Consider the following 131934-nt stretch of genomic DNA (forward strand, 5'->3'; position numbering starts at 1 on the left):
GGATGAGGGATTTCTGATGCACGTTATTGCAAATGATGTCGCTGATATCAGAAATATACTGACCAAAGAAGAGGCAACACATCACTGCACAAACGGGCTTCTAGACTGCTGCGGTGAACCGTGATGTATATTTGAGCGAAGAGCTCAATGTAACACACAAACACGTGAATACACACACGACAGGCCTTTAAGCAGATGGTCAGTGTGCATGTGCACTCTTGGTTCAGCCATTACACAATAGTTATCACTATACAGCAAAAGTGTTACTTCAAGTGAGAGAAGTCAGATATTTGAAAGTGTTAAATTCTTCTGAAGCAGAGAGGACTTGAGTTTGAGGGTAGAACCTTCTGTACCGACTCCTTTCCAAAGAGAGCACCATTTTAGAAATCCACCACTTAGACATCCTATTGTCCGTGGAAAGTTTGGGGAGATAAAATATACAAGAGCTCAACATTTCTTTGCCAAATAAACAAGATCAGGATGTTTCACCTGGATCCAATATTTGCCAAGAGCAACACTGTCTTGGTTATCGTGCCATTCCTCCATTCGTCTCATATTTCAAATGTTGTTAAGCATCATTGATTGACAAGCGGCAGCCGACAAGAGTCTGTGATTGACGCTCCAGACACCGCATGAGGAATCCTTGTGCTTGGAGGGTTATGAAGCTGTTCGCATTATAAGTTCAGAAGATGTCTCCACATTCTGGGGCTAAAAAGCTCTTTCAAAGGCTGGAGGAACGAGGCGGTCACATCTGGCCTTCACCTGTACATGAGCCCAGCTCGAGCTGATTTGCAACCATGTGGCCTCATCAGTCTCTGCTCTCATGTGGTTAAACAGTTTCCGTCGTCTGCGGGTGTGTTTTGTAAAGTTAACATTTAAATTTAGACGACTCTTTTAGCCGACAAATCCAGAATAATAGTAAAAGTGAATGATTTCTGCTGATTCTGATTCAGGATTCAAGAGATACTCGTCAACCCGGGACTTGTACCCGTAACAGATGGCATTGGTGACTTCTGGGGCGGTGCCCGGCCGGCCCGGGCTCCAACATGAACTACACATAATTGTCCCCTTCCTCTTTCTCTTTCCATCTGCTCTCCATCCTCCCGGATGTAATCTGTTCTCTAATCTTGATGCCCGAACACACCAAGAGCCACAAAAAACAAAAACAAAAGCTTGGAAACCTCAACACAAGTACCCACACACACGAACAAGATGCTTTGCCAACTAACTCATCTGTGATGCCAGTGACTTCAGTAGCTCAAACATAGGTTGTGCTAACTAGCATGCAACCCCTTCATATACAGTAGGATTCACAGTCCTCTGCCAGCTGCTGCTGTACAGCTGGAATATATACCGACAGGAACATCTGCCTGCCAGGAGCAGTCCCATACAGAGGAAAAAAGCCCCGACTGTAACACCACTGTACATCGCTGTCACCTCAGTAACATATCAATCTCCAGACATGCAGGTAGAGGAGACAGAGGGAGTCCAGACAGTCATTAGCACATATTGTCCTTATAGAGACTCCTGACTGGTTCGGAGGACACTGTGCTGTGAAAAACAACTGATCGGAGCATCAAAGCATCAGACCATCAGAACTAAAGGAAGATTGATGAAAACATGCCGGGTAGCCTGTAGTTAAGCTTATCTCTCCTCTCATCACAATGCAGATGACACGCTGCACTTACCATTCTGCAGATGACCAAGAGAACCACACACACACACACACACACACACACACACACACAGGACCCAGTAGAGGACAGCGACCGCCCGTGAGCTGCTCCTGGTCTGTACGGACCAACCAGCTGCAGCAGAGCTACACAGTGTTACAGGCGGACATTAATAACGTAATGCTGCACACTGGCTGCTGCTCTGCTGCAGCAGGAGTGGAAGAAAAGAGGGAGAGGATTGCTCGAGTGTGAGGGTCAGACAGAAGGAGGAAGGAAACGCCGTGTGTGGTTCCGGCTAACTGACGGACCTCAGGTGGGAGCTGCAGTGTCAACAAACTCTAACAATCCTAATGTTAAAGTATCAAAACAGCATCATCAGCATTTAATCCTGATGTTTGGGGTCCTAGAGACCCCCCAGGCCTCTGTAACAGCTCAAAAAACATACTCAACATCGTTTCATTGGATGAAATGATGCATTAGCTCCATTTGACTCCAAATATAAAACATTGTACGGTTATACGTTATAATAAGTCCGTTCACATGCTCTATACCTGTGATTGACTTGTTTTTTATTCATCTCAGAAACACAGAAAACTTTTTTATGGTTAATTAAAAGCCAAATCAAATAATAAACTCTAAGTTACTGCGATGGGATCACTACAACCAACTTTTGCAACAAGCTCCACGACACGCATTAAAAGCTGCAGAGAGGGCTGTCCACTCTAGTTTGTTTAGGTAACTGCTGTCCTGGCTAGAGTGTTTGGGTACATCCAGTGGGGCATGATAATATTTATTTAGGCTGTGCATAGCCGGCTCCCTCACACATGAACTGAACAGTATACTGTAGCGCAGAGTGTTTCAGCGTCAAAGTTAGCACTTCTCTCCCTTTAAGCTCAAACTTGTCACCAGACTTGTAAGTGAAACAGTGACGAAATTATGAATAGCACATGGTGTGCATCAGCAGAACTCACACCTCAAGTCAACGAGGTGTCAAAAGGAAGCGGCACAGAGTCAGCGACACATCTGGCGTGACTTACCCCACAGGTACAGTTATGTACCGAGGGTTTCATATTGGGATTTTTGCAGATGTGAAAACGCTTGAGCAATAAATGTCAGACAGTAGCTCTGCTGATATTATGAGCTACTTGAAGGCCAACGCTAAGTCAATAACTGTCATGGAATCTCAAAGCTGCCCTCATTCTTAAAAGTGGGTCATTGCACCATCAGAGAGGACCTGTGTAGAGGATTTAATGTAGTACAATGTAGGAAATAGCTCAAAAAGGATGGATAAGTGGAGTGTACACATAAAGTTCAGACTATTAAATGTGATGTATTTCTTCTTATAACCAGAGAGAAGAAAGTGTATTGAGATTGTCTGTTAATGCAGCGTTAAATCCAGTATTATTCACTTCCGTGTGCAGTTTTCTCTGATTCTGGCAAGGCTGCAGAGTACGAAGATGAAGTGAGTTTTGAACTGGGCGATAACCAAGTTTTCACCTGGCAGAGACACAACGTTAAGTAGCACAGAAGTCCTCCAGGAGAGATATTTCCGACTCATCTGGGACCGTAAGAGGCCTCTTTGAGGAAGCTGCAGTCAGAAACACTGTGCGAGTCGAGCTGAACGGAGGGACGAGCTCCACTGTCTAACAGCCGTGGGGTCTTCAATGGCCGCTGGGTAACAGCAGGGACTGAGCCACCATGTCACAACGCAACAGTGATGTGGAGAGAAGGATGTGGGTGAAGGGCAAGTTCGGAAGAATTCACAACCGTGACAGGATGATAGCGAGGGGGGGGGGGGGGGGGGGGGAGAAAAAGCTTTGAGCAACGCAGAGACTGATGCACAGAGAAGCCAGAGATCAAATGACATCTCACAACTATCCACAAGGGTTGTTGCTTCTTTTTCCTTTGGCTCTGTTCACTCTATCCTTTGCAGGCATGACCCCAAAAAGGACAGAAATGATCAGCCTGCCTATGAAATTCACATTCCTGCATTTCATTCAAGTTAAATATGGCTATAAAAATAGATTACATGTACTTTACAACATGTTGCAGAAGCTCTCCATGTGGCACTAAAAGTCATTCCACCAGATGTTCAGAGTATAATCCCCAAACACAAAATGTAGATTTTTTTTTTTTTTTTTACACAAAGTGACCAAAGCACACATTTAGGAATGATCAGACCGGATTACATTGTAAATACAAACACAAAGTCATTGTAAATATAAAGTCACAACCTAAACTATCCTATGGAAAACAAACACACAGATAATGATGTCAAAGATGGAGTCAAACTGACACTCGTGCACTATTTAACCCCTCGCATGTGTAGATTTTAGAGGATGGTAATCTGTGTGGGTCATGATGTGCAGACATTAATCTGTCAGGGACTATATTGGGACCATGCAGGCCATCTGTGACTGAGGAATAAGCGTCCTGTGTTGACATTGGTTTAAATTAGTGTGTGACAGTGGGGCTCTTGAGTTAAGCTGTAAACTCCAGATGTGTTTGACTGTGTGTGTTTAAGTTCACCGACGCTTCTGTGTGTGTGTGTGTGTGTGTGTGTGTGTGTGTGTGTGTGTGTGTGTGTGTTATCTATTCTGTGTGAGGGGACAGATTGCTGACAAAGCGGACATCGTCTAGCCAGCAGCTGTGCTAATAACAATAATCCAGTCAGCCACATCTGTAATGTAAAGAAAACCACTGTTTCAGAGGAGAAATACATTAAATGCCATCTAACCTCTAATGTCACATGTGGCCAGTTAAGTTATGAGGCGATGATGGTGAAATGGAAGAAATGGACATTTGCCAGATATATTTGGTAAAAGTTTATAAGATAAATGTTCACGGCAATGTGGAAAATTAAATAACTGCACATAATGGAATAAAAATGAAATAAAACCTAAAACTATTTTGATCATAACCGAACAACTTGTTGCATATAATAATAAAAAAAAAATACAAATAAATAATAAGTTATTATATTTACTGGTTTCTACATGTCAATTGCGAACTCTGCATCAGTTTACAAAAGAAATAAGGAGATTGAAGAAGAACTCCAGTGCCAATATCTTCCACCTCATGAATTAAAAATACATAATGTAGTTGGGATGCTGAGGACACAATCCGGTGGGTAGAGTACTCTCCTCTGAGTGATTCATATAAAAGCTTAAAGCAGGGAGCTAATGTAGGCAGCAGGACACAGCGGTTGGCACTCCTACCTCACAGAGCATCAGCATGAGTGGAAGTGTACGTGAATAGAAATGTGAAAAATGCATAATTTCAGGGAGGGACTTTTCCTTCTTGTTCCCTTCCACAAGTTGGGAGCGAGGAATCTGATTGCTGACCTTAGTCTGAATTCTCAGGCTAGCTCTATTAATAGCCCAGACACCAGCAGCCGGAGCTCGCTCACCAGGCCCTGCTGGAGTCTGGCTCTAGATGGACCAGACAGTTGATCAGAAAGAAAAACATGGCGCCCGAATCGCCTTCTAAACTCATCCAAGTTAAGTTAATTAAGTAAAAAAAAAAAAATGATAATGCAAAGACCTTGAATTTCAGTCAACATCTGTCTTGCCACTTTCTAAAAATATCAACATCTGTTACTGCACTGACCGGAGCAGAATGGCGAAACATAAAAAAGCCTTCAACATCTCCCTCCAATGCTAATCCTGCAGAGAAGGGGGCAACCCTTCTGGCACGACTCCCAGGGAAAGTGTGCTCCTTCCGAGCGGGGGGAACTTTTGTCTCAGAAAGGTATTTAGAGAATATTTGGTGTGCTGCAGCTCCAACACTAACAAGAGCTGGTGGTAAATCAGCTGAAAAGTTGCCTAAATCCAGCAAAAAAGATGAATAAAGTCTGAGATGTGACACGCCAGACTTCTGTCATGCTATAAACCGGCTCCCTCTGTTTTATAGTGACAGAGATTTACAGCTCAAGCTTCGTCATGCTACACAGGAATTCCTACTTGAGGTTTGCTTTCTCTAAAGCCCCGGGGAGGGGGGGGGGGGGGGGGGATTGGTATACATCGTCTGGTGATGTTATGCAATGCCAAGATATCTTTGTTTTTCATGCTGTAGTTTTTCCAGTGAAAACAATGTCGTAACCAAAGTGGCTGAGTGGATAAGTGTCCTTTTAGAGAAACATGGTCTCAGAGCTGCATCTTACTGTTGAACAAAGTTTCTCCCCGTTGTCTTGGGACCACAAACGACACCACTTCCAGTGCTGCCTAACTTCAAAAGATGCCCGAAACACAGTCTCTTGTCTACATTAGTCACCATGACATGCGACACCACTGAGAGAAATTTTAACTGCCTTAAATGACAAGTTGCTCTGTGACAAGGTCTCATTTGAACACCAACTTTTAGATGTTCTCAGTGTGTTTTTGTAATTTGATACAATACATCATCAAAGGTCGTCTGCACAAACACATCCTCCTCCTTCAGCGGGGCTCCTAAATATGTCACATTCCTCACAATCATAAATATCACAAACAGGCGGCGCGAGAGGGCAGCTGGCCGTCTACTGTGGTGGGTTAACAGGTGGACTCTTCTGGTCCCTCCAGGTCTCTTCTGTGGTGGGAGACCACTGGTACAGGAGCCTGAGGGGAACTTTCAAACTCTATCAATTTGAATCTGGCCACTCGTTGGTATAAATTAAGAAATAAAAGAAGCTGACCCTGCATCAGGAAAGCAGGGATGGGACCTCCAGCAGTTCAAATATTGTTCACACTCTATTCAAGAGCCAATCAGAAGCTTTCTTTCATCCCAGTTTCTCTCAGCTTCTCTGCCTTCTCCGTTTCTTACATACGTACATACGAGTTTGGGAGCTCGTCTGTGGCTGGAGATACAGTTTAAACATTAAGTTGGACCTTAGAGGGCTCTGGATTTTATGGGAAATTGATTTGATTAATTTCGATGGAAGTAAAGCGGTCACCCTCACCTACACACGTAATCGCTAATTAAATGTTTTGGGCTCTCCGGCATTCAGTGTCTCCTCAGTTTCTGTTACAGCACTGACTTAAAAATATCCTCAGAGTTTATAAAGTGGTCCATTATAAAGTGGTCCATCTGCTGTAAAAACCTTGTTTCCTGTGTCTTTGTTTTATTAAAAACAGTAAAGACAAATACGAAGGCTACTCAGAGAAAGGTCTGAATTAACACCGCCGGTGTGTATCGCCCTATAAAGAGCTGCCCATGGCAACCTGTTAATCTGCTAAAACTACCGGATGTTTTTCCTTCTTTCCTTTCAATGACCTGGAGTCTAAAAAAAGAGACTGGAAGAGGTTTTACAACCGTGAAAATAAGGAAGTCATTAGATCCTTATGGCGCTTAAATACCAAGGCCAGCTACATAAAGCAGTCAGTAATGGGCATCCATACTCTGTGTCCTCTTAACCTTTGAAGATCTCACACACACACACACACGATAAGATAGACGTATGTAATTAAAACTACCTCACACAGAGCAGCAGTGAATGTGGTTTCCTGCCAGTCAGAGGTTTTTGAACACTCAAGCAATTTTGGTTAAATCTCCAGTAATAATGTTTACTGTGAGTTCCACTAAAATAGGAAATATAAACAGAGGAAGAGGTATAAGCGATGTACGAAGTATTTGTGATTGGAATCAGCTGATACCTTGATCAATCTTTTTAAGATGCTGTAGTAAAGAAAGTTGAGTATTTGTCTTGTAGTGGATTGAAGTGTTTTTAGCCTTAATGACATTTCCAGTGGACCCGCTTCAGACGAGCAGTAATTAAGGATGTCAATAGTTCCCTAAAGGGTCTTAATAACAGATACAAAGACGCAGCAGTGATCATGAGCGGCTCGTGAATATTACTCTTTGAATTGACCGACTGTCATAGAGATAAAGTGCCAACAAACATCTTTGAGCATTGTGACTTTCACTATCGGTGACTGTGGAATACCTCACATTCATACTGCATGAGTTATGAAGATCTAAAGCGGGATCTGTTCCTAGAAATCATCCTTCTCACTGTGTGCTTTTGGTTCAGAAACGTGGAAAGAGAGACGGGCATGAAGTTGGACGGCGGTGGGGTTTGAGCTCCTGGACGGTAGGAAGGTCAACATGCCACAGGTATGCGAGTGTGTTTATGTGGAAGTTAAAGAGAGAAAAGCCTGAAAGCCAGAGGGAGTTATGCCTGTAAGTGAGACGGACTATTTCGGACCGGGAGCTCCTTTGTACACCGGAAGACAAAAATAATATGTTTGGAAAGAAGGGAGCACATGAAAGGGGAAAGAGGTGAAGGAGGGAAAAAGGGGGGAGCAGACTCTCGGGATGGAGGGAGGCAGGAGCCACGAGTCTTCTCTTTGATCCTTCAATAAGATGCACATGTTGTGGTGTTCGCCCAGCTCGTATGAGCCCCAATTCTCACAGAACATTCAGACACTTCCGTCCCAAATCCCAACACGAGCAACAGGGAAGAATTTGATCGTTGACATTTCACATTTCAAAGAATTTACCGCGAGAGTCAGACTTACACGCCTTAAGATCAAGGTTGTAATGTCATGAAACCAATCAAAACCCAGACAAGTACCCAAACATGTCACGAGATGATGAAAACATATGATGATCCTCATCAATACCGGCCACATTTACCGTAGTAGTAGAAGTAGTTTGTTCCAAAATACTCCGTTTAAAATGGGACTATCAAAAATTGCTTGCATTTCTCTCCAACGTCAGTTTCAAAAGAAGAAAAAGTCTCAACAGAAAAGCCTAAAGCGGTCAGATTTCAAACACAATTGTGCGGATCTTTTAAAAGAAAACCGACTGACGTGCCAAGAAAGACGAAAGAGATTTTAGGCGCATGTAGTAACATCAGTATGCGGAAGAGGGAGCAGATCAGATCTCAACTGATATTATATGCTCCTTATACTTCTACAAAAAGGCAGAATTCACAGATAAATCACCTACAATGCTGCCGAGTCATCTGCAGCTCAACTGGATATGAAGTCCTAAATCTGTTTCAAACGAGTCGTCACATTTGACTTAGGAAACTCCAGAAAATATTTAAACGTCACCGCTCAAAGGGTAGTAAATATTTACAGAGCGGTGGCGTGCCGGCGCTGTGGTTATTTCAGCGTTTGGTTTAAGTCACACACACACACACACAAAAAGGTCAGAGGAAGAAAAATTCACACACCGAGCTGATGGTCAATAAAAGCGCACCTGGTCTCTGGTCTCTGTTACATTTCTGACACTGTTCGCCCACACTGGGCGAGCAGCTACTCTGCCTGTTTGTTTGTGAAGCGCCTATCTATCCGTCGCAGGTTGGGGGTCTCCTGCTTATGTTGGCCGTACGGTCCGGAGGTCTGTGATGTTGAGGCAACACCACTGGTTGAGTTGCACACATTGATTTCTTCTTTCTACCTCTTCTCACTGAATCCTAAATCACAGTAACATTCTCTAAATATTGTAGTTTTTGTGTTAAGTGTGTTGAACTCCCAGCCTCCTCTCTCCTCCATCCATCATTGTGTCACAGCATGCTATCACAAACCGTGCTTTACTTACACCCAAGTGCTTAAACCCGATACCGCCATCTGTATCTGTTTTGTGTGCGTGTGTGTGTGTTCCTGCTGGTTGTGTTGATGCCGTGGATAGAGGAATATAGTAAGTGTCTTCACTGCCGTTTGGTCTTCCCTTTTCCTTTTCCTCCACATTATCTCCGACTGTACCAAATCCACGCATTTTAAAATCTAAAGCCCAGATGCTGAAGATAAGGGGCTCATTTCCACTGACAAACCGAATCAAGATAGAGGATTCATGTCCTTGACTACATCCCCCTTGTCCTCAAAGAGATCTGCACCATCTCTGCTGCTCTTCCTTTTGGCTTGCCGGGCATTTCCCCTCCCTGTCCTGCAGCATGGTGGGAGCGTCTGGAAGGGTTTTCTTAAGGGGAGTGGAGGGCGCTGCAGCTGAGGAGCACGCTGGCTCTGGACACGCACCACTGCCATCTTTATGCATTAGCACGCGCACACACACACACACACGCAAGAATGTTAATTATCACACACATACTTCAGCACTCATGGCTGCCATCAGAAGATGTCTAACTCATCTAATATTTAAATCTTTAAATCTTTAAAGCACTAAAAATAACCAAAAGGCTGAATGCCATGTGTGCTGCTGATGGGTTAGCCGTTAGCATGATGTGGAATAATTAAATTAGTTGGCATTTAAAAAAAACATAAATGATGGTCTAAATGTGACCTGCAAAACATTATCCACCATAAGATATATTCCTACACCTCATTAAAAATCATTCACAATCATTTTTCGGGGTACTTTTACTTCATCACTCCCGTGGTATAAGATAACATCACGTCAGATGCTTTCCCATATGACCATTGGTAAGTAGCTGTTCTGATACTGATATTTTAACGACTGTCCTAATTTGCTATCTGCCTGATGTGCAGCTCTGTCTTCACAGTGCCTGCAGTTAGAGTAAACTCTCTGACTTTGCTCCCAGAGGCACAAAGATAAGATCACGGCCTCTTGGCTCTCGGCCCAGACTACTGTCCATCCTAACGGACATCAGGCTGGTTGATACACACCGCCTGAGCTGTGTGGCACGTCACCGCAGCACACGACTTATGGAAAGTCCATAAGATATCCTGAAGTTCAGAGTTTAGACATTACCTACAGTTCCTAAAATGTCTTTCAACAACACTTAGAGCAAGTCAATATCTGCTTCATCACACTGTGGGGTTTTACCTTCAGCATTCACTACTGACATTTTGTGAGGTCTTTCCTCACAGTCGCAGCAGTGGAAAGAACGAGTCCCTTCTTTAACATCTGTTAATAAGACCACTTAACCATTGAACGATGAAACTTATACAAAAATGCAAATATTTATGGTAGTGTTTTAACTGAGCTGCAGAGTGCATTATGGGGAATTTTCCTTATATGGCTTGTAGTCACCAAATATGGAATTATGGCTTAATTACCGCATAAGCTATACACACATAAAACAAACTATTAGCACAGATTAAACATCTGGAGAAATGCGAGAGTTGTCCCACGAGGGTTCGATGGTAGGAATGGATGCTACAAATAATATAATTGTGCAATGTGAACATGAAACACAAGTATGCAAAAAAAAAAGAAGAAAAACAGCCACAGTAGAGATGTGAACTACATCACTGGTTGTCACCATTGCAGAGGACATGCAGTCCTTAGAAGGACAATTGAAGTCTCTCAAATAAAGAACAGCTGGAGCACGACACAGATTATACAGGAAGACTCCTTCACTCTCGTTAATCATGAAGGTTGGACCACTCTGATAACCTCAACACCTGCCCCACTTCCTACCAGAGAGCTTCTCACCCCTGGGTCGCTCGACCACGGCCGGTGTTGCCACAGCGTTTCATGCGTTGCTAGCTTAGTGCAGGGACCGTGGTGGGGGCCATGGGAACTGGGCTGAGATTATTTATAGCAGGTGGGCGGGGCGGGGGCACTTTTCTATGAGGCTTTAGAGGAATGTCTAAGGTCGCCCTCTGACCAAAACCTCTACAGAGCCCAGGCTGACGTGGGACATCTGCAGAGACGAAGACAAGCGGCCAATTAGCTTGAAGGGTCTGGTGAGCGGGCCCAGCAAGGACAGGAAGGAAGCGGTGAGCAAAGGAAGCTAGGATGCCAGAGGAGAACCAAATAGGGCAATGGTGTTGTAGGAAAAGCACCGGTGCCACTACTAACATTAACAACAGCTCGGATCTATTCACGTGAACCATGAAGTCGTGACAGTGTGACAGTGAGCATGCACAATACCAGAAGCTGCCATCACTAATTTATTCATTTATACCGCTAATTTTCTCTGTACGACACCTCAAAATGTCTTCCATGAATTGCATATGTATTGGTAATACTGATAAATTACATATATTTCATATTTCCCTTGTGATGGTGTTAGTTGATAAAACCCAATATTAACCTAAACAATGACTGGAAGGTAAGGTCGCCATACAATACAGCTTTTCTTCTTCAGGAAGAACGTGCTCTTACAACCAGAAGAATACCGAACACATGATGGTGTCTAATGTTCACAACAAATCCCTCTTTACGCGCTCATCTTTCACCAGCTCTGTATTGTTGTTTTACGGCGGCCTCGTATTCAGTGAAGTGTTGCGTGCCTGCTCCCTAACCCGATTGTTTGCCCTCGCATCAGACTGGAAAATACCCAGAAGGCCGCCTGTCAAAGCCGAGCCCACGGGCCAAAACCCCCCCCCCGCCGGTTAAAGCCGTCACCACTGTGCCATCACACAGCGGATCTCACTACACGCTTGGAGACTGAAGCCCCCACAACTTTACCCGGTGGAGTGTTACACAGAATGATGGGTTAGGGTTTCGCTGATGAGCGACACGCCGCCCTCCCTCACTGAAGGCCTCACAGAGCAGAGTGGCGCTATTGTTGGTGTGTGGATTCACCGGGATAATGCCATGGATGATAGGGTTACTGCACAGGAGCATAATGTTAACATCTGATACTGTACGGTGGTTAGCATTCACATGATAACAAATAGGACTACATGTGTGAAGGAAGAGAGAGAGGTTGTATTGAGATTGTGTCCTCAACGCGTTGAAGCATGAAGTGAACGTACAATAAGTAGAAATCACAAGATCATGTCTCACACCCATCATTTGACATTCCCGATGGCTTATTTACGTAATGCTTTGTTCTCAATAAAATGTACTGTATGTGTCTCGTCAACAATTACATGTCAATCAGTGCACAGACGGGTGTGGTGCAGCATATTCCCAGTTTGCAAATGAATGCATCGAGAGTGCACACACACACACACACTAGCAGTGACAGCTAATGAGAAAAACAGACGGAGCTACAAGGGTAACAGAGGAAAGGGGGGAAAACTGGCATCCACTGCAGTAGCTAGCAAGCTAATGGGCTAATAAAGTCCAAGTATAGACCGACTACACTTTGGCTGCAGTGGCAAGCAGCAATTGAAGGCACAAGAAGCTAATGGCTAGTTGAGTAAAAGCCACAGAGGAATGCACCATGGTGAGAGTGTGAGTGTGTGAGTGAGTGAGTGAGTGAGTGAGAGAGAGAGAGAGAGACAACCGTCCTCTCCTCTGCTTCTCTATCCACAGCTGGCACTGCCCACGAGCAGTGACGTCATTCTGTGTGTGTTCATGTATGTGAGGTTTGGTGGCATTTTTTAGGGTAACAAAAGGAAGCCACAGCCACCCTCATGCTCCACCCCAGGGTGCTGCGTGGTTTTACAGAGCCGGGGTGTGGGAACAAGGGAAGGGCACTTCAGTTATGTCAACCTGGACATGAATGACGGCTTTCAGAGGAGACACACACATGCGCTTAATGAGAAGACACAATGGGTGTGGTTTTGAAGAGCAGCAACTAAATTGAGGCAGACTTGGACATGCTGCTAGTTTAATCACATAGAGAGAGAAAGAGAGAGAGAGAGAGAGAGAGAGAGAGAGAGAGAGAGAGGGGTGCCAAACTATCCGAGATTAACCAGTGAATGCCGTCAGCCAGCAGCAGCAGCAGCCTCTGGGGCTTGGGACAGATGTTGAAAGTTGCCCCACAAGGTGTTCCCTCTGTTGGCACATACTGCAGCTTTGTCACATAGGCTAGGAATGTTGCTGAGGAAGGAACCAGTGTTTGTCACACCCATACGGATCCACTCTCTCCACCGGTCTGTGAACCGTTTGGGCTTCAAAACAAACACCACCCCCCCACCCCCACCCCCACCCCCCTCTTTCGTCCCCACTCAGTCGGGCCAAACACAGCTGCAGGGTTTTCCGGATGTAGACAAGCGACATATAGAACGGCAGTAGAGAAGAGGGGGGGGGCACACTTTTGACACTGAGGTGGCTGAGGCCACTGGCTACTGGAAAGGTGATAACAGGACACTCAGACACTAGGATAGGCGGACTCTGCTGAAGAATAGGCGAGTTGTTTGGCAACTATCAACACAAAAAAATGTACAGAGAACACGAACAAAGCAGATTGTCAGTTGTCACTTGGCGAGACAAGGAACAAGAAAATCTGGGCTTTCAAGAACACACCTAATTCTCATGCAGCTATTCCTCTTTGGTGTCAAGTGAAACCCCGAAGCATAGAAGCAGAGAGAAGTCACACTGAGCTCAGAGTATTCACAGCAGAATCACATGCTCAGCTGAACACTTTGTGAATAGGAAATCACAACAGCAGGTCTGTGACTTCAGCAACGCTTGACATCCTAAAACCTCAAGTTTAAAATCACTTTTTTGAAACTTTAAAACATAAACTCCTTTCAAATGAACACAAACCGCACAGAAGCCCGCCTGAACAGCAGAGGCTATCAGGGGTAAAATAGGCTGACATCAACAAACCACAATGCCCTCATTTTGGTGAGATAATCGAGGCCAAATCTCCTTTCACCAGCGACCTACTTCGTCTTCGGCGGCACATTTGAGGGAAAAGTCTGGTTTCTTACCTCATCGTCTGGAAAGAGGATTATTGATCCACGGGAGGTCACACATAGGAAAGGAGCAGAGACACAATAGTGTAAACATGTTGTTAACCATGACTTATTGCTACACTAACTAGCGACGCAGACCTACTTAGATATACGTCTTTCTCCAGAGCAACTCGTTGATTAATCAGACAGCCAGCAACATCTACTTCGGCACATCTCTAGATCTAGCAAACATCTGTGATAAAGCTCGAGGGATGATGTTGTGAAAGTATCCAAGTACTTAAAAGACGGCATGAACTTTAGGTTTCAAAAGGCTGAGCGTGCAGGGGCTCTTGGTAGGTTTTCATTTGTACAGATTAGTCCCTTCTCGGGGAATGGGTTGCGATGATACAGGACAGTAATTATTACAGGAAAATATATATTTTGGAAAACTACCATTTCTGCACTCGGCTGGTGAATGTCTCGTGCTTTGCTTCAGGAAACAAACTGGCAGTTAGCTCAAAGTCGGGCTCTTTGCGATCAGTTGAGCATAATTATTCATTATGTTTGCACATTTACTGATTCTTTCAGTTCTTAAGAGGCAAAACAAACTTACTCCAGAGCTGCCTGTCCAGGGAAACTCACTGGCAGTATTACAAATAATGATCCGCTACTTTAAAACTCGGGCCCATCGCTGCCTGTCAGCTCACAGAGCAGACTATGCTCAGACACAGGTCAGGGGACTGAAGAACCATCATAACCTCGGCCACCATTTACATCCACTTTCGGAACCGCAGAAACAAAACAGCTGACAGCTGGACAATGTGTAATGCATGAGCTGTACATTGCTGTCATCAGTACGCTTCACTCCACGGACACTTTGAGTGAAATCTCTGTGGCAGGTAACAACAAAAATGGCTGCAACTTTAGAGCTGAACGCATCTTATTACAGAGCTGCAGATCAACGTTAAATTCCAGTGCTGTGGTATAACGGCTACTCGCTTGACTTGTTCATTTTTCTCGTGGTTCATCTCTCGACCCACATGCCGAGGTCCTCCACCAACGACGCTGCGAGCGCAGCCACAGACAGCGGCGAGGACGGGAGCATCTCTCCACAAGGTTCTCCCTGAGGAATGTCGCTGACTGTGCCTCCCATCCACACCACTCCCTTTTCTCCTGGGTGCCTTTCACTGACTTTGTTTTTGAGTAAGTCTGATGTCAGGGGTTGTTGTTGTTGTCGTGTTGATTTACTTGTTAAATGGGTTATGGGCTCTCAATAAGACAGGCCTGTATTCTAGTTCCACCTACAGCTCTAAAAATTGAGTTTAATTGGGAACATTTATGTTATCATGTCTTGCTTGCAAGGTTTCAATTGTGTGAACAGTTCTGCAAATAAATATGACTTAAGACATGTTGATCAAGTTTCCCAGTGAGCGGGAACAGACATTAGTAAAACATGAAAGTCAGACATGGAAAAACTAACATTTGAACTCATCACCAAGATGTCAAATCTGAAGAGGCTCCACGAAAACATGAACTGGCAAGAGACGCTAAAGGTGAATCTCAGGGCAAAAGAAGACCAACCGCACAGGAAATAAGCTCTGAAACGTGCAACATGGATTTAAAATAGTCATTTCATGGTTTCTGGTTGAACCAATGCAGTAATACTATTACATTTAGATATATCCATGTACTTGAATGAACACAGGACTAGTGTGTGAGTAAAATGGACCCATAAAAAGGACAAATTAAAAGCTTCTAACACAATTGTTGAGCATTCAAGCTCTTTGAACTTGGGTTACGTTTTGTAATACAACATAAATCATCACATACACACTACATAGTGAGAGCTGTCATCACCTCCCACCGTCTCCAACACAGAAGTATCATAAACACACAGGGCAACTGTTTCAATGAGCCAGATGTAAATCTATAATATATCTAATGTATATATATATATATATTTATCTCAAGTGTTGATATGGGCTTCTTCACAATGCAGTGTTAGTTATGTTAGTGTGGGAGAGAGGCAGCGATCACATCTCATTTAGGTTTCAGTGTAAAGCTTCCTGACACAGAGCTGCTTGTTTTAAATAAAGCGAACAGTGTGGTGATGGGGCGAGTGGTTCATTGGTATCCAGCTAACACTAACTCACATCTTCATGGTACAGAAATAGTGCATTGTGGCGAGTCTTGGTACCACTCTTGCATAACAGTAGGATTGCAGTGTGGAGCTCACACTGCCAGGCTTTTCAGGGATGTGGACCCTGTGGTCCGGTGAGAGTGTCATTTCTCTGCACGCTTTAACAAGCTGTACTCTTATCATCGGCTCACAAACCGGGACAACATTTGACTTGTAGGCTCGTCGGGACTGTGACGAGTTTTAACGGTGCATGCTCACGTTACAGCTCCGTGTGTCCTTAATGAATAAAATAAATAAAAACACGATTTAAAGGGAAGGTGTTCACTTCATTTTGGGTCAGTCCGATGTACGACACTAGAAGAGCATCACCCGAGTTAAACGTCTCAGATGCGAGGACAACGTTACTCACCGTGGTTGAAGATTGTGGACCGAAACCGGTTGTTGCTGGACGAATGTTCCATCTTTTAAAGTTTGTTAACGCTGCGACCTTCTTCTTCTTCTTCGTTTTCTTTCTTCTTCTTCTTCTTCTTCTTCTTCTTCTTCTTCTTCTTTGGTATTTCCTTAAATTTCCCCTCTCAATCCGAACACAACTGCGGTGAAATGACAGCCCGTGTGGTTGTGTATGTCCGTCCCCCCCTTGTGTCGCGCACGCGCTCACTCACACCCATACACACACACACACGCACGCACGCTCAGACATACGCACGCGCGCAGCCGTTCGAGACTGACGAGCCAACCCAGGCCGGTGACGTCAGGAGCCGCTGCAGCAGCGGCGTCGGAATGAAAACAATCGCACGTGGATGTGATGTGAGAAAGGTCCACTTGCACCTGCAGGTAAAAAAAGATGCGCCATTTCTCATGAAAATGAACAACGGTCAAATGTTTGTTAGCATTAGAGGCACAGTGTAAATGTTAATATGACAGCTAAAAAAACTTATATTAATTAACGTATTTATGTGGTAGGTTAGCTGATATTATCGCCATACGTTAATAGTATTATTATTAGTAGCACTAGTAGTATAAAGTCAGTCAGTGGTGGAATGTGATTATACTTTAGTCTTGAGGTACATGTGCTTTACTTGAATACCTTCTCATTCAAATGTTTCATTCCACTACATTTATTTGGCAGCTTGTAGTTACTACTATTATGAAATCAAGATTTTAAATACATTTTCAAATTAATACATTTAAATAAATAAATTGATAATACACCTGTGTTGCAGTAGAATGAGTAACACTAAGAAATATACGTACTGTCCGCCATGTAGGGTGATGAGCAGCTGCATATTATGGTTTTATTTTATACTTTATAATTTCACCATAGAAATGAACAGCTGAGATAAATAGTGACATCTGGCGGTCAATTTGTTAACACATTTCTAATGAATCCACCTTTTCTTTTCCAAGCAAACGCAAGCACTATTTTTTACCACTTTAATGTAGCCCACACATTAAATAACTGCCAATAATGCAGTTTTTTTTCTAGTGTGACCTCAGGAGATTGTACACATAGTATTGGAGCTCTCACACATTGTTCTCTGTGTGTGCTTCAGTATTACAGATGCAGAGGAAGTTGATAAGAGTGATTGTGTATAGACTAACAGTGACTGAGAGAGACATCATCATTATTGTACAAACACTTTGAGTCTCTGGTTTGTTTTAGAAGCAACAGTTTTATTTGTAGCTGTGACAAAAGGGGGAAAAAAACAGTCGCCTCCTCAGAGTCTAAATGTTCACGTTCAGGATTAAAGTGCAGAATTGTTTTCACAGCTTGTGTAAAAAAATTTAAATAAGACCAAAAACAAAATGTTAAAATATCCAAACTAACAATGGAGATCTGTAAAACATGAATATAATACAGAACAAGATGAGATCTCATACAACATTGTATCAGCAATGATATTCAATCCACTTAAATCAGGCTTGCACTTATGATACATTAAAAAAAAAGGAAATCAGTTCACGTTTTCGCGTCGTTGGCAAGGCTAGCTTACATCAAAGGCACAGCATTGTTCAGAGGTAACGATCCTTTGCAAAGAAGTGCTGCGGCAACATTCTCATTGATCCTCAACACGTCCTCACAGACACACCTAACATGCTGGACAGAACAGAAACACGGCAAAGCCACGCATGTACAGTGCATGCCCACGGACGAACACACCAACCAGCGGGGGTTTGTTCTACAGAAGCATATTTTGTGTTATCAGCACTTTACATTGACAGAAGGTTACATGCTCTGTGAGTCTCACTGTTAAGTGTTTGGATCCTGCTCTCCTATTAAGCCTGCTGAGTTAACTGAATTAATAAGAGAGATCCAGAAAAGTACGGCCCTGAGCCAACGGAGTGTGACGAGGAGGTGAGAAGGTGAGTCAGGCCAGTTTAAGTGCTCTAATATCGGAAATACCAGCAGTGGGTTGCAGCCTCTGTGGGCGTCACACACGAAAAACCAAGCAGTCAGAAAAAACACAGAACATCATTCGCAAAGGACCAGTCTGTAGGCAGCAGGCAGACCTGGGACAACACATCCTCTCGGTAGCAAAGACATTTTGGTGCCAAAGCTTGAAAGGTAAAATATAGTCATGCTTTCCATAGATATATGACTTTAATGTTGAACCATGCACACAAATGCATGTAAATATTCAGAAACGGTTCGCTATCAAGAGGATGCATTTCCCAGGTCCCATGTTTACAGTTGAAAGGCTCCATCAGTGTCTTGCATTCATATATATCTACCTGAACCGACATCATTTATCACAAGTAGCCCAAGAGAGGAAATTAACAAACATGGCTTCAACCAGCCATTTGGTAATATAGTGCAAATTAAAGTACTCAAATCTATACAAAAAGATTTCAGTGGTTGTATATATATATAAAAAAACAGATGTGTTTTTACTCTTTCCTGTTTAGCTGGACTTTCTTTGTCTTTCACTCTTAGTTTTCTTATTTAAAATCACATCATTTAGAGACAAAACATAGCGTGGTTTAGAAGTTGAGCAGATCGAGTACATCATGCAGTTTGAGAAAACAGCAGGAAATTTAAAAGATTTTTAGATTAGAGACAGATCATTAATGTTAGAAGGTGCAAGAGAGATATCTGACAGTGGAAGAAATGATTTCTGAGGAGTGAGCATATTTATACAATGCACGCAGACAGATGCACGGACAGACGCATATATATACATGATATTTACAGCTGGAATGTACATGTAAACACACAGGAGGAGACAAATATGTGGACAGACAGCTGACATGATGAGGCAGGACCTCATCACACCTGAACTACTTTACAGTACATGAGATGAGAGTGAGGAAGTGAGGAACATTTGATTGCCCTCAAAATTCTAAAATCACATAATATTAGAGTTGATGATAATATGCAGATTTACATCAGCAAGTTTAATTAGATTTAATAGTCCAGTATTACAATTAAATTTACTCCAGCGCATGAAAAGATGGCAGGTCAAGTGTTGAGAAACACTTTTTTGGATGACAGACTGTAACATTTACTGAGCTTAAACTGAGGGTAGGGGGTATTTTGTGGTGATAAGATTCCTCTTATCTCAAACGCTAAAAGCCTCTAACCTGCCACAGTAGCGACAATGTAGAAAAAACAACAACAACAAAGCTTTCAGCTGTGCCCTATTGACTGCAGTCAAACTTTTACTCTCCGTAATGTCAACTGGTCGGCCAATAAAAATATGGCAATGTAGCATAGGTATATAAAATATGTCTGTACATTTACAATATTTAAAACATTTACAATGTACACTGGTATGTGTTTGAATGTATAAGATGCCACGTCAATGTGAATGAGATGCGCTAACAGCTCTTTAAATTGGGAGACAACGTACCGAATCTATGCAAAAGATCTCAATGTAAAGTCAGTGCTACACAATAAATGAGGGAGAGGGGCCACAGACGCATGTAGGTCTCGCAGTTTGTGACCAAATGAGGTCAGAAGGACACGATGAACCAGGATGTGACCTGACAGCATTATTTACACTCATGCATTCTTCAGTGAATTAGTTAAAGCTTGAAGGGTTTAGTTGGACTTGTACAAGTGGTCAGCAAGTTGATCTCGTCCTTTGTGTCTTAAGCGACAGGCGGGCCCCTCTCCTCTGCATTGTTCCTAAGTTGAGTTTTGATATCTAAAACCAAAAAGCAAAATCAAACCAAACTCACACAGAAACACCTGCAAACACGTACAGTACTGCACAATGTAGAGGCCCAAAGTGAGGAGGCTGAAGCTTTGCTTTATGCCTGGTCTTTTGGACTACTTTGTCCTTATGAATATACACAATACACTAAGTATTTTTGAATGGTATGACCGCTAAAGTTAAATCTACATGATTCAAGAGTCTAGTCATGATTTGAAAGTTGGGTCTGATTGCATATGACACGTTCCACTTTAGCTTTGGGTGCAGCAGAATCGAGCTCTCGTAGTTAATGTCTCTTGATTTGACTTTGAATGTGTGTGTGTGTGCGTGTCTTGCACAGGTGGCTTTTCAGATCCACGTTTTCCCCCTGAGTCTGCTCGTTAAGCCTGAGCAAGCCTACGCCCGCAGCTTCAAACGTGGAGGAGCATAAACACGACTCCTCCGGCTTTTGCTCCGCCATGAGGCAGATGATCGCTGCCCATGTGGGGGGTTACTCCAACTTCCCACTCCTCCAGTCGTGTTAAGCCTTACTCCGGCTGTTCGGGGTGGGTGTGCAGGCCGTTTTCAAGGCGCACAATGCTGTGGTTCACCCAGAAGGCCTTGTGCAGCTGGTCCACTTCAGACACCAGCGGTAGACCAATGTCCAAGTGCATCTTCAGGTTCTCCAGCCACCCCTCAAGTTTGGAGAAAGCCGGCCTAAAGATTAAGAAAGCACATAGGCATCTCAGTTAAAAAATATTATTTTATGTATTTACATTCACCCCAAAACACAATAAAACATAGTCCTCTTGTGCAGAATTCTAGCTAGAACTAGATCTCGTTTCTTATTAAAAATATCAGTAACTTTATGTTGGGTGAACTGAGCATAAAATTCAATGTGGATTTCTTGTAGATATCTGACCGTTTGTCTGCATCAAGGTCACAGCACACAGCAGCCATGGGGAAGAAGGCAGGGGGACAGTTAGCGGGACAGAAGTGCTCCAGGAAACCAGACACGTTCAGTCCGAAGTCCATCGCCCTGGGGAGGTAGTCTGGGTCTGCGTTCACCCTGCCAATTATCTGGAGAGGGCAAAAAAAAACAAAGAGAAAGAGAAAGAAGAGTTAAACATGGATTCTCCTTCTCCGATCTGCTGAAACCAGTAAACCCTCCAAACTGAAGCTGATCGTTCCCAGCAAACCACAACCACTGTTTGTCTGCCCCCGTCAGAAGCCACATGAAGACAACTTTGCTTTTCTGCTCCCTCTAATCCCTAAAATATTCTCTGGCTAATGGTGTTCATCTGGGGAAGTCATATTCTGGGGCTTCAGTCATGTGGATGGAAAGCAAAAATCTGGAATTTTGGAGAAGCACGACTTTTCTCTCGTAAATTTAAATCGATGTTTCATAAATATTGTGAGGACGTGACAGTTTTTGACAGATGTCTACATTTTCCATATTTTGCATGAAACCTGTCAAAATATAAGCGAGATTAACTTTAAAAGTAACAAAGAAAGCAACTTTAACAAATGACTTTTAAGCTTTTGGGGGAAAAGCTATAAAGCTATAATCAAACAGTAACCCCTCTGAAAAACCTAGTTGCTTTTTTATTAGTACTGAAAGTCACTCACCTCGCAGAGCATGATGCCAAAGGAAAAGATGTCTACTCTCTCATCGTAGCTCTTCCCTGAAAAGGGAAAATGACAAAATTAGGCTGTTTTTTAAGTTTTAGGAGGAAAGCCACATAGTCATCAACTGTAGTTTTCGTTATCTTAGGAAGGCGTGAATGGGTTTACATGAATACATTATTATTTCCATATTACTTAAAAAGACACGTGTGTGTCATACCGTGGATCATCTCAGGAGCCATCCAGTAGGGGTTTCCCACCACGGTGTACCTCTTTCTACGGTCGTGCTTCTTGAGGCCGGGCAGTTTACCGTGCGACAACTTCTCCTCGTGCTTGTCGTCCACCATGAGCCGCGCCAGCCCGAAGTCTGCCACCACCACTGTGTTGTTCTACACAGAGAAAATGAAACACATCATAAAATGGTTATTGTTATGCTGCAAGCATACATACTGCACGAGAGAGTGATACAAGAGCTTCAAGGTAACAGCTTTACAAAGCCTGAAATTCAACTTCAAGCTTCTGATTTCTCTTAAGGTGGATTTTCCAAACACTTTCAGATGTACTGACTCTGTTTGAGTAGGGCAAGCTGGAAGTTTCCACTGCAAGGTACTGCTAACAAAGCTCAGTTTTTGAGGTGCCCCAGCAAATGACAGGGGCACAGGTGTTAAAACCGCAAAGAAAACATACATACATGAGGTATGTCCTCACACATACACACACACACACACACACACACGCTCGTACAGGAATGCATAAGTTCTTACCTCTCGGACTAGACAGTTGTATGAGTTCAGGTCCCGGTGGATTATGTTCATGGAATGCAGATATGTCTGAGTGACGGACAGACAGCAGAGGACAGAAAGGAAGGAAGAATAAAAAGAATAAACAGAAAACATAGAAGCTTTTAGTGGTGCTGTAATCTAAAACCCATGCCAAGAGGAACAATCCTGCCTTGTTTCATCTCAAGTAGCTGGTGTTGTAAATACAATGATCCAGTCATGCACAACGTTCTTCATTGTAGTCATATGGAGGGAAAACATTAAGAAGTGGTGGTCTAATCCTGCAGGAATCTATGCTGTAATTTCAATAGTGGGGGATGGAAAGGATTGTGCACATTATTAGCAGAAGTGTTGTGTGTGCAACTCGCTAACACGACCAATAGAGGGAGACAGCAGTGAAGATAACAGGAAGCAATGCACCTTCCTTTACTGCTGCATTTCAAGGAATTTCACTGTCTGAGGAGGCTTCACAGTTTACCTCAACTATTCAAATGACATGCAATTTTCAGTCATTGAACTCACCATCCCAGCAGCTATGTCCGTGGCAAAACTGACCCGCTGGTTCCAGGGATAGTTGCTGTCCTGTGAGCAAAAATCAGAATCAAATGGCATTGTCTTCAGTGGCAGTTGACGCTGATAAATCATGACATCTAAACAAAACGTTACACCTACAAAATACAAAGACTCCACCTGAGGCAGTGCAAGACTAGACCGCTTCCTCAATTACTAATAGCGCTACTCGAATACTGAGCAGGAAGCAGACAACCTCAAATGTCTGCAGGCACACGCTGCCCTCTCACCATTTTCTTGATGATTTCTCTCAAGGTGCCTCCCTTGATGTACTCTGCGATGAAGTTGAGCCTCTTGTCCTTGTAGAGGACTCCGATGAACTTGAGCACGTTGGGGTGATCCAGGCAACGCATGACCTTCACCTGATGAGACAACGCAGACATATTTACACACGACACACAAGGATCTTGATAGACATTAAACACAAATACTCACTATCTTGCCATTGGATAAGAAGATCGATACCACTCTCATACACATAAATATGTAGCTGCAGCCTGTTAGCGTGTAGCATAAAGACTGAAAACCAGAGGAAACAGACCACCTGGCTCCGTCCGAAGGTGACAAAGATCTGCATACCAGTACCTCTAAAGCTCACAAATTATCATTTTATATCTTGTTTGTTTAATCTGCACAAAAACCAAAGTGTAAAAACAACAAGCTGTGTTTTACAGGAGGTTATGTGCTGGACTATTTCTCTCGAGGGAGCAGTCTTTGTGCTCAGCTGAGCTTCATATTTACCGTGCAGACGTGAGAGTGTTGTTGTCTTTTCATCTTGCTAAGAAAGTAAATTTGTTTATCTATTCCTTTTATCTTATTGTTTAAGGATACTGAGTTGAGTATAAGCATTTGGGAGTCCAAATAAAGTTTGAGGATTGTTCCCAGTTGGAATGAATTGTACCAATTCATTTCAGGGAATCTAGTTGCTCAAGATTGTTTGTCAAAAGGTTGCTAGTCCTATAATCAGTCTGTTAAATGTGCAGACTGAATGTAATCAGGTGGACAGCGTCTACTTCACAAACTGACATCTAAATCTCAGCTTAAGTCAATTTGTTTTGTCCCATTGTCACTGAACCCCACAACATATGCTTACAGGTGTATGCTCTATTTATTTTGATAAGCAAGGCAACAAAGAAACTTCCTGCATAGTTGAGAACTGCTAAATAAACAAAGAGCGCCAAGCAAAGAAAAAGCTGCCCAACAAGTATAGTGTAAGAGGTTACAAGTAGTGTTCACAGCACTACTACAGTATGACACCTCGTAAAACATTTCAGGGTAGGGTTGTGAACGAGGAGGAGGAGAAGGCTAGTCTCTATGACATGCAGATAAACCTGAAATATCATCCTTCAAGTGTCATGATGTCTTTGTCTGAAATGTTTGGTGCATTCCTTTTCTCAAAGCAGATCACAAGACACTGAGTAACGTGAGACTTCGGCCACCTACAAACAAACAGCCAGCGGGAGTAATAATCATGCTTCATTGTTTTATGGCCTCTCTGTCGTTGTCTGCACCAATTACAAAGCAGAGACTCTGTGTTATTGTAACCTAAAAATAAATCTATTACCCCACGCATATGGGAACAATTATCCTGAACTTCAAACATCCCAATTAGAAGGCAGTGAAGTGGATGAGTGAGTGAGTCTAGGATACAGAAGTAATTCAGATCACTTCAAGGGTAAAAGTAACTCAACAAGTCTTACGGAAGCCTAAACTTCAGCGTATGAGTCGTTTTCTGTCATGTTTGCAGATTATTGGAAGGACGGGAGATAAATGAAGCTTTGTGTGGCAGTGAAATGAGTTCTGCTCTTCCACCATTTTTTGGGAGAAAGGACTGTTAACGCTCCCTTTCGTCCTATTTCAGAGGTAATTTCATTTTACTTCCATTTATTCAGGTGAGAGAACCCTTCCTTTTTTATTCAGTCATGTCCTACATTCACACAGAGGAGATGCTAATTTTAACTACAATTTTCAGCTTCTGGCCATGGTAAAAAAAAAGCACAGATTTTTCCAGCTGGTCCAGAAATTCAAACGGGCAACAAACGCACTCCTCTAACTTTAGGGTACAGACTGCCCTCATTTTACTGACTAGAATTATGTTTGTATTCAAGGAAATACTGCTTATTTTATGATCTGAGGTCAACGCTTAATGATTTCATATTTCTGTTTAGGAAGACTAAATAGAAAACCGAGCTAATCTTTTAATCCTAAATGACGTAACATCTGGGATCGTCCGTCTCCACTCACCTCTTTCAGGAATGTTCTCTGTGTCTCGTCATCAAAGCGGATCAACTCCTTCATCACCATCACCTCCCCAGTTTCCTTGTGGGTCACCTACAAGATGCAATGATGCAAACAATCAAGCTGAGCAACAAGCTGGGAGACTGAGGCAATGTTAACCATTAAGTGTGTGAGAGTTTCATTCCCCCTTTTGACTGTCAGCAAGGGAAATTAAAAAAGAAAAGTCCAGGATATGTTATAACTAAGAATTTTAACCTCCTGCCTCTCCACACTTCTCTTTCTCGTCTCAATGCTGCCACCTTCTGGACATTGTGAGTATGACAACATTTCTTCTCTAAAACGTCGATGAATGCTGCAGGTGTACTTCACATACAGCTAGATGTGTCTCTGCGCCCAAATCTACCTTGATGGCCTGTCCAAAGCAGCCCTTCCCCAGCACCTCTCCATGGATGAGGTCAGATGGGCGGAAGATGCGATGCGTCTGATTGGACACGACGCGGAGCGACTCGGATCGATTAATGTCCTTCCTCTGGGAGATGGGGGACGCTGCGTTGCTGGAGCCTGGTGACTTATCAATGCTGTAGCTCCTCCTGGAGGGTGAGAGGGGAGACAGGAAGAGTCACAGGAAGCGAGAGACGAGAAGGAGAGGAACAATAGGGGTAGAGAAGAGTATTTGATTAACGTTTGCTATGATCTCATTGGGAATAACAGAAGTTTTCATCTAAGCTTATCCTTATCAAGGACAGGTGCAATGGACAGGAACATACACTACAACTTTTCTATCGTGTGCTAACTCAAGTTACAGCTGAACCTAAAGGAATTCATTTTTGGCAGTTAAACATATAATCTACACATGTAGGGATAAGAGCGGCTTTGGTTCAGGAAGTAGAGCAAATAGCAAAAATATCTCAGTCTGCAATAAGCCGCACTAAATCTGTTTCTTACGTGATGATACGGGATCTCAGGCTGTTGATGTCGGGGTTGGGGGGCTGTGTGATGGGCAGGATGGGGCTGGGGCCCCCTGACAGCGGGGTGGACAGAGGCCCGTCCACTTGCTCTTCAGCCTCTGAGGAGCCTCCCTCCAGACTGTGAGGGTCGTGTTCGATGGTGAGCTGCAGCAGCCGGCTCGTCTCCTGGATGAGCAGGTCGATCTGGAGAGGAAGAGTTCAGATGAGGGTGCTCAGTCCACATTTACAACAGCAGAGGTTATTATGATAGCTGGAGAAATTCTCCAATGGATGGAATCTGCTGAAATGCTTAACAGTGCTGCAATGAAGAAATAATGAGATGAAGATTTCCATTTGCATATACAATAGAGTCAAATCTTTCAGTGTGGTCAATACCTCGTCCAGAGGGACATTGTGAATGGGCGTCCCGTTGATTTCAAGGATCTTATCTCCAACATGAATGGAGTTTTTCACATCTGGACTGATGCAGTCTGGTTCCACCCTGAATAAAGAAGAAAGGCAGAATATCTCTTCAAACACCTTTCTGCACACATTGAAACATCATTGTTTGGACACAGACCTGTTCTCTGATGAAGTCTCAGCTCATTTGAATAACAGTGGCTTAGATTTCGGCTCATTTCCTTTTTCCTTCCACTCTATTATACATTTTAAATGAATCTCATCTATCACACTGTCTACCCTTCCTCATCCTTTGTCCTCCACCACACTGACCTCTTCTCCTACAGTTACTGTCTCCTCTCTTCACACAATGACAATCCATAAAACACCCACACAAACACGGACAGATGGACTCACTGGGAGACTCTGACAGTGGGTCCATGTTCAGGGCTGTAGCCGTTGGTCGGGCTGAGCGGCTGGTCGATGGCCACAGAGAAACCTCGTCCTCTGCGTCCATTGTTCCCCTCGGCGGATGCCGGGATGGACACAAGTGTGACCGTGTGAGGGATCCGTGAGCCCGGCGTGTCCGACAGAGACACCGGCGTGACGATGGTCTGGTAGTAACAGTGACCGCTGGAGCCAGAGAGGAAGTGAAGGGAAGGATAGATTGGAAAGGAGGAAGAAAGTTATAAAAAAAACAAAAAAGGGGGAATCCTAGTGAGGTTTCTGGCTCTAAAGCCGTCCATGCAATCATAAGGAGAACATCAAGTTCTCATTACTGCAGTTTTATAGCATCACATATTGTTGCTTTACTGAGTTTGGGAAAACACTGAGCTGACTATTATTCCCTGAAACATGACGAATGATCAGAATGTAAAGACTCATGAAATAGCTATGAAATGATTCAAAACTAAGAGAGAAAATGTAATCTGAATGACCTTTTTACAAAACACACAGTGCACTTTGACCCAATCTGGTAAACCTCTTAATAAATGTAATGATCTGAGACAATCCCGCTGTCGTCATCCACTTCCACTCAGAGAAGAGGACAAAGGCTGTTCTGTCTGTTTGTATATCTGTGTCGTGCAGCGTGTTACACATTGAACGCTGGCAGTCACACTGACACAACCCCGGAGCGAAACAAGTCAAGAACCAGAGACAGAAACAAAAAGAGGGGGAGATTTCATAATGAACTGATTTTTGTATTTTCGGGGTTTACGATTAGAGCCATCACAACACATAGAAATGATCTTCTCTGAATCTACGGTGTTTTGAGCGATTCACCACAGTGCATCTCTGTCACCAGCTTAGAACAACTGGACTTTGTGCAGCTTTCTGTGTTGTATATTTGGTAGAATATACCCAAAAAAAGAAGCACCACATCTCAAACAGTGCGAAAGTGAATCTCCACCCTGCCTTAGAGTCAGTTGTCACCACAGTTGGTTGTTGTGTCGACAAAAAGTCTTTGAAGCCCAAAATAAGCTGCATACATTTAAGATTTTGTCAATCAACTGCAGCTTTGGCTTCTTGTGCGTTTCTTTGTGGATTCATTACACTTCAAAGGGATTAGTTTGTTGCAGTAGAGAGAATTAGGAAAACTAACTAAAAAAAGAAAATAGTAGTTTGGTAAATTAGTCGGGTAACGGAGCTACCACACCATAAACTGCACAGGCTTTGATTTGCCAGTGTTAAAACATCAGGCCGGTTAAAAAGGAATGTAACACGGTTTACATTTCACAGTGTGATTTGATTTTGACAGACTTTGATAGTCAGGTGTGTGCGTGTCTTATAATATTGCTCACCAGTAGAGTTTGGATCTCTCCACCAGAGCGTATGTGTCGCCATCCCCGATAAACGTCCTGCAGTTCAGACAGGTGAAGCATTCTGGGTGATATTTCTGTTCCCCTGCAACCTGTTAAGAGAAAAGCCAAAGACACAGTTAAAAGGACATTCTGTCTTCTCTGGGCTGTGAACATTCGATGTACAAAGATGTCAAAGGGATTGTTTTCTGATCACTAGTGAAAAACACTAGAATTCACAACAGAGTTTCTGATGTGACCGGAGCAACAGGCAACATGAGGCTTTGATAACTGGTCGGGGAAGTAGGGCGAGGTCTGGTCACTGAGGGTAATACTGAGAGCTGGGAGATTGAATTTGCTGCTGCCAGATCCCCCTCCGAGAGCTTAGGGCAGTTTTGCAAACAAGAGAGGGAATTGAGTTATGGCCAAAAAGCAGAGGAGGCAATGAGCAGATTAATCACACGGGCAGATCTGAGGACGAGGTTTCAGCTCTCCATGTTCTTCAGACCAACGAGAGAAAACCAAACACTCTAAAAGTATTCACATAAATCGCGACAAAATGAGAAGATCAACTCCATCGAGTAACAACCTTCCCACTCTCACTGCTGCTCATTAGATCTGTTTGTCCTTGCTTGTGACTCTGATCGACTGAGACATCGATAAAGTGGCCCACACCTCCACATATATCAATATCGACCCCCTTTTAAAACTCCTTTAAAGTAATTTTTGCGCCCATCAATGTAAATGAGCCACCCACTGGCATACCTGATGACTTCTATGATTAAACATGAGCTACGATGGGCCGGGTCCACCAGAGCTGTGTGCTCCCCCGAGGCTGTGCTCGTGGCTTCATTTTGTGCTTTAAGTGGCAGAAAATGTTGGAGGGAGTGAGCCCTCTGACAGCACTTCTCAACTGCAAAGATCTGCATTGCAAATTCAGTGTACCAAGAGTGAGGCGGGGCATTTCACGGAGGGGTGCTGAACAAAGGACAATCAAATAAATGCAAAAGAAAAACTGAAATTTGGCATTGTGTAGTATCCTTATCTAAAGAGAAAACTGATATTTGCATATTATTTCTTTAAAAGGGCACATTTAGATTATATTAAAATACATAATTCTGAGAAAACGTCTAGATCATAAAAGGTTTACTAATATTTGTAAATATGAAGAGCAAAACATGAGCTCATGGACGCAGACAGAAGTCTGAGATGCTTTATAAGTTACTGGAAAATTACAGCAGGACTACCTATCACCCGAAAAGAGAAGCCCTACTTCTAAATGGTCCATAAAGCTGAAAGTAAACAGCGTAACTGAGACAAAAAGGAAGAAAATGTGAAGATCAAAGAATCAATAAACTCCCTACAGCCATATGTCTGCTGCCCCGCCCTCCTTGGTGAGCAGCAGTGAAACCAAGAACACACACCAACAGATAAACACATGCTGACGGCCCTCGGGCTGCAGGGACGAAGACACCGTACAAGCATATTAATTAACTGCTTTTTAAGTAATTAATCTGAGCAGAACCTTCCAGCAAAATACCAGGAAAACATGCCACCACTAGGTTTTTATAAAAAGAGTAAGATAACATCCCCACTTTGCTGTATTTGGTCCTGCAACAAATAGGGGACACAGAATAGGGTACTTGCAGATGAAGAATTGTCCTCCTTTTCAACCTTATGTTTAAAGTTCATGTTGACAATACAACATCATTTCAGAGACAGAGAGAGAGAGACAGGGAGAGAGAGAGAGAGAGAGACAGAGAGAGAAGGAGAGAGAGAGAGAGAGAGAGACGGAGAGACGGAGAAAACAGATGTAATGGCTTCGTAATGGACATGGGAAGAAAGCAGCTGCAGGGTTTATTGACCGACTTAATTTCTTTATGTGTCCTGCAAGCAGCCTCATAAAAAGGAGCCGTAAACAATAACTGTCTGATATTGCCAGCAGGAGTAAACACAACGCATCAGAGAATCGAAAGTATGAATGAGAGATGAGTGAAGAAAATCTAAAGACGTAATCAAAATATGAATACTGTGGGATGGAAAGAGCCTTTCGAAGTTAAATACAACTGTTTTATCAGGATTTTTAGCATCAGAGTTGTTAGTGGATGGCTTTAAATTTAAATCTGTGTGTGTGTGTGTGTGTGTGTGTGTGCGGGTGTGGGTGTGTGTGTTACTTAGGTGCAGCACTACAAACAGGAAGAGAGGACAGCTGGACGGAGATGAAAAGGGTGTGTGGCTCTACGCTGTGGCTGCCATTTGCTTGCCAGGCAGGCATGACACACACACACACACACACACACACACACACACACACACACACACACACACACACACACACACACACACACACACACACAACAAACACACACTCTCTTAAACAACATTTGACAGGCGACAGCTGCTGTGCTCACATTTAGGACATGCTTCCTCTCCAAAGAGTAGAAATAAAGACAGTTAAGGAGAAGAGGAAATGTCAGATAAATCATCAGTCTATGTGATATCAAACCTTCCAGACTCAAACAGTATTTCATTATTTCTGAATTAGCTCATCGTGCTCGCGTGTGTGTGACTAAGTCGTTTAAGTCGGTTTAAGTCGGTCATGTAGCCTCGGGGCCTTTTCTAGTGACAACGAACCAAACTGTGTACACGTGTCTCCCCGGGGGAAGGGTGAGAGGGTCGACGGGGTCCAGAAGTAACTGCGTCAAGTTGCACCACAATGTTCAGTTGCCATGTGTGATGCTGAGGATCTCAGAGGATCTCAGAAACAATTTACATTTCTGCAGCTTACATGCTGAAGTTATTACACTCAACGTTTTTCTTCTGACCCCTTCATACAAAGTCTACTATTCCACTAGGCTTGTATTGTCTATGAGCGGCTAACAGTTTAACCAAAGAGGGATTTTCCCTCCTCAGATGTTTAATTTGATTTTTTAGAGGCCTGGATTGGGTTTTATGTTGTAACATATCTGCCAAACATACATGTGTGTTTCAGAGTCCGTATTCCGTATAGATATTAAGTTAAAAACAGTTTTTCATGGTGCAACTTGTTTTCATTTAGTGTTGCTTGAGTAAATACAATAACTAGATGCGTTTGAACATATGAAGAGCTGTTACCACCTCAAGATCTCGCTCTAAACAATTTCCTCCGACACATTTATGCTAAATAATGTCTTTGTCAATGCAAACATGGTTAAGCGGATGAGGACCGGCCTGAGCCATCGGTGCCGGACTCACAAAAGAGACTACTTGCGATGGTCATCCACAGAGACTGTCGGCTTGGCGTGTCAGGGCCCGTAAGCTTCATTTGTTTTAATGATTCATCTGTGTGACCTTAAGTTAGCTGTGGAATGTGAACGGACCCCTTTAAGCCATCTGGAGGACTTTATGGTGGTCTAATCCTCTCAGCGACACTAAACAGTGAAGAAACATGTTGGTAATAAGTCATGGATGCTTTAACTCCTCCAGACCATCAGTCACCCATGTTGACTTTTCCTGAGCTCCGGTCTAGGTTAACACTTCTCTGGATTATAATTAGTTTGGACCTAATGTTACATTTTTAGATTTGAGTTGAAAACTATACAGTGACTCATAGGCCACTAGATCTGAAGATTGTAATAATAATACAGAGATAAATAATTTGAATAATTAGATTTTAGTTGCTGTTATTATTGGTTATGTTTGAAACTGAATCATTTAGTTTCTTTTTTGCCCTCGAAACGTTTCAGATTTTCCCCGTGAAAGTTTCCATTTTCCTCACATCACTTCACATTTCCCTCGTCGATTATATCTGGTGATGAAAGGGGCCTCGAGTGTGTGTCTGCCAAGCGTCATTAATGAAAAACACAGATGAAGAGCACCATTAGACGCCAACTGTTCAGATATAAAAGAAGTTACTTGAAAATAAAAAGGCAAGGTGATCGTCAGATGTCTGTTGAGTGGATCAAGGGGCTGATGATACGCCTGAGAGACCTTTCATAAAATCACAGCATGTAGTAGCTGAACATTTTCCTCTGATTGAAGTAGATGAGTATTTGTCAGACACAATGATTGGCCACTTATCCAATCCATCACTGCATTTTAGACTCTTTATCAGAAAAGCAACATGGAAAATGTTAACTAGCTCTGCTGGGCCACGCTCTTGTTGAGGTTGGAAGTGCTGAGGAGCATTCTCTATAAAAGACTTGACTTATGTGTGTAAGTGCTTGTATTCATACACAGCAGGACCTCATGCCTGCTGGTCTCTTTACCTCAACAAGTCCCACATAAACACCCTCTGACTTCACTCCGCTCCGGCTATAAATGTGGAACGATGAGCTCATAACAACACCGCTGGAGGTGCATCCGAAAGGCATCGCTAAATTACGGGAGATCTGGCTCTGCTTAACCCTCCTGTTTGATGTAATGAACTTCATGAGCTAAACTCAAACACACAGTCCATATGTGACTGTGAATCAACACGTAGCTTTAGACATGTGTTTAAAAAATGACCCTCGTGCGGATGTTTTGAAGAAAAAGAACAAAAAACAACACGTGCATTCCTGATACTCCCCACAGATAGAGCTTACAACTGGGTCAGAGCCCCAACATGTGTCTGAGGGAATTCCTCAAGACTGATAGAAATACAATGTATGATCAAGATGTTTCACACTGCTGCAATCAAGGCTGTCAGAGTAGAAATAAAGTCAAAGGAAGACATGATCCTGGTGCCCTTTTAGACTTCCTACAGTAGACCTCATTACAGCAAATACAATTAGACTGAAAGCCTGAGAGAGAAAACAGTAGACCACATTGATGCTGTCTGAGTGGAAACCCCCTTCAGCTACAAACTATCACAGCATCCACTGGCCTTGGCTTCACACGTCGTAATGTATTCAGCTTCTTCCCTCCTCTCTGTTGGTCGTCCACTGTGATTTACAGTGTGGCCTGCATGTAGGTGTTAAATAAAAATAAAATGTTGCAGTGACACAGTTATCAGACACTGTTGCTTATCTCTGAATGTGCGCACTCACACACTTTGAATGCTACTTTTATCAGAGGAAGAATGCTCCCTATAAATAGCACGCGTGGCATGGCTCATCAGTTTTCCATCACATGAAAAAAAGAAAAAAGCTAGAGCGCAGTAACAGAGGAGCAGATCGGTAATGATGAGGCACATGCAATACACTGACCCACTTTAAAATGGCACATAACACGCAGCAGCGTAGAACGTCAGACTTTAGCTTTTTAAATCAAAGAGATAAAGATGGAAAAGCGTCTCTGCAGGAGCAACTGGCAAACCCATCTCAACCAGCCACTTCAGGCAGTCAGCCTCCCTCCCTGCCTCCTGACTGTACATCACCCATCAGACACCCGGTAACTCATGGCAGCAGCAGTGAACAGCCTCACCTTCTTATCCCTTTTCCACAGCCGGAGACAGCAGAAGCTCCAGAAAAACAAGTCTCCCACCATGTCAGCGAGAGCCGGTGACTCTCCTCGCTGCTCTAGTTCATTCTAGTGAGGCAGGCGATTCCCCCGCTGTCACAACAAAACCCTGGCAGCAGCCAAACCGGCCGGAGAGACGGAGCTACGGGGGGGAGGGAGGAGAGAGAGAGAGAGAGAGAGAGCAGCCCACGCCTTTGCAGCTGAGCTCATCTCTGAATCAATGTCACTCCTCCTTGCTCCCCCCCCTCCCCTCCTTCCCTTCCTCGTTTCTCTCACTTTTGCTATGACCTCATCGTTTCCTGTTTGGCCCCGCCCACTCTTGCACACGCGCCACCACACACACACACACACACACCCACTTCCAGCCCCCCTTCATCTCCTATGTCTTCAGTTAATTCCTCACTCCTTCTCTTCTGCCCCCGCTGCTGCAAATCTCATTTCCAAACCAGTGAAAAGTAGCAGAGTGACAGTTACAGCCTTGACTCATGGGGTATTACGTGGGGGAATAATGTTCTACAGTAGTTAATTTGTTTGTGTTTATATGTGGGATTTAATTTCTTTTGTAAAAGTGGAACAAAGGCACAATAGCATTGTTTAAAGCATATGGTAAACACATTTAGTGCTGCACACTGTACAAAATAACGTAACTTTATTTGGCAATTAACTGATAAACCGTTAAGTCACTAAAAAGGTCAAAAAATACCGAAAAATGTGTGACTTAAATGATTCAATTGATCATCAAAATGAACCATCGACCATTAATTGTCTGTAAATCGCCTACTCAGATGAGTAGTTTCAGCACTAGTCCTAGTTATAGTTTAAGTGAAATGAATTATATGAACTAGAACAACCGTTATGATCACAAACTGAAGCTCTTTCTCATTGAACACAGTGTGTGTGTGTGTGTGTGTGTGTGTGTGTGTGTGTGTGTGTGTGTGTGTGTGGGTGTCACTAGTTTTTTCTTAAAACTCTCTGGCTTACCAACGAAATCCTTGTTTGAAATTTTGCAAACTGCTTAATTAAATATTCAGAGAAACAGTCAATAGATTAGTTCATTCTCTCGCTGCACACTAATCAGATGACGACCACGTGAAAATGAAACTGATGACGACCACGTGAAAATGAAACTAAGAAAGTGACGAGAATTTCCACTTTCAACAGAGACACAGTCTTAAGTCACATGTAGAATAAGTGTGACGTTATTGTCTTTCTTTAAATGTAGACGACAGATCACAGTCACATCGCATTGAGTATAAATTAAGACATGTGATATACTTGTGTGATCCTAATTAACATGTCTTATTAGCTCTGAGCTTCCGCTCTACTTCTCTCCCCTCTCTTGCCTCTTATATCTCTCTCCCCAGGTTTATCTTTGCTGCTGCGTCACTCTGTTTCCGCCCTCCTCTCTCTGGCTCCGTGTCTCACTTGTCCTTGCGGTCTCACTTTGTTCATGTCCCTAACATGTCCTGCATGCCATGTGGCGACCCCTCAGAGGACCATACGAGAGGGAAGATATTAATACTCTCTGCACTGCCTGTTGGTTCTTGTGTTAAAGCAGCAGAGACAGAATGCAAAGAGAGATGGCTGCATCAGTGTTATAGTCAAAACACTGTTAAAGCAAATACATTTTTTTTGCCTTTTGTTATTAATTTCAGTTCCACCATCATATATAACTCTTAAACATAATCTTTCAGTTCTGTAATTTCCTGCATACATACATATCTGTACCTTGGTAGTACCTCGTGTCTGTCACTAGGCTACTTGGAGGAAGCGGAAACGAGCTGTGTGAACTCTGACATTCTCCCGTTTGGTACCATCACGGAACACTTGAATCAGTAACTTCATGTCCAATGAGGTGCAGTGGAGTTTAGTCAAACCTGCAGGCGGTTAGCTCAGAAGTAAAACCCAGCAGCCCACAGGGGGGATTTCAGCCCCTCTGTGGGCTGCTGCTCTCGTCACAGTTCCTCTCTGGAAAGAGGAAATGCTACACAAGTTTCAATAACACTTTAGTGAAGGACTCTGATCACGTTATGATCTCTCTTAATCTCAGTGTTGATATTGACTGCAGTGTTTAAAACAGAAGATCAACACAAATACTTGAGTCCGATCCTCCATCACAGCATTGAGCCATCCAGCTTAAGTGCCCTTGAGCAAGACACTTAGGCCCCAGCAGCTGTATTAGACTCCCCTCTGTATATGAGACTGACCTCTGACCTCCCTCAGGAGTTTTAATGAAGTGACAACACTGTGGCAGAGCGCCGTATCCAGACTGGGTTCAACATCCCTGATGAGATCATCAACAACTGGCCCTGTTGCTAGGAAAACAGTGTCCCAACCTGAGCAGCAACAACATCTTATCAAATGCCATTTCCCAACACTTCCCACACACAACAATCATCAGGCATTTATAAAAACAACTGGCTGATTCCCACTCAACTACAGAGCTACCTCACACGGAGTTGAGAAAGCACAATAAATATTTGGGACTTTCCATTGGTTTGGTGGCCAACACCCCAAAGACATCTACATTTCTCAATATTAACCACATAGACACATATATAGATCTGCTGTCTCTCGCTGATCTGTTAGGCGGTTTAAACCATTACATGAAATATAACACGTTAAGTGTGTATCTACTACTGAAAACACTAGTCATGAGTAAAATCCTGGCACATTTCAAATGAAACAAACTTCCCTAAAAACACTCACTATCAGTCTCACTTCTCAGATCAGGTCTGTTATTTTTGACAAGGATGTCCATGTTTTATTTATTCTTTTACATTGTTGCTTTTCATTGTTTTCCTTTTATTATTTGTAAACACGTATAAGGGAAGTACCCAAATGTATTCATTACATCGAAACAGAAAACAATGTGATGAGGGGAGCTTTCAGATCTGGATATGAGTACACATGATGCCAAAAAGCACTTGTGATTTTAGGGGAACGTCTTAGATTTCACCTTCTGCTATTTTGTAACTTCTTGTAGGGGAACGTCTTGGATTTCACCTTCTGCTATTTTGTAACTTCTTGTAATCTCAGAAACAAAGAAAGAGAACAGAAGTTCCCAAGATTCAACAAAATCACCAACAGCTTCTCTGAAGTCACATGATGAAAATACATAAAACACTGATTCATGATGGGTCATGACAATAATGGGACCCGATGGACTAACAGCCAGAGGTTTAATTATGGAAGCTTTTCAAGAGACACTATCTGAAAATGAGCACTGCTATCTCCTTATTGAACCGATATTGCATCTTTCCCTCCTCTGTGATGAGGATTTTTTGAGTGTGGAATGAAACACTTTTTCATCCCAACGTTTGACGAACAAAAAGTTATACAAACCAGTTATTTTCTAGCATAACTGGGCCTTTACACAAGTCAAACACGCAGCCTTTTATCCAATCATTCAAGATAATCCCAACAAGCTTAATCTATTATTTACCTTATCTTTTTTCCCCTTTTCCACAAGTCCACTTCACTCACAAACCAAGTTCATTATCTCACTAAGATGCATCTACACCATCACTATTAAATCAAAGACTGTTTGACCGAAGGCTTAATGTCTTGCTGGTCAAATGGACACATAAGTGTTGAGAGCATACTGATACGGAGCGTTGTGGCAAAGATAATGCAGCGAGGGGGAGAAACCGTGAAACCAAAGTTATTATCTCACAGGCCCAGGTCGATGTCTGGTCGATGTCTGTCCCGCTCCCATCCGCTGGCTCTCAGCCCTGAGTCGTTTGCAGAAAGGCTGATCGACTCCAAACTGAGTGTGGAGATGGCTGGAGCTGCTGCACATTCATCTGTCAGTAACAGGTGTGGTGGACGTTTAGAGGCAACGAGGGTTGGTAGGAGACGAAATTCAATTACATCAGTTAACTAGTATTCAGCACATAAATCAGTCTCAGTGAGGGCAGTGAATAACTGAGTCACTTCCTCCGGCTGAATTACTATCAGTTTACTCAAGCCTGAAGGTGCTGACTGGAGCAGAAGCAGCAGACAATGAAGCTGCACACACACACACACCTGTTTGCATCTAAACATACATACAGTTATAAACTGCAGATAATCCGAAATGCCCTTTTGAGGCATACTGAGGCCCTGAGGCTACACGGCACGCATCCTGATCCCCTGGAGCAGCATGACGCCCACAATTCGCTGTATTTAAATACACACCGTGAGGAAATGGGCCAGATCAAGGGAGCACAGTAGTCGATGAGCAAATTGTAAAAAGCCAAACCAAAAACGAATCATTTGTTTCTTGATTCACGGCCTCCTCAAAAACCTCTCATCATCAATAAACATCAATGTCCTCTAAACTATCAAACAAACAATCTGTGGCAAAAATCTGACCTCCTTGGTGGAATTAAAAAGAATGTTTAAAGATATTGTATTAAAGATTAGTGTTTGGCACGTTTTCACCTTTAGAGAGAAAGTAGAAATGGAGGGACTATGACATGCAACACAGGTCCCCAGGCTGGAATCAAACCCAGGCCGTTGTGGTGATATGGCATGTACTGTTAACAAATAAGAGAAGGTGGCAGCGAGAACGGCTCCAAATCTTGAACAATATCGGGTGCACAGAAGTGGCAAGGACAGAAGGAACAAAGTACCGGCACTCACAGGAAAAGGGTCTTTTATTTGTTTATTATGGGCAAAAGACGAACATGTTTCAGCTAGATGTGTTGACACTGTTCATAGCTTCTAGCGTTCGTTTTTTGCCCACAATAAACAAAAAAAGCCCCTCTATCTGTGTTTCTTATGTACTGTAACCACTCGGATACCAAGGCTTTCTACCAAAGTGTAGTTGTGAGTAACCAATTGGAAAGCTATTCCAAAACATTGTTTTCTTTTTTTAAAGAGCAAGGCTCAGCTGTCGGTGGACATCACCTTCATGGGTTCTATGTCTACAGACTGATTGTGACAGAAACCTTTTCGGGTGCAGTGGTATCAGTGAATTTTAAAAATAGGACTGTGTTTCCCTTCTAATCTGCACAGACGTCAGAGTGACTGTGCAGGACTGGAGAGGACTCGACATGGTGATACAATTGGTCTGGCCATCTTGGGACCTAGAGGCTGATTGGCTGACCGATCTCAAATTGACTCAAGTGTAACTGCAGAGACAGTCAATCAGTGTTTTTGCACTGTAAGAGGAGCAATAAACCAGAGAAGGAAAGAGAAGAGTGTTGCAATCTCTCAACCTCATTCACTTTAGAGTCTCCTACATGTTTCATTGCTGAGGTTGCACTGCAAAGGGCAAGCTGTCTGGAGGCAAAGGAAATGACAACACACACACACACACACACACACACACACACACACACACTCTCACACACACACACACACACACACACACACACACACACACACACACACACTCAGAGATACAGAGAAAGGCAGAGCCATGAATGATTTCTGTTCATCGTGACCATGACACATGACCTGCTGGCTGCTGTATCTGACCGGGAGGCGAATGTGTCAAAGAAGATGCTTCATGCGCAACGAATGAACTCAGATTAATATTTTAACCAGCTTCTCCTTTCATAGGACCATCAACAGTCTTAAAATGATCTAAAAGGAAATGTAAATAACAAATACTTACCAGTACTGATATTTTGTCAAAGAATAAATCTAAAAAACGTAAGTTAATACCAATAATTGTGTCCAATTTACCAGCACAAATTGAAAAAAAAAAAGTAAGTTAATTCAAATGAATGCAAATGATGAGTTAGTGTTTTCTGTGGATAATTTCCTGTCAAGCTTGATGTAAAGTAGACAGGCGGTAGTTTTCCAGAGTATGAGCCTCACACAGCTGACACAGTTTCCCCCAACGTCTGCTGCCATCGCTGATAATTACAATTTTACTTCATTGGGTGGTTTGAACACGTGGATTACAAAAAACAACTCTACGAAGTTTAGCAGTGATGAATACCCATGCTAAAAAACAATATTTATGATTAATTGATTATCAAAATAGCTTGCTGATTAACTAATCAACAATAAGACACGCAACTGCGTTTAGGCTGTACTGTAATTTACATTTTAGTCTTTAGTACGGTAGATTACAACATATTTAGCAAATTGAAAGAAGGCAAAACTCAACATTATAGGTGTTTGTGTGTCAGTTTGGAGAGGTATGTGTGTGTGTGTGTGTGCATCTGCAAACCAAAGCCCTGAAAATGGCCTTGCATTTGTACTCAGAGGTGGTCTGTGGTGGGGGCTGAAAAAAGCATAAAAATTGCAGCTGCACCCTCTGCAACCAGCTCAGCAGGGGTGAGTTCATTCAGAGCAGGAGATGACCAAACAGGCACAAATAAATTACATTACACCTGCATTTGTGCTGCAGCTGGCTTTTCGCTGAAAGGGAAACAGAGCCCTTTGCCAACATATTCTATTTCAACAACATACAGTATTAATCAGTTTCTTCAAGCTTTGTATGTGTGTGATTCCATCACTAATCAACAAATAGACACGACTCTCCTTTGATGCTTGTATCTTGTCTTTTCTATAATGCAGCAGCACTTATCAGCGGAGGCTCACTGCATTGTTTATCTGCTTTCCGGTGCTTTGACCGCATCTATTCGACCTCATTCAACCTCTCCGCTCTCCTGTGTCACAACAACTAATCCGACTTTCACTGGTGGCCTGTAAGACAATCTGATAAAGCAGCCAAAGGCCTCGGGGTCAGTTACGGGTCTGGCACAGATCCTCGGTGTACGTATGTTTGTTGTCACACACCAACCAGTGAGGCTGTGAATGGATGGACCCAGGTGTGTGTGTGTGTGTTTGTCCTCTTGCATGTATGTGCGTGGTGCGAGTGTCGCAGCTGCAAGCTGTAACTCGAGGTTCATCAGCAAACAAAGACCCAGGCAGGTGATGAGAGTCGGCGGATGGATCCTCTTACCATGATGAGGCCGGTGGTGATCGGGTCGTTGCAGCCGTGGCACAGCTCCCCGAATTTGGCCCAGTAATCTTTCTTGCAGAAGAGCCGTCCATCTTTTTCATAATACCAGTGGGACAGCGAAGCGCTGCACTCACAGCACCTGACAGAAGAAGAGACGGAAAGAGATACACGAGCAGTTGAGCAATTAATTAACATCTTTTTATGCCAAAAAAAAGAGTGAACATCATAAGGTCCCAGAACTCAGAGGGATGTATTGAAAAGCTGGAGCCAAAATATATTTAGCAAATTTGCTCGATAAATGACGAAACATTGAATTGATAATGAAAATCAACTGTCTGTGAAATAAGTAATTGATTAATCAATTATTATTGTATTTGTATATACAGTGTATTTCTACATTTGCAGAAAAAGCTGGAAACACATTGTCAGTATGTCCCTGAATCAGCAGTTCAGACCTCCAGGTACTTTAAAATGTTATTGTGTTGACAGAACATGATGTTGTACTGCACTTGACTCTTCTAATGACACCATGCAGGGCCTCAAATTATAGTTTTCACGGTGATAATAATCCCTTTGTGGATCTACCACACACCACCATGAGGTGGAACAGACAAATGAGAGATCACACCCAAACACTATGACCAACTATGACTGGACCAAAGAAAACATAGTAATGGCAACAAGCTTTTTAGTGCCATGTATAAGCATTTCATCAACCAACATCCTTCAGTATAAAAAGTCACACTTATATGAATCTATATATCCCTGATGTTTGTTTTGACCATGAACTGAATATAACTGAATATTTGTATTCATATAGCACCACTGGTGTAGAGATATCATCATGTCGTTGTCTCATAAGGCTACCTGTACTCGGTGTGCAATGACAATGAAGTTGAATCTTATTTCCTTTTGCAAAAAGTGCCTCTCATGTATTGAAATCACAGTACAACTTAATAAAAAAGAAAAGGAGAAATTACATTTTTAAAAACCTGTACAGAGCAGACAGCAGCATGACATGTTTTGCTACTCTAAAATTGAACCTGTTTTCAATATACTTTGTGAACGGACAGTCTGAGCATCAGACATATTCACCCGTAGAGCTCTGTCTGGTCTGTCCAGAGTGATGTCAGCCTGATAGGCATGAGATGCTGACAGAGTGAAGGTCGGATGACAAAGAGTCGGAGACAGACAGAGGGTGATAACATGGTGACAAGGCTGAGGGGAGGCAATAACAAACACGCATTTGGTCCAGTGACAATGCAAATAAGCAAACAAAGTCTTCTGCAAAGGCGGGTTTGCTATTCAAAACAGTGATAAAAAAACCGGTGAGTACACTTTATTTCATGGTGATGTATGATAATTATAATCAAGAGAAAGAGGCAGTCAACAATCTCATGTAACTCAGGCCCATCTGACACACCAGGATCATCCAGGTAGCATATTATTAATCTTCCCTTGACTAGTAAATGTGACTGTGTGTGTTCATTTTCATTACGCCTTGTTTGTAAACACAGCTTCATGTATTCGTTGATGTGGATAAGTGGGGACATTCGCTCTGCATGGGGCCATGAATCAAAATGTGTGCTAATCCCTTCGCTTATGGTAAAAGCATTTCTGTATGTGCGAGTTGGTGCACTTGCATCTGCGTGCTTGCAATCTGTATGAATCCGTCTGGTGTATAACGGCCATGACAAAGTGAGTGTCTCCACTCCTTCCCAGTGGAGCTCCCCTCCCATCAGCCAGCTGTCTGGCCTCCCAGCTCATGGCAGCTTAAAACCAGCACTGTTTGCTCTGAAAATATTAAGGAGTGTGCATGGCTTCAGAGGCTGGAGCAGAATAATTCACTTTGTCCCTCATCTCATCCCAATGTGCTGTTTACATTTACATATGATTCACATTTCTTCATTTTATTGACATTGCTGAGTTCTTGGTGTCTGGCTCTGATTTGGCTTTCGTTTGCCGATGTCATACTTCTTTTAATGCCTGAGCATTAAAAGTAATAATAATATATTGATTACAATGCATATTTTGTCCTTGTATCATTTCATTTTACACACACACGTCGGGCTGCAAAAACAAAATGAATCAGTAGCTTTGTGGTAAACAACTGATCGGTCATTTTTCAAGCAAAATGTTTCTCATTTGTGATTTACTTATTTTCTTCGTCATATTTGACTATAGATGTCACTTTGGGCTTATGGAAAATAGTTTTTGGCCGTTTTCTGACATTTAATGGACCAAACAATTGTTCCATTATTAGAGAACATAATCTGCTGATTAATCAATAATGTAACAGTCGTTAGTTGCAGCCCTACACGCACCACACTGTTGTGGAAATAAATGGCTGAAATGTGACCCCGAAGCTGTGCAGTTATATGACTCCTCTTCATTTTATCTTTCTCAGACACAAAAAGACACTTTGCTGTTGAACATGTTCGTGGCTGATCGGTAAAGTAACAACTAAAAACTCACTAATATATTCAGCGGATGCAGCACCTCACTTTGACTTTGCCAGAGGTGTTGCACCGTCTGTGAAACACGTATGTAACCTTGCAGCACATGCAGACCACATGCAGACCCACGCATACAATTTATTTATCAGACAGACAGGCACACCCACTCTTCCCAGCGTCTGCATGCGGAGCTTCACTGCAGCTCGGCAGATTGTGGCAGAGCTGCTTCCGTATGCAGCGTGTTTGGGAGAGCATGGGGGGAGGAGGAGACTTGGAAGTGGGTCAAGGCTTTCAGAAGACGTCCGCAGCACCGAGCTACTCAGCTGTCTTGGCACTCTGCCACTCAATAACTGCCTTTCACTGCACACACCCATCCTGCAAACCCCTGCTGGGGCAAAGTCATACCTGGGGAGGACACACAGGTGCACATAGACGTGTCTCGCACACACACACACACACACACACACACACACACACACACACACACACACACACACACACACAGACACACACACACACACACACATATAGGGAGGAGTGATCTTTGAGCTCTGAGGTTCAGTTCCTTCGTAGTAAAACCTCTCGGAGCAGAGCTGGGAGTGGCAGCAGAGTGTTAACGATATGACTGAATACATTAGTGACTCCAAGATGTAGACGCCAAATTTCTGCCTTCAGGACAAGAATCGTATCTCAGAGGTGGAGGAGACAGGCAGCAAGGCTCAAAACTTCTATGAATATATAAAATCCCACCACCATTTTTTTTCCAGTTAGTGTGTCAATGTGTGTTCGCGCTCACATTTGGGCGTTTTTATGTGACTGTGTTTGTGTGTGCATCGGCACGGACGTGTAAGAGGATTATCAGTGTGAAAGACTCAGAGGGTCTTTGCCCACTCTGTCATGATGCTCCGAAAATCTAGCTGAACAGAAAGCTTAGGAGTCTCTCTGTCTCACACACGCTATGACACCTTACTGCGAAATCTAATAAATATTACAGGCCCTTTAGCAAAGAAATGAATGATGATGTTCAAGGACAGAAAAATAAATGAGTTGGAAAAAAATCTGTAAGAGAGTATGAGAAAAGACTGATGTAAGGACAATAAAGACTAAATACCCAGAGTGTTTGATTGATTTAAGACGCAGTGACCAAGGACATAAAAGTCAAAAGACAAACAAACGGCAGGATGCTCAGACATAAATAACTCCCATGAACAAGTGAGAGGCAGCAGAGCAGATTTCAGAAGCTATGAAAACCAGCTGGATCCCCCTGAGGGTCAGCGAACAACCAATAACAGAGAGGATGAGAACGAGGGAGACGAGTTAGCAAATCTGGAACTGTCCCCCCTACTGCTCAAATCCCTGATGGAATTAGCTAAAAGTGTCTGAGAGAGAAATAAATTCCTTTTTCCAGGTCAAGCGGAGAAAGCCTCTGACCGACTGTGCTTGTGTTTGCTAACATTTGACTCCAGCTGAGTTCTGTCACAATTAATTCACAAGATACTGTGAATCTGAAGGGTTCTGAGATACTTAACAAGAAATAAGACAAAGAACTGCGGCGCTTTGAGCTGCTAACATGCGACATCACAAAGGCCAATTTTAATATGCTGATGGTTATCAGAAATAATGTTTAGAATCTTAGTTTATTATGCTAACATATTCTTTTTCATTTTAGGGGTCATAAGGCAAAAACGTTTGTTTGCGATTCTCAATATGTGGACTTGACACCTAAAAAAAAAGTAGTAGTTTAGTGAGTGTGTGTTTGTAGGATCGAAATATCATCAATCATGGCATACCAGATGAATTAACCATACGCTGCATTGTATTAGTCTACTATAATTCATGTTTATTATTCCCAGTGAGATGGTCTCATTGGACAGTTCCATGATCTAATATGTTTTTGAATGACTGTGCATCCTATTTATCATGCTGCCGGCCTGACCCAGGTCAATACCTAACATGATTCATTTGTCCCAGTTGATGTGAATGAGCTTCATAGTTGAATGAAAACAACATCAGGTCTGAGTGAATGAATGAAATCAAATTCCCCGAGGGACTGAACTGCTGAAGGGGAGGAGTAAATACACTTAACAAATTAGAAAAATGTCTCAATGCATTAACATACTGTATGTCACTACTGAGCATATACATACAAATATATAATATATAGTTATTTCATGTGTTTATGTGCGTTTATACTAAAACTAAAACAATTATTCTGCAGCTATTTTGACAATGTATTCATAGTTTCAGTTTATAATGGAAAGTAATCGGCAGATTAATCAACAATACAATGAATTGTTAGTTGTAGGCCTACAGTTAACTGCATATCAAAATTAACCCGGCAAAGCAAAGGTCACAAAGAAACACACACACACGCGCGTGTAAATGGCAGATATGCAGATAGACAATTAATTATTAATCAAGGTTAAATGTTTCCATTATTTCAGTCGTTTGTTGGTGAAGCATGCAGAGCTTTGTGGTTTAGCATGCTGGAGTCTGTCCTGCAGCTGATCAACTAAATGGTTCTAAGATGCACTATTGTTATTTTCTGCCACATGTATCTAGTACCATATAGTCCATATCTAAACCAGGGCTGCAATTAACCATCATTTATTTTATTAATTTATTATCAAATAGTCGTGCAATTATTTTTTCAATTAGTTGATTAACTGTTAAAAACAAAACCGTGTAAAATGTCAAAAAGATTGTGAAAAAAAGCCCAAAGTGACATCCTAAAATGTCTAGTTTGCTTCAATAACAGTCCAAAAGACAAAGACATTCCCTACATTTGCAAATCCTTACATTTGGGATCTGAAAATTAAGACCAGTTGCGATTTTTTCCACTATTTTTTACTATTGGTTAACTAATTGTTGCAGTTCTAAACTGAAAGCAGTGAAGCTACTATATGCAAACTGTTGTATTTTATATTCTCGGATCTCAGTGTGACGTCGTTCAAGATAAACCCTCAAATGCCTCCCAGTGAAATAAATACAAGACAAATCAAGCTGACCATCCAGCTCTGGTCAGCATGTTATGTTGTGTGTGTGTGTGTGTACATGTAACCACAGGTCATGAGGTGTGGGCTAACACCGCTACAGGAAGCAGGAGGAGTCAAAAGGAAACAGTGTGTGTGTGTTCTGGTGGAGGTGTGAGCAGGTTCATTACTGACTGACAGATGCAGAGCTGAAAGATTCACGAGGAGCCACACCTCTCAAACACCCCCCAACACACACATGCACACACATGCACGTCCTCATTAATAATTAAACCTTCGATCATTTTAGCCAAGCTCAGAAGTACATCCATCACCTTTCTATCTGCAAAGAAAGCAGCAACGCTTTCGAGTACTTCTGATCAATAAGTCGATACACCGGTCCGCTGGGCCTTCCAGTAAAATCAGGAAAGTCAGGCAATAAATGTCGAGCGAACCGAGACAAATAAATGTGTCTGATCCATGACAAAGTACTCAGATGTTGTTACTTTACTTGCAGGCTAAGCTGAAATCCTCACAGACAAAGAGAAAATACAACCTCTGGGAAAGAGATGAGGGGGTTGTGGGATAAAGGGATGGACACACACACACACACACACACACACACACACACACACACACACACACACACACACACACAGACAGACAGACAGACGGGTGAAAGACTGTCTGGGGGAGACCCCTCTCTTTTCCCTCAGAGGAGACATAAATAGATAGATTCCTGGTCCAGTGCCAAGATTTTCACCGCTCAATGAAAACCAAAGGATTCCCACGTGGGGACGGGGATGAACGTACCAATGTGTGTGTATGTGCGTGTGAGTGTTTGCACACTAACAATCTAAATCTACCTATTACATTGAAGACTGCTTAAGACGTTTGGTTTGATTCTCTCTCTCTCACACACACACACACTCAAGGACACATTTATCCCGTTCTCACGCCCCCTTTTTTGTTCCCCTAATTTCATCCCCCCCCCCCCCCTCTCCTACCCTCCTCCTTCTCCATGGCAACACAGAATGCCATAGCGATGATGTCACCCCCTCACATAAAAAAAGAAGCATTACCTCACCACCACACGATAACCCCTACATTGCTCTCCGTTGGGAAGTCCCTCAGCCAATCAGGCTTCAGCCTATTCCCTTGACCTTGTCAAACACAAGCTCAGCAGCTTTTAGACCTGCGTTAACCCCTCGAGGACTTTATTTTCACTACATTAAATAACTAAAACACAGCAGAGGAGAGAAGGTTGGGCGGCTATAATTGCGCCGTCAGTAGCTTTCGCTCTGCGCTGACTGTGGGAGACAATCTCTTTATCTGTGGCCCTGTGGTCCATTTAGCTGGTAAACCGGAGCCCTGGCAGACTGCGAGTGAGCGACGAGCATCGCAGCAGTTTCCTTTGTGACCGTTAAGCCGCCCTGACCGACTGATTGTCAGCACAGTCGTCTCACTTGTTTCACTGAGAGGAAATGATAATTCGGCGAACTCTGGGAACCATGATGAGTGTTTCAGCAGGATTCAGGAGAGACAGCGGAGCTCCTGTTCATCATCAGGTCTCTTAAACAGAGTAGTTTAGGGTGTCTCCAACAGCTTAAACACAAACTGAGGAAACGAATACATGAAGTGAAAACAGCCCAGTGAGTCAGTTCAGACTGAAAGAATTAAATACAAATAGTCATCAGACAGGCTTTATGGTTCGGCTTATCAACTCCTGATAACAAAGAAATACTAAACAATAATTCTCATTATTAATTCGTCAGGTATTTTTACCGACATTTTAAGAATCCACACATCCCACTTGTCAGCAAAAGTTTAGTGAAACTGAAAACTTGATGATACTGTAGACTGGAACTATCAGATAGTATTCAGTCTATAGGAACTATCTTTAATATTTGTAGGTTTCTGAATGTATTCAGCATCTCTGACTGATAAAAGTCACCATCGGCCACCATTAAAGTCCAAATAATATCATCAATTCCTCTCCAAAAAAAATCTAAAGTTTATATAAAACATCATGTTGTCGATCCAACATCTAAACCAATCAGCAGTGCTGCCTGATCCAAGACACTCACAGGACAGTTATCACAACAGCTGCTGTTTTATCATTCATCGTGACGATCGCAAGGTAAATGGTAGAAATACAGCATTCACTTTATAATGTTAAATAATGTACCAGGAACGTCTGCTTTCGATTGGCCAAAGCAGCACTAGTAGCTGGACGACGTCGCTTTGTGTTACAGCAAAAGTTCAGCCGAGTGGAATTCAGGAATGACCTTTAATGCCTAACTTTTAAGCCAACAGAGAAGTCCTGAAGGTGCCATCATCATGTCAACAAATTGAGCAAAATCCACTCGATGATAAAGTATCTTAAAGTGAATTCTGACAAAGACAAATACTTCTTATGAAACGATCAAGGTCAATAGAAAAGTGACAGGACTCACAGAATGGAGAGAAAATGAGGGCGTTAATCCTCCTTTCTTCACATGCAGGGTTTACGTCTGGAGTTTATCTGCTGCAAACGGGACCAAATTGAATTTTTCGAAAGTGTGATTAAAGTATTGTAGCGAGAGTCAATGGTTGAAGCTCGGGAGCAGGCGATTAATCAAAAAGTCCCAACACACAGGACGACTCCTTTCTCCTCTCTGAAAATGTTATCAGCAGGTATGAACCCTGGAGACGTTACGGCGAGGAGGACGAGGAGTTCTTGGTGCAGACACAGAGCAAAGTGTCACTGGATGAGTGGAAAAGGAGAATATCATTAAAAAAGCGAACAGTGTATGGCCAAATAATACTAATAGCAATACATTTTATTTATACAGCACCTTTCATGCATACAATGCAGCTCAAAGTGCTTCACAGAGGAAAATAAAAACAAAACAAATAAAGAAAAAAGATATTCAATAACATACTAAATTACAGAGTGCTGTGGCACAAACCAAAGATATTAAAAGGATATAACCAATGAACCAGGTCAGAATCACATGGCCTAATATATTTATACTGTTTGTACATATTTACACAAGTATAAATAAACATGACCACAATGTTATTTCTGGCTTCCTTGGAATAAAAATTAAAACTAGACGTTCAATGAGATGAACAAATGAGTTTTCCCTTTTGACAGTCTGGTTGTGCTGGATAACATGCTTATCTACTTTGAAACACACACACACACACACACACACACACACACACACACACACACACACACACACACACACACACACACACACACAAAACACACACACACACACACATCTGAGATACATAAAACGATGTTAAAACCATAACTTGCACACTTCAGTATTTTGACTCACAGGAACACAAGCATAAGTCCGGTGACAGGACAGAAGCATTCAATGATAATAATAAAGTCCACAACACACACAATGTCCGTCACATGCAGGACAGCAGGGTTTGATTCACTGTCTTGCTTTGACAAAAGAGGGAAGTCACTAAGAAATATGGGTCTTTGCCTCCAGAGACAGAAGTGTGACTGATGTGTGCTGCGTCATGAGGGAAGTGAGAGACAACCTAAAGAGAAATGAGTAAATCATCTCAACCCACAGAGGGACACCTTTCAGTCTCTACATCCTTCTAACGGACTCTGTACAGTACAAGATACTGTAGGTTTGACACGGTGTGCAATTCAAACACTGAATTATGATGTTTTGTGCTTTACATTATAATGAACTGATCGTACAAAAACGACTTTGGTTATCAGCTGACACAATATAAGCTAATAAAAATTAGCTAATAAAAATTAGCTAATAAAAATTAGCCATAATCTCATTTTCATCTATATTCAGCTTCGGCTATTAGTCGATTCATTGATTAGTTGATGAAAAAAATAAAGTAATTGGCAACTATTTCAATTGATTTGAACAATGCAGAACCTGTCTGATGGTTCTGAAATTCTCAAATGTGAGAGTTTGCTTCTTTCCTTGGTCGAACATATTATAGCATGTCACACAGTAGCACAATCAAGACATTTGAAGATGTCACCTTGTTTCATAGACCAAACCATTTCTCAATTAACCAAGAAAATAGTCAGAATAATCGATAATGACAATAATTGCTGCAGTCTTATTCAACAGACTGCAAAACGGACAAAGAGACAAAAAAGAGACTAAAAGTCATAAAAGTGCTCAGACTAACGGAAAGTTTGAACGTTTATAATTCTATATAGCCACAAAGCAAACTCCATCTACGGAAGAAGACCGTGTGATACGGTCAAAAGCCCAGGAACAAGCAGGTAAGTTGACCTTAAGTTAAGCTCTTTTTGTTAAAAGTTTCACTCAGTCAGTGACAGCATGCCATAACATAACTGTAACGTCCCGGGATCGGTTCGGGCCCAGAGACCTTTGTTGCATGTCTCACCCCTCTCTCTCTCCCTCTATAAACAGCAAAAATGACCCCCCCAAAAAACCTTAAATCTATTAGGCCTGAGTAACATCCTCCTCAAACTAGAAACTCAACAAACGTCCAGCCACGTACTTCCACTGGTCCACTTACTTTCTGAGTTGCTTCTCGCTGCGTTGGTCCTTTGCTGACATGTCACCCGGGGGAGCGACGCTCTTGTTTTGACAGTCAGAAGACAGACTCATGTCAGCAGCTCTGATGCTCGACCAGCCTCGCTGTCACAACCATCAGTGACTCTCTCTGTCTCTGTCTCCCTTCCTCTACTTCCTCTCAGTGCAGCTGCACAGAGCGGTCATGATTCTCCATCAACTATTTCCTGTCCTCTGCCCCTCCCATGTACTGTTCTTCTTCTTTTTTTGTATCCTCATTAGAGCCGCCCTGGTAATGTCAACTCCTTATTTCATGTACTATTCTTCCACACACTCAGTCAAATCACATGTTGCTTTCATGCATCGTCTTTTAAACCCTTTCCACCTCCTCTCAACTCATTTAATCTGCCAACCTCCTCACAGGAGCTGAGGTGTTTTGTTCAATAACACGACAGTCATCATCACATAAGTTGAGCTCTGTGAAGTATTACCTCATTTAAGAGCGTAACTTAACTCACAGATACACAAACAAAAAAAGTCTCATTCTGGCTGCAACCCGTCTGTTCACGAACCAGCTGAAAGGCAGTAAATCAGCTGATATCAACTTATCACTAATATACACACTATATATTGGTATTCTTGTATATGTCTGCAAATCAATATAAAAGTACACCAATGTCTAATACATAAATATATGTCACATAGTTTGTCCGCGAGAGAGCTCTGACAAGCTTATTTAATAACCAATTTTAAGGGGTCCTTATTCAAAAACGTTTGTTTATGCAACTTTTTGGGCCTGCCATAATTTCAGGTGATGCATTCAGATTCAGTTACGAAGCCCAGAGACATTTCACTTTAATATCATACATGATATATCATAAAGAAAAGCATCAAATCCTCACATGTGAGAAGCTGAAACAGTAAGTCTCGCCTCATTAACATCACTGAACCTTCAACACTGTCAAGAGTTCAGTATCGAGGTCCTGCATTAAGATTTATGTTTCATTTACTCAGCTCAGTAAACTATCCGACAAATAGGAGCCATGAATCGTCCATCATGTCCTGCAGCTTCTGTCACCGGGCAGACTTCATCTGCAGGTAGAAACAGCTGAGTCACTGCAGCCTTTTATGTCTGTTTCTGAGCCAGAATTCACTGCTTCAGAGAGCTGCAAGGAAAGATATGGCGTAGCTGAGACTTTGCTACATCTACGCACGATTCTGGCCGTAATTATTTAGTGATCTTTATCTTTTATTTAGACGGTGGCAGTAATGTTGCTCGTTCAGACGTGAGTCAGGGTGACAGAGGGACAGATGGAGGCAGAGATGTGTCCTACAGCGCACATGAGTATGAATCTATCACCAAAACAAATTAGAAAACAACACATGTATCAGTACGTGCATACTTTAAAAGAAGAGGTTGTCAGCTAAAGTGCTAACGAAGCACAAGCCCTTGTCGTCCTTTGGGAAGCAGAAGTAGTTTCATTGGGAGCAGGACGATGCTGCACTGTGCTGCAGAGAGACTGCAGCACGGGTCGAGTATTCAGAGTCAAAAACAAGCACACCTCGATCAGATGATGATTCTCATCTGCTTTACCTGGTTTAATGCACATTTCTAAAGCTATTCTTACCAATATAGCTACAGACAATCATGGAGAAATTAATTTAGCAATGAAATAATAATAAAATGCAAATTCCGCATAGTGAATGAAAAACATGAAACCAAAAGGATCATCATGCTAATAAGCAAAGGACCAGAAATCCCCTTATTCCTCGTTCCCACGAGGCAACGAGAGGTTGTGACTGTCTCCAGAGTCCTATCATAACGACGCAACACGCCTTCTTACTTCGTGTCTTTCCTCAAATATCAAGAGCTACTTTAAATTAATTCCCTCAAATCCACATTGAAGGCAATAAGACTCACCCAGGAGCTCCCTGATGAGAGCCCTCACTGAGAGGCATCTGGAGAGCCTTTTCACAAATATTGAATGAATAAATAAATTACAATTTTGAAATACTGTTTAATTGAACAGAGAAGCAGGTTTTTAGTCACACTGCAGAACTGTAAAGGAACATAACATTAAAGGAGGCGTGACAAATTTGAAGCAAAGACAAGCATCTAAAATTTGGAGCATCTAAATGAAGACTTTTGGGTTTTTTTGGCACTAAAAAAGTGATTACCTGCAACTTGTATTAATATATTGTTGGTCTATTTTCACGCGTCACAGAAGGAAAAGCCCAGGAGTAAATTATAAAATGAAAAACAGCTGAATTTCATGTAGCTGCTTTAGTTTCAGGGTCCTGGTGTTGTGCATTTTGCCCCTCTGTCTGTCACACTGTCACGGGTTACTGGGACACTTGAATATAACAGAGCCATTGTTCATGTTTTTTAGAAGTTAAACCAAAAGTGAATGCATGTTGGTAAAATGTCTCGTTGCAAAGGAAAAGTGTGAAGCAGGAAGTCGGCCTGTAGGCTGCGATGGATGTTTACAACAGCCGTTGCGTTTACGTTCGTCTAACCTGTGGGTTTGACTGTGTGACTGTGTGACTGTTTGTGTTTCTTGTCCCATCTGTGTCCCGTCTTCTTTTTGTGATAAAAATCCTCTGAGCGAAGAGTCTGGGACTTTTTTCTTGTTGATATTTACATGATATGCCACCATCTGGGGTGTTGCTCCAATCTGTGAGATGGTTGTTTCAGAAGAGTTGTTCAAAACCACTGTGGATTATTTTCAGGTCGTGTTTACTGCGCCGTTCTTCTTCTGTTTATTATAAACAAACCAATGTTGCAGCGTCGCTTTTTTTACTGTGCCAGAGATTTTTCACAAACGTGAACATCGACAAAATGTAAAATGTTGTCAGAACTGGTTTTTAAATATATTTGTGTGAAACTGGCAAGAACATCACAGATTACCACTACTTCAAAACTCAAATACAAGAGATGACTGGATACACCATATCAAAGGTCAAAGACAAACGTCTTTTTCACGTAGTTCTGTGAGAGCTAACATGTTAAAATACCTGACAAAAGTACTCAAGCTCTCACAATAACTAAACGGTACGGCAGCGTTCCTAATGAAGAGGACACTGTGGTGTTTGCAGTTACAGTTGAGCTTTGGGACGAACAGAAGTCCGACGATGTAAAAACAGATCTCAGTTAGAACATGTTCCCATGAAGGCTGCTGTATATACAGCGAGTATTTCTCCCTCCACCCTCGGGACCCTGCAGTCTTCAAACAACACTCTGAGCACTTTAATTTCGCCTTCCCCTCTGCTATTATCGTCTCCACTTCCTCTTCACTGGAGTAGTGCTCTATTGCAGCAGCGGGCCCTGCAGTTAGATATTTTTAGTTTGGATTTAAGCTCCGTTTCTCAGTCCCACTAGTCAATTCTCCACGGAAGTCTTGTCTGACTGGAGAAGTCGTCTTAAATCCTCCTTTTCTATGACAATCCTGCTCCTCCCCGAGGATTTGGATCTGGGTCAAAGAAAGATTCCCTATCATTTTTAGACACGTGTGGGAGGTAGAGAGAAATCTGGATGATTTCTAGGAGGATGCAACACTTTCTAGGAGACTACAACTCTGTTTCTTTTCTTTTTTAACAGATGTTGTTGCTCACACTCATACTAATTAAACTGTTCTGGTGTGTGTTGTGCCACCAGAAGGGCTGAAAGCTGCAGGATGATATCCGACAGCTCAAAAGGAGTTTGAGGGAGCCGGCACCACGCTCAGGTTTGCACCTAATGATGGTACGGTTGCAACGAAATGCAAAGTAGTGCTTTTATTTTATGTCAAAGTACAAAGTGCATACAAATGCAAACAAACAAAAAAGGTGGGAAATGAGTTCACACACATAAATGCACTCCAATAAGAGAGAAATGCAAAAATGCAAACACTTCTAAAAAAGACACCCCACTGAGACAAACTGCAATTCTTCATCCACACTGAGGCATTCAGCCATCTCATCAACACACACACACACACACAACACACACACACACACACACACAACACACACACACGCACAACACAAACTAGAAGATAGCCTGCTCAGATTTCCCATTCAGACATCCAGCCGGGGGAAATCATTAACGACACATTGAGAGGTGAGTTTTCCACATAGCAATCTGCCAACAAGCTCAGATTAACGGAGTGAAAGGAGGTGTGGCGTTGACGATGCAGATGGAGCTTTTTCAAAAACATTTAAACAAAAGAGTCGCATTCCTTTTTTTTACCTGTTAAGAAAAGATACGCAGACCTAATCAGCTCTACGTGCCTCAAGCAAGTAAAAACTAACTCAGAGTTCTCATGCTGCCTCTAAACCCTAAAGTTAGCATGTCTCATGTTAATTGGATTCTACAACAACAACAGGCACCCCCTGAGCTGCCTCTTAGACGACATCGACCAATAACAGCATGTTATCCCCACGCGGCACCACGAATGTAGATAAACGGTTGTGTTTGGCCTGTCCGAGTCCAGGACATATAAGGGGCGGAGGTTTGGTCGCGGCGGTTCTTGCTGTCGTTCGACTTTGCATTTAGAAATCCCCAGACATTCAGAGATCTCCCATTGTCTGGTATCGCTAGACAAGATGTTCGTAAACTATTACTGAATGTGTTGTGGCGAGCTAACTTTGGCCATAATGCATCACCAACAAATATTAGCTCATGTGGCTAATGTTAGATACACTGTACTGATAAATTGCCTCAAGTGATGCCACTTGACACTCAGTGTGGAGTCAGGAAGACCCTCTGTAACCTGCAAGCCCCTCAAGCCCCTCAAGCCCCTCAGGACCAGCCATCTCTTTTCAGGAACTACGGTTATTTCTGAGTGTTGTGAGGCAAATAACTAAATGTTTCAGTCAGAACTCCTCGACAAGAAGTTGTTTGATCTCCTGTTTGTCAGAAACAAAGTTGGCTCTACAATCGATGTGAGAGACGGAGAGAAAGAGGTGGAGATATTACATAAGATCATCAGGAACGAAAGCTGCAGCAACATCAACAACAACAACAACAACAACTGTGTCCTATTGATAATACATACAGGAGCCTTGTAAAAACCGGCCCACTTTCAAAGTGAATTACTCCTGACTCATCTTAATGAGATTATCAGCGCTGAATTGATCAGTCATAGAGCTTGGTCATGTTTTTGCTGCAGTGTCATGGTATCACATTGTGTGAGAGAGAATGCATCAAACAACAAAATAAACAGGTCTCAGTTTCTGCTCATATATTTTGTATTTAAGTTTCTGCTCATTTATTTTGTATTTAAGTTTCTGCTGCACGGAGGGCTTCATACGATAAATATTTGCTTTCATTTACTAAAGGGAAATTCCAGTGGTGAAAAATGTTTGTCTGATACTTTATGCTTCCAAATAACCAATATAAGAATCTAAAATGTCATGAAAAGCGGAAGTCTCAAATTTCAGTTTCGAGTGTAGAATCAATGGCCATTAGTGTGTCTCCTCCATCTGTGAATCTCTTTACATTCATGTTCTCAAGTGCATCGTGTTATATGACCTGAGGCGACTGTATTGATCTGAAGATTGAGTGACTCACACTTTTTATAGTCCGGTCGGGACGACACACATGTAGCATACATACTAACAGTCAAAGACACACATAAGCTCAGAGCTCCTCGTGAAACATGCTTACAGAGAGAATGTGAAGCAACTGGAGAATCTAGATTTAATCTGTGTGGTTAAATCTTTGGAAAAATGTATAAATCCCATCATGAGAAGTCCTTAAGAGTCTCAAAATGTGACGACTGGGTCAGCTACTAAGCTTGAAGGGCGGGGTTATAATAGCAATGTATAATAATCAAATAATATCTATATATATAATCTATGGTTTGGGAGGCTGCTAAAGTGTTGTAATTTCTGTCTTCTACAAATCAGATCAGTTCAACAACAGACAAGATTTGTGCTCAATGTTAAAATCAACATACTGGTTGAAATCCAAACAATGTGACGAATAGATTTCTTTCACACAGAAACACATGAAGTCTCACTGCCCACACACACACACACACACACACACACACACACACAACGTGCTGCAGAACAATTCATCAGAAATCCAACTGAGAACAAACTGACATCTCAATATTCACACACTCACTCTTCAAATAAGCTTTTTCAATCTCATCGATCTATAGCTGCTGAGATGTAGAGAGAAAGCTGCCTGAGACTGAAACATAAACCGGCACAAAGTACGGTTGACGTGTGTTGATAAGGAAGACGGAGCAGAGTCTCAGATAACTTTGAAATCAAAGTCAATGCTCGATGATGTCTCTATGTGTATTTGCTTTTTGTAAACATTATTTAAACAGGTTTTCAGGCTGCTCAGGTGTGAGAGACATTGTTTCTGTGGTGAGGTGCGTCACAGGAGTTATAGGAGTAATAACACACGGTGTTAAACAAATCACCTGAACCCGTCTCAATAACAATATTCAAACAATGCTTTTGAACCTGAGTTTAACTCAAAGACGAGAAAACCCAAAAGAGAAAAGTCACACGATCTCCTGACAACCAAAAGCAAAAACTCATGAGAAAGAAGAAAAGACACAATTAAAGGAGATTTTCTCACAAAAAAGGACAAGGAGGAGGCAGAGCAGTATTCATATCACCAGTACAGTAAAAAGGTGGACTGAGAGAAGAGTTCAAACACAAAAGATTGTGTTTGAAAATGCTTGTTTTAATACAAAACTAAAAGCTACTTGATTTGCTGTCGGTGAGTTTGGTGTTGAACAGACCTGAAGCAGACGGTGTGCCAGTCGTTGCTGAGGGCCTGGAGGTACTGCTCATCGTAGATCCTCTGTTTGCATCCCGCACAGACGGGCAAACTTCCTCCGGCTGAAACACGAGACACGGAGGTTACAGGATGTACTGGTGTCCATGGTTTTACGGTTCAATATAAATAAAATCAACAGCAGTTCTTTGATGGGGTGTAAAATAATCGCTGATGTGTGTTTGCATGTGACTGTTATCTCTGTTCTTATCTCGCCTTCAATGCAAATCCTCACTGAGGCTCCAGATATCAAACAAACAACACAGAAAATGCTTCACCATTACAGACAACATTCAATTTTAATTTTTGGTAAAAAAAAAAGTAATAATATTTCAACTATTTGTAGGTACAGCAGAGTCCGGACAGATCCGATGTAGCATCTGTGATAGCATGAAGTTATATTGATTGCAACCGACTGAAACTTCTCCCCTAAAAGCCCCTTTGTCGCATCATAGTGACAGTAAGTGCATATTGTCACCTTCTCAACATAAAAGCAGATATTATTTCAGCTTGTTTTTTAGATTGAAACTTTAAACATTACACTTGATCTGAACAGGTGTGGGAATCATAAGATAGGCGCACAACACAATACAGGAGATACTTCAGTACTGTATGCTAAATATTGCAAACACGATTGTTGGCAATAGATCATGTTTCTGCAGCAGAAAAGTAAAACATCATACACTGTATTTATTACATTTACTGCATCATTATGAGCCTTCGGTTGGATATTTTACAGACACTGGAAAATAAAACATGTGACGAAGTTCTTCTGAAAGTTGAGAGCAATATGTAGCTGCACGCCATCTCTCATATGCAAAACAGCTATAAACGAGAAAAACAGTGCTGAGCACAGATCAGTTCAGAGTTCAATCCGCAACACAGCGTCTGCATATTGTTGGATCAATGTTGTATCGTTGCAGCTTTGATTACTCGTCCATCCTTGCCATCTGTGTTGGCAGAGGTTTTGTGCGGTCGGCTGGTTGATGTAATGACTGATTGAGCCGCCCTGCTGTAGTAGTTTTGTCGATGATATTATCTTGAAGGCAGTCTGCTTTGTGCTGATGGCTTTTCTCTCCTTTCACCTCTTTACTAAAGAAGCTGTTTCGCCTCATCTCTGTATCATGGCATTTCTCTATCTGATAGCTGGACCTGTGCTGTCTGCAAAGGTCTCAGAGAGGACGCAAATACCTCAGTAAAGGCAAACAAAGCACACCTGTATTCTTACACACACACACACACACACGCACACACACACACACACCACACAAACTGCACTTTGTAACCTGTGCAGGTGTCCCAACTCATTACTCACAGAAACCCTTGCAGCAGTTCGTCCTGCACAGTGAGTCATCACATGAAAAGGTATATTGTCAAGATCGAACCTGACTGACAGCTACAGTACAATAGTATCTCTAAATGTACTGTAACTTAACCAAATATTTACCAAGTATTTACAGTGATACAGAAAGTATTATACCAAAGCTTGTTCTAGAGCAATTGTTCCCAACATGTATTAAAACACAACAATATCCACTTGCGTTAGTTCTGACCAGTTCAACCAAAAGCTGTATATTCCCTTTTTTTTTTAAGTCCAGAAGAAGGAAAATAAAGTAATTTACAAATAAATAAAAAGATTAGAGGTAAATTAAAAACAGAACATTGCTTTATGTAGCATGAATATACTTAATCATCTCACAACCCGTGCTCATGGTGGGTGCCAGGTCGGAAACCATTGTGCCAGAATGATTTCTTCAGTTAATGATCCTCTCAACAAATTAGATTGAGGTAAAACTTTGTTATGTCTACTGAGAGACATAATTAAATCAATAGCCGTCACAAAGAAGGAGATAGCTGAGGATCGTTGGGGGGAGATTGTAATCTCTGATGCTAGTAGATGTGCATTTGCCAAAGGAGCTGCAGCTCCTCATCACTCCAACTCTGAAGCACCTTTAAGTGATGTTTGGCAAGACAATAACTTCAAGCTGCACCTTATAAAACGGTGTCATTTTGCATTAATCAGTCCTCGGTTTAGTTGTATTAATGTAACTTGCTGTTTATAAGCAGAATATATGTGTACATCTTAGATGAAATGACTACTGTGCATGGCCTGAGGGTGACCGCTGCATCCAAACATGAGGGGTGCGTCAACTCGAGAGAAAACATGTCTTCATGACATAGAGCCTGACGCTGCACATGCAACCAATGCTGCTGCACAGTTGTCTGAGTGCCATTGACGAAAAGCGACGCACAAAGTAGGAAAAACACAGTGGAAAGCATGATGCTAAGTGCCAGTTTCGGCGGAACATCCGTTCCGCTGTCTCTTCCTCTCCCGCCCCGCCGCCCCACGCAGCCAGCGGCTCCTTACCTTCCTCCTCTCCCATGCGTTCGTCCTTCCAGGTGCAGCAGAGCAGCATCAACCTCATTCACTCTCCGTCACCGAGCTCCGACAGAGAGCCAGCCACCTCAGGCCGACAGATAACCGGCGTCCGACCACCACCACCACCACAGCAGCCCGCTCGGGGGTCGTGTTGCTGTGCTTTCGGTCCCTCCCTGCGGCGGCCCACACAGCTTCCTTCTGGCTGGCTGCACGTTTCTGCGGCGCTTCATTCAAGAGAGCTGCTGACCAATGAAGCAGCTGAGCCGGGGAGAGGTGGACACGAGCCGGCCAACCAGGAACCCCTCCCTGCTATTAATTAATGCGTGGCTTTAGGGGCGGGGAGGAGGGACCCAGTGCAGTGAACACCACTGTGTGGGGCTTAGAAATAACACATAACTGCTTAATAATTTAACCTCTATTTTACTGACATTTTTTCAATTGTAAAGAAGGAAAGCATAGAAAAACATAGCTTTTTGAAACAATATTTTTTAAATTTACTTGAAAGAGAGTAAAAGATAAAAGCAGCTCAAATGTTAAAGAGTCAGAGATAAAAGCAGTTTAAGTGTACTGCAAGTGGTGAAATTGGTTGAGATGTCAGCTGATGAGCTGCAGTGTGCACTGAAAGCGACTGAGACTTGTAAAATGTGAAATTAGTTGAATCTTTCAGAGGGAGGCTGAACATGTAAAAATGTGGGATTGTCTACAAGCACACAATTCAACACATAGGGAGGAATAAGTAAAAAGTTTAAGATGAAGAAATATTTTCTCAGATTTAAACCAAGAACAACACGACAATGTCATCTAATGGCAACAAACATTAACAGGACAGTCCCAAAAAATGTTTTCCCAATTATTGGTACCACCAAGTTACTCTAGTTATATACTGTACTAGCACAGACATGTATTACAGCATTATACTGCGGTTCCGCTGTGACACTATTTCTAAAGTGGGACGTTATTAGACTTCTGGAACAAAAGTGTAAGCTACTTCTACAGGATGCAGATCATGGGTCAGTGGTTCTCCCAGGAGATCTTCAGAGAACAGCGACATGAGTTCATTATTTCCAGCTGGCACAACAATAACAGTCAGTGAAGTTACCACTGAGGCAAAATGTCTGCCCCTAATCTGTTTGTTGTCATTACAATGAAGAGCTCTGCAAACTTTTTCACATATCTGATCTTGAAATACACTAAATCTTATGGTTCCTGATTAATTTTGCCCAGTGGGACAAACAGAAAAGATGTAGCAGAGCTGTTGCAACAAGACTTACACCTGAGATATTATTGCTTTGTGGTATGTGGCTTATAGCAAACTGATCTATGAGCCACTCTGGACACTCTGAGCCAGGTGGTTTTCATCAACTCACAGGACAAACTGCTGCTGCTGCTGCAGTGGAATGCACTCATGAAGAAAAACTAAAACAAAACGGACAACACCAGATCTTTTAACACATTGTATTTTGTTATTTAATGAAGCAAATAAATGCTGGATTCCAGGAACAAGTCACATGTGTGTCGTGGAAATATAAAAAGTGCAAAACCACAGTTCCTCCTTATAAAAACAGCTTTAAATAAAGATGAAGGGTATCCCTTGGCACATAAGACAAGGTCTGACCCAGCGAGGCTCGAAGACATTTCTTACACAGCACCGAGTGAAGGAACCGAAGCCAGCGTTCATCAAATTAGTACAAAATACAGTACACAATTACAGAGAGAGATGGGGTCACTTGGCAACAGCGCTCATGCACCTTTGGTCAGTTTGGCCTTTTTAAAAGCAGCTCAAGTAAATGAAGAACAATGGGTGCTCATGCCTCACATTAACACTTTGTCTCTCCCATTAAACAAAGTCTTATTCTGTATTACAATTCTAAACACTGAATAAATGCAAAAGCAAAGGATGTTCACACATTCCTGATACCAATAAAGCTATGAGTCAAAGAATGGTGCAAACTATCTTGAATAATCATGTAATGACAAGTTACATAAATGTAAATAACTGCTGCAATGAGACTAAACATTTGGCGCTCTATTCAAGAGACATCATGAAACATTCACACATACATAATGTAAATGCCAGAGTAGTATCCGAGTTACGTATTAATCTATACTTGGAAGGCTTTCCCATGTTTTTTAAACATCCTGTAACGTCTTCAGCATGTCGTTCCTCAGAGCAGAAACTGCTCTTCATACATCACAAGTTTGGCAACATTAAAAATGCAGAGAAAACTGAACTGCATAGCAACTAGAATCAGCAAAGTTACTGAGAGCAGATGGGTTGGCCAGAGCCCCAATTCCCGCTGCTTTATACCCAGCAGGCCTAAGAATAGCAGCAGAGAAAACGGGGAGCAAGAGACGACACTGAGATTGGCCAGATTTCCTCAGTTTTCGGACGAGCCTCGACCAACCCAACCCCTCTGACATGTCAGAGAGATGACAAGCTCTGCACAGCGAGGTGCGACAGTGTGGGCTGTGACACTGAGGACAGTTCACCTCAGTGGAAAGAGAAATCATTCATAGGTCACATTGACAGTCGATGGTTCAGTCAGTCTTTCGCACAACAGTACAACCATACACGAAACACACGCACATTCATGCACAACAACAACACACGGTGACACATACACACACTCTTTGTATTCTAAGTGGGCCGGTGCAGTACGGGGAGTTAAAGCTGCAACTAACATACGTCACACGCGTGTACAAAATTCTGGGTCGGTGGGTTTGTATAAAAACAGGCGATGAAGTCAAGTAAGTAAAAAAAAAAACATCTTTACATGTTTTCTAACGGGGTTTGTTTGCATATAAAATGTACATTCTAGATCATGCAGTAGCACCATGGTGTCTTGAGGTCACGCTGGATCTCAAGAGATCCTCTACTTCCTCCTGCCACAGAATTTGCCCCGGCATCCTGCAACTCCACCTGCAGCAAAAAACATCAGGAGTTCAGTCTGTTCTAAGAAGTCACAGGAGATAATGCATGTTCAAACACACATCTGTTCTTTTCAAACTGACTGGCGATAGTAAACAATCCTTTACCTCTGTAGACTCCTCCTCCTCCTCCTGCTCCTCCTCCTCCTGCACCACCAAGGAAGCTCTGCAATGGGCCGTACTTGGCTGCTTTGGCTGCAGAACAACACAAAAAACAAATGAATCAGCTAATTACTTTAATTAAACATTCCCTAATGCTATATAAATGTTTAATGACTTGTCATGTCCACAAGAGGTCTCCTGGCTTTGCTGTTACGGCTGAGTGGAGTTTACGACGGGCGGATGTGTGGCGCTTGACCACTGCACGCACACAGCAACTATACTGTACCACCCGCCTCCCAGAGAAGCTGTTATACACTAGAGACAGAAGGGGCTGTGTATTAAATTACAGATGGATTTATTGATGGAAACCAGAAACCCCTTTAAGGTCCACTTACTAACGTTTCCCAGACCTTTCAACCACATCTCACAACCAGCAATGCTAGTAAATAGTAATCACAGGGCTGACACAGAGACAACCATTCACGCTCACATTCACAACTACTGTGCTGGCAATTTAGAGTAATCGATCAACCTGACACGCATGTCTTTGGGCTGTGGGAGGAAACTGGGTCTCAAACCGTTGAGGGAAATCAATTTCATTCATTCATTCATACATATAGTACATTCACAAAGGTGTCCTCGAAAGCTGTCGATACATCAGATACTGTGAGAGATGAAAGCGGGGACTGTAGTTATCTAAGAAACCAGACGTGTTTCTGTGAAATAATCCCACCGTCCGTAATCTCAGATGTTCAGGAAAATGCAGATTATCATGAGTTCAAAGTACTGGTTGTGCTGTGCCATCTGCACTGACAAGCACACACAGTGACAACCCACCCTTTTCCAATCTCATCCAAATGATCTGACTTGTTGCCAACGAGCAGAGAGAGAAATTGGAAAATAGGTTGAGGTGCAAGGGACACTTTTATGACCGGTACTAGTTATTATCACTTTCTAACGTGGTGTTTTTGGGTGCATGGAGAGATGTGAGGAGGTGGGTGTTTGGTACCTTGTTGAGGAGTCAGTGGGGCTGGTACATATCGACCTAGACAACACCAGAGACAAATGAGAGATGAGATGGTACCATTAGAGTAATGCCAGGATGAAACCTCTTTGGATCTGTCACAGTGCTTGATATACAGTATTTATCCTGGCCAGGGTGTGGTGAGGAAAATCTGTTGACATTAGTAATAGATCACACGAGAGTCACTTAGATCTGCTGAGCTGTCTGATCCAGAGATGCTCTCAGTATATTCAAGTAACCAGACTTGCATACACAGCGATGTTTTCCCGACTGTGTTTTGCATTCAAAAGACAGAGAAAAGTAATCTTAGTTAAAGCTTAGCAGAGGGAAGGTGCTTGTGATTTTGTCCATTTGAATAACGGGTCCTCTGAAACAGGAAAAACATCTTCTGATGTGTTTTGCAAATGGGAGGAAGATTAGATTAAACATCAATATAATTTCTATTTGCCTCCCCTGTCTATAGTAATCCAATTCATCTCTCTTTAATTAGGTGCTCGGAGGAGGAAAAGGCAGGTCATCATTATTCAAACACAATTTAATTAATTATGCAAAGACATCCATGTTTTCAGTTTGGTATATTAGAAATAAATGTTAAAAGTCTGCTTGCATGAGCTAAAGACAATATGAATCATTTCTATAATACTTATGTATGTCATCAGATTTCTATGTGTTTTCATGATCAAATGTAATCATGTAATCTCAAAAATGCAGGATTTTTCAAATTTAATTGGAAATTCATTGAGGTTGCAATCTCTCATGTCAACTAGTAAAATGATAAAAGAATCATGTTTTTGGATGGAAGATCACATGGGAAGGAGAAAAGGGGGACAAGATAAGTTGACAAACATACATAATGAGCCATAAACTAATACAGTCAACATGTGGATTCTGTAACTGGATGAGAAGAATCTAAATAAATTGGGGAAGGTGACATTTTCTGTCATTCTGCAGTAGTTCTCCTCTCCCTTTCTTTCTGCTCTCAGCTCTAAAAGTGAAGCATTACCTGGCTGTTGTCAGTTGGGCATTAATACGCCTCCTGATCCAGAAACAAGGATGACAAGTTAAAGAACTGTCTGTGATCTGAATCCTTGTGGAGGCAGTTTGGCCAACGGATTTGGTTAAATGTTTGACTTCCATTAGCAGCAAAAACAATGATGACCAACTCTGAATGAAAAGGGTTTAAAAACTGTTCAGTAACTATACTGAAGTAAACATGGTAATGTGTAATTTCATGGAGCAGAAAGTATAGAACACTAAACCAAATCAAAATGATGTCATAGTTATTATGTTAAACCGCTTGTGTTTCGTTTTTATCCAATTTTCCTCACAAGAAATGCTCTTCTAAACAAGCACAAAAGAACACACACACACACACACACACACACACACACACACACACACATCATCCTAATACTGTCTTCTTCCTTCACTTCCACCTCCTTGAGATAAATGACCCTATTCTGATTTCTGTTGGGTCCTTTCCACTGATTTATGACACAACCGATGGTCCTCAAAGGTGACTACTAAGAATAAAGAAGTTTACCAGCAACACATTACTAATGTTTGTCTCTTCACTGGGCAGCACTAGTACCTTGGTAGTACTGCTGGGGGTAACCTCCTCCATAACCAGGAGCCACAGGAGCCCAACCTGCAAAATTAAAAAGCAGTTACCATTGAGACTCATTGACAGTAAAATGTTATCAGTGTGTAAACTGACAATACGAGTTTGACCATTCAACATAATAATTAGTGTTGAAATATATAAGCATTAAACATCTTTAGGTTATTTGTGAATCAATAACCTAGTGATACATGCAGTACATACAGTGAATATGACAACTTGACCTATTTATCTGGAAGCCAATAATTATTCTCCATTTGGCAAAGCTCTCTTCTCTACTGGCAAATGAGGGAAGTTATTAAACCATCTGTGGAAGCATTTCACACAGACAAGTATCTCTCTGGCCATTGGGAGGAGGATTAGGGCCGTGAGGTTTAATGCTCGTATAGTATCTGTGGGGCAGTGAGAGGAGGCTGTAGCTTTGTGATTACACTCATCCTCACTGATGGGCAGAGGAGGAGAGGAAGGACCAGAAGCTACACTGCCCAAAGTGTAAAGTGTGTTGTGGACAGCTGAAGCCAAATGTGGGCCATATTAACCCTCTGTTGTGTCTTCTTTTGTTTGTTTGTTTGTTTAAACAAAAAAAAAAGAGATTATACAGGAGGAAAGGAGCAGAAAATATCTAACAAACATGCGGCGCTTCTCACCTGGCTGATAAACACCGCCACCTCCACCGCCACCATTGCCGTAGCCTGTTGAAATGAAAAGCAAAGAAACAAATCGTGATAATGTGTCTATTCTTATGGCTTTGTGTGCAGTGGGTTTAACTCATTATCAGTTTTGTGGTGTCTATAGCTGTTAGCATTTCTCCCCCTGAAGTGACAGTTAGCCAGTGGCTCAGCTGAGGTCACATTAACAACCTCATCCAAACGTCCTCTGGCAGAGTTTTGTTTTTCAGGGCAGGACTCTCCGGGGGTTTGAGTTATCTTCAAACAGTCACACTTTGATGTTGCACACAGTATAACTATAGCAGTAATCAGTCTTCATCAGGAAATGTTGTGTTGTTGACTTGCTCGGTTTACAAATTCCTAACGGTACTGTAATTCTTCAGGGATTACTGCCTTTGGTGGAGCTGGACTCTGTAAAATGTCACTTTACTAATACATGCGTTTCTCCTTTGGCACATACAATACTTAATAGATTATCTTCATACCGCAAATGTTTCTTTAATACAATAAATCTCAATACATCCATTCTAATATCTTCAGCAGAATCTTTGTCACAATAAAAGGAAACGAAACAGCACTTGTGACTAACACTTGATTCTTTACTATACAACCAGAACTAAAACATTCTAGCAATATTAAAGTGGGAAGCAGGCCTGTTACACTACCTGGTTTGGGTGGTTTAGCTCCAGCACCAGCACCAGCACCTCCCAGTCCAACTGCAGAAGGATAAGTCAACCCACCTGTAACAAGAGAAATAAAACGGGTTTAGATGTGGTGTTTAAGACTCTTACATGGTTCACCCATAGCTGTCCTGTAAAGAAAAAGTGGAAAATTAAAACACCAGTTGATTTCCTTTATCAAAGTATCCGGCTGGTTTCTCCTTCCTGAAACTGAGCCCCATACAGAAACTTATCAGCATGCTGGTCAGCTTCCTGCACAGGAAGTGCGATGCGATGGCATCTCCTGACCAACTGACACTTTGAGCACTGGGCAGAACGTTCTAGTTTCTTTTTTTTAAGTCGGGGGAACATTGTGTAACAGTGCTGTCAGCCTCCTCTCATACATACCCTGGCCATAACCATGATGATATGGCCTGTATCCCCCTGAATCATGATGACAAAGAAAAGTAGCATTATTGTCTGGTTGGTCAGCTCATCCTTTACACTTTGTGTCGGGGGCTGCCTCTTCCAAGAAATGGTGATGAATGTTATCATGGAAAAAAAAATATATGACTCAAAAGCATGTGTTTATATGCTTTTTGTTTCCCCATTAACTGACACATATGTCTAGTGTTTATAGGGTGAAGTCAATTTTACGTGTTAAATGAAATGCAGAATGAGTTCTGACCTTGATAACCACCGGCTGCCAGTGGGATTCCTGCTCCTGCTCCTGCTCCACCCGCAGCTACAATAAAGCGCAACACAACAACGTATGAGCCTTCACATGGAAAACAAACATGATGTGGTATCAGCACCACGAGGAGCTGAAGCACAGACAGGATAGAAATCACAGCCACATCTATAAATGTTTGTAGAAAAAGGAAACTTGCCTCCATAGGTTCCACCGTAGGGATATCCACCTCCGGCTTGACCAACACCTGCTCCTGTACCTAGGGAGTAAAAGTGTTAGAAGACTGGAAGTGTGAAGATTTAACTGAATATTCCCCATTACAGTCGTTCATCCTATGCAGCCTTAGATTAGCTTCAATAAAAAGCAGTGCACTAGTTATTGAGTTAATCAGTCCAGTGGATTGTTTCATGATACAGGTTATCACTTGGAAAACTGAGATGAATCAAAAATAAAAGAGGAATGTGATGTAGACTTCAGGTACAATCATCACAAGATTATTAGTTTGTTGTTTTACTTCATAACGTTATGAAGGCCACAATCTTACCCCCTCTGTTACACACTGCCTTGAAAAGAATGCAATATGTAACATTTATTTTACCCCATAATGTATGTTTTTGACCGTTTTATTCAATGTTTCTTGGTTTTCTTTATTGTCTTATATGGATGCTCCCTCTCGGGGACAATAACATTTATCTTGATATTTGACTGATTGAGTCGGACTAAATGAAATGCAGGAAAAACACCTTACATTAGGTCTCGAGTCAAGCTCAGGTAAAATAGTGCAGAATAGCTGAAATACTCTACAACTGTCAACGTGCTGATGCATACAACTGATGACCGGTCAGTCTATTGGAGGTGTAATTGGGTAGAGAAAGGCCTGATGCAGCGTTTCCTAATATGTTAACCAACGTTTTTATCGGTTGAAGTTGAGTCGTTAACTGTCCAGACAGAATGTGCACAGTAAGATAAATACAGTGTGTGAAAGCGTGATCTATAACATTGAATAGGAAGTTTTGATTTAGAAATCAAGATAAAGATAAAAAATACATTTACAAATTATACAAATCTAGACGTATGAAAGTGGGCAGATATGTGCAAACACTGGGTTGAATGTCGAAGTTGTTCTTCTGTCATGAATGGGACCTTCCAGGAAAAGTTGGGTTAACATTATGAATCATTTAACAGATAGTCACACAGCTGTGCGCTTCTTCTGCTGCAGAGTCACATAGAGTAGATTATTTTTACAGTAATACTGAATATTCAGTACCTGAATGACCAATGAATTTAATGTTGATATTGTGGCCATGGAATGAGCTAAATCAACTATATGCATTATCGGACACAATGTTAGAACAAATACATTACTATACAGATCAATTCTGATTGATGATTTGTTAGCCATCATTACCTGGTAAGAATGGTTTAGGTGCTTTGCCACCTGTGCCGACACCAACACCTGAAAACAGCAACGTTTAGTATTATTATAGTCACTGGCTGCAGCGGGGACTATTGACCATAGCTGTTCACTCTGTCTTTGTCTCCACCGTGTGGCCAGATGGATGTATTGTATCACATTACAGTTTTTCTCAATTGTTTACAAACGGTTTTCTGAAAGCCTCATATTTTTTAGAACTCTACACACAAAAGGATAAACTCCACAAATCTCCTGCAAAATATAGCTCTGCATTCAAAACAATACATATCTATGTATATATATTTTATAGCTTTATTGCTAAAGCTCTGATTGTTAATTGAACAATTGTGCAACCCATGTTTGCCCATGTGAGGAGTCTTAAGTTTAGCATGTTGAATGGCAGGGTGTTCCATTTGAACATAGGAGATTTTATTCATGAAGATTGTGCCAAATGTTAGAGAGTTGTGTGTAGTGTTTTGAAAATAAAGTGTGGTGTAGAACTGCAAACGGAATGTAAAGCAGGACATGTGTCCGTATGTTATCAGAATTGGTTTCGGGTGTTTGGTACATGAGTTACAGGTTGTGGTCATTGTGACTCAAGTACCAGTATTAGCATGTAAATAATTAAGAAAAAGTGGAAGTTTCAAAGACAAACATAGCTTGAGGGCTAAAAACAACATGGAGTTCTTAAATGAATAAAAGTATAAATCTTGGTCTACCTCCTGGTTGTTGGACTCCAGTTACAACTAAAGGATAGAAGAGACTATTCATGAGCTATGTACAACATTTTACTAATTAATACAAATGAAGACAAAAAGGACAAAAACATACACAACATAGAAAGAGAGCCCATCTAAAAAGCAGAGCTTTCCATCAAAGGAAAATAAATCTTGTGGCATAAAGTAAAACAAAATACAACTGAATACAAAAGCAAATACTGTAAATATAGTATTAATACTAAAGAATGGTTCAATTTTCCACTATATGTTATTTCTAAGATTCAACTGCAACTAAATTAGTTTGATTACTATGTATGGAACAGATTTTTATTATGACTTTATTCTCATACATATAATAATTGACTTGTAATCATTTGTTTAGATTTATTTATTCCGGCTTTCTTTGAACTATGAAAGTCACATGACCAGGTAAACAATGAGATTAGTTGATATCACAGTGTGAGTCATATTTATTAGATCAGTAAGTCTCAGATACAAACAGATAGTTTACACTTACCAGGCTGACCATGGCCTGACGGACCAACTAAAACACAGGTAAGAGGTACATCAGTTAACATCCTCCATAAAATATGGTAACAGACGAAGAGAGAGCAATCTCGAAAAAATAAAGCTTAAACAGAAAAAACTACATTTACTACAAATACTACAGAATATTGTAAATAGATTAATAGATCAGATTAAATTTACATGCAAAAGAAAAAGAAAACGTCTCTTACCACCAGAGGGAGCTGCAACACCTGCTCCACCTATGATAAATAAATACACAGGGTGTTGGTCATTTATCTATTGACTGAATACAAGATGTGCAAAATAATAATCGTTACGTTTTTTGTTGTAAATTTTAATATGAGAATATATTTTTTTTACATACTTACCAACACTTGTGCCAGCTGTGAAATAACAAAAAGTATCATCAAATTAAGCTTTGTGTAGTAATTATATATTCAGTACAATGATCAAGTTTTTTATGTAAAACTTACCACTAGGCTGAATAATTCCACCAGCTGTCAAAAGAGCCAGGAAGATACATTATTAAAACAGAATTAAATAAAGTAACTGCAAAAAATATGCACTTATTTTAAACCCACCGCCTTTTTTCACACATCCACCACAAGTACAAAAAAAGGCAAATTTTGAATTAAAATGTTTTTGTTTGGTTGATTTAGTTACTATAACAATCATTAAATATACAGTGTTAATGATGGAATTATAAAAGAAAGGAAGGTATGGGAAAAACAAACAGGAACAAGACATACTCCTTTCAAAATAATATAAAACAAACAATTAACATGACAAAGAAATAATGTCAAGACAGCAGAAGTACGTATAGATAGTATTCTATAGCAGGGGATTCACAGTTCATTTACTATTCATACCGATATAAAACTGGAGATCAAATGTCACATTATTATCATGGCAATGGTTTTATGAAATGTAAACTCAGGAAATATATAATTATAAAATCCCCCGCTGTAGAACTTGAAAAGTGGTCAGGAAAAAGTGCAAGCATTCATATTGTCAAAAGAAGTGTAAACATTTCAGAGCAATCAAATGTGGGAAATTGCATGCCAGCATTAAAGTATCCCTTCCTTCTGAATGTCTGCTAAATGAATACATTATATTTGCCAATGTCCAGAAATGACAGCTATCAAGCTGAGTGTCAGTGTTAGTAAAAGGAAAGGAGAGCACAGGACAAGTAGCCTACTGTTGGCGAAGTGATATCATAGTGCCTGTCTTCACAGTCCCAAAATGAAGCAGCATATTATTTAGTAAAATAAGATTTCTACAGTCCAAACATTATTTGAGAAGACAAATCATTAATTGTTCAAATCTGAAAATGTAAGTCCCATACTGTAATTTCTGGCCATTTAAATTATTAGTATATTCTCATATTGTATAATTTAATACAGGTGAACAAAAATATAGCAGATTGGATAACAGATTGTGCTTTTAGGATTTAAATCTGAAATCATTAAGATGTTAAATTTGGATGATGCTTAAAAACAATGACCTGCAAAAGACTTATTTCAATAAACAAAAGACTCTTTCTCTTTTAGGAGGAACAATAACATGAACAAATAGTGAGAGGACTGTCCCACACTACATCAGAGTGGCGAATACATTACAACTCAACTACAACTTAATATATTTCAAATACCACAGGTTTCACTTCATGGTCAAAGGTTTCATGCAAACAGCAAGTCTTACTGGGCCGTGGGACCTCTGGCGTCTTGCCAGTTGCGGCTATAGGCGTGGGCTCTGTCAAAAGACAACAGGTTCCAGTTTCATCCATCGTACTTTTAACAGGCGGAGCGTGAGAGAGACTAGAAAAGGCAGAAGCTGTGAGGTGGACTATGATACAGCCACAGCTGGGAGGCTGTTAGCTAGAGGTGGTCAATAGCTGGTAGCACTAGCAGTAAAAACAACATGTGAGTTTTGTGGGCAGGAAATGGGTGAAAAAAATATGGAGCGGATAAATGATGTTACAGTACTGGTGCAGTAACCCCAAGGTAGAGTGCAATTGCCATATACAAGTGGAAATTGGCACTTTCCCTCCCGTATGCTTGATATAGCTTCAGCTAAAATATACATGTGTAAAAGTGTGAACAGGAAATGTCCCAGGAAATGCAGAGTCTTGGCATTTCACTGTACCTGGGCTAGGAGTTCCAGCAGGCCCTGCGTCCTTCGCTGTAAAAGCAACAACAACAAAAAAAAGGCCATTCGCAATGTAAAACGTATAAAAAATGGTCATCTAAGAAAATATGTAACTGTATTCTCAGCTTTACCTGGCAACAAGACAGCAGAACCATCTGGGCCACCACTGAGAACTGTACCTGGAGTAGCTCCTGGCACTGCAAGTCCTTCTCCAGTGACGCCTCCTGCAAGAGGCACACACGGATGCCACTGTTATCTGCTACTTTAAATCACAAACAGCTTTTGTGAACGTTTGTTTCTAACTAGAATGCCAACAATAATGGCTTTAATCTATCTGACTTTTCTCCCTCTATTGACTCTGTTGGGGTATTTACCTCGTCTTGATGAATGGATAGCAACAATAAGAGGAAGATTCAAATTGGCATTTGCTTCCTCTCCATGTATTGAATGGAATAATTGAATGACGTAACTTAGCATCAGATGACAATTGCTAACATTGCGTTGGCAATAACTCATGATATTTACTCAAGGTAAAGTGGTCCAATGAGGCTTGATAGAGAAAAGTCAGGGGAGGTTCTGACTTAGAGCGATTCCAAAACCGTTATGAAATTGCGACTGAGCTTTGGCTAATGACCGATAGAATGAGATTGCAGACCCAGGCGGTCAAAATAAGTGTCCTTTGCATGGTCGGGGGGACTGGGTTCACTATTAGACGAGGTCTGACATCTGACAAGAGCTGGTGGACATAACTGAGGAAATCAGGTATGGGCTACCTTACTTACGTTGGATGGAAATTGTCAGCAGGGGATTTAGAAAATATTACTTTTTCATTTGTATAAGATGACTGAATGATTACCAGGTTCTCACCATATTTTGGTGGTTTCACACCGCCTGGATATCCTGCATGAAAACATACCCCCATCAATATCTTTATGTTGAAACTTTGTCACTTTGTATGATGACAAATCATAGTACTTCTACTGTCTTTCCATACACACTGCACATATACCTCCAGCCCCAACTCCTCCTGGTGCAACTCCTGTCCCTCCCAGGCCTCCTGTTCCAAACCCTGCTCCAGCTCCTCCTGCAACACCTAATGAAGGAAAATAAAGCAAGTGAAATGAGTTGTACAATACACAACAATTGTGTCTTACCTATTATCATCAGTTTTATACACAATACAGTGAGTATGAATGTGTAGTTTATGTACCAATGAATAAAATCTACGTAGGATATGATAAAGTAAGAGAGACTCAGAATCACATTATGCATTTATGAATGTGTGATATTTGTGTGCTTATTTATTATACCGTATTTAGCAGCTTTTGCGGCAGCAGCATATTGTCCATATTGTCCACCTTGTCCTGGTACAAAACCAGGATGTACTCCTGCTCCTCCAGTTCCTAACCCTGCTCCAGCTCCTCCTGAAATTCCTAATCAAGCGAGATGGAGCAGGTTACATGATTAGTTTAATTATTGAAATCTAAGAACAAGGAGGATAAGATAAAATAAGTAAGACAATAGATTTTTAGTCATTGAAAATCGTTTCCTATCAGAGTTAGTTCATACACTATTGAATGTCTCTGAATGTGCGCCTATATTTATTATACCGTATTTAGCAGCTTTTGCGGCAGCAGAGTATTGTCCACCTTGTCCTGGTACAAATCCAGGACCTACTCCTGCTCCTCCTGTCCCCCCCAGGCCTCCTGTTCCAAATCCTGCTCCAGCTCCTCCTGAAACCCCTAATTCAGTTTGAAAATATTAACCTTCCGACCAGAATTAGTTCATTTCTGACTATGTTTTTTGTGCTCTTTTCACCTACCGTATTTAGCAGCTTTTGCGGCAGCAGAGTATTGTCCGCCTCCTAGTCCTGGTACTCCTCCGGCCCCCCCCAGTCCTCCTGTCCCTAACCCTGCTCCAACTCCTCCCGAAAATCCTATTGAAGGGGAGTTAAGTAGATTCCATCATCAGTTAACAATTAATAAAGTCTTATAATAAATAGGATAAGTTACAGTAAGTATTGTACTGTACCCAGAATACATTTCTAAATAATAAAAATATATATGTGTGTGTTGTATCTATATGACTGTATGCTTATTTCTGCTGTGGATTCCTCCTACTCATAGTACTACACCAGGTACTCTTGCTTGTCCCGTACCCAATTAATTTGATAAACTTGTCCTTAAGCAAAGCAGTAGAAACACTCTCACTGTACAAAACCTTTTTGTCTCCTCCGATTTTTCAATTTGATGACTTACCACCATAGCCGCCACCACCAGGAAGTACCTGCCCTGCTCCCCCTGGAACTCCGCCTCCTCCTAGGCCTGCTCCTGGGACTCCTGTTTGGGATTGAATAAAGAACTAATCTCTCGTACACTGTTATGAATGAAAGATTACAAATGACAGAATTCTTTTGTAAGCTGCTGTCATTACCATTTTAGCAAACCAAATTAAATCTTCAGTATTATCCATTTAAGGCGCAATATTCCAAAACTCGTGATTGTAACATCTGATTCATGTAATAGTGAGTAGATCAGCACTGCATGAGAGAAATAAGTCATGCCACACCATATGACATGGTAATCATTACACAATGTCAAATGGTAAACACCACAGTCTCACCGTATGTAGGAGGTTTAGCACCAGCCGCCAAAGCTGCAAAACAACATGCCCAGAAGAGGTTAAAACGTGATCTTAAAATGTTGCCAGATTAATATTATTACTCATGTAGATCAAAGGTCTGTGGGGCATGCTTACATCCATATCCTGGTAAAAAGGGGAATCTTCCAGGAACTCCTCCTCCACCTGCACCACCACTTGGAACTACCCCTGCACCACCTGGACCTTAATAATGGAAAACAAATAATCATGTAATCATGCACACTTACTTAAAATACTACTTAAAATGCAATGGTTTTGGTCTGCAATATATATTATTTTTACAGAGATTGAATTCCAGTTACCATATTTAGCCGCTTTGGCAGCAGCAGAGTATCCTCCACCTCCCAGTCCTCCTGTTCCTCCTAGTCGCCCTGCTGCTCCCAGTCCTCCTGTTCCTCCTAGTCGCCCTGCGCCGCCTAGTCCCCCTGCGCCTCCTAGTCCCCCTGCTCCTGTGTAAGACATATTTCCATGTAAAACATTGGCATGTCTTAATATAGCAAAATTTGGAGTGAGTTTGCTGGCAATACAATTGATTGTATTCAGAACAATCAAGCGAAATTAAGAATCAAGAGAAGATCACAGCAGCCAAAGTGAGCCTTCCCCTTTTTCTGTGCATACTACACAAGCAGATGTATGCAACATCACTTCTTTCTCTCTGGCTTTGCATCTGAAAGTGTTATTAAGCAGGTTGTATTTAAGTTTTAATGGCAGGTACAGTGCCAGGTTTGAGCATTGCCAGGACCGTGGAGTTGCTGGGCGTTTCAAAGGTAGAAATATCAAAGCTGTAAAAAAAGAAACACACACACGACAGCCAGACCATTGCTTGTGATCTCAGCCCCTCTGTATTCAATCTCAGAGTCTTGGCTTACCACCTGGCCTTGGTATCATCTGAATCACACATCGCTAAATACCAGGAATCTGTTGTATACACCCAAAGGAAACACATGACAGGTTCGGAGATTTGAAAATAGTAATTTATAATTACCATATTTAGCAGCTTTGGCAGCAGCTGAGTATCCACCTGTTCCTCCAAATCCTCCTGTGCCTCCAAGTCCACCTGTTCCTCCAAATCCTCCTGTGCTTCCCAGTCCACCTGTTCCTCCAAATCCTCCTGTGCTTCCCAGTCCACCTGTTCCTCCAAATCCTCCTGTGCTTCCCAGTCCACCTGTTCCTCCAAATCCTCCTGTGCTTCCAAGTCCACCTGTTCCTCCAAATCCTCCTGTGCTTCCAAGTCCACCTGTTCCTCCAAATCCTCCTGTGCTTCCAAGTCCACCTGTTCCTCCAAATCCTCCTGTGCTTCCCAGGCCTCCTGTTCCTCCAACTCCCCCTACTCCTGTGGAAAACAAGTTTATCTAATGAGCCTTTTTATGTAAAGCAAGCTGCATGGTTAAATATAATCAACTGAAATGAGTTTGCTGCGAAAAACTTAAAATAGACCAAATAAAAAGATGCTTTTGTGAGTACAGTGAGAAACCTGATGTGGTTGTGTTACTGTAGGCGGTATACTTTCAGAACAACTACCACCACCACAAAAACTTTAGTTTCAGTTCACATTTCAACATAAACATTTGATGAGTTCACAAAGTCAGCCATCTGTTCTAGGTGAAGGCTGACCATGTCCAGTTACAGTCTTTGAGTGCAACTGAAATCACATTTCATCATCTTTTTTGCAGTCAAAAATAATATTCCATCTACGTAGTAGTACAGGTATAACGTTTGATAAATCAGGTAATGTTACTGAGATCAGGATCTCTTTTACAAGAAAGACTCGAGTAACGCAAAACAAATTAATTATGTTCCTGATCATAATTGGATTTTATCTTTAGTTGAAAAAGTTGCTTTCCATATTTAGCAGCTTTGGCAGCAGCAGAATATCCTCCACCTCCTCCGAGTCCTCCTCTCCCTAACTGTCCTCCTCTCCCTCCTTGTCCTTCAATGCATATGGGAAAGGGAGGCCAAGACAAAACACAATTATAGCTAATACTTACTCCATATAGTGTACACAGAATTTTGTAATTGTGAAGACACAAGTACAACTTTTATGGCTCACATAGCAACATTATGTTAAGTAAAAAAAGGGGGCATATGATCATGCCATTTTATACACCATACCATATTTAGCGGCTTTGGCTGCTGGTGAATATCCACCAAACACTGGTGCACCTCCCGGTACTCCTCCTGGTACCCCCCCAGGTACCCCTCCTGGTACTCCTCCAGGTACTCCTCCAGGTACTCCTCCGGGTACTCCTCCAGGACAGAGAGAGAGAGAGCTTTTTACTAAACCCAATGTAATACTAAGTACCTTTCAGCTACAGGATGAGTAAATAAAAAAAAGATAAAGATGAAAAAAAGATGATTTTAAATAAGCTTCAATGACACAAAAACATGAAAGTTCTCACCATATTTAGCAGCCTTGGACCCAGCTCCATATCCAGCTGTAAAATATGTAAACATAGGGAAGCATATGATAACGTGTTTACAACTAAAGTACATCGAAAAAAACTAAAAAGAAGGCAACGAACTTTTCAATCATGAGGCTGTCAACATGGCTTTAGACTTTTAGTTTAGTTTTTTATGTCTTTTGCTAGACATCATACCTCCTGGCAACTGCCCTGGATACAGACCACCAGTGCCGGCAACACCTCCACCACCTCCAACACCTCCAACAGCACCCAAACCTGCAGCAAAGAGCACAGACTTTATGAAGATACTAATATATTCTGTACTGATTTACGCTGATGGCCCCAGACCCCACTCCAGCACAAACAAAAAATGATATTAAACCACTGCAGAGGTTAGTAAGTCCCAGTAAAAGTTAAGATTCAAGCCATGTAGTTCATTAGTACAGAAGAGTTATTTATTTTTAGTTAGTTTGGTAACAGCTTAATTGTTTGCATTTTTTATTAATTTCTTGTGGATCCTTAAAGTTTATCACGTATTAATTGTGTTATTCATTAATTTGTTAACTGTATCATAGTTGTTCTGCACCATAAAGTCTATAGATGACATTTAAACAGGATCATTCATCAACAGTGTTGCTTAACTTGTGCATCTTGTTTTGCCTCTATCACACAATCCCCAAAAATAACCTATGGACAAAACATGTTGAGGTATTCTAAATAAGAAAATAATGTAATGTTCCATCCTTTTTCAAAAAAGATTGGCTACTATGTCTTTTTATTTTCCACCATCTAACAATTCTATTTCTGGTGCAGAATAAACTATTTAGCCATGAGGGGGCTAACATGGCTTTAGACTTTTAGTTTAGTTTTTTATGTCTTTTGCGAGACATCATACCTCCTGGCAACTGCCCTGGATACAGACCACCAGTGCCGGCAACACCTCCAACACCTCCAACACCTCCAACAGCACCCAAACCTGCAGCAGAGAGCACACACTTTATGAAGATACTAATATATTCTGTACTGATTTACGCAACTTGTCTTGGTGATGAATGTGGTAGTCTACCGTATTTGGCAGCTTTAGCCTGAGCAGGTGAGATGCCCCCGGGTCCCACTCCTGCACAAAGAAAAAATGATATTAAACCATTGCAGAGGTTAGTAAGTAAAAGTTAAGATTTAAGCCATGTAGTTTATTAGTACAGAAGAGTTATTCATTTTTAGTTTGGTAACAGCTTAATTGTTTGCATTTTTTTATGTATTTCTTGTGGATCCTTAAAGTTTATCACGTATTAATTGTGTTATTCATTCATTTGTTAACTGTATCATAGTTGTTCTGCACGATAAAGTCTATAGATGACATTTAAACAGGATCATTCATCAACAGTGTTGCTTAACTTGTGCGACTTGTTTTGCCTCTATCACACAATCCCCAAAAATAACCTATGGACAAAACATGTTGAGGTATTCTAAATAAGAAAATAATGGAATGGCCACATTTCACTGTGTTTAAATGTGGCCATTCTTCTTCAAAAAATATTGACTGCTATGTCTTTTTATTTTCCACCATCCAACAATTCTATTTCTGGTGCAGAATAAACTATTTAGCCATGAGGGGGCTAACATGGCTTTAGACTTTTAGTTTAGTTTTTTATGTCTTTTGCTAGACATCATACCTCCTGGCAACTGCCATGGATACAGACCACCAGTGCCGGCAACACCTCCAACACCTCGAGCACCTCCAACACCTCCAACAGCACCCAAACCTGCAGCAAAGAGCACACACTTTATGAAGATACTAATATGTTCTGTACTGAATTACGCTGATGGCCCCAGACCCCACTCCAGCACAAACAAAAAATGATATTAAACCACTGCAGAGGTTAGTAAGTCCCAGTAAAAGTTAAGATTCAAGCCATGTAGTTCATTAGTACAGAAGAGTTATTTATTTTTAGTTAGTTTGGTAACAGCTTAATTGTTTGCATTTTTTTTATGTATTTCTTGTGGATCCTTAAAGTTTATCACGTATTAATTGTGTTATTCATTAATTTGTTAACTGTATCATAGTTGTCCTGCACCATAAAGTCTATAGATGACATTTAAACAGGATCATTCATCAACAGTGTTGCTTAACTTGTGCGGCTTGTTTTGCCTCTATCACACAATCCCCAAAAATAACCTATGGACAAAATATGTTGAGGTATTCTAAATAAGAAAATAATGGAATGTTCCATCCTTTTTCAAAAAATATTGGCTACTATGTCTTTTTATTTTCCACCATCCAACAATTCTATTTCTGGTGCAGAATAAACTATTTAGCCATGAGGGGGCTAACATGGCTTTAGACTTTTACTTTAGTTTTTTATGTCTTTTGCTAGACATCATACCTCCTGGCAACTGCCCTGGATACAGACCACCAGTGCCGGCAACACCTCCAACACCTCGATCACCTCCAACAGCACCCAAACCTGCAGCAGAGAGCACACACTTTATGAAGATACTAGAATGTTCTGTACTGATGTTACGCAACTTTAGCCTGAGCGGGTGAGATGCCCCCGGGTCCCACTCCTGCAGAAAGAAAAAATGATATTAAACCATTGCAGATGTTAGTAAGTCCCAGTAAAAGTTAAGATTTAAGTCATGTAGTTCATTGGTACAGAATAATTATTCATTTTTAGTTAGTTTGGTAACAGCTTAGTTGTTTGGATTTTTTTCTTTCTTTCTTGTGGACCTCTAAAGTTTATAACGTATTAATTGTGTTATTCATTTGTTAATTTTATCATGGTTGTCCTGCACCAAAAAATCTCTCTCCTGTCTACAGTGCTGCTTAACTTGTGCAGCTTGTTTGCCTCTACCACACAGTCCCCAAAGGGCAAGACATGTTGAGATAATCTAAATAAAAAAATAATGGAAGCCACATCTGACCATATTGTTCTTCCAAAAAGACTATGTCTTTTTATTTTCCACCATCCCACAATTTAATATCTGGTGTAGAATAAACTATTTAGCCATGAGGCTGTCAACATGGCTTTAGACTTTTAGTTTAGTTTTTTAAGTCTTTTGCGAGACATCATACCTCCTGGCAACTGCCCTGGATACAGACCACCAGTGCCGGCAACACCTCGACCACCTCCACCACCTCCAACACCTCCAACAGCACCCAAACCTGCAGCAGAGAGCACACACTTTATGAAGATACTAATATGTTCTGTACTGATGTTACGCAACTTGTCTTGGTAATGAGTTTACCATATTTGGCAGCTTTAGCCTGAGCAAGTGAGATGCCCCCGGGTCCCACTCCTGCACAAAGAGAAAAATATATTAAACCATTGCAGAGGTTAGTAAGTCCCAGTAAAAGTTAAGATTTAAGCCATGTAGTTCACTGGTACAGAAGAATTATTCATTTTTAGTTTTTTTTGTTTCTTTCTTGTGGATCCTCAAAGTTTATCACGTAGTACTTGTGTTATTCATTTGTTAACTTTATCATTGTTGTCCTGCACCAAAAAATGTATAGATGATAGTGAAACAGGATCATTCATCAACCTCCTGTCTACAGTGCTGCTTAACTTGTGCAGCTTGTTTTGCCTCTACGACATCGGCAAGACATGTTGAGATAGTCTAAATAATGCAAGCCACATCTGACCATATTGTTCTTCCAAAAAGACTATGTCTTTTTATTTTCCACCATCCAACAATTCTATATCTGGTGTGGAATACACTATTTAGCCATGAGGGGGCTAACATGGCTATTGACTTAGTTTAGTTTTTTATGTCTGTTTTTGGAAATCATACCTCCTGGCACCTGCCCTGGATACAGACCACCAGTGCCGGCAACACCTCCAACACCTCCAACACCTCCTGCAGCAGAGAGCACACACTTTACATACAAACATATTCTGTACAGATGTTACACAACTTGTATTTTGTTTTTCTTGATAAAAAATGGTAATGAATGTGGTAGGCTACCATATTTGGCAGCTTTAGCCTGAGCGGGTGAGATGCCCCCGGGTCCCACTCCTGCAGGAAGAAAAAATATATTACGTATTCTTTGGTCTATTCTACCTTTTTACTCCATATCAATTAACAATACACTCGTAGAAACACACACCAGTTCCAACAGGATATCCAGGCCTTGACTCGGGGCCACCTATTCCTCCCGGAAGTCCAGCGCCAACATTTCCAAAGCCGTAACCTGAAACATTGTAATGTGAGGCATCATTAATCATTGAGCTGATGCAACAGATATTCCAAAGTTTTTGCAGAACATTTAAAAATATATATTTTTTACCAAAAGGCAGTTTGCCACCTCCAGGTTTTGCTCCGTAGCCACCTGAAGGTGAAAAAAACAGCATTTGAGAAAATGTTGAGCCAGAATGATTCAGTGCATACACACATGATCAGATGCAACAAAGGGTTAAAGTTAATACAAGGAATGTGTAACAGGTTATGAAACAGTCTCAAGTTAATACTGTTGACTCTATATCACCTATAGCACGCGGCAAAAATCGGCAAGCCATGTTTGGAGAGTAATTCTCATCTACAAATGTAAAACATACCAGATTCTCTAGATGTTGAAATAAAAAAAGAATGTAAGCCATATAAACACATCACATGTACACTGAAAACCTCATGTTGCAGTATGGCTAAATATTGTGGTCAAATGTCTGGCCACTGTCTCTTTCCGTCTCTACCGTCATCATCTCCTCTTAACCATCAGATATAGGCAGAAATGCCAGATAATAACCTGTAATATGTTAAAGGCAAGACCACCATTTCAGTGATCATACAGTTGTGATTATGAGGACAATCATAACAATTAGAGTAGCGTAAGAAAAAAATCATAGTAACAGAATAGATCTTTTCAAATGAATTCAGTTTTGTAGACTTGTCATCCTTTCATTGATGGGATTTTACAGCTGTTTTATGGACATGTATCAGTTGGCGAGCTTACTATATTTGAGCAACGTTTAGTTACAGCGTGAATTGGCTCATCCACTGCGGGACTAGAAGCACAGTAGCATTGCTGTTGGAATCTCTACAAAGCAGGTGAATGGAGGCTAAGTTCGGCTTTTGGAGGCATCAGAAAGTTGATATCCGGAACTAAATGAATAAAAGGTTTCTAGGGTCCCTTAAGACACGAGTCCTCTCTTTGTAATGAACCAGTGATAAACCCAGCATAGAAAACCTTAGGGCGGTACCCATAGAGGTTTCTATAGGGCGAGTAAGACTGTCTGTATGCTGGATAAATCACCATCATCATCATTATATGAACTGAAGAGTTCAACTTCTGAATAACACAGTTATAGATCCAGACCACACCTTGTAATTTGGGTGATTTGAGGGGGTATCCATGGAACACACCGGGCTGCATCGGCCCACCGTACCCGCGGCTTCCTGTGACAAAATAAATCAATTTAAATCCTAATCAGCTAATACCAATAATACAAATATATATATATATATATATATGTTTGTAATACAGCAAAATCACAAATAAAGTTACCTGGTCCTTGACCCCCTTGTCCTCCCCCTCCAACTGCATAAGATAAATCACATAATCCAATTAGACACCGAAGGAATGGCCGGCCAGCCAGAACTCACTCAGGATTTTTAGCCTCAATGGTGATTAAAGAAATTCAAAATGAATCATGATTAAAAAATGTAATCTTACTTGACTTGGAATTTAGGTCAGTTCCTGTGGCAACCCCAGGCAGAACTCCACGTCCACCAAACCCTGAAGGAGCCATAGGCAACCCCCACAAGAAAAGCCTCATTAAATCGCTTTACAGTCCTCGTTTGTAAAAATATTGAGCAGTCCAATGTTGAAACACTTGACAAATAGTGAGAAATAATGCCTGAGATTAATCTATGAATAAGACAAACCTTGTCCTGGCACCAGTCCACCTTGGTAAAGTCCAGGCACGCCCACACCTGCCAAAGCAAATGAGAGGATAGTACTTCACTTCTGCATCCACAATAAAAATATGAGAGGGATCTGGCATTGATGTGCAGCAAAAATCTGTTTTTTAAAGCATTTATTGAAAAGGAAAATGACATGCCTGTCAATCATTACGACAAAACACTACAACAAAAAGAGCCAGGCAGGATGCAGCAAAGGCAGGCGGGTGCTGCTGGCATCTGACAACATTTGTTGTCCGTAATCTTTCTTTTGCTGTTTATATCTCATTTCTTATCAGTGAAATCCTCTTTAGAAGAGAGATCATAATATTGGAAGTTGGATTCTTAAAATTAGCAAATTTTTCCATAGCCTCTTACTAGCACAGCAGAGTCAAAGTTAAGCAAAACCTATAACAGCAAATAAGAATTAGACATTACATTTCACAGGCTAGTGTATGTATGCATGTATAATGTATATACTATAAATCCAACGTTTATTTTGTTCCTTATTATGTATCCTTGCTCTGTAAAGCACATCAAATAAACTATGTTGTATTTGAAGTGCAATGGTAATTGCACATGCAAAGAAAAAATAAATTTGATGTGGCTCTGCTGCCTAGTGAACTGCATCCTGTCTGTCTTCAGCCTTTTGAGTTTATTGTTGAGTTTACAAAACCTGGCACTTTGGCAGCTTTCTTTCCAGCACCAGCACCACCTCCTCCCGGGAGGCCTGTCTGAGGAATAACAGGCACTGAAAAAAAAGCACATGAAACATATATAGTGTTAAAAAACATCTTTCTTGTTTGGTGCCAAGTCCAAACAACTGTAACTATGATTCCTGCGTCCCAAGAACTCTCAACACAGTCAACCACTTTCTTCAATTTTTTTTTTCTTTATCACATTAGGAAATGTAATATATTTGGAGCCCAAGGTGGCTCTTCGTCTGAGAAATCATTCAAGTCTTATACCTGACGAAGAGCCAATTTGTGGTATGAGATGTTGGTAGTAGTCCTAAATCCTAAAGTGGAAATGTTAAAGGTAATGGGAGCAGTGTTTCCAGTCCTTAGGAGGCCGAGATCACAGTATGACAAACATAAAAAGTGCAAAATAACATAAAAGGAATGATGTATCATGTGTGTCTTGCCTCCAGCGGGCACTGCGGCTCCAGTTCCAGCGCCTCCAGGACCTACTCCCGTCCCAAGCACAGTGCCTCCAGTCCCTGTTTGAGAATTAAGTGCCCAGACAAAAATCCCGAATATAAATATACAATTTTAGGTTTGAGGTCATAGTCGTTGAACATCAGAGTGATGAAAACCTTACAACACAAGTATTCTATAGTTGAACATCTCATGGCCGCTAGAGGGCCCTGTGATACTGAAAAGCAGTAATGAGCAGGTGTGTGGTTTGTGCCAGACTTGACCTCTTCAGCAGGTAGTCAGATTCTTAGACTCACCGGTGGTATTGAGAGCAGCTAATCTGGCTCTATACGTCTGTCATCACCCCATAATCAAAAGCAACATGGTTGAGTTTTAATCTAATCAGGAGAGGCAGCCAGCACGCATGGCATTCGCCTTGCCTCATCAAATGCCTCATTTCTTTGGCTATCCCCTCATGGAGGAAATGAGCCGTCAGTTTCATTTGTAAGGGAGTATTGGCAGCAGGATAAAACACATTGGTTTGTTTGTTTAAACTTTTTACATTTTTTTTATCTTAAACTCCCTGTACTTAGCCAGACAGACATTGCGCACTGCCTTTAAGTATGTGGCCTGGGAGATTTGGTGAGGGAATGTTTTATCTTATTTGTGCTCTTTCGTAGGAATTAGTTGGTATTTTGAGTGTCATGAAATTAGTACACACTGATTTCAAGAAGCTCCAGTTTTGTCATTGCCAACTAATACTTTAGAGTAGGCTCTTTGCCACAGTACAGTCTTGGCCATGATCGGGCCCTGCAGAGGCCCTGCTTCATCAGCCTGCCTAATTTCAAGTACATTATGTGCACATACACGGCACAGACTTTATTTCTTTTGTAAACACATATATTTCAGTAGTATAGTAAGAGAGAAATTAGCATCACAAAAATGTTTTTTTTTTATATATTGAACCCAATACACCCAAACATCCCTCAATAAGTCCCACTCCACCCTCATCACATTGTACGCCACAGACTTTGAGGTCTGGCTGTGCTCTGTTGAAGTTCAAACAGTCCAAGGTTTTCAGGTACACCATAAAAATGTACGTGTGTTTGCCAAACAGTGTTTTTCATGCCGAGTTACCATTAATGCAAAACATTCATTTTGGCTTTCTCAAAACATGAAAGCGTGCAGATCTATCAACATTCACACATGTGAACTCGGGTCAAGTTTGTTCAGTAGTCTGTCATCAGGCCAAGAATCAGCTTACCTCCATGTGGTAGCAGAGGGCCTCCTGCAGCTGTGATTACGACAACCAGAGTTTCAGTGGTATTCGTCAATATAAAAGATTTAGGGAATAATCCCCAAGGAATCTAATTATTGTGCTTTTTTATGTTCATGTCTCAGCAACTACTTTCAATGTGGGACAGTGCTTGAAGCAAGCATGAACCAAACTGAATATTTCTCCAGGTGATTACCTCCTAAACCAGGCAGCTGGGTAGATGACCACCATAGCCAGTTGATGTGGATGTTACCTATACTGATAACTTATTCCCCAATTTGAACCTTAAAGCACTGAATAAACCACACAAAACATTATCGTAACATTAGGAAGAGATAATATTTCCTAAAAGTTCATTCTAAATAGCATACTATTTCCATTCCACCTCTACACAAGAAATATGAGAACCAAACTTGGGTCCCTGGAGTTTAAGGCATTTTTACTGAAAGGTTGAAACTGAGTGGAAAGCCACATTATATCACGGCAGCCATCAAAAAAAAACTCAATACAAGTGGTACAGGATCAGTGTCTCATTCCAACAACCAATATTACATTATCATGTTTGATGACCCCCAGTTTCCATCACATTCGTTGAGCCTCCTGCACAGGTTTTGAAGGAATGCTTGATTTTTTTAAGTCAAGAAAAAAAGTGAGTCTTCATTTGTTGTTGTCCAATGGTAGCATCCATAAACAAAAGATGCAAGGTTTGAAATTTAAAGTAAATATTGATGCACACATCAATTTTACATAAGAGTAATCAATCAAATGTCTGATTTCTGCAATGTTCTCGTGTATTGATATCTTCAAAATCATAGTTTTTGACATATGACAACTTGTATGGTCAGCTAAAGAAACATCTTTCCATCTGTCAATTTATAAATACACTCAAAGTAGCAAAGGACGTAAGAGAAGTCCATTCCACCAGGTCCAAGCACACCAGGGGACTGCCATATAGAGTGGGTGACGCTAAATGCAGTACTTCTTCATAAATGTCACTGGGTGTCAAATCGGAGCTCATGAGGGCCCTTAAGTTGTCCCATCTGACAGACTTATCTTTGGAAGGAAAAGGATGCCATTACGGGTTTGATATAGAATATCAACCAATCAATATACCAATCATTCAACTCGTGGCACCAATTAACTTGTGCCATCACTGCCTTTACAGGATGCCGTTACATTTCTATCAAGACATTTTCTGCCATCTGCTGTACCTCTTTTAGCAGCCTTCTGTCCAGCTCCTGGGAAAAAGCCCCCTGTGCCGCCACCATATCCACCATATCCACCATATCCACCATAACCACCATAACCACCATAACCACCTGAATGAAACAAAGCAGCAAAGATGAGGGAGTAGTAAAATGTATGTTTTTATACAGAGAATATAATGTTCTACACTTCTGTCAACTAAATGTTGGGTACACTCTCACCTCCTCCATAGCCTCCAGCTCCACGACCACCAGCTCCTACACCACCGGCTCCTACACCACCGGCTCCTGGATTGCCATAACCTGGATGGGAAAGATGGACAGGTAGTAGAGTAGTGAGAAAGAAATGTAGTACAAACTGTAGATGAGGGCAAGGGGAGTCTAAGAAAAGAAGCATAGCTTTCGTCACTGTGGCTTCCAAATGAAAATAAAGCACACGAAATATGACACAATATCATGTGTACTTAATTAAGTTTGATTGAATAAAATTAAGTTTCTAGAGCGAAGGACTGCAGTTGACCCTCACTGATAAAAAAAACATGAGAGACCAAACATCACAAATGGTGATATAATCTCGTTATGCTGTATTCGAAACACTGGAGGGAGCAGTCTGTTCTTTCCAAGACCAAAAGTCCCAAACTAACCTATGGGTGGCCTGACATTTAATTAGTTATATACAAGCTTGGGGTTCTGCTTGCTGACGAGAACAAAAAAATGTGAGAAGAGTGGGAAATGGAAAAAGTAAGTTAAGAGGGAAAGAACCTAAACTAAAATTCTCATCACCTGCTCATGCTTTGAAAGACTGAACAATCCTTAAAAGTATGTGCCTAAATGTACAGCCAATAACATTATGCATGTGGAATATATATAGAATACTTTTCAAAGTATAGTAGGCCTATCAGGACTAAGTGAGTGAAGGTGGGATCTGATTCAAATCTAGATATATTAAGTGGAACTTCACTTTCTCCAGATAACTGTCAAAGTGATATATTCCTATTTTCTAGGGCTAACAAGAGACTCCATGCATGTAGAACATGTCGGGCAAATTATTCTCAGAATTATTTTTCTCAGAGTTGTATTGAAAGAAGCTGTTAGCAGAACAAGTTCCCCAATCAGAGACAAACATGTTGGAGTAATGAATGTTTCTAATACAAGAGGAAATTTGAATGCTGCCAGCAGGCTAGTCCACCAAGGAACTTGTTTTCAACAATACTTGTAAGCCAAAAAAGCTGGGGTGAGAACAAGTAAGCTTGGGAATGAAGCTGAACAAGGGCGTGGGGGGGGGATCAGACTGGAGGGTGAGAGCTTTACGTCCAGCAATCTGCAGGGTGCAGTTCACGGCGAAGAGTAGGAATGTGCTGGGAGAGACCGAGAGAAAGTTGGAAGTGTGGAGTTTCATGACCTAGTCTAGTCAAAACAAATGTGGGCATTGGTCTTGCCAAGGGCTTGGCAAACAGACTGAGCATGCGAGCCCAAATGCTAAGCTAAGCGCCCTTGCAATAATCCATCTCCTTCAAAGCTTTCAGCTCGATGCTTCTCGTTTGCTCAACCATCCCCAGATGCACCTCGAAGTAATAACAGCAGTAATCAATTCTTATATAAATCAGACTGATCTGGGGCTTTCCCTTTTCCAGTGTCTCTTGCATTGACACAAGGAATCTGTCTTATTTGTCTCGTTTTTATCAGTGAGCTTCACAAACCATAAACATGTAAAGTAATTGAAAGGAAACAGACAAAAACAAGGTAGTTACAAGAATTTTGGAACATTGCTGATGTCTGAAACCCTTAAAACAATTGTCTGGCTTAAAATGTTCCTTTAGGAATGTAGTGTCTGGTCTAGCCTCCAGATTACAGAATGTCTCATGTGGTTTATGTGTTTTGTCATTGTGATTGTTGGAAATACACATCAAAGTCTGCGAGATTATGCGTGTCAATGGAAGAGAAACATGAAGAGAGTGGAGACAAGCAGGGCTGTGGAGACTTTTAGCTTATTCATCCATCATCTGGCCCACCTGTGCTTACATGTGCATGACCCGACCTGGCTCTGGCAGCTAGCTCAGGGTCGACCAGCACCTGCCACGTAAAGCTCAACTCTCTGATTTGAGATGAGGAGACGCAGACACGCAGAAGTCAGCCTGAGAGGATGTGTGTCTGTGTGTGTGTGTGTGTGTGTGTGTGTGTGTGTGTGTGTGTGTGTGTGTGTGTGTGTGTGTGACCATGAGTGCAGGCTGTGGGCAAGGTTTAGACAAGGACGAAAGGAAAAGAAACTTTACAGTATGTAGTTCTGATATCACTAGACACCGGGAAAATGAAACGCTCTCAAGTAACAAATACTACTCTGAAGGTTGTGCATTTTCAAGCTCAAAGTGAGAGGACACGCTAACAAAATCTGGACCATTGTCGGTTCCATCCCCTGATTGTATATATTGGGAGGAGGGTAGAGTTTTTGTCCAAAAGCTCTCTGTTTAGCCATATTTACACCATCCTGTCAACTCAAACAAGCATGCTTTTGTTGGAGTACTATTGTTACAGCACATCAGCTCACACAAATAGACCTCTCTTCGCTAACACATTATTGGAAGTCGACACCAACGTTGTTTGTTGTCAAGAGCCACACACATGGAAAGTCTGCACCATGATCCTGATAGCAAATCATCACTTTTCTTTGGTGCTGCTCCCAGTATTTGGTTGATTGATTTGAAGGATTTCTGTATACTAACGTAGTGTCTTATTTTCTCTGTAACTCTCAAGGCATAATAGGAGGCCAGAGAGACCACTTGAAACCCCAACTGCCTTCAGACCTTGGACCAGCAAACCCTACAAAAAGGTAAACACTCTGAATACATGATGGGGACGACAGAAACCCAATACTACACAGGGGCGGGGGGGGAGCACTCAGGGCTAAAAGAAATTGGAAGGTAAGTGATGCAGAACTGCAATGCATCATAGTTTCCTCCATTTAGATTTAAAAAAAGAAAAGAAAGTGTGACAGACACATGGCTTGCTAGCCAGATTCCATTCAGAAAAGACCACTGGCTTTCACAGCTGTGCAGTGACAAGTGCACCTGCAGATTGTTGAGGTGACATTTGGGATGATGTGGCAGTGAATAATTGAGCATCGCCCAATGGTGGTGATTAATTTGCGGCGGCTTGCTTAAGAATGATCTCAGTGAGGGTACACAAGTCTAGACCTTCTCTGACAAGGACAGAGTCTTGTTTGTACAGGAATGAAAATGTGATGAGGTACAGGCTCATTGCCTCCTTCTGTACCATTTCATGTGCATCGGTATTGAAATTGAAGTCTGACACTGGAATAAAACTGGCCAGACAGCATGACTAGATCTTTCAGTGACCAGTCATGTTCTTAAACTCTGGTCCAGTACAAGTGATGGATGTGAGCCAGTGTGAACAGACATATCTGGTTTCAATCTCCAAACTGAAACGTCTTGCTCATGCTCCATTGGGGTTAGATAAGGTAATCTTCTGTTTCAGAACCAGAGGAGTACAAGAAACATTAATCAAAACATTGTCTTCGACTCTCAGTCTCTTGCTCTCCCCGTTTCTCCGTCATTTTCTCTTTTCTCTCTCTCTTTCCTCTCCAAAAGTTGTGAAGGAGTTGCGCCGACCAGACGTGAGGTGCTAATAGCAGCAACCAGAGGAAGCCAAACGTGAGAAGTGAATGATGGATTTGCCCGCTCCTTTCTATCTCATCCTTTTTTCTCCCCCTCTCCCCATTAATCTACTTTGTGAACCCGCTGGGCCTGGTGAAGGGTTTAATTTAAGAGAGCAAAGAATTCCATGGCAGAGGTCCACTGTAACTGACGGCAGACCTGCGGAAAGCAGATTTTGGAGCTGGAGCTCTGGAATGTCCATGACATTTTTGAGACTTGTTTCTCACCGTTTTATTTATTTTAGCTCATATTTAATCACGTAAACTGCCTCAGAACAAATGTCTGTTTTCTGAAAAGCCAAGGGACCGTTTGAAAAATTACATGAGAGCCACAGAAGAAGTGAGCCTTCAGCTAAACACTGTATTTGCTGTACAAGCCATCAAACCACAAACACACAATGAGTAAAGGACGGTTGCAACAAGCAAAGAGGAATGCTATGGCAGTGCAAATGCTGCAATAGCACATACAGTGATGGAAAATCTTCATGATAAACTCATCTTCAAAGGCCCTCTGGAGGTCAAAGCCCACCATTATGTCCTTCACTGCCATGACACCATATTGTTATCAGTATCAAATTATCACACTGTTCTACTTCCAAGTTGGTGGATGGATTGCATTCCTACGAGGTGACGCAGTACAAGCTGGATCAAGCAGAATGATGCGAGGTGCTGTAGTGATTCCAGATCGCGTGAGACAAGTGGACACATTCAATCTCCCCTTACTTCCTTCCCCCTTCCCTCTCCTGTGACCTCCCCTGCTCCTTGTCACTTCCAGGTTCTCTGTGCTGTCAGTCACGGGCACTGAGCTGTGGAAAGCTGGACTAGTCACACGTTGGACAAATTATGCATTCACAAAGTCACACCACTACACACACAATCTGTCTCCCACTCTGGCTGGCGTAAGCCAGCTGACTTTGGCGGCAGGCCTTTCATTGTTTTCGCTTTCCTTTTCCATGGAGTCATTGACACTATCAATGAGAGGTCCCAAAAGCCTCAGCCTCCCTCTTTGCCAGATGACCCCAAGTGCACAGTTGTCAGAGCTCCTACGGACAAACAGGGAAAGGGTCTAAGGTCTCCTCATATTGTAACATCTTTGCTTCACGGGCAGCGTCCAGATCCAAATCAGTGTAGCCATTGTTGGTAGGGGGCATCATTTTTGAAAATTTCTATAGGGGGCAATTGCGTCACACTAAAGAAGAGAATACGCTCTGTTTCGTTGTGTTGTAAGGACTTACAACGATGAAGCAACTTTGGATGGTCTCATCAACCCACACATTTTGGCAGGAGAACACATACATCATCTCTGAGGAGTCTCACTAATGGCCCCAAATGAACGTTAACTGTAACCATTATATGCTATGTGGATTACAAGCACTGCCACCGTGCCAAACTACTGTAGGTTGCTTTGCCCAGTGACGTCTGTGGCTGTCTGACCTCACCAGCCTGAATCCTTGTGAGTCTCTCACCTCCGCAAACACATGTTGTATTTCAAACACATCTGTGCTATGACCATTAGTGCTGTCCCTTAATTCAAACTGTGTTCATTTGGACACCATGCGACCCATATCCATTGTGAGTTTGTGATGTCATTGTTTATGCTACAAGTCATAAAGAGCAGAACAAGCTATGCTATAAGCTTTCAAGTCGACCAAACACTTCTCAGTTTTTCCCAGTTTCATAGTTGAGAGCCTCTGCTGATCTACTTTTTATCCACTTCTAAAGGAATGTCACAATTGCTCTGCCAAGACTGAGTCCCTGAGTCTGTCTGAGGAGTTATCCTTAACCCAGAGCTCATACCATCGCCCATTCTAGCTTGGCACACACACTAACAGCATGTACTGTAAAGCCATGCGGACGAGGCAAACACACTGCAAGCATTAGAGCATACAGTAGTACACAGAGTACATGTGCACTTAGAGAATCCTGTTTTTTTTTAAACTTCTCCTTTCCAGTAAGTATGTTCCCAGCCTAGAGAAGTTAAACTGTGCAAATGATGCACAGGGCCAGAAAAACAGTCAACAAACACAGCCATGGTATGTAAAGTTGGCCGAGTGTGTTTCCTCTTCCAGATGGTCCGCATATGCATCTAACTGTAATTCTACTGAATACTTTACTGACAACTCAGGGTTGAGACTAGGGTTCAACAGGTCGGCTCAACTCAAAACAAGCACATTGAAACACTGACGTTAGTTTCATGGAGTCAGCCTCAAAAGTATTTCATGTACAGGCTATGATCTTTGTGGAGCCATCTGTGGCATTTCATTATGACAAACATATTTGGATGTTCTACAAAGGAAAACAAAGTGAAAATTAAATTGCCATTGACAGTGGAAAAGCTGTTTACCAAATTGTACATTACATGTTTGCAGAGGTTAAGCAACATGGGCTAACACATCAGGACACCTACTGTACACGGTCAAAGCTAAAGTCTTTTAAAAAAAAGCATTCATCTTCACAAGTAATTTAGTCCAGCACCGGGTCGGGATAAGTATTGAGAAATCCAGAAATCCAATACTCTGAGGTGAGATAATGTCAGTGAGTCATATCATTTCAAAATACAAGATTGTTAAAAATGACTACAACTGCACTGGGAACAAGCAAAAAAAGAATAATTCAAGAATAGACACCTATTGCATTGACTATTTAAAATCCTACTGCATTTTAAAAGTATTGCTTTAAGTTGTGAAGCAACTTATGATGCAACATTCTCCCCCTTTTGTTGGACATTTTAATCAGCTACAACTATACTCACCCAGCGTGGGCTCCAATAACCCAGAAAACATCATTGAAATTACATACTTAGCCACAAATCCACAAAACGGGCCTTCAGTTTTAATAGTCTACCTCTACCTATTACTACAACAAGGTCATTCAACAGGTGATCTGTCTTCATGGACTCTTTCCCCAACACTACATAAACATCACTTAGGCTGTGCTGCCAGATGGACGATGGTGGTCCATGCTCCAGACTTGCTGGCAAACGGAGCAGAGGAGAGGTTGTGAGAGCATGCTAAGGGATGGCTCATCAACTGACCCAAAGGCCATTATACTGGTAATAACATGCTCGCAAGAGAACTACCGTGCAAACACGACACACGACAGGCTGGTGAAAGGCTGGAGAGCTGTTATTGAAGACGCGAACAACAACATCTGGCGACATCATTCAAGATAAATAGTTGGGGAAACATCATGTATTTCCAATGAGAACAAACAAGCTGTGATGGCTGTGTAAATATTGGGTGAATCGAGTGTGGGGCTGGCGTGGGCTCCGACAATAAAAAAAAAACAGTCTCCTCTGCAGACAGTTCAAGTTCCAAGATATTGAAAGCTTGACACTGAGACTCAGTGGAGAACAGATTGAGAAAACAGGGAGGAAAGATAAGTGGGTAAGAATAGAGGAAAATGCCATCATTCACAGTTCTTTTGATTTAATAAGCAACACTTGACTTATGCCGTGTGTCTGTGTGCTGAGGTACTATACGTCCCCAAACTAATATCTGGATACATATTCAATATTTATGTGCGTGCGTGCACATGTGCTAACATTTGTAATTACACACACATGAACATATTTACATACACTCACAGTTAGGCGCATTAACATGCAGATGCTTCCAGTCTCTGACAGTTCAGAGGACAGGTCTGAGCTCCGGTAATGAAACGCACATGTGCTCCAGGAGACTGAACCTCCTCCATGCTCATCTTCTTTTGGCTAAACACTTTCATCAGTAATCTATCAGTCTCTTTTCTTTCTGCAAGCTATCTAAGCATGTGTGTGTGTGTGAATGATGCATGTGCATACATGCATGAATGCATATAATGTTTGTGTGTGTGTGTGTGTGTGTGTGTGTGTGTCATACACAGTACACGGTATGTTCGCAAGAGTTGCAGGTCCTTTCTGTCCTCCTTGCCTCCCCGTGTCCATTTTATCTTTCCATTTCTCTGCCTTTCCTCGCTCTTCCTGTTGTGAAGAGTTGTCACTCAATGCTTCTTCAAACAATGACCCTAATATGAACCGGAGGGTTTGAAGCAAAAGAATCAGGTGTATTCACGGGCGGTACTATTTAACTCGTACAAAGATGTACATTATACTGAAAATTATCCAAAATTTGTACTTTAAAATGAGTGTGTGGGTGATGATCTGCTCATGAGCAATATTTATAGCAAAAGCCTTGAAGTGAGTACCAGCTTGTTTTGGCCACAGCCTGTGAAAAGTCAAAACCACCTCCGTATTTTCTGTCAGAAGCTACTGAAACTCTCTGTCAACTGCAGGTTGGTCTGCCGTCGCAGGAGTATCGCCGCATCCTACCTTCATGAAGGAGGCTGTAGTTTGAGGTGCTGCTGAGTTGTATTGCATTACACAGGTTGTAAACAGTAGCAGGCTCATATAATCAGGCTCAAGAACATCCACGACAAACATAGCTTGGGCTGGCCGATCGTGGAGGCTCTGTTCGAGCTAACTGCCGATGACAACTCAAGGGAAGCCCCAAATATCCTACTGCCAGCAGACCTTCAATTTATTTCCTTTAGTCATTACTATTTTCTATTCAAACACACCTCCCACACACTTTAAGTAATACATAGCATAGCAATAATGAGAGATGTTTCTTATAAGTAGTTGTGGAGACCCTCATTCATCATAAGGATGAACAAAATATTAGAAACACAAGGGTGGTGTCTATAGTATGATTGATGATTGATGTAGTGTTGTGTGACATTGTCAGTTTTCAGACAGTGAGAGAAAGGTGGGATGGACAGTATGTTGTCTTTCTATCATCTTCAATTTGTATTGTTCTCAGGGAGTCAATTGGCCAGCTAAGCATGGACACATACGGTAGATATCCCACCCAGAAACATCCGTTCTCAATCTAAAACAGACTATTGTAATTGTAAAATAATACTACACCAAAAGCAAAAACAGTAACCTCTATGGTTCTTGTTAAAGTCTTCCACAAAGTGACAAGAGGCCTAAAAAAAGCCAATTTTTGGCAATAGCTCCGTGAGGATTGAATTCACCTTTGTTTCAGGGAACACATGAAAGGAGACGACATCCAACAGCTGTTCGTGAAGACAAGGTTCCTCTTTCCAGCTTTCAGTGTATTGTCAAAGCTGGATGCTGACCGCCTTCACAATTAGTATAACATTTACAAGGTCTTCCATGAGCTACGCTGCAATTCACTGCAGTCACGCTACTCACATAGCCAGCTGCTGTTCTCCATTATTGGCAAGGTGTGTATCTGTGGAATATAATGTCACTGCTTGGCTTCCACACAAGAACTAATGGCAGCTCTCTTGCTGGTGTGTATGACACTGGTGTGCATCTAAGAGTAGTTTACCAGTGTTTAGATTTGTGTCTCTTTAGTAACAGAACACTGCTTTATACCAGTGTCTTGACCTGACCCGCCCGATGGTTTGTTACACAAAACCATCTAAGAGGCTGTCATTGGAAACAGTTTGAAAAAGGGTCGGCACTTTCAAAAAATACTTGTCAGGTGATAACGTAGATGAACCGTCTGTCACATACCTGAGCCGCGCCCGTAGCTGCCTGGCAGCGTAGCTCATCACGGGAGCTGATTGGTCTGTGCACTGGCTTGCAGGACACAGACGCATTACTTGAAGCCCGATAAGATGGATTTCCATGTGATCCCGCAATATTGGCAGTGCAAGAAGCCAACTGCCATGCAAGATAACAAGTATGTAGGATTTAGCCGAAGTTAGTATCGGCAGAAATTGAACATAATATTAATCCATGTTTTCATTGGTGTATAATCAATTGCAATTAAGAATCATGTTTTTGTTATCTTAAAATGAGCCCTTTACATCTACATAAGGAGCGGGGGTCCTCTATAAACAGGGACAAACCAAACAGGGGTGAGCGGAGGGGTGTTTCGTTTGTTGCAATCTGCAATCTCACCGCTATATGCCACTAAATTTGACACAACTCCTTTAATAAAAAGGGTCAACAAATTTTCAGATGCTGGAAGCATATTATTTTCTTCTGGACATAAGCCAAACACTGACAAACTGCTGCAGGCGGATTCAACCAGCCATTGTGAGAGGCTTACCTGCTGGTGAACTGTAGCCGTACATTTGTACAGTAATGTAATACTTCTACAGGATATGTGAAAAGTTGTCATATCCAAAAAAAGATGGAATGGCAATTGCCAATATGAAAAGTCTCCACTGATGGAAACCAACATTGACAGATCATTAAACACCATTACAATGGTGATTACCTTGAAGCAGAACATATTACAACCCCTTAGGGAAATTTAAGTCACTACTTTAATTTTAAAAATGTGTAAAACCTTTGCTGACCCCGAATTGTGTGTAAGAGCTTTTTCCTACAACAGGACTAGAATATGAGAGAGCAGCCAGGCCCACATTGCACTGATCTCAAAAACACAAGGAGCTGCTTTTATTATTGTATGCCATGCACTGTAGGGAGAACTCTAATGCATACAAAAGCCAAGGCAACACTTCCTAAGTAAGGCTCTGCTGATCCCAGCCAAAATAAACCTCCACCAACTACTGGATATTAGGTCATTTTCACAAAATGGCTCGTTGGAGGGCAGAGGCGGGGCACTCCAGTGGGACCCTTCTGTATCCCACTCGAGTGTTATCAGGACTATAAGACTATTGCTTTGTTCCTTATCTTTCTAAACACATAGAGGTAGGCTGAGATTGTATCAGCAATGCTTACGGAAATTAAATGTTGGCTAAACATTGCTAAAGCACCGATGCAGCGCAGACTGTGATACGGCAAAGGAAAATATTTACTGTATGGTATCAGAGAGAATGGTAGTGGTAAATTTCAACACGGAGGTTTCCAGATATTGTAAGGGTCTGACTATACAATAACATTAATCAGTGCTCTGGCACCATTGTTTGGCAGGCGTTGATGGCCATTTCCACTTTGCCAATCATCGCTCTCTAATACAGCAGAGGTGTAGGAGTCGTGGAATCTCTGCACGGTCCCACCCAGTCAGGACACCCAAACCAGCTGCCAAGCGGGTGTGAACCCACCTCGACGAAAACACAGGGGTGATAAGAAAAACTTGGTGACAACCAATCAAAAGACTTTCTCTCTTCAGCTGGTGCCCTGCATCTGTGTAGGTCTTCCTGTTCTGTTGGTGTGGGAAAAATAATGTAGTCTATACATTTACCACATTATCCACCCCATAACAACACATTACATTTCCTTCCTACCAAGGCACTTCAACAGTATATGTAGTGCTGAGGAATGTTCCATGTTGTTAACAAAACAAATCTGTTCACCTCTATTACAGTACTGATTTACAGCTGTTACTGTATTGTACTCTGCTGTACTGTAAGAACACAGGGTTGTGACTACATCTTCAAAGTATTTCATAAAACTGTTAAATGTAAAGAAAATTCACAAGACAAATACAAGTACATACTACATAAAACCTGCCCTTTCTTTTACTTTTCACCACTTTCCACAAAACTCAGTACCATGATGATAAATGTACCAACTTACCTGGTTTCGGGGGCTTTCCACCTTGTCCTATGGGGTCAAAACAAGCAAAAATGCATGTGAGGGTATGCTTTAGCCCTGTAATATTGAAATATTTTATATACATATATATATACGTACACACACAAATAACTGAAGAACATTTTACATTTTGTTTCAATGGCATTTTACAGAGTCAAGATTCAAATGTCAATTCAAAAAACCTACAGGTTACAGGCAGAGTTTGACACAAGTGTTCAACTTTTTTAAATATTGCGAAATTCTTAGTGTCTCTATTCATAGGCATTCATGCCTTATTTCGATTACTGAAATTGACATGTTTGAGAAAAAGCCTGAATATGGGTAATGACAGTGGCTCCTCAAGGCAGCTGTATGCTGATCAATCTTGGAACCCATCAGCTATTGTTCTAAAGACAAAAAGTTAACCTCTGGTCATTGTTTACTTGCAACTTGAGACACGAGAATGGAGTTGGAGTTGAGAGACGTCTGCAACCAGATTGTTTCATTGTAAACCGGTTAACACTCTGTTAACAGTTTATTTTTTAGCTAATAGAAACTTCAATTGTCGTCAGACGATAGCGGATGAGTTCAGAGAATGCATTTCGGCCAATACTGTCTGCCTCTTTCACTCTCCACACAGACTGTTTACCAAAGCTCACTCAAACGTGACTGGTAAATACTATTTGCACTACAAACAGAAACCAGAAGGCTTCTAATTCCAAAACCGTGTCCCGTTGCATACATATTCTTTATTCTTATGCAGATATCTCTCTATACACATGATATGCTGATTGACTCTGCTAAAACTAAAACAATTGTCGGCAAGGCTTTATTAAAATCTTCATACCTGCACCCAGTCCTCCAGCACCCAAGCCATGGTGCCCAACACCTCCTGGCACCAGACCACCATACCCGACACCTCCTGGCACCAGACCACCATTCCCGACACCTCTTGGCACCAGACCACCATACCCGACACCTCCTGGCACCAGACCACCATACCCGAAACCTCCTGGCACCAGACCACCATACCCGACACCTCCTGGCACCAGACCACCATGCCCGACACCTCCTGGCACCAGACCACCATACCCGACACCTCCTGGCACCAGACCACCATACCCGACACCTCCTGGCACCAGACCACCATACCCGACACCTCCTGGCACCAGACCACCATGCCCGACACCTCCTGGCACCAGACCACCATGCCCGACACCTCCTGGCACCAGACCACCATGCCCGACACCTCCTGGCACCAGACCACCATACCCGACACCTCCTGGCACCAGACCACCATACCCGACACCTCCTGGCACCAGACCACCTTGCCCCACACCGCGGCCTCCACCTCCATAACCTCCTACTGAAAGGGTCAAATAGTCACAGGTGTGATCAATACTGGCATCGTCATTATTGTTGTCAACAATTATCATTATCATTTGCTAACAATGTTCATGTCATGTTGCCATGTCATTATTATCAGTTAACATCCTGATAATCACTACTTACCACTGGGAAATGTGTAACAGGCCTTAAACTGTCTAAACAACAGTGGTTGACCCCACACACATTGTTTTAATTATTCTTAGCCTGTGGTGGTTTAACAAGGAAGTCTCACCATGTGTTTCCTTCAGATCTGACCGGAAAAAAGTTGAGTGTTGACAAGGAATTTGTCTGTAAATTATTATTTCTTCTTGTTTTAGTTAACATGCTATGAATGTTACACCATTGGGTTTTTCGACAAAAACTAATTACAAACACACACTAACAAATTTCAACTAACAGTATAATAATCTTCATTACAAAGTCTCAACACATGATTTCTTCCTGCAGTCAGTCCTGCAGTCTACAAGTACTTGTAGCTAAGTATGCTGAACAAGGTCAAACTTGTTCAGCGAATGGGAGCTGAGGCCATGCCAGGACACTGCTTACGGATGGTGAACTGTAGCTAAAGTGGACTGTGCATGCAGAGCTGAGTTCATCTGCTATGGAGGTGTGAAATGACTAACACCAGATAGAATATCTGAGGTTCAGCATGAAGTACAAATGTTGGAATGGCCATTTGGACAACACAATCAGGACCCTGGGAAAGCAACACTGTTTTTATGACTGACATGACCATATGGAAACGATTTCATTTATATTGAGCTACGCATATGAACCTCTGCAGCTCGATTAAGATCAACCTGGAATAAAGTTCAGTAAATTATTAAAAGTTACATTTAGCTGAAAGAATTATTGAATAACCAAACAGCAATGAGTTAAACATTTGATTCATCATTAAATCCATCAGGTATCAGGGGATCATGAAACATCTATTCAAGACCGATTTCTAAATATTTTACAATATTATTTTCTACATAGAAGCAAACCTTTTTTTAACATACAATATATATCCAAATCATTGAAACAGTGCACCAGTTCACTATAAACCAGATGTGATTGTTATAAACACATTTTATACAGTAGATGGGGGGGGGGGGGGGGGGGGGGGGGGATCATAAATCTAATGTTTCTTCTACTCACCTGCAGCTTTAGCTGGTTTATAGCCCACAGGCACTCCTCCAGCAGACCCTTGTAAAACATCAATCAAACAGTAGAGTTATGGTCGGCCTACATGTCATGATGTAATGGACAGTTTTTTGGTAGAACAGTTTATCATTACACCAGCTGACTTTGATCCTACTTTCTTTCAGGACACCAGGAAAGTGTGTCTTGTGTCATTTTAAACATTTATGCATATTCGTTTTTATATTATGACGGAGCAGAGGTCCATACAGACGTGCATGTGCTTACAAATCGATGTTCTACTTTCTAAATGTGACCATACTGCAATGAAAGTAATACATTGTAAGTTGTTGGTATTGCTGTTTTTGAGTATTTGTAGTATTGTACTTGAATAGTTTGTGATACTAGGAAAGACAAAGAGCACGTATGGTTTGGGGTTTTTGCAGAAGACTGAAGCGCATTAACTTTGAGTAGGTCATTTAAAACAGTTTAAAGCATTACTGTCACATCATCCTAAAGGCGTGCATTTCAACCATCAAACCAACTGTCATTTTTATATAGTAGTATATAGTATATACTACTTCTGTGAGTATATTTACATTCAGATATTGTTATACTAGTGTTTCTTTTTAGTAAAACCTCTGGACTACAGTAGTATTATTCAACTGTTATAACTTTGCTAAAGACAAACAGACTTTGTTCGTTGTGCCTGTGTTACTTTTCTTTAAACTGTCCAGACAGTCATTGGAGCCTCTGTTACCTGGAAAGAATCCAGTTCCTGGTCCGGCGCCTCCTGGTCCGATCCCAGCACCAGGTGGTACATACACACCTCGAACACACGACAGAGAAAGAAAAGGTCATCCTCTATCACCAGCACTCGTGACACTAGCTAAAAGTATCATAAAAGTATTTTTTTTAATTCTTCTTTTATTGCAATGCTTGCAACAGCATTTCTGGACAATAACCCAATTTATTGGATAAAAGTTTCCAAACACTTTGATCATCTGTGAAAGAAATTAAAAACGGAATTCTGTCCTTGGCATACACATCTGCTCCAGGTCATAGCAGTGATGTGTCACACAATGCAACGTGAACACAGCTGCTCCAGCCAGAGCCAAAGTGAAAGCAACAAAAAACAAAAAATACTTAATAGGCTTGATAAGGAGAAAATTCCAATTGTTTTCATTCTGATGAGGTATTGCAGTTGGAGACCTTCTCTCAGAAAGCTGCTGCAGCACAGTGGACACCCTCAACCCTCAACCCCCACCTACATCCCCTAGCCTCATTTCTCAACTGATTTTTGGCTGCAAACTAGAGTAATTCCTGAGATGGTCATTCTGGATCCCAGACATGGTGGCCTCATGTATGCAAGAGCAGCAACAGAAATAAAAGAAATGCCTCTAGTTGTTCTGGGACAACTAACAGCTAAATCCAACAAGGCTGGTGAGCTAAGGCCAAAAATACAAAGTTATATTTTTGAGGGAAAAACATGGTTTATATCACTAAAATTGAGAGAATGGAGCTGCAGGACCACGATGATTATGTTTTATGTCCCTTGCATGTGTTGGGAAGCCAATTCATTTAAACCACATGTCAAAGGCGTGCATGTGTTTATTAGCGAATACTGTGTCGACACTGTGCTTTGAGTTCTGTCCACTGAGTGTGTCCATTGGGGAATGAACATTACAAGGTATTACTGTCTGATTTATTTAAATGAAAATTGATGACACATGCCACTGAAGAATGCCAAAAAGACCAAATCTATGCCGTTTATTAAAAATGCCTGCAATATTGCTCCATTGCAATGAAGAACGATTTGACCTTTTCACTAACTAGCTGTGACATATTTAATGGGTTTGTGCCACGATAACATCCGTTCTATTGCACTGGTATGGTTAAGAAATTGAGCAGTGAGTGCCAATCAAGGGAAGAAATCAGTGAAGTGCATTGTCTAGAAGTACTGTAGCCTATACTCTAAGAATCAACTGTTGGTTGGGTTCTGAAGATAGAACAGCATATTAAGGATCCTGAGAACAAATAAATGTGGGTTAACTAGCTTGTAAAGAAAATAAGCAAGGAGGTATTCCTTCTTTTAGATTTTTTCAGCAGTAGTTTAAATGGGAACAGTAATGGCAGCAGCTGTGGCTTTAGACACAAAATTCCTCCCTGAAAGAACATATTGACAGATGAGAGGGAGGTAGACTTTTAACTCATCCCGACTCATTTAGATCTCAGAGTTGGACAGAACTAATCGGCTTTCTTGGGGATTGGCTTGCAATATTGACGACTTACTGAAGAGCACTCCGAATCCTGCAGGCTCAAATAAAAATGAGGAATAAATAATAACGTCCAGGGTTATTTATTATATTATGAAGCGGCTTAGCCAATGTAAGTAATGTGTGTGTGTGTGTGTGTGTGCATGTGTTTGCAGTCAGTTTGCCCATGCCATTGGCTTCATGGCAGAGAACTCAGGTGCAGGCACCACACGACGGGGGTTGGAGTGATTGTTCCCAATTCTGCTCCTTCATTTCACAATCAAAAGGAGGATTTCCTGTCTCTGCGCTGCAAGCGACGTAGGAGGGAGTGTGTGTCTGCTCCAGTTTTCCTCTTGCTTAGAATCCCATCGTGCTACTGTAGCACTGTTACAGGGTGCATTAGGTTCATTGTGACATCGGCCAAGTGACCTCACCAATGTCAATAAATTTGAAGATTTCTTCATGATTATCTTAATTATAGTTATCATCATCATGCGCATACGTTCCTTGTGAACCAGGCCAGGTCATGTGAATGTACTGGAATGTGTGCGAGGGACAAGATTGACTTGTATAGCACAACAGATTAGACGAGCCAGTCATCTCCAGTCAAGAGTCTGCCATGAGTTTTTGTGATATCAATAACGTTGATGAATAAATGTATTACCATGTTGTGACCTGTTTCAGTGATTTGATCTTAGCAAACTAGAGCATGATAAGTTAAAATCTCTTTCTTAAAACTATATTATTCAGCTTGGGACAGGTCCATTACAGTATAATACAGCAGGAATTGCTGAGAAATTTCATAACCAGAATTCAGTTTCCAGAGGAATTTAATTTGTATTCATACAACACAAAAAGGACAATGTGTGAAAAGCTCACAAGCTTAGATACAAATCTTTTTCATAAACAACATAATGTGTGTGCGAATGTTTTGGTCTCTCCAATTCCATTGTTTTGAATTTTGATAAAATGACCACCGGACACATGCTAACAGGTGGAAAAGACCAGCGCCTTTTGTGTTTAGTATTGTATCATGTCATGTTCTGAGTGTCGGCCTAGAAAGCATAAAGTGACATGTGGATCAACTATTTGGCTGGCAAGATATTTTACCCGAGCATCAATACAATTCAATGTGATTCTTGAATTCCATAGTCTATTTGGAAATCTTATAGTGTCTTTAAACACTTTTATGGGGGATATGGGTTACTGGGTTCATGAATAAAGACAGGCTAGAAGAGAAGTTGGGTAATTGGATGTAGGAACTTAGTTTGTAATTGAATAAAGCCAAAGCCAAAGCCTATGACGTTTTTTTCCGTAGTTCCTCCCATGTTAATGACAGTTTTTGCAATTTCTCTTTGTAACATGCAGTTTAGTTTTACTTCATCTACACCAAGCTGGTGAGTAATGTTATATTTCTACTACCCTGCGCTGTGGTTGTTTAATATTTGGTCTATCACAAAATATTGACTTGTCAAAGAGTTGATGGAACAATTTGCATGTGTTTTTACCACTATGACCATCTGACATTTACACAACTCTGCAACACTATTTCCATCATTCTTGATAAAATGGAAAAATATTTTGGCAAGACGACAACTGTTTGCTGTTCAGACTTATCCAAAACCACTGTCCCCAAAGAGGAGGTTTGGATTCTCTCTTTATAGAAAGCTGTCATACTGCAACTAAGAGCAACAGTGCATTTAAGCAAACACTGTGGTTGCTGGCACCCTTACATCTCCCGTTATCAGACATGTGACAACTGGCCCCACTATCAGCCACCCCTTCCACTGTCTATTTTCCACAGCATGTGGAGGGTGAAAGAGGAGAGTGTGAGGAGCATTAAGTAAAGTAAAAATTAAAATGGGAAAGTCAATCTTTTTCTTGCACCCACCTCAACCCAATCCCAGAACCCATCTATCGGTCAGACGATGGACAACCAAACGTGATTAGTGACTACTACTCGGACTACAAACAGAAACCAGAACTCTGGTTTTCTCTTGCCAAAGTCCTGTCCTGTTGCACATATACGTAGATAAACCTCAACTTGACTCCACCTTCGCTTTCTACACTTGCCCAACCTTGTCTTAGTGACACTTCTCTAAAGTAGAACATCGGTTTGAGGTATGCACCGGCAAACAACTTCAGAGCCCACAGATGGCAATATTTTAAACCCTCAAAAAACCAGATTCTAATCTTCTCATTGTTTAATTGCTGGCCTTTGTGTGTCTTGGGTGACGTCTTCCCACGGGAAGCTGACAGGGTATCATTACAGAATTAGGAAAGACATGGATTTTAAACAAAAGAAAGGGGTTTGTAACAGCAGTGGACTCAGCTGTATAAGTATTTCAGAGTTGAACATGACAAAATGCCATGGTTGAAGATAACAGCAATGTGATACCACAAAAAGCTAGTGGAATAATAATTTACATCATGACTCCAGTCCGTAAACTGATTGATGTGACCGTAGGTGCAATGTCAAATAGACCATAAAGAGATACATTCACTATTGTGAGAGATGTGAAATGTCAGATCAAATACAATGTGCCGTCCCTTTTTTTCCTCTTTCTTAAGCTCTTTCAACAAAATACATATGATATGACAGTTGAAAATAGAAGCAAAATGACTGAGTTGTATTTGCTGCTGAAATAATGAGTATAGGACATGAAGCAAGTTTTTTTTTCAAAACTGAAATCACCTATTTGAATGTAATATTGTGGACCAACATCTGAATTGTGAGAAAAAAACATAACTGAGTGAGGAACCATCAATCAGATTTATGAACAAAATATTGACAGTTTCACTTTTACAATATCCTGGCAAGGAAAAAAGCGGTTAACATAGTTGAACAGGGAAAGCATAAAATCTATGATTTATGTGAAAGAGAACAGAATTCATGATCATCCAGTCAAGTCTGCAAACATTTTATGGGTGAACAGAACATGTCCTTCAGTACTTGTGTTGCTTAAACCTATCAAAACTTTAAAAATAGTTTGGTTTGGTTTAAACCAATTATTGATGCCAAAGGCCTAATGTGCCATGTTTACCCTCGCCCTCTCCCACAATGTTTTCATGCCAGAGGATTTTGATTACATTGACGTAATGTGTTTAATCTAAATTGTATTTTATTACCATCTTGTATCATCATCAGTTATGACTTTTTATAAAAAAAAAACATTTTCTATATTAATGTTGTGCTCATGTTGTCTGTAAACCTAGAAGGAGTTGGACATCAGTGGGCATTGGCGGCTCAAGATGAAAACATTCCTCTCGGGAGTAATTTCAGACTGCTGGCCCGGTGAGGCTGCTCGTTGCAGCTAACAGCCTGGTGAGGGCTGCTTGCAGAGTGGCTGGAATGAATCATTTGAGTTAATGTGCTTCTTTGTTGAATACTTGGCAGAAGTTGTTTGCAGACCAAACATCTGACTGGGATGCTAGGACTGACATTCATCCACAACCAAAGAGTAAGAGCTAAACAAATTATTAATGGATGCGTTTTTTTCAGCAATAGTGCAGACTTGCTATTAGTTAAATACCCGAACAGTAACTGTGCACATGCAGTATATCTACGTATGTAAAAGTGATTCCTTTGTGAGAAACCTGTAGGCGTTTGACTCACTGACTTGTGATCCAACATTCTTACAACTCAGCCATCCATTTCTGAAAGACTTGGATTGTATCACACAGTAAATCAGGTCTGCAAAGATAAAACTACCTTCAGTCAAAAATGACGAGTATAGTGCAAAGGAGTTGTATCCTAGATATTTACAATGCAGTCCGTTTGAATTACATGTCTATTAAAACAACCCATCCGTCCCAAACATCCAGTATTCTCACTATAACAGTCGTTACAGTAAAAATAGTAATTGGAAAAAAATGTTAGTAATCGCTTCTGGCTTGGTGCTTTGATGCAGAAAGTGACTTCGCAGCCAGCCAACATGCTTTAATGTAAAAATGCAAACTGTGGGTGAAATTGTCCGGTCTCCTAACACTTTCCCAGGATGTGTGCCAGAGTAAGACATGAATACATGGAATAACAGTTCTTTCACAATAGCAGACCTTGGTCAGTCAGTGGTTGTAACCAAAAGGCTCCTTCCCAAATGATTACTGAATGAGGTCACCTCACTACAAATTACACCAAAGTACTAAACATCAACAAATTAAAGGGACTTTGTGGCGCCGGCATGAAACATGTTCAAGAAATTTAACAAAAGCGCACAGGAAAAACTTCCATGTATTGCTCTGACGTTACTTCAAATGGTCTATTTCTTTAGAGTAATTGGGATGCCAACTGTGTGTGTGTCACATTAATCCAGTATGCTGTGGTTGGCACTCAACCTTGCCAGAAGAGGAATTAGAGCCAGAGAGGTGTCCACAACACATATTATGAATAAAGCCTGAAGCACCACTTGCTTGGGCAATCAAGACACTCAGTTTGGGTATCTAACATCTCACAACTAAAGCATGTCATCCACGCTGCACTGTTTGTTTTTAACTTCACATACAGCCAGGCGAGTGTCACCGATTAATGTATTCAATTCCTCTGAAGTCTCGGGGCTGAACCTGGCCAATGCCAAATGAGGCAAACTGGCTTCTAGCAGCACTAAAGAAAACATCCCACAACCCCTTCAATTCTTAGCAGACTTTGAAGGAACAGAGCAGCTATATTCCCCTTTTCATCGGCCACTGTCATTAACGCCAAACTAATGACTTTGGCACAAGTCCACCAGCTGGATGTTCAGGTTTTCTGGAGGAATACAACATATATCAAGTTAAGAAACAGAGAAACACGATACTTTGTACACTGGGAATTTACAATGTAAAAGTAAATAATGAACAACAATGTTGGCATCATTTCAAAGAGAATCTGCAAATACCTAATGAGCTGTTCACTCTTCCTTTTATTAGGGCAGTGAAAAGGTCTGGGTTTGATTCGTTTATCAAATGTTGCAATAAATAATAGAGGCCACTGAGCGCAAGCTGCGTCAACACAACCTCCTCTGTCGTACAAGGGAGCACCACCAAACATACTACAATACCTGCAAGGTTATAGGGTAAAATGACAGGGGGCATATTTATTAACATACTCCTTCCCAGATGTTTTCTCTAGGAGCATAACTAATTTACAGTTGTCGATGGCAAAAGCCCCGCACTACACCATAATTCAAGGGTTGAATTTTTTACGACCGTAAGAGGTGTTTTCTGTGCAGAGGCATTCAACGAGTGCATTGGGGTGTTAATGAGGTTAATGTTACTCACAGATAATTTACCTTTGGACCAGCCAAGAGAGGTGTTTTTTTTCAAGTTAGAGTGTACAGACATAGATGGAACTACTTTGAGTGCCACAGGTTATGAAAGACAATCTCAACGCTCACTTGAGATCAAAGTTTTGTTGCAAAGCCAATATTGATATTAGCTGCCTCTACCTGCTAAGTTGCTTGAATGTACCTCAAAATGTGGCTGGTACAAAGAAGAAAGGATAAATGTGCTATAAGGCAGAGAGAAGAGGGGCGAATAAATTCTTAGATGATACAATCTATGACCTTACCAAAACAGACTTTGTAAACTTTCTCAACATGATTAAATTAGAGGAGGCTGACAACATAACTAGGAACAAATTAGACTTTATATGGACAATACGTTTCTTTTAGGAATCTAACAATCTAAACAGAACGCATCTAAAAGGACACCGAACGATAAGGAACACCAACAGCTGTGACTTTTAAGAAAATAAGTACAACAGAACATGGACTTGATTCCATCATACCCAGCCCCAGATGCTATGAGCATGTTTTCCAGTTTAGGGCTGAATAACTGAAAGAATCTCAGCCAAGACACGGACCAAGAACCTATTCAAAGCAATGCAGAAAGGGGGGGAAAAGCTAACTTCTAGGTTGAATGAAAGTGTGAGGAAAGGCATGCTCACTACTCTCTCACACCGTCTGTAACAGATAAGCCATAACTTTAAACTGCACTTGAAGCTAACCCCTCAAATCTGCTTCTTAAATATGCAGAACAGTGCTATTACTTCAAGAGAAGAAGGTCAGAGCTTTCATTGGGGGTGAATTTAAACCAAGTGGAATGAGACCAGCTGGAGAAATTTCTCTTCCTGACATGTTATAGAATATGGTTGCAGGCATGTAAACATACACTTTGTATGCATATGTGTGTGTGTGTAGGATGTGATTTAACTGTCGGAAATAAAATAAAAAAATGCATATCCGTGACAAAAGAGTATAGAGAACCAGTTGCTTTTTATCAACTTCGTATTATTATGAATTTATGATGCAGGGTAATTTCTTTCAATACAAATTTAAAGCCATGAGACAAAAACATCTGGTCAAGTCGTGGACAATGCTGAAACTCACTTTAAACTTAGCAGCAACGGACAAACCTCCTCTCGATCTATTAGTCTTCTTTAACAGCAGTGAGATGGAGCACCACTACTCAGGGCTTCAGTAAGTGTGCAGAAGATCATCTTTCATTTTCATTCCTGCAGCATGTGGCTTTATATCATCATGCATTTATCGCATCAAACCAAAACTACTCAGCAATGCAATTGCAAAATGAAACACCATACACCATACATTTAATATAAAGTTACACTAAATTGCACTGTAACATATCAATGGATTGTATATATAATAAAATGTTTCAATCAAAATAAGTGAAAGCACTCACTGATACCTTATAGCTGATAAGTATCAGCAAAGCTTTTAAGTACTTCAGATGGTTTTATGTCTCTGAGGGACAAAGAAGCAGAAATAAAGACACTGCACCTGTTTAAGTCTGTGATTGATGCAGTAAAAATTAATTCACCTGTAGCTCACACTTACCTCCTTGAAGAGAGGGCTGAATCAGTGCTAAGAGGAAGAGTCCAAAGAGGACCAACAGAATGTTTCTGTTAGCCATCTCGCTGGAAAATGCACCAACCCTCTCCCGATCAACTGGTTTTATTCTCTTCTAACTAATTACCACAAGCTCGGAGTCTTAAAGAGTGGGGAAAAAAGGTGAAAAAGGAGAAAAAGATACGAGACTCGACGTAATTAAGAGAAGGCAAAGACTACGGTTCAATAGATCACTTTGCTTTTTCCCCCCTCTGTGTCTGGTGTTGCTGTTTTTATTCTGGTCACTCCTGCCAACAGTACAGACGCTGCTGCCAGCAAGGAAAGAGAGAGAGAGGGAAAGAGACACACACAGAGGGAGGGAAAGGGATAGACAGCCCCCCCCCCACCCCAAAAATCATCCAGAAGGAATTGAACTGTCTGCCAAGCATTTGCATTGAATACTGAGCATACTTATCTCTAAGAGTCAAAAGACAGACTGAGGAGGAGCAACATACCTAGATAATTACCTGTTCTCCATGGGCAAATGTTTTACTGGTTGGTTTTCAACACAAGCAGTAATCTTTCTTTGAGGCACAGCAACTATCAGCATGTGTCTCCAAAATATCAGAACAAGACTGCAGGAATACGCTGGAACTAGCAGTGCACTGTGCCTGGCAGTCCATGTGTGCAAGCCAGTCCCAGTGGTTCTAGTAAGGAAAAAGGAAAACTGACCGCATCACACATAGATGACCGAGAGCAAAGAACCCAAGAAGCATCAGCCTGCTGGTCTGTGCACTCTCTCGGCGTATTCACCAGGATAATTGTCCTTGTCATTCATGTGATAGAGATCGAAAGTAGAGTGAGGACCAACCTCAGTGCATTCTGAACCTTAGCGAATGAGGACTTGACCCCTGGACCATCAATCATCGTACTATGAAGTTTCTTCACAACCAGTGCTACTGATTTCAATTAGGAGTTCAATCGTCTTTGTGCAGATTCATCTTGCCTCAACACGTCTATAGCCATAACTTAGGAAACACCTTACCGCAGACAAGTCTGACATTGTCCATCTTTTTCTTCTGCCTTGGGACACATTTTTGGGATTTCAAGTAGAAGAGGTTGAGTAGAAGCAGTTTTTACTGGCAAGAGCTGCAGCCAAAGTCGTTACTCTCTCAGACACAGACCTGACAGCTGGGGCTATTGCACGCATGTTAATGGCTTCTGCTTTCCAAGAAACACAGTATCCTTCATAGTAGTGACGTCCTTCATTAGACTTCTTATTCCCTCATGCTAATTTCCTTAAAGTAAGGTCAGGCGTCCTTAGAATATCACCATACACTTGTCAAGCCACTAATGCGCACATCTCGATACCTATGTACAGCATAGACCTACATTCTTCCCAGTTATTAAAAAAAAAAAGTATTCTACCGCAAAAAACAAAGCCAAGCATTATTGTTGGATTGAACATAAGTAATGGAAAATACAAGGGTTTGATTGACAAGACCATAAACCTAAATGACAGACATCAGTTTTGTTAATCTCAAAAAGTTCTTGTTGTCAGACAAGTTAAATGTATGGTGGCCCCGAGAGGTCAATGCACTGTAAATTAAGAAAACACCTGCACATCGACAAAACATGAGCAAATGAAAAAACATCTTGACGAACTTGACATCTGTTTGTCATATGGATTGTCTATATTAATAACTGCATCATGTTGTTCTATTCTGGGCTGCGTGGTGGTGTGGTGGCTAGAACTGTTGCCTCAAGAGGGGCCTGGGTTCGATTGACGGGCCTTTCGCCCACGGAAGAGGTTTGTTTTTGGAGGGTCGAAAAGGACATAGGGTGTCATATGTTGTACATATTGTAAAGCCCCCTGAGAAAAATGTGTGATATTGGGCTATACAAATAAAACTGACTTGACTTGAACTGACAGACCTGGTTATTAACTTACCACAACAGGTTTGTATATAAGCTCAATGAATTGTTTAGTTTAATTCAACAATTTAGTTTTGCTTTGTTTTTTCTCAGGGCACACCTGAGATCCAATTGCACCAAAGTTGCAACCACTTCAGTCATAGCCAATGGCAATTTATAACTGCTATAATACTCCTAAAAACATACATACTGGAATGAGGATTTTAATGAGTGAAATGTCTGTTTTATTTAGTGAACTTATTAGATATATGACAAAAAAAACACTGAATATGTTCGAAACTGCTCTCAGCTCTTATGATTACAGTAAATTCTTGGTTACGGCCAAACATCAGAAAGACACTGACCTAATGCTGTATCCTGCAGGGTACTATACTTTCCACATTTTATTTAAAACTAAAAGCCCCAGGTGACTATTCTGTTCGGGAAGCAAAAGTGTATTCTGGATCAGGGTAGTGTTTTTCTCCATTTATTTGCATGTCTAAATGTCTATTTTAGCTCATGTCTGGTACTAATTCTTTGGGCTGAGTTGAATGGTGTTTTTGCCAAAAAGGCTGGGATTGGACATATACTTTGGATGAGGGATGATGAGGGGTCACACAAAACCTACTGTTATTAATTGTACCATAAATTGTGAGTTCTTTATAACACTTGCTGTAACGGCTCGACAAAGTGTATTTTTCCCCCTTTTTCAAGATGATAAACTGATATAAAATATTTATTGTAGTTTGAGGTATAGTCAACGGTAGCATATTCTCAGTTCAATATGTCACCATTGAAAAATGTGGTAAGTCATTTGTTTCACCTTAATATGATGTCAGTAGTTTAACTGTGTACATAATAGATCTTAATTGTACCTTTTTGCTTTTGAATTAAGACTAGTTGTATTTCATGGCAATGGCTACTTTACTGTTTGTTTAACTTAACACAAAGAAGTACAAGTATCTGGCTGGGATAATGTGTGGTTAGAAGCTAGCAGACAAACGCAAATAAAACCAATGTTGTTCTTTCAGCAGTTTTAGGTCACTGCCCAATCATATCTAGGGCGCAGCTGCAACATCTGTTCTTCTTCCAGTACCATGACAGTGATGTACTTGGGATAAGGAAGAACTACAGAGTGCTACTTCAGCTTCAGTAGCTAAAAAGATCGCAATACCATTCAAAAATGTCCTCAGTCTCTTTCTTTGTGTTATGTTTCCAATAGTGAAAAATGGCATCCCAAAATATGAGTGCAGTGATATTTACGGACGAGGATTTTCTTTACAGTGTACATTTTACGATGTCTTGGCTGTATTCAGCCAGAGGGAGGCCGCTCTAGGCTGCAGGGGGGAAGATATGGCCGACGAAGACCCTTTAGAATCTGAGCTGCCGAGAGCAAACACCGACTGGTGGAGCTTTCACTCAAATTGCCCTCCGATGCTAACAGAAACGGAATCATTCTGCTGTAATGAAAGTCAAAGTGGGGAGCTTTTGTTGGATGCTGTCACCTACGACAACCCAGAGAGCGAGCCGTGACTGTGTCACTATGCATGAATGTTTCCCTCCACACTCTGCTGGAGATCTTCTTCAGGTTCCCTAAGATAAACTAAAAAAGAAAACCAAGACCAGCGGGGCGTTTTGGGGGCTATTTGTATCATCTGCTAAATTGTGTGAGAGATGCCAACGAGACACGAGATACAGCGGAGGAAAAACAGCGTCTAGACATTTCTGTCCAGTTTGAATGAAACGTGTTTTACGATGTCTCAACGAAGCCCGTCTTAGTTCCGTGTAAGAGAGAAACTTGAATTCAGAATGTGCACGGTTGTATTTTTCTGTTTAGGTTTAAAAATATTTCCTGACATATTTTCCTGATTCATTGACATTTAGTGATCATTTTATTTTTTCAGACAAAGCAAACTCGCCACTCTCGTGCAATGCATCCGAGTTCATATAGGCACAGCAGGAGAGATCAGCTTTCTCGGTCAATATAGCATGCACTGGGACTACATTTGCCATCAGCACTAATTGGACATCCACATAGAAGGTGGCGGATTTTCCTTTTAAATTGCCCAACATGGAGAAACCCTTGATTCTCCCTTGGGAGACAACCAAGGTTTACAAAAGACCATTGCTTTAATGGCTCTCCATCTGCAGGCACACAGTTGGCAGAACATAATCCACATCAACCTTCCAAGTACTTTTGGCTTTGGTAGAATGGAAATTAAGGCTATAAAAACAACTTTTGAGGTAACCGCCAGAAACGGTTACACTTTTGAGGTGTCAACCCACTGAGGAAGAAGTATATCAACTTCCAAGGTACTAGAGGTTTTATTTACTAACAGACGTACTAATTACTTCTGTGCTCTAAAACACAATAATGTGGTTTCCCCAGTTCAGCAACCAATTTGAGACCAGCCATGCAACTCCAGTCAAGTCGCAATATGTCAATTAAAATAACCTGGTCAACAGCAGCATTGCTCGTCAAACAGACAGATTCGGGTGTATCTGCTGAAATGAGACAGAGTCCAGGAAAGATGTCAATGCAGTTATGGAAAACTCCTCAGCAGGGTGTGCTTCAGTATCAAGCACAGGAGGAGGTATTTAATGTCAGTATTAAATGCAATGCACAATTACATGTGAAACTGATGTGGTTTTGTGAAGTAAACTCGACAGGAAATTTGAAATGATTTCGAGAGAGAGCTATAATAAATGCTCGGTTGCCACAAGCAATCAATGTAAATACCCAATTTAGCTGCTTGTAGCTCACTATTACTCAGTAATGGGGAGGTGATTTTACTAACTATTGACAGTATAGAAAAACAGACCGTGACTTCATCAAAAAGATGTTTATTTACAATGTTCATGCCGGAATAATGGCATATTATTTCTTTGAGTTGCTGGCACTTCTGCATAGAAAAGATGATTTCAATTTCCAACATGTTTATGCAACTTTATTTACAGTAACTATATGTAAATTGTATAGACTTTGGCTCCCAATCTCTCTTTCCAACTCACTCGTACCGTATGTACACAATGTCACACGGTATAAATTCAACATCTGTTCCCTGAACAGAAACATATTACCTCTAGTGGTGGCATCCATGGTGAACTGGTTTTGCTGCCTGTGATGGTCTCAGGTTCAAACAGATAGTATAGTGATACAGATGGTGTTATTTTTGTGTGTATTCCTTGTAGCAGGAGGGGACATTATTGTTTAAAACTCTACACATGGTCTTCTATTGGTACAATGAACCTTTGTTCACTGGGTAAGTGTTCACATCTTGCTGTTGGATGCTGTATTGGATCAGTTCTGAGATCGGTATCACGCGATAAACAGTGAAGTTGGAGACCCTGTTGGTTGGTTCTAGCATTAGTGGCATGCCAAGATTCTTGGATCATTATCTGACACTGAACAGATTGGTTTGAGGTCCATCCATGCTGTATTGGTTGTCAGCTATCAAATAACTTGGAAAAACTCAATCAAAATGGTCAGACCACAGATGGAGGCCTTCTATCTGCCTCTGTCTACTGTGCAGTGGGACACTGCAGAGTGAAAACCATTGCAAACTGGTGGAGTGCCCTGGTGCAGTACAAACGTCATTCTTTAAATGGTCTATGGTGTCACCAACACACACAGACAGTGTGTAGGCTGGCCTACATCCAAAGTGTGATACACACATCCAGACCACACTCCAGATGTGGTTTCTCTGCAGTCCGCTCCGTATACAAAGCAAGTTCCAGTGAACATCAGAATAAAGCTCAGGCACCCAAGGAAACCTGATGAGTTCTGGTAAGAGCCAGACCAGGCAGCATGGTGACTCATGTTTGGCATTAACATCTTCAAGACTCCAACTATTAGATAGCTTTGCATGCACACAAGCAAACCATCCAAGTCTCTATCTATTCATTATCCTTCAACTTTTGCAGTGATCCCTGAATTCACTACATGGGTTACAATTGCATCGATAATGAAGCCAGGCTAAGGGTTTGGTTACATAGTGTAAAAAAAAGCACTCATTAGGAATGTAACCTCTCCTGTAATGACCATTATTACTCAGTTTATCTATGTAACTTCTCTGTTTCATTGTTGGGCTTACAAGATAAATGGGGTTTTTAGTTTACAAATTCAATATTTGGATAAAAAAAATAAACAATAATTCATCCCACCACCCGTCATTTCCATTATTAGTTGTTTTGGGAGCAAAACATCCTAATCCTGATTACTTTGGTTGAAATTGAGATCATGGTTATTTAACACGATTACTCATAGACTTTGGAAACATGCATTTAGAAAGAGAAATGAAAGTTAAATCCATCAATCTGGTGCACTTTGAGGGCAAATGAAGAGGCTAGATCTATGAAGAACTTTGTGCTTTAGTAAACAATTTATTCATAAACCCATAGGTTGTATCAATATGAATCTGATGACACCAAAAAAAAAGGTCACACCCACAAATCGTGGTAAACTAGACAAGGTCCAGGCTTGATGGTCATTTGAAGAGAATTTCCGGGTGAGGGTTGCTGTAAAACATAAACCTTCACCCGGGCCTTTCTAAGCCGACCTAGAACCGGTCGTGGCGCACCACTAAATTGGAATTACACCTGGCGAGGTTTAGCCGCCGCCACGGAGAGTTCACACAATGGGATCCACCCGCCAAGCGGCCGTCCCTGACCCGCCAAGCAGTGCACCGCTGTCTTATAACACAAGATAAAACGAGAGCATCATTGCAAAATGTAATTTAGCAAATGTAAGTAATTGTTTTATGTTGTTTTCATCATTTTTGAAAGCCAAGATTTGATTTATTTCACATCCCTAATGCACAGCGCTTAGGAATGTTATGCACATTTTAGATTGCATTGAGGCTCTAGAGCTTGGGTCAATCACATAACAGATAGTGGCTTGGTCCATTCTATAGTGGAAAAAGTGTCAAAAATATTATTGTCATTATTGTATTGAGTGTAATTTCTGAATCTGAAAAATGGTTTCCACATCAATCAATTACAAAATGAATGACGCATGCACCACACAGAAGTTCTCACTTTTGCCTTTCCAAAAAAAGAAGAAGAAAAAAAGCAGTGTTGAATTGACATAATTCACAGAAGTGAGGCTTAAATATTTGTAGAATGTTTCATTTTCAGTGCAGGCAGCCAAATTCATGGGCAATATAAAATCGTGATGAACTGACTTTTCATCATGTCATATTACATCTAGCAAAAGACATGCTGAGGATACCTCAACCATTAACTGGGATGTTAACATTAACAACATGTTGTTGTGGTGACCTAACACGTGGGGAAACTGTTTAAGTGAGGCCAAAATGATGGGCATTCCAATAAACTCAAACCAATGTTTCCCAAATTAAACGGGTCATGAAGAACATAAAGTGACAACGAAATTGGAATTTCTGGCTTCTACAGATTTAAGTTCTGAAAAATGACTCAAGTGAAATTCAATTGCAGTTCGTTTGAGCTCCTCAGGGCTCAGTTAAGTGCAGTGACACTCATTTCCAACACGCACACTAACACACTTCCTTAACATTGTTATAATTTCCTTATGTCCCCCATAACGGAACTCTTGGGGCCAGCTCTGTGGCCAACAAAAGGGAGTTCACCAAATGTGATAAGTCCTAAGTACTTTAGTTTACTCAGTGTGTGTTCTTAATGGGTGACCATGAATCAACGGCAGACTGTAGAAAGCCTGTGACAAACTGACCCAATGCAAAGATAAGCCAGCAAGTTCTCACACCAAGTCAAAGTGGGTCACACCCTCAAACGAGAGACTTTCCAAAAATGTGCTTGTTCAAAACAATCAAAATGAATCATGACATCCATCTTGGAAACTTACCGACACCCTAGTAGTTAGTACTTTTGTAACCAAATACAGATCTCTCTGTTTATGTCTCTCATTCTCAGCATTCTCCTCATCTGACACTCTGTTGAGTGCTTAAAGAAACAGAGAGTACAATAGGTCTTCAAGTTATGTGTGTGTGTGTGTGTGTGTGTGTGTGTGTGTGTGTGTGTGTGTGTGTGTGTGTGTGTGTGTGTGTGTGTGTGTGTGTGCATGCATGCCAGCTAGTTTCAGTTACAGGTATGACAAAAGCTGTCAAATCTATGTTCTGAGGACAGATCAGACCAAAAAAAAAAGAAACAAGCAGCAACTACTACAACAAGCTATTTGACCACTAGGGGGAAGACATAATCCAAATCAAAGCAACAGCAACAGATCATCTTATTGATCATGTGTTAGCAAACACCTTATTACATGCACATCCAGCAGAAACAGAGCAACAAAGAAACCCCACAGTAATCACATTTCCTTTTCACAGAGTTAAACCCTTGTACTCTGGGTAAACAACTTAGGAACACGGTTTTCTTTTGGTTGAACAAAAAGCCACTGTTGTTTTGTGCAACACAAAGTGAGTCAGCGGTTATTCACTTACGAAATTAACCCAATTACACACAAAGAGAGGAACAAAACAGAAAAATAGAGTCATATGAAAGAGCACACAAGGGGCTTGGGGCAGATTGCTTAAAATAAAGGCAGCAGAGCAAAATGAATAACAGGAGCAGCTGTTTTGCTCAACTTATTCTAACCACACGGGTAGACAAACTGTGCTCTGATGGTCACAAACAAAACACGTTCTTCAGGATCTCTAAAGTAGAGGAAGAAGAAAATGCATTTTAAAGCCTATATGTAAGTATATTTGACTATATGCAGTGTGTGTGGTTTTAGTTATTGGCTTTTCTTTCCAACCTTTTGTCCTGCGTATGCTGAGATGCTGTTGTAAGGGAGGATAATAACATTGCCAATGATGGGCAGTGGTGATACGGAGTGGTTGCAGTGGCAAGTTAATTACAGGTTGCAAAGTCAACAAATGGTCCCCTTCAGAAAAACTCCATCCACATTATGCATTTATTACAGTATCAAACTATCTAAGACTGGTCATGAAGCAGATATGCCTGCTCTGTAACCAGTGTGTGTTCTGTTGAAAGCCATCACATTCCCTGTGCAGCTGCTAAAAATTGCATGCCAGGTCGGATGTTTACCTAGAGCAAGATCACATCAGATAAAACCCAACAAAACTTTCACAAGGCTATGAGCAGAGGACACCAATATACAATAACTTTATATCATCTGCAATAAAGAGCAGGCATGAAACCGCAGCTGTTTTCAATATGATAAATATCCTTTTATCCAACACACATCTTTACCTAAATTACAAATTAAAGGAAATGTTTGGATTTGTTCAAGTCTACCCTGACACATTACTGACATGCCTTTTGTCTAAATTACCAAAACTATAGATTCATGGAGAACGGTCAAGTCAGGAAACAGTTTGTTTGATCATCCACCATAATCCTCAAAGGCTCCACAAATGTCATTCCAGCTTTCCAGTCTTGTAATAATTTGAATTTGCTCAGCTTCAAATTGCGAAATATCCATTGCAGGCCTGTTATTAATTATAACCTGTTCCCAAATGTCCCAGGAGATGTTGTGCATGGTTAAGTCTCCAAATGAACATTTATTAGACAGATTATCCAGTGCTTTCCATTTATTAAGAAAACACCAGGTCTTTTTTTTTGACTAGCTGAGGCATACAGTTTCATTCATAAAGTATGTATTTCACTTTCCTTCCAGTCAGTTTTCATAAGAGAGATGAACTAAATAATTAGAAAGTAGCTGCTCATCAGTGTAAATGTAACCTGCGCTTGTAATCCTGAACTCTGTTCTGTAAGCATTAATGACCCCGTTTCTTTCATTAAATAGCTATATTGAGCTCAGTACTTTGTAGCTCAGACAACACAATTGCATCACTCCTTATATCCCTTTTGTTTTATTGGTTCAAGCACAATCAAATTTGCCATATTTACTTCTATCCACTAGCATCTAACAGGAAGATTTATGTTGGAGTTAATCATGTTTTGGTGCATTAAACAGCTGCAACAGTAATGCCACACTATCCACACTTGTATGCACTTTCTCAACTGGCAATGCCTGAAATGATGTATGCTGCTTGCCTGACCTGAAGACAAGGCCACACTAACCACCACACTGTACTGAATTTGCAGGGAGGGGCCATGCACACCTATTGCTCCTCTCTGTAAGCCTGTGCCTTAAGCAGGCATTTGCTCTTTAGGTTAGCAAGCATGAGCACTCAATAGTAGTTTCATAAGAGTAATCTTCTTGACGCGTGGGAACTGAGCCCTGGTTATGACATAAAACCCATTTTTAAACCAATCAATCACATTACTTTTCACATGGCTACTTCTACGATTTACTGCTTTTTTATTGTGACAACTACTGTTTTTTCCACCTTTTGTGCTCAAGTCACATTTTCCATGGATTTCACAAACTTTCAGGAGAGCGGACTCTTGTATTTGATGTTTTAAGACAAAGCAAGCTTGTTGGGTCAAAGCTGGTGGTATCTCATAATCAAATTGGTAGTGTAACTGAAGCACAACACTGTGAGGCACACAATTCAGCCAATATTTACTGGCACTGCTGTTTCGACAGGCATTAGTTCTGTTCACTCTGGGTGGCAGTGACAGAAAACGCTTGAGAGTGAACATTTCCTCATGAAACAGATGCACTATTCAACAGTAGAGGCCTTTTCCTGACAATCCCTTAGGCACATTGTTGCAGTTGTCTCACATTCATCTAGCTATAAACTGGCCAGTTCATTTCTGGATGTGGTTCTTGGCATGAAAATATAAATGTTTAATGGGCAAAACCACTGCGTAATGTCTGTGATATGTCCACTGAACATGCTCAGGAAGGGTTTGGCATTATTGTTCTGTATGTGAGCTAATTAAGTAAGCACTGCCAGCTTAGTCAGAATGTAGACACCCCCCATTTTATGTTACTCCAATTCTCCTGAAGTGCCTCTTGTTCTCTTGTTTTCCAGCAGCTGTAATTGCCTTGGAGGGAATGACGAGAGGAAAATGTGAACTAAGATGTGCCCAGGATGTGCCAGTTTTTTTTCCTTTTTGTTTTCTGCAGTAACTGTTATCTGTTGTCACAGTCTTCTCCGTATTCTTAAAGCTGTATTGTAATGTCATGTGTTGACCACCATAGACTGATGTAACAGGTGGCGTACATTACATTGTTAAACACCCCTAACTGTATTATAGGTGCATTACTATAGGTGCATTTGCACTTCAGTAATCAACAAACAATCTGTTTCTGAAGACAGTATCACACAGCGGATCTTTAAAACGACATAATAAAAATAAGGAGATACAGACTGTCAAGAGAAGCAAGATCTATACATCTTCCAGAAATTCTTAATAAAATGTGCATTTAATTACAGGACTTTGTGTAAATATGTTGTCATTGTAGCACTACAGAAAGGGACCTGTCCCTGTAGGACTAGCTAGTATCTTAAAAAATTAAGAAAATCTGTCCATGTTTTGTTCAGAGTTCTGGAGGTAGCAGACTAGAACCTGAGACCGAACATTGTCCCCCAACTCTGTGCCAAAAGAGATATTTTGCCCCCATATTTCATCAAATGAATTCCCTAAATCAAGGTCAGAGCCTCTCAGGAGTCTCAGTAAGTACAGCAATGTCAGCAGAAGCGTCCTTTTTAAAAAGCATCACAGTGGCATGTATCTTGCGGCCCCTCGCAGATATATTTACTGGCAATGTGTTTGCTTTTACCGCAAGTCATGTTTTAGAAAATTGCCTTCACAGCACACAATGGGAGTTTATAGCTAGAAAATGCACAATATATTTTGTCTGAGGCTGCATCGGGAACTAATTTCTTGATTCTGTTTCCAGCTGTTTTCAAGAGATAACAATTGTATGCTACCCTAGATGGTTGGGATTCAAGAAGTGACCGGCTCAATAGATATGTATTGCAACATCAGTTGAGAAAAAGGGGATTTTTAAAAGTAAAAATGTCCCCGGCTCCGGCTCCACTAGTCACATGTCAATGTGTTCTTGAGCAAGACACTTAACCCCAAATTGCTCCCGTAGCTGTGCCTACGGTGTATAGATAGATACTGAATTGTAAGTCGCTTTGGATAAAAGAATCTGCTAAATGACTGTAATGTAATGTAATGTACATTAAATATGTGTATGTTCTCTTTCTTTACGATTCCTGACCAACTTGTATCTAAATCAATGCTAACAGATTACTTATCTGGCAGCACATCATTGGTAAGCAGCACAAAGGACAATGACTCCAAAAACAAAAAGCTCTTAAACTCTGGCAGTGAGATAGATGAGGCACAAGATGTGTCATCAAACAGGACCACTGCAGATATGCTGTAGTAGCATCACGCTAACTTCAGTAATTTCCAAAATCATATCCAGATATGCAGATGGAGGGTTTTCAGTGAAGATGTGCTTATTCTTGTCATCACTGACTCTTTCCAGTTGGATGATATTCCTGTCTGTGATTTTTGAAAACTGGCAGTAGCCCCGTTTGATATCACCCTAAGCCAATGAGGAGAAGAACTGAGAAGGCAGCAAAGAACACAAAAATAATGGACACCAGCTTTTGAATCATCCATCACCAGTGGGTAGGCAGCTTGAACAACATTATCTGTACTTGTAGTAAAGCTTCCAGCCAGGCCAGCACAACACCTATACAGTGGTTGCTGCTCCTTCTCCTTTCAACTTATCTAACACGTGCTGGGTGGGAGTACAGCTGGGCCTATGGGCCTCATAGGTTGTGAGCATTGCAAACTGGTCAGTGTAAGGAAAGTATTGGCACCAACTTAAGTACAGAATCATCACAAGTAATTAAGAATTACTATGATTTAATTCTTTGAAACAGATATTTATATCTTTGGAATATGGCAGGAAACCAGAGCCCCTGGAACTTTACTTGTAAATAAATTCAACTACACAATCCATGTCAAGACTTTACTTCTCTTTTTCAAGAACAGCTTGGCTAAGAAACCAAACACAAAATGGCTACAAACAAATTAAACTTATAATTTGAACTAAGCGTGCAACAATGAAATGAACTACGAAAGGTAATGATTGGTACAAAAGATTGTACAATAGTACACCGGAGCTCAACAGCTTAATAATCACAGATCTAATTACGCTTCCTATCTGCCAGTGTCTTTTGAAATGTTACAGGTTCAACAGTATCTCAAGGCTTTCGGTGAACAGGTTCATAAAGGACTCCAAACATGGGTTACTGTCTACTGTTAAGGCCCACTTTGTCAGGATTTATTTTTTTGGCTTGCTTTGCTGCTCCTATGCTTTCTCCCATACTTACGATGTTATCACTGGTCCAGTTCGGGTGCTTTTCGTCTCATCTAATCAGTGCCCTTAGCCTCTGTGCTTCGATCTGTCAAGACTGCTCAGCTCTGAGAGGCAGTGAAAGCTTGACAGAGTGAAGGATTGTTGGCTGACAAATGACTGCACATGGTGCATGATCAGTGCAAACTCTTATAACAGCCCGTTGGCTCACCTTCCAGTAGCAAAGGAAAAATACAAGCTGTTGACCATAAACTGCTTGGTAAGATCATAAGAAATCAATTAACATGTCATAGAGTTTCATGATTTACTATGTGTGCATATGTTGTAAAAAGAAATAACTGTTGATTACTCATGTGGTCGGATACTGCAAAATGATTGGCTGAAAATATAAAACGTAAATGGAAACTTTAAGTCACTCTACATCATGTCTGCTACAGGGCGACTTCACTATAAACTCATTAATCACAAAGTAAAGCACACTGCAGCTGGCCATTATAAGCTCAGAGCTGTGATATCAAACCAAAGCTGACTAACACATTGTGTCAAAATGGACACAAAAATAAAATAACAACTATAAGATGTTGTCTTGTTATGAGTTTTGTCAGGCAATACAAACTATGTTACTGAAAGAAAGCAGTAAAAGCCCAACATTTATTCCACAGACCTTGCCAGGAAAATAACACCAAAATGCTTTCAGTGTAACTATGGCATGGTACACACCTATTGGACCCTTTCTTAGATCAAACTGCTGGCATGGAGGTGAACGTTTTGATTTGACAGCTCTTAGAGCTCCTGATGAACTCAGCGTGAAGTTTCCGGTCACATCTGTAAAAATACTACGGTAATACTTGCGTGGCGTTTTTAGAGGCAGATGCATGCATTACTTTTTAACAAACATGTGTTATTCACAGAAATATAGCTAGCTGCATGTCCTTTGGATGACTGTCACAAGGCTAGCATCCCAACATTTGGTTCTGTTTAAAAAGTGAAACTAGTCGGATTGATGAAATTGCAATAGCGAAAAACAGTGTAAACACCAGGTTATTCAATCATAATTTATGACTTTGGTGAATCAGTCTAACATGGAGAGTGGACAAATAAGCCTTTTTATCCAAAAGTTAAAGTACAGCAGAATTTTATGTTTCGTATGAAGATACGTGGCTCCTTCTTTTCTCCTCTCAGTGACCACCAATATACAGAGGTGTCCAACGTACCTCCTCATGAACACCATGACCCCTGAGGGCCCTGACACACCGACTTTAAAGAACTTTGGACTGATCACTACGAAGTCTGTGGTTCCAGTTTCAAAAATCTAAATACAGCACGCAACAAAAATATCAACCTTTATGAGGTGTACAAAACTCTGTGTGGTTGTGTCCATAATGATCCTGAAGGAAATATAAGGAAACCATGTCCAGTAATGGATATTTACAATGAAATCAAAGTTTAAATGAAGATAGGGCACCATCTAACTTCAGACATTTTGCTCCTGGTTTTCAGTAACATGAAAAAGCAAATGTAGGACTAAAGTACAACAGCCCAGCTATAGACAAAATCCTAACCATCATATCACTAGTCAAACATTAGCTCGTACATATGTTCTATCTAAATATTTAATAGTAGTCCAGAGCTCAAGAGAAAACATGTGAAACAGCTTATTTTACACAAATGATAAGTTGGGCCCAATACAGCACAGAGACTGATGTAATAAAATAACTCAACATGAGACCGAGCCAGAAGGCACGGAGACAAGTATCCGTGGATGTTTTTTTTGTCCGGGACAAACACAAGCAGACCAAGAATGTAAGGGAGTGCTGTCATACTGCTAACTTAGAGCATGAGACGGCCAAAGAGGTGATGTTTTTTGTTTTAGATGTCATGCTTTCATAGCAACGTCTAGACTTTTGATTTCAAAGGGAACCGAGTCTTGGCGAATCAAATAACGCTTTTTTTAATTGAGATTAATTATGTGCATGCACACGTCTGTACGTGTCAACAACTCATTTTTAATGGGTTGACGTGGTACAGTAGAGATTTTTGACTCTATTTTCCAAGATAATTCAACGAAACAAGAAAAGACCATTGTTCTCATTATATTGATTCAAGCCATGTTTATAAAATACCACAAAGCGAGTATTTATTCGGTTGTGAGGCGCACAAGTGAAATAAAAGGGAAAACAGCAACAAATATAGAACCATGATTGTTCACGTGTCATGTGCTAAAATGTGAGATTACATCCATCATACTTTTAGACAGGTGAGAAAGGAGGATTTAAACCAAGTGAAAAAGTTGCCATCCTTGTTTTTACAACTAAAAATGATGAAGTTAAAGCACTTCACTTGTGTAAAACTGATCCATTGTAAAACAGACAAATATCAGTCAATGATTATAAAAAACCATATTAATAGGACCATTAATCGACATAAAATGGCCTCTATCCAGCATTTCTTCATGGGTATTCGATTTATCAAGTTATCATTATCACTGATTCTGGCTTATATATAACGGTTGAAATGTCAAACAAGCTATCACACAGATTTATCCAATTCAATTTCTGGAATATTCAAAGTATTGGCACTAAGAGACCACTGACTGTTAAAAGAGATTCCTGATATGTTTACTGGCGTGAGATATTCCAGCAGTTGTATTCAGAATATATATATGTAAATACAGTAATTGTTGATTCTAAGTTCTACATCAGTCTATGTTCATTTTATATGACTATCGTATAAAACCTTTTAGCTTCACAATAGATGAATGAGTAATGAAGCACCAGTTGGCAGGCAGCGGGTTATTTCACATGACCTCTTAAGAAGTTAACGAATCACTCTAAATAGACGTAAGCAATCCTGGGAGAGCTAAACACAATAAAAAAAATAAAGCGATAAGCTTTTAGCCGTGCTGCAGTATCCCGTCTGTCACCACGCTGGCAGAGTAGCTCACCCTAGGAATCTGTAAAGTCGCACTAATGCAGACACGCTGTAACTGTGCACCTAAAAGGATGTCTTCCATATGAAAACCTAAATTGGCAAACATCTGAAACAACATTGAAAGAAGAGGTGGGAATGTTGACTTTTTGGAAAATATGTTGAGAACATAATTTTTAAGAATTGCATGGGAGAGTAGGGGGACGTCTTTGTCATGTGCTTTACCATGCATACTTTAAGCATGCTTTAAAGGTGTTCACATCCTTCCAGTGGGTATGCATTGACATGAACTTCTTCATATGAACCCCCTTCACCACCCCTTAGACAAACAATCCAATTGGAAGCTAACTTGCTTAAGACCAGACAGATATAAACAAGAAGCATTTCTTACAGTTTCTACGTAGATGATCTGACATGGATGCACACACTCAAATTAAAGCTTAAGGCCCAAACACACTGAAAGCATCTGACGGGCGTGTTTTGCTACCACGCCTCTATTCTAACCTTGTTTCAATTTTGGAGTGTCAAATGAGGACCCAGTGACCTGTTTGGAGAACGCTAAAGGGAATCAAAAGCACGATATTTTACTCAATAAATCATTTATCAATGAATCATAATAATAATACTGTTACTTTCACTAGTTAAAATGACAAACGTCCCATCGGCTGTCACTACTTAACATGAATTCCATTTGTAACTTGAGAAAAGAGACCAAACTAAAATGTGGTTGTTGTTGTGTTGTTGTGCTCTCTGCAGGATGTTGTCTGTACTCAAACAAAGATTGTTTACAAGGTAAGAGAAGATTCACTCTGTAACACCACAGAACAACTGCGAGTAGACTGAATGTTTTTGTAGTCCCAAGAACTACAACAGAATTTCACATTAGTTAAACTTTCATCTATATCATATCAATAACTGAATCTTATACACTTTATAGTTTCAAACATGGACCTTCATTATTTAGATCAATTTAAAAGATTAGGGGGTATTTGTAATATGTAAGTTTTCCTAAAATACTGCTGGTTTTGTGCTGTTGGAATTTCAAATCTGATGCATGTAGTGCGTCACAAGAGCATCAATTGACGAGCGGCATTTATCGCTTCCAGTGCATTTAGGCCTTAAGATTCAGCACCTTAACCTGAATATAAAAAAGAAAAAATGTGCAACTTTCCTGCTACTTTTACTATTTCTAAAGGGTTTCATTTATTAAGTCTGTAAAACCATTCTACCCGATTACAGAATCACCACTTAAGAGTAAATGGTGCTGTGTTGGCTTTTGTCAATGTGATGCCGAACACTGGAGGTTACGATCTGTCAAATATCTGTCAACACAGCGAACAGAGTGGGAAACAACAGTACATGTGGAAAGCTTGCGGTCTAATTTTTGCCACCTGTTTTCTGTCTTTACGTCATCAGATGGAAACCTCCCAGGTTCTGGTCATGCTTCAGCTCTTGAGTAGCCAGTCTAACATCAGACACCAGGTACTGGCAAGAAGGGAGGCACACACATGAAATGTTTCAGAGGATGTCAGGAATATTACTCAACATGAATTAAATTATGTGCTCTTAGCAGGAACAGTTCATCATTTACATTGTCTCAATGGCCGAATTTACACTTGGCTTTTTAAATGCGACTTTTGTCATCTAATCATGCCAGAACGCATTGACTGTCGAGTCTTTACGCTCCCAGATAGAATCTTGCTCACATTGATATCCGATCAGCCAGACCACATGCAGAAGTGGCCTGGCTCGCATTGAGTTTGGATCCCAGTAAGGTGTGGACAGCATGTAGTCAAAGTCCAGGAAATTTATTAACCGTATAGGTCTCCATAATTTTCCCCCCACATGGGAGTTCCTCTCCCGAGCAAGAGCAAAGGGAAGAGAGGAGGAAAACCGGGCTGTGGTACAGCTGAGATCTGCTGTCTGAGTCCTGGTGAGTTACTGCTCATGAAAACGCAACATTTCCGGACATTGCACATACTTTTATTTTTTAAGAATTTATAGGAAATTAAATATGTTCATCCACCATTTTACAACCGCTCCTTTGACCATGAAATAGATCCGATCACTACCTGATCAGGCAGGTCTGAGTTCCGTTCTGATGCATCCGAACACAAAAGTCACATTGAAAAGACAAGTGGGACTACAGCCAATGGTAATCGTATGGATGAGACAACTGCAAACGATGTGGCATTTATCAGTGAATGTTACAGTATGTTCCACTGAAACGGTACTATGTGTACTACTGAAGTTAGTTATTTAAACTTCTGTCAGATAACAGGATGCAGTAGAGTCGCATGTAAACTAGTAGAGACAGTTATCCAGTCTTTCAAAAATACTCTACCTGAAAATAAAATAATGAAGTGAGCTTAAGGGACACCATCAAGTCAATGTGAAGTTGAGTTTTCTACATGTAACAAAGTCACTCCAGTATAAAGTAAGAAATAGTAATTCCTTTTAATTCTAATAAGTATTTTATTTGGTCCGATTCCTCAGTTTAGATGGTTTGAATTTCACCATTGTACTACTACATACTTCATATAATAATAACTCTTCATACTATTATTTTTATAAATACATTTATGAATGATAATACTCTGGAATTACAGAAAGAATTGTTCCAACAGTGCATGTATATAATATGAATATCAGCTGCTTATAATAACTAATGTTAACTTTTGTCAACCAGGCAACCTAATGCATTTTCCAGGGAAACATTACCGCAGCTGATGAACTAGAGAGCCAGAAATATTAGATCACATTCAGATAAACTTCCCTTGTCATATATCACTGTCACAAATGCGCAACGGGACTGTACAGAAATGCGCTTGTTTCACTTTCTTGCTTTAAATCACTCGGGGTTTATACGCAATTTTGTAAAGGCATATAATGAATTGCTTTTATTTTCCCCTGAATAACAGGCCTGAGCAAAATCTAATTCCCATGAAGTGTGAAGGTGTCATACAGTCCATCAGCTACTCGTCTGCTTTGATTGGGTTTGATGAGGAAGGTGCGACTGTTTTTCTGTTAAATTAATTGATGATCCTCTCGACAGTTGGTCGAGGACTCTGGTTATTGATTCAGCTGTGCTCGTGCTGTGGGAGGAATTAAAGATGTTGCTCTATGGTAAAAAGCCAAGTGTATATTTCAATTACACAGATCATCAGCAGCTTGCCATCAATTCAAAACTCCCAAATGCATGACAATATTTATTTGAACTTGTGTCTCAGGTTATCGATTCAAGAGGAAACGATTAACCTTTCTGAACAACTCTAAATTATGTTAACATACTGTCGATGGAGACTTGCTCGTTAAGTATCTGACCGACAAACCAAAATCAAATAAAAAGCACAAAATTAAAACAAGGTGTCAAGTGTAGTGCCTGTAGATTAATGCTTTTTGAGTTGGCAGTAAAACACTAGAAATACGAAACAGTAATCACTCTGCAGTACAAGACGCCATTCACTGACTGTATTTTGATTATGCTTTGACTACACCTCAAATTAAATAGATGTAAAATATAAATCAAAGAAATTACAAAAGAAATCTAAATGTTTACCGAAAACTAATCAGCTGAATACAAATCTGCGTTTCTGCTGGACAAAACTAGATACAGAAAATAAATGTTGATCCCAAACCCAATACCTAATCTAACCTTTTCTTTTGTGTGACACCTCACATACCCCCCTCCCAATAAAACGAACATGAATCATGTTCATGACAAAAACAGACAAACACGCTCATGTCAAACTGGGTTTTCTCTTGAATACCAACACGGTGTTGACACAAAAGTGATTCACATCTGGGAAGCATCACAATTCAAAAGACTGAATCAATCCTCCTTAATTTCAAGGTCATGTTGGCAGAAAGTGCACCAAATGATTACATCTGTTGGAGCCTGTTTGGCGTTTCAAATGTTGCAATCGCATAGGAGACATCAAAGCCGGGTTGGCAGACTCCAATGCCCAATACACGGTCAGATGACATCCAGCAACAGTATTGCTCAAGAATGATATGTGTTGAAAAACCGGACTGCAACATTGTGTTCGTGATTGCAGTTGCAGAGGGACTTGGTAGGATTATAGATAGATAGTATTACAGCCCGACATGAGTCCGCTGTCACACTACACGGACCCTATTAGCTGTTTTGATGACTGCTAAATGGACAACAGAATGGTTCAACATACAGCGCATTCCCTGACTGGTGTGAATTTCTGTCAGTTCACAATGAGTACGGATCAAAAGGCATTTTATCTAACATAGAAGAAAGTCTTTTTGGAGCCACGGGTCAAAGCGTCAGTGAGATGAGTGTAACGGTGACTTCAGTAGATTACTGGAATTGAAAACATGGCGTGGTGGGTAATTCATTATGTCTTGGAAATATGGACAATCCGTGAAGACTAAACAGTGCTGCTAAACTTTGGGCATGTCTTTTTCTTTCCCCATCAATTTTACAACAAATATTATAAATTAAATGCAGTTTCCAGGACTGAGCTCCGGAGTGATCACTTCCTTAACTTCAGCCATAAAGAACTTAAATCCCACTCCACTGACCTTTTCCAAGTTCTAGTTTTGTTGATTTATCGTGTAGGCTAAAGCAATTTCACACATGCTGCACACACTTTCCCATAATAAACCAACATGGAACTATCGTTTGAAATTGCTAGAAAACAAAGAATTACAGTGTATTAATAGAAATTAAAATAATCCGGAACAAAGATGAGAACAGAAGTGGTGTAGCACTGCTGTTAATGCAAGCAACTGTACTCTCTGGCTTGACAGTTCTAAACTTTTGTTCAGGACATCGGCTCTTGGACGCGTCACACGCCTCACATTTTATCGAACTTCTCCACGCTAACAATGAGGTGAATTGTAAGCAGAGCAGAGCAGTTCCAAACAATGTAGTCGTCCAACACTGCTTTCCGTTCCTCACAAGCTTGAGTCCAACAAAATCAGTGCATTTTCATGAAGAAAGTAACGTTTTGTCACAAGCTTTTTCTTACCTGCTTAAATTCAGAGGACATATTTCGACACGTTTATATCAATCTAGGGTCCACCTAAACATGCTTCATTGACTTTTCAGGGCATTTTTCCTTCCTGACATTGTTGACTTTGAACATAAGCAGGTTTATCACTCTCACATGGAGGCAATGTTTGCCACATTCTGTCAGAATATCTTTCCATGATGATAGAATCGTCCTTTTTTGGAGTAACTTCTCATTATCCTACTGGAACACCCTGCTGGTTCGGAGATGCGTGTATCTGCATAATAAACACTAACCACCATGAGAATATTATCAAACAAGGAAAAAGCCACAGAAAAATAAACCCTACAGGATTTCCCCTTCAAGTAAAACCATCTGTTGTTATCCGCTACAATGAATGGACCCAACATCGTTAAATCTAATGCATTTGTGACATGGTTTGCAATCGTGCATCTTTGCCAAATCCAGACTGATCTCTGACATCTTATGAAAACAATATTGGGTTGGGTATCTGTATGAACTTAAGTTGAGATCACAAAATATATTAGTTTTATCCCTGTTGTTGGTACTGTGTGAATGACATTTTGCTGTACCTCTAAAGCGGCCAGGATACACATCGACTTTGTTTTTGTTAAAAATTCAACTTAACGTACCACTCTATGACTATACATCTCGATTCCACTCATGGAAACTGTGTTTCATGATAATAATATTCAGATGTGCAGTCTGGCTCACGCTTTTTAAGAAGTCTACTGCCTGTGACCTAATACTGAAAACATTTGGCTGAGTGAAAGTTAACATGGTGTCTTATGAAATGCTGATAAATGTCAGTGGTACTTACAATATGGAACTAAGAATTAGGTATCAGGCACCTAAGCATGT

The 131934-nt window shown here is 41.1% G+C and overlaps 1 protein-coding gene and 1 long non-coding RNA gene across 4 annotated transcripts; both read right to left on the reverse strand.

Moving 5' to 3' along the window:
- Positions 1-17891: 17891 nt before the first annotated feature.
- On the reverse strand, positions 17892-60394 carry limk1a (LIM domain kinase 1a). 3 transcript variants are annotated; one of them, XM_076100328.1, is made up of 16 exons: positions 60164-60394; positions 57761-57860; positions 41061-41199; positions 28736-28845; positions 27351-27566; positions 26931-27036; positions 26533-26738; positions 25991-26177; positions 25594-25680; positions 23580-23711; positions 23302-23361; positions 22765-22830; positions 22221-22389; positions 22004-22059; positions 21297-21454; positions 17892-21091 (listed from the first exon to the last, which is right to left on the reverse strand). In XM_076100328.1, the coding sequence occupies exons 1-16, from the start codon at positions 60219-60221 to the stop codon at positions 20923-20925; spliced, it is 2019 nt and encodes a 672-aa protein (XP_075956443.1). In that variant the 5' UTR covers positions 60222-60394; the 3' UTR covers positions 17892-20922. The 3 variants fall into 3 exon arrangements, with proteins under 3 accessions (XP_075956443.1, XP_075956444.1, XP_075956445.1); XM_076100329.1 differs by lacking the exons at positions 57761-57860; positions 60164-60394 and adding an exon at positions 51019-51438; XM_076100330.1 differs by lacking the exons at positions 41061-41199; positions 57761-57860; positions 60164-60394 and adding an exon at positions 34118-34377.
- A 1242-nt stretch (positions 60395-61636) lies between these two features.
- On the reverse strand, positions 61637-67324 carry LOC142959595 (uncharacterized). Its single transcript, XR_012956222.1, has 6 exons — positions 67184-67324; positions 66498-66542; positions 65821-65877; positions 64215-64250; positions 63212-63298; positions 61637-63095 (listed from the first exon to the last, which is right to left on the reverse strand). It is a non-coding gene; the product is annotated as an uncharacterized LOC142959595 (long non-coding RNA).
- Between the last annotated feature and the right edge of the window lie 64610 nt (positions 67325-131934).

This window comes from Anarhichas minor, unplaced genomic scaffold (genome assembly GCF_050575085.1).
Source record: "Anarhichas minor isolate MPS153535 unplaced genomic scaffold, ASM5057508v1 ptg000026l, whole genome shotgun sequence".
NCBI classification, from domain to species: Eukaryota; Metazoa; Chordata; class Actinopteri; order Perciformes; family Anarhichadidae; genus Anarhichas; species Anarhichas minor.

What these genes read in the sequence shown, in the direction of transcription:
- limk1a (XM_076100328.1), bottom strand. Translation starts at nt 60,221, where the DNA reads ATGAGGTTGATGCTGCTCTGCTGCACCTGGAAGGACGAACGCATGGGA. An exon ending in ACGCATGGGAGAGGAGGAAG is followed by an intron (nt 57,861 to 60,163) that starts GTAAGGAGCCGC and finishes CTCGTGTTTCAG; the next exon opens with CCGGAGGAAGTTTGCCCGTC. An exon ending in GGCTCCTGAGATGATCCACG is followed by an intron (nt 22,060 to 22,220) that starts GTATGACACACA and finishes TTCCCTTTTCAG; the next exon opens with GGAAGAGCTACGATGAGAGA.